The sequence below is a fragment of the Balaenoptera musculus genome, chromosome 16 (genome assembly GCF_009873245.2).
Source record: "Balaenoptera musculus isolate JJ_BM4_2016_0621 chromosome 16, mBalMus1.pri.v3, whole genome shotgun sequence".
In the NCBI taxonomy this organism is placed as follows: Eukaryota; Metazoa; Chordata; class Mammalia; order Artiodactyla; family Balaenopteridae; genus Balaenoptera; species Balaenoptera musculus.
The window spans coordinates 1,486,770-1,630,948 of NC_045800.1; positions in this window are offsets into that span (position 1 = coordinate 1,486,770).

Here is a 144,179-nt window from a genome sequence, read left to right on the forward strand (position 1 = left end):
TGCTGGCCAAGGGCTGTCCCTGGGGACACCAGCCTGGTACTCCCAGTAGGACCTGTGAGTCTGGCGGGGCTGTTTCTGTGGCATCAGCTCCCTTGATGGGTTGCAGATGTTAAAAAAGTCATCCTCCTCAGCTCCACCGACTCAGCTATGCGTGGGGTGCTGCACAGGCCCCCCTGCATGTGCTATCACAGCTGCGATGTGGTCTGTGCCAAACCACGGAATGTGTTAGAAACACAAAAAAACATGCTTCCAATAAACTGGTGGGAGATGGGAAAAAAAAAAAAAAAAACCCAGAAAAGCCCTGTTGGGTTGTAGAGAAATGAAGGAGACAAAAAGAAACATCTCTGGAACTTTAATGAATATAATTCAGATGGTGTGTAATGTGCTGTAGTAGAAAGAGCTTTATCATTAGAGTCAGATTTGAAGTCTGCTCCTGACAGTAAAATCTTAGACATGTCACTTAGCATCTGGGTCTGACTTTCTCATTTAGGATGAGCATAAAAAAGCCCACCTTCAGGGGCTTACATGCAAATTAAATTAAATAAGGAAATGCATATAAAACACTTTGATAGGGCTTCCCTGGTGGCGCAGTGGTTAGGAATCCGCCTGCCAATGCAGGGGACACGGGTTCGAGCGCTGGTCCAGGAAGTTCCCACATGCCATGGAGCAACTAAGCCCGTGCACCACAACTACTGAGCCTGTGCTCTAGAGCCCGGGAGCCACAACTACTGAGCCCACGTGCCACAACTACTGAAGCCCGCGTGCCTAGAGCCCATGCTCCGCAACAAGAGGAGCCACTGCAACGAGAAGCCCGTGCACCGCAACGAAGAGTAGCCCCCGCTCACTGCAACTCAAGAAAGCCCGCGCACAGCAGTGAAGACCCAATGCAGCCGTAAATAAATAAATAAATAAATAAATAAATAAATAAATAAAAAACCCCCAAAACAAAACAAAAAAAACACTGTGATAACAGTTGCAATTTTAAAAGTTTATTATTAGAATATGATAATGATGGCAGCTGTTATTATTAGATAATCCAAACTTTTAATCTCATGATCAGAAACTATACCTTCTTTCAAGTTTCACCGAATTAAAAAAAATGATTATAGTAGACCACAAAAAAAAGCACAGCTAAAAGACCCCAATCTATGAAGTATCAAAAGCAAATGCCACAAAAGTTGATAAAACTATGATTTTCAAAACTCAAGTTTTAAATGTTATTTTAAGAATTGCTTTAACAGTATCACATTGTTTTTACTTGTTATGTTCTTATATTTTTAATTTTATACAAATCATAATTTTATATATGATGTACACACGTTGATCTATGCATTGAACTCAAGAAGTTAGTGGGAAAGAAAAGCTACAAATATAAATCTGAGAAATTGGGAGGATTAGATTAATAAAGATAAAGGTAGAACTTAATAGTTTAGAAGCATTAAAACTTGAAACAATTAAATTCAATATTTTTTGTGACTTAAAAATATATTTTATTACAAGGAAAAGAAAGAAGACAAAATTGGAAATGAGGGAGAAGGTGTGTGACAGAGTTTGAGCAGGTTTTTCTTTTTTAGGAAACATGAATGTTATGCAGAGGGAAATGATATTAAATTGAAAAAGTGTGGAACTTTTCTGAAGAAGATGATTTTGCCCCAAAGTAAAATAAAAACCAGAGAACTTGAAAAATTACCTATTGATAAAATTGACTTAAGAAATGTATTGCCTAATCAACTCTAAAAATGCTCCAGGTCTAGATTATAAACAAGCAAATTCTTTTAAAATATCAGGGAGCTGATTATTCACATTATGCAATCTGTCCCAAGTGCAAAAAAAGATGCAAAGCTCACCAGTTCATTAAAGGAGATGTATGCAATTAGGAAATCAAAATCTGAAAAAATATAGTAAAGGATCAAAGAGTTGATGTCAAATCCTAAATTAAAACTAAAAACAGAGCAAAATAAAACAACGCATAACAGTATATTAAAAGACTATCCTATCACAACTTAAAATATTTTATCCTAAGGTGCAAGTTTGCATTCAAATTAGAAAACTTAAAGAAATAACATATTATCTCAGTGGTGTAAACAAACAGTTTTGTATAAGAAAGTGAATAATTGTAAAAAGGTCCTTGAGAAAGTCAGACTCCAAAGTTCTGGTATATACTTCCTCACCATGCTAAAACTCATACTGATCTTAAGTAATTGCCTCACATTTCATCAGTGAAATACCGGAGACCTTCCCACACAAAGCAGGAAAGAATGGGTATGTTTGCTGCTGTTCCTGGTGGTCTGGGAATTCCAGCCAGTGCAACAGGCTAAATAATAAACAGAAACGTGAAAGATATAAGAGTTGGAAAGGAAAATCTGAACTCAAACTACTTGCAGGTGATATAATTTCTTCCTCGAAAACACAGAGAATTTACTTGAAAAATATTTAGAAGATATCAAAAATTACAATATTGTAGCATAATCAAAGTATACAAATTAATAACTTCCTTGCATTCCAGGCATCACCAATTAGAAACACAATGGAGAAAGTCACATATATGAGAATAATGGGAAGATATGATGTCTGAACATACAAGAAAAGTGTGGGGTGTTGAAGTAAAGCTTCTGTCACTTTACTTAGATGTGCAAGTAAGACTGGACTAGATGGAGATGTGCTGGGTTCTTGAATAGGAAAACCGAGAAAAATGTGTAAGAGCGACAGGTGTATATGCCATTCTGTGCAAAACCCAAATTCCAGGAGGTGAAAAAATAAAAACAATTCACCTAGGGTGTAATAGATTAATATGGCTGAGATATTTATTCGAAAGAAGAGAGATAGGAAGAGCTATGACCAAGCAGAGGTCAAAATACTTTGTGTGCCATTAATTAAAATAGTGTAAATTGTATAAATACACAGTTTCACATACATACATATGGTGTTGGGACATGGTGAAATTTTTATCAAAAAAAGTTAGATCTTGATGTCACGCTATACACTAAAATAAATTCCTGATATGCTTGACAGTTAAGTGTGAAAATAAGACTTAAATAAAACAAGAAACTACAGATAAGCATTTTACTTGTCTCAGAGCAAAGTAGTGTTCAGGAGGAGGAAGAAAAGTGCTCTTAAAATAAGAAATGATGGGAGAATAGCAACAATAACTACAAAATCTCCAGACTCTGAAACTTCCTGTGAAATCTCTAAACCTGGGTTTTCTCATCTGTAAAGTGAGATCATAATAGCACCCACCCTACATGCAAGATGGTATAATACCACTTGAAAGTAGACCAAATTAAGCCAAAGATGTCTACTATAAACTCTAAATAAATTCTCTAAATGACACAGCAAAAAGCTATAGCCAATATGCCAGCAGAGAAGATAAAATAAATTAATAAAAAGTGCTAAATATCCAACATCTATTCCTAATTAAAAGTCTCAGCAAACTAGGAATAAATGGGAGGTTCCTCAACCTGATAAAGGGAATCTACAAAAACGGACAAATTACATCACTCTTCATGTAAAAAACCTGAATGCACTCCACCTAAGCATGTCTACCCTCATTGCTTCTATTAAACCTTGAACTGGAAATTCTACAATCAGGCAAGAAAAAGAAATAAATGGCATCTAGTTTGCAAAGACTAGAGTAAAAGTCTCTATTCTCTGATGACATGACCTCCTATGTAGAAAATCCTTTGGAATCTATAAAAGTTTCTATGACCAATAAATGACTTTATTGCAGGAGACAAGATCTATATGCAACATCAGTTGTATTTCTATATTTCTTGCCTATCTTGCATTTCTACATTTCTATATAGCAAAAATCAGAAATTGATACTTTAAAAATTGCCATTTACAATAACATCAAAATATGAAACTTTTAGGGATAAATCTGACAAAAGTTGTGTAATACCTATACACTGTAATCCCAAAACTTTGCTGAGAAACATTAAAGAAGAACTAAATAAATTGAGAGAATAAATTGTATCCATGGCTCAGAAGACTCAATATGTTAAAATGTCAATTCTCTTTAAATTTATCTATTATTTATGTAATCCTAATCAAAACTCCAAGCTTTTTTTTGTTTGTTTGTTTAAATTGATGAATTAACTTTAAAATTTACATGGAAATTCTAAGTAGCTAGAATAATAAAACAACTTTGAAAAATGAATTTGGAGCACTAACTGACTTTAAAAGTTATCTTGAAGCTGAAGTAATCACAACCACGTGGTACTGACAAATAGTTTGGAGGAATGGACTAAAGTCCAGGTACAGGCTCACACATTCACGGTCAATTGACAAGTGTCCAGAGGCAATTCCGAGAGAAAGGATAGTCTTCTCTACCAATGATGCTGGAATAACTGGAGGTCCATATGCAAAAAGAAAAATCACTTCAAACAATATCTCATATCATATACAAAAATTAACTCAAAATGGATCACAGATCTAATTGTAAAACCTAAAAACTATAAAACTTCTAGAACAAAACAGAGAAAAAAACCTTTATAATCTTGGGTTATGCTAAAGATTTCTAAGATTTGACACCAAAAAGACAATCTATAAAAGAAAAAAAATTTGGTAAGTTGGATCACATCAAATTTGATAACCCTGCTCTTCAAGATACACTATTAAGTGAATGAAAAGACAAGCTACACACCTGGGGAAAATATTTCCAAAATCATATTTCTGAAAAAGGATCTGTACACAGAATATATAAAACTCAAAATAAAATAATGAAAAGACAAACAACCCAATTAAAAAAGGACAAAATAATTCACCCCTGAACTTCACAAAGATGTTGTACAGATGGCAAATAAGCAGAGGAAAATATGCTCTACATCAGTAGTTACTAGAGAAATGCAAATTTAGATGAAAATGAGATATCTTTACACACCTATTAGAATGTCTAAATAGAAAAGGATTACCACACCCAGCATTTGTGAGGGTATGGAGCAACTGGAACTCTTCCATGCAGATGGGAGTGTAAACCAGAGGAATCGCTTCAGAGAGCAGCCCATCAGCTTCTCAAGAATGTAAACATACACCTGCTATGTGACTCAGCCATTCCAGGACTATATATTTACCCAAGAGAAATGAAAGCATATGTCCATACAAAGATTTGTACACGAATAGTCATAGTAGCTTTATTTGTAACAGTCAAAAGCTGGAAACAATGCAAACGCCCATCTACAGGGGAATGGAGACATGAGTTGCAGTGTATTTATACAATGGAATATACTTAGCATGAAAAATGAACCAACTATTAATAGTTGCAACATCATAGTTGAATCTCAAAATGATTATGCTGAATGGAGGAAGGCAAAATGTCCTTCCCCTCAAAAGAGTACAATTCTGTACATCTGATTCCATTTACATGCTGTCAACTAACGTATAGAGAATGGACAGGTGGCTGTGCTGAGAGAGGGAGGGATGGGGGGTTACAAAAGGGCAGGAGGGAGCTTTAGGGCTGATGGTTCTTGTTTATTATTGTGACTGCAGTGATGGTTTCATGGATGTATACACATGTTAAAATGTATTAAACTGTATACTTTAATATATGCAGTTTATGGTATGTCAGTTATATCTCAATGAACCTGTTTAAAATGTTTAAAGAGTCATGTGCTATGATTTTTCCATTAGAACAATGTTCATTGCTCTTACATCTCATCTAGTAGAGAAGCCAAAAGTCATCACTTTAAAAAAAAACAGTGTCTCACACACGCATACACACACATTATATAAATGTAATATACCATTTTAAAATGAGGCTGCTCTTATGGTAACTGCAAGGCAAAAATCTACAATAAATACACAAAAGATAAAGAGAAGGGATAGCACCATGAAAAACCATCAATTTGCAAGGAAAGACAGCAGAAGAAAAAGAAAGAGACAAGGGAACTGCAAAACAAGCAGAAAACCATGAATAAGGTGGCCTTAGTGAGTCCTTACCTGTCAATAATTACTTTAAATGGGAATGGATTCAATTCTCCAATCTTTTGGCATAGAGTGACTGAATGGATTAAAAAAACAAGACATGCTGCAGGAGACTCACTTCAGCTGTAAGGACACCCATAGGCTCAAAGTGAATGGATGGAAAAAGGTATCCTATTAAAATGGAAACCAAAAGAGAACACAGCTTGTGAAACATATCAGACAAAATGGAATTTCAGTTAAAAACTGTAACAAGAGACAAACATGGCCATTATATAATGATGAAGGGGCAAATTCAAGAGGATATAGCAATCGTAAATATGTAAGTACTCAATATCACAGCACCTAAATACATTAAGCAAATACTAACAGACCCAAAGAGAGAAAGAGACAGCAATACAATAACAGTAGAGACTTCCATATCCCATTTTCAATAACGGATAGATCATCCAGACAGAAAATCAATAAGGGCACAGTGGACCATATCTTAGACCAAATGGACCTAAAACATATATATGGAACACTCCACTCATCAGTGGCAGAACACACATTCTTCTCAAGTGCACACAGAACCCTCTCCAGGATAGATCACAGGTTAGGTCACAAAACAAGCCTCAGCAAGTGCAAGGAGACCAAAATCATACCTTTTCCAATCACAGTGGTATTAAACAAGAAATCAATAATAGGAGGAAAACAGGAAAATTCACAAAAATGTGGAAATTAAACAACACACTCCTGAACAACCAATGAGTTACAAAAGAAATCAAAAATATCTTGAGACAAACAAAAATGGAAACACAACACACCAAAACTTATGGGATGCAGCAGAAGCAGTTCTGAGAGAGAAGTTTATAGTGATAAATGCCTACATTAGGAAAAAAGAAAGATCACAAATACACAACCTAACTTTACACCTCCAGGAACTAGAAAAAGAAGAACAAGCCCAAAGTTGTCAGAGGGAAGAGATCAACCTCAGAGCAGAAATAAACGAAACAGGGACCAGAAAAACAATAAGAAAGATAAACAAAATTAAGGGCTGTCTTCTTGAAAAGATGAACAGAATTGACACCTTTAGCTAGACTAAGAAAAAAAGAGAGAAGACTGAAGTAAGTAAAATCAGAAATGAAAGAGGAGACATTACAACTGACCACAGAAATACAAAAGATCAAGGAGGATATGGACAATTATATGCATGCAGCTGACCTCTTTTTAAAGACCCTGTGAAACAGATTCTCATGGAATGTTCCATCTACTCACTCATTCATTCCGTTGAGTCCCCACAGGTGCTGGCTGCTTTGCCCCGTTACGGCTCCTCAGGGCCTAGAGCTGTAGTGGGGGCATGTGTGGAATTGTGCCCTCCCCACCTCATGCCCTGATGCTTGGTGGCTCTGACCTGGGTGTGGACCGTGGGAAGCCAGGACCCACCTGCCCTGCAGGTGAAGAAATCAGGGCTGGAAGGCTCCTGACGGGGCATGAAGGGACCTGCTCAGCCCCAAGGCCAAGTCCTGCCGTTCACTTCCAGTGGGCAAAGATTGGAACTGCTTCCTGGTCTGAACTGGCTGGGAAGGTAGAACTGACTATATTTATGCAGAAGCGAATTAACCAGACATTTGACAAAATCTAGGGCATAGCAGAGAGGTCTGTTATAATGAGATTTTTCTGTACCTCATTTAAGGAGATATGAAACAGCCATTCAAAGGGCTATTCTCGGTACTCACAGAGCACAATATCCTCAGCTCTGAAGCAAGAAGGAGAAAATGGGCTTTTATACCATCCAACTTCAATCACAAAGGTAATTAACCAACATGCTGCTTGTCTGCTTAAGTCTTAAAATGTGGATTTTGCTTTGAATGCAATAATAGTCAGTAGCCAGCAGTTGTATATCCATGAGCTTTGACATTTTGTAATTTAGGTTTTTTTTTTATAAATGACATAAATGGCCCATATGGAATTTACCTTAAGAGAAGCTCTCTGTTTCCACAGTTCATATTTTTGGAATTCTAATTTACATAAGAAATTACATTTGGGCCTTATTTGCATATCTCATTGACAAAATGCTATTTTGAACAGTGGTGGCAAAGTTAGCAGCAACAGACATCAGCAGGTCAAACATCTACCGCATAGGTGCTGACGGTGAGCTCCAACTTTCAGTGACGTTGGTTCAAACATTAACTTCTGCCTAGGGGTCCACAGGAACAGTTACATTAAAATGTTTGATAAAATATCTTCAATTCCTAACGCATGTTCTTGAACAGGAATGGGATGGTTTAACGTGGTACAGAGAGCCGCTCACTCATGGGGCAGAAATCAGTCCTGCAAGGATGTCCCTACAAAAGGGTGGTCCAGTCATTTTTTGTTTTTCTTCTTGGCGACCTGAGAAGCATCCAGGGAACTTTATAGACACGGTGCAGGAGCGGGCCCTGGCCTTGTTCCCGGTCCTCACCCTTGGGGGTTTCTGGAGGCCGGGCCCTGGCTACTGCGTGGAGGGGCCCCTGAAACACGTGGGAGGCTGAGGCCAGGTAAACTGGCAGAAGCTGGGGATCCCTCACAAAGGCTCTGCCGCCGCCCACGGAGGGGAGCCGGGAGGGGGGCGGGGCGGGCTGCTTCTCCACCCTCTCGGTGGAGGGAAGGAAAGCCCTCCCCTCTCTCCCTGCGTCCCCTGAATCTTGGGGGCTCTCCCTGAGGCCCCTGGAGAATGAGGTTTCGCCCAAGGAAACCCCGAGCGGGCAGCGCCCCAGGCCGCTGAGCCGAGCGCAGGGGAAAGAAGGACGAGTCACCTGCTTCTCCCCGGTGTTTGCTCCTGAGGCCCCGAGGCTCCAGCATTGCGCACTCACACCTGCGCATGCACGGGAACCCTCCACACAGCCCCAGCCTGAGGAGTGGCCCCGTCGTGCCTGCGGCCTCCACTCGCACGCCCCTGGACACTCCCGGCCACCCTGCAGCCGGCAGGGCAGAGCAGGAAAGGGACCAAGGTGACGGCGTCCTATCAGATGCAAGACGCGGAGGGAACCACGCAGGCAAAGGGGGGCATCTCTGCCGGGGGCTTCACACCCACACTGGAGCGCCCGGTCCCTGCTTATCTGCACCGCTGGTCTCATGTGTCCTGTCAGAGAACATTCCAGGGTTTGAGGAAAATGAGGTGACGTCCAGGTGGCCCTGGCTGTGTCTTGAGTGGCATGTTTGTTCTGCTAAACCGCATCTTGGCGGCTGCACTCACGGGCGGAGAGGCATCTCTGCGGTGTTTGCACTGATGAGGGGGTGACGTGGGGATCGGGGTCTTCCTTTGTGCCACCCGGGGGTTCGGTGACTGGGGACTGCAGGAAGCTCTCGCCAGCCCAGCCCCGCTCAGCATTCCCGAAGCTGCACTGCCCTCTCCCTCCCTCCCGGGTCCCCGCCAGGCTGCGCACGTGTACCTTGGAAGCAGGTGTGGTCCCTGCTCTGTTCACCCCTCCAGCTCAGGGCCTGGGCGTCTCTGCGGGAAGAAGGAATGATGGGGACACCGGGCCTCCCCAGGGGGCATCGGGCGCTCTGACCTCGGCCAGCTCCCTCCTCCATCTGTCCCTGCTCTCTGGTACTTTCTTCAGCTGCTCTGAATCCTGCACAGCGCTGAGAGCCTGCAGGCCTCTGCCCGCCCGAGTCTCCACAGGCGAGCCTCACCCCTGACGTCGCAGCCAGCTCCCCTTTGCCTTTGGATCCTGAAAAATCAGGTAGCTGGTGAAACTCTGTCTTGGAAAACCTAATATCTAGCTATTTTTATAAATGACTGGGCTTGGCAGGAAACAAGATTGAACTTTCTGGTTGATAAATCCCTTTTTTGATTGGTGTGAATTCTTCCCTTTGGGACTCTGAATAGGAACGGAGGTTCAGGAAAATAAAACCTTTATTTCTTTGTGCAAAATCTGCTCTTGGTGTTTAACTGTGGCCAGAAACCTCTCAATGTCTTGCAAATCCGAGAGGATTCAAATCTCGCCCTGCCCTAATGACATTCTCCGGAGCTGCTCTCCTGGGGGACATGCCAACAAGAGCCGCTCCCTGGGTCCCCAGCCCTGTGCTGCGGTCCCCGGAGTGGGTCAGCTCAGCCATCCATCCTGAGGTCCTGATGCATGTCCTGCACCGACCCATGTGGGCTGCTAATGAGTGGGACCCTCAGGGTCGTAAACTGCTGCCCTCTGGTCCGTCACGGGGTCTTCTATTTCCATTTGGCGTCGGCTGGGCCCTCTCACGCAATACGCTTACGCCCGTTGCCTCTCATCCTGCGTCTGCTCAGTGCATCTTCCCGTTTCCTTTGCACGTTGCCTCTGCGTCCTTTACTCTCCCTCACGGGTGGGCTGGCCTCCCTGCTCCAGTTCCATCCCCGCTGCTCCCCAGGCTGCCCCGGACAGGGCTCTGCCCTGCAGACCCTCTGTCCTGCAAGTTGTAGGAGAGCAGCTTCCGTGAGGCTCGGGCGTCGGGAGCTGTCCCCTGGACGAGCGCACCAGCCTCCTGCCTGGATGTGGAACTGCTCTCAGGCAGCAGGTGCCCCTGGGTGCTACCAGCCCTGTGGAGGGTGGGGTGGTCCAGCAAACCACACTCACGCTCTCCGGAGGCCAAGTTTTTGGCCTCGACTCAGCACAGCAGCTTGAGAAGCGCCGTTGGTTCTATAACGTGGCCTTGGCCTCAGGTGGTCCCACCTGGAGACCTGGTTGGGGACGCAGCCGTGTGCAGGCTCTGGGGAAGTGAGGTGTCAGGCTGGGGCTGCGCCCCCATCACGGGGGCACCCTGCTGGCCAACGCCCACTGCTCCTGGCTGTCCACGCCCCCCCCCACCCCCCGTGTCAGCTTTTCCCTTGCTGCTCTCCCCACGCCTGCTGCCGTCTTGGGCCCCTCTCCCTGCAGGGCCAAGGGTGCTTCCTCTCAGTGTTGCTGCACCCGGGCAGAAGCAGCTGCTGCTTCCTCTGGGCCGGGGTGTTACGTTCAAGCAGCTGTGCCTTGAGCTGTTGCTGTCCGTGTGTCCATCGCCCGGGCTCCGTCCGTCCAGGACAAAGACTTACTATCTGGTTGGTGCCGGAGCTGGGCTCAGACGGATGCCGACGGCGCTGGTCTCTCGGCCGAGTTTCAGGAGGCAGCATTCTAGCGTCTTCTGAAAACCAAGGGCTGCTTTCCAACCCCCTCTCTGCAGGGACCCTGGCGGTCTTCCTTCCCAGTGTTAGTGATGAGAGCGACCGGTTCTAAGAAAAGCCTTTCACAGACGGGGTCCTAGTCCCTCTTCACAGCACCCGATGGCGTGGGCTTACGTCCCCATTTCCATTTCAGGAAACTGAGACTCAGAGAGGGTAGTTCACTGTGCAGGATCACACAGCCTAGGAGTCTGACTGGCCCCTCTGGCACATCCCTTCATCTCGGGCAGGATCACCAAGTTCCCCTTGAAGCTGGGGGGAGGGCGAGGGCTGGTGGGCGGTGGGGTGTGGAGTGGTGGTGAGTGGGACACCCCCCCTCCTCTCAGCTGCGAGTGTGTGCGTGGGGTCTGCGCCTTCCCCATGAGCTGCGCCGGTCACTTGCTTCCCCTTCCCACCCTCACGGCTCCGAGATGAGGCCTCCCTCCTTCCCTTCCAGACCCCACTCCCCGTCCACCGGTCCAAGGCCCTGAGCCCCAGGCCTCCTTCCTCCCTCTCCCAGCACAGCAGCATTGACAGGGCTTGGGACTGTTACTGTTCCTGGCAGGAAGATGGGCAGTACCTGAAGCCTGGCCGCCCGGGACAGGGTCCTCGGGCCCCGCACCTGGGTCAGAGCAGGAAGCACGTGCCCTGTGCTGTTTCCCGCCCGCCAGCACTGCTGCAGCCATGCACTGGAGACAGCAATTTCCCCCTCTTCTTTTTTGCTTTTCCCACTAAGGAGCTGGCCCAGCTCTGTTTGTCCAAGTCCTCCACCAGCGGGGACGGCACACAGGAGCCTCCCCCGCTGCAGGGCAGTCCTCTCTCACCTTGCCTCACCCACCTTCTGGGGGTGGCTTCTTAAACCCTTTATTTATTTATTTTTAAGCAGGCTTGTGTAATACTTTTAAGAGACTCCAGTTATTCAGTGAAATAAAAAAAAATTGTTGCTGGATTATTTATTTATTTCCTGCTCAAATTATTTTATTTTTTATTAAAAAAATTTTTTTTAACATCTTTATTGGAGTATAATTGCTTTAACAATGTTGTGTTATTTTCTACTGTATAACAAAGTGAATCAGCTATATGTATACATATATTCCCATATCCCCTCCCTCTTGCTGTTTATTTTTTTTAATCCAGTGCTTTTCACAGCTAAAGGTAAGGCTTTGTTCGTGGATCATCATAAATGCTCACAGGCCAGGGGACTTTAACGAAGCAAGATGCCTTGATGGACTGGCCCCAGTTCCCCTTTGTGGTGACTGTGTCCCTCTTGGGATGTGAAGCTGGTGTTCACGCCTCCTGTCACTGGTTTCCGCTGTCTTTGTCTTCAAGCACATCCCAGCACAGGGTTGCTAGAGGTGAGGACCACATTTGAGCAGAAAGGGAGCTAGGCGGTGTGTCTTTGGACTTGCAGGGCTGGGTCTGCCCCCGTCACTGGGAGGTAGGGGCTTCAACCCAGCCCTGGGAGCGCACAGGCAGCCCTGCCTACCGGGGGAAGCTTCAGAGAAATCCAAGGGTACAAATCAGGAGGAAAAGGAGAGGGGCTCCATTGCCTGCCTGCAGTATCTAAGGGTGTGGCTTTAATTTCTATTGTCAGCAGCAGTTTGGCAACAACTTCTCCCAATTCTGACTATATGTATATATATATTTTGGGGGCGGGGGTCAGGGATTAGATTAAAATAGGGACAAAAGAGCAAACACAGGTCCCCATGGAGCTCATCCAGGGACATCCCTGTTCCTTTTAATCCATTGCTAACCACCTTTATATTTTGGATCCCACCTATGTGGGGCAAGGTGAGAGATGGCGTCTCCTGGACTCCGTCAGTGCAGCTGTAAATGGTGCAGATGCTGTCGGGGCCCAGACGCCATGGGCCCCAGGGGTTCTTCCTTCTTTCTCTCCAGGGTCCCCCGCCCCTTCCATCCCAAAGCGCACAGGGGAGCTTTCCTGTTGTTCTTATTTGCAGTAGGTCATGGGGAATAGGAATCTAAAAAATGGGCTGGAAAATTCTTCACTGGTTAGATCAGAGCTACAGATGGCAATGATCGGATTGTTTTCCTACTGTGACGTAACATGAGCACAGAAATAGGCTTCCTGTGTGGCCATGTATGGGAGCTCTGGTTTCGTCATTATTGTTTTGTTATTTTGCGCTGGGGACTCCTGATCCAGGCTGGCCTCCTTCCTCCCGGGTCCCATGAGATGGACATCAGGTCCCTTTGTCATCTTCGCTCTTGCTTGCCCTGGCGTCCTCTCTGCTGGTGACTTTCACGACCTGTGCTGTCACAGGAAAGACAAGGCGATGGAAGAGAGGGACAGGGCAGAATGCAGGGGGGCAGATGGACTTTCCTCCTTGTCCTCAACTCTATACAATCTCAAGGCTTCTCAACATCAAGGATGCAGCTGTTTTCGAGCTGAGCAGGAGGAATAAAGACCAGTTGGAGAAGGAGCACATCATTTTGGTGATTCTCCAAAAGGTTTGCGGAGCCAATGTTAAAACAGTAGAGAGAGAGAGAAGCAATTTGCGACACCAATGCTTACACACGTGCCAAAGATAAATTCCAGGGACAGAGACTTAAATCTCCTTAATAAGCAGACTTTCTGCGTAAACCTTTCCCCATTAAGCTTGTGGATTAAATTTTACAGGATCAGATTCCCAATATTTTTCCTGATGGAGGGAGGGCCATTATGTCATCAAATGGAGATATTCGAATGTGGACCTTAGTGGTTTATTGAAAGACAGACCTAACAGGGCCTTTAATCACATCCTAAAATTAAGAATAAATCCTTGAGCCCCGTGCCCCTGATCCCAGCATTGTTGGAGCTGCAGGGGACCCTCTCCAGACGAAAACAGGAGAGGTTGGCATCAAAGGAGACTTCAGCTCTTCTGCATGTTACTGGATTGGCTCAGTTGCCATTTTCTCCTGAATGCCCACCCCCAATGCTGTTTTGATCTCAAAACACCAGAATTTGTTTGAATCCAATCTCCCTGTCTGTGTGAGTCACAGAAAAGATTGTGTTTGTTTCTTCCTGCTTTCTAGTGAATTTTCTCCTCTCTCTACCATTCACTTGCTTCTCAAAAGGAGCGCTGCTTCCCAGGGAGGTGGTGGTCACCATGGAGGGGCCTGTGTGGAGGCTTCTGGATGTCACACTGCGGCCCCATCCCTGGCCCCACCGGTAACACTTATCCCCGCCCCAGCCCGTGAATCAAAGGAATCCCAACGTTACATCCTCTGCAGAAACCCAGCCACTGCAAGTGTCCAAACCTCGTCAACCCGTGTGTGGTGGGTTACAATTAGCAGAGGAGTGATAAGAACCTTTTCTCCAAGAATTGTAGCTTTTTGTTCTGTGTTTTGGTGGTGATGATGGTGATGGTGGTGATGGTGATGGTGATGATGGTGGTGGTGGTGATGGTGATGGTGGTGATGGTGGTGGTGATGGTGATGGTGATGGTGGTGGTGATGGTGATGGCGATGGTGGTGGTTGGTGGTGGTGATGGTGGTGGTGGTGGTGGTGGTGGTGATGGTGATGGTGGTGATGGTGGTGATGATGGTGATGGTGGTGGTGGTGGTGATGGTGATGGTGGTGGTGGTGGTGGTGATGGTGGTGATAGATAGTGGTGGTGGTGGTGGTGGTGATGGTGATGGTGGTGGTGGTGGTGGTGATGATAGTGGTGGTGGTGGTGGTGGTGGTGGTGATGGTGATGGTAATGGTGATGATGGTGGTAGTGGTGATGGTGATGGTTGTGGTGGTGATGGTGATGGTGGTGGTGGTGATGGTGATGATGGTGGTGGTGGTGGTGGTGGTGGTGGTGGTGGTGGTGGTGGTGTGTGTGTTGGTGTGGTGGTGGTGTGGTGATGGTTGGTGATGCTGGTGGGTGGTGATGGTGCTGGTTGTGGTGGTGATGGTGATGTGGTGGTGGTGGTGGTGACTGGGGAGGTTCCCAGGCATTCTAGGAAATCTCTGTCAACACTAGCCAATGGTGAAGTTAACAGAACAGAAACTTTAGTGGCCACGCTTGACAAAAAATACAGACTTTAGAAAATCAGTTCAGAAAGGTCACTAAACAAACAACAGCAATAGTGACCACAAGTAGCAACAACAAACCCCGTTGGGGAGGAGGAATCAGTTTTTCAGAGAGATGTCCACTCTCACAATGTCCTCAGGGGTGGGCCGCCCAGAAGTCTGGGAAGGTAGGGCCACTGGAAATAGCCATCACAGCAGAGGGATATGATGTCCAGCTGCACAGCTAGTTTCTCATTGTGAGATTAAACCCTACAGAAAACTGCACAGAACAAACATGCGGCCTGAGTAAGGTATCCTAAGGTGACCCCCTGGACCCGCCCCCCAGGGCAAGGAGAAGAACCTGCCAGCCTCTGGGGCGGTCCCCTCCATGTCGCCTCCCACCAGGCCCCTCCCGGCCCCTGGAATCAGCATCATCCTGGCTCATCACGGCCTCGCCTTTCCTAGTGTTAGTGCTTGAGTGGGGGCCTAGACCCCCAGCTTGGTCTTCCCCGCTTTCTTGTTAATTTCTGTCTTTTTAGCCCTCTTACTCTACAAGCTTCTCTCCTGGCCCTTTCTTTCCTGTACATCATCTGTTGCCGACTTCAGGGCTTTGGCCCCACCATTGCCCAGCCTGGCTTTGCCGAGCTCAGTCACGATGCAGTCACATTCTCTTCTGTGCTCTGGACCCTGCTCATGGCACGTGCATGCAGAGCCTGGTCTGGGGGGTCCCTCTGTGGAGGTTCAGGTAGGCGCTTCCTCCTTTTATTGACAGGCACAGAGCGTCTGCCGGCCTCTCTCTGTGACGCTGGCGGCTGCTGCTGGTCATCAATCCCTCCTGGGTTACAGCGCGCTCGGTCCAATTATATTGCAGCGTCCATTCTTGACCTGAAATACTCGTATAAAGAGATGCTTCCCCTGACTCTCCTCTGGTTCCCAGTGGCACGGTGCACAGAGGAGCTGGATTCTCTTGACCAGTTTTCAAGGCAATGAGTTGGGACACTATTGTTCCCTGAACAGTATGTTCTCAGAATCTTCTTACTAACTTGTCCATTTAGACTTATTTAATAGATTTCAATCCGTGGAAACCAGCATCCTTTCTGAAATCAGGTTGTCCCTGTTTGGAGCTAATAGGAACCTCTTCACATCAGCTCCTGAGTCCCCGTGACACACATGTGACATCGTTGGCCTCCACTGTTATCTGGTGTGACAAGATGCCCCAGGCCCATTACACTCCCCCCCACCCCACACACACCCAAGATCAGCCTTTCTCCAAGAAGCCCTAGTTCTTTCAGTGGGAAAGGTATTCCAAGACTGTCCTCAGGGCACGAGGGATGCTCAGTGCCGGGGGACATTGTGGGGAAGATCTCAGGGGTTTCTCCAGTTCCTTCTGGACAACAGGTGTTCAGTTACCCCTTTCTGCATTATGTCTGCATCTCCTTCCTTCAATACCAGCACTCAGGGGCACACAGGATGTTAGAATTAGAAGATCAACAAAATTGCTCATTTATTTTATCCCATGTAACACACGTGGTCTCAGAATACCAATATCATATGTACGTGTGTGTATCAATACCAACACATATGCACCAATGTTAGTATTACCACCACACTGATACAAGTGCTAAAAAAAGTAGAATCTTTTTTTTTTTTTTTTTGCCATATGTGTTTCCTGTTTCTGTTCTCATTTTTGAACGGGGCACCGTGTCTACATGTCAATTCACATAGTCACCATGCACAGTACTTTCTCCCTTTTAGCCCTCATTTAGTTTTCTACAGGTAACTCCGTAAGTGCTAGTTACCAGCCTTCAATTAAAATCTCTGTGGTCATTTTTGTTTAAACTCATTTTCTAATTACCTCCTCAGGATGGGCTTGTGGAACAATAGCTCTGAGTTCTTGAACGTTGATAACACTTTGTTGTCTTTATACTTTTATGCTTTGAAAGTCAGTTTTGCTGGATAAAAAAATACTTGGTTCACATTTTCCCCTTAAACACATTAAATATAATAGTCCAGTTCTTTCTGGCATAAAGCTTTACTGTGAAAAAAATATGATGATAGCTTGTTTTTATTTCACTTATAATATCTCACTGTTTTACCTAGCTGCCTAAAAGATTTTTTTTTCTTTTTTGTAAAAGTTCATTAATTTAAAAGCATCTGTCTTGGTGTTAGTTGTTCTGGTCTGTATTCTCAGGTACATAGTGTACTCTCATTATAGTTATAGTTTTAAATATGCCTTTTTAAATAAGGAAGGTTATCTTGAAAAAAATAGTGTTTAGTATTATTTTGTTCCCTGCTGTGATTTTCTTCTTTAGGACTTATATCTACAGGTAAGGTTGTCTTTGCCTGTCTTCTTTATTCCTCAGTTTTTTTCTTGAATCTCTTTTTTCTTCACTCCTTTTTGAATTAAAAAACCCTTCCTCTCTATTTTCTACTTGCTTAAGGTACTATCTCTTGTATTCATTCTATTCATATTTCTTCTGCCTGAGTTTTCATTTCTGAAATGTCTTTAAATTTCTGGGGTTTTCTCCTTAGTTCTGTCATTCATTTCTGAATTTTTCTGAATTATGATTTTTGCTTTCTTTCATATTTTATATCATCCTTGAACCTCATTTTGAAATAGTACATAACAATAGTTTCAATCAATTATTCAAGTCTGAGTTTCTAGCATGCTTTTATTGTCCACATAGATATTATTCTGTGTCTTATCTATATTTTTGTAATAACTTTTAGTGGCAATTTGATATGTCTCATTTAAAAACTTTTACTTTTTAACTGTGGTTAAAAACATATAACATAAAATTCACCACCGTAACATTTTTAAGTGTGCATCTCAGCTGTGCTAAGTTCATTCACATTGTTGTGCAACCAGTCTCTAGAACTTTTTCATTTTGCAAAACTGAAACTCTATGCTCATTAAACAACAAAAACTCCCCATTCTCCCCTCCCTGTCGCCCCTGACACCCACTATTCTACTCTCTGCCTCTATGAATTTGACGGCTTTAAGGACCTGTATACGTGGAATCACACAGTATCTGTCCTTCCGTGTCTGGTTTATTTACTTAGCGTAATGTCCTTAAGTTTCATCCACGTTGTAGCCTGTGTCAGAATTTCCTTCCTGTTTAGGGCTGGATAATATTCCTTTGAGTGGATGGGCCACATTTGGTGCATCCATCCATCTGTCCATGGACTGCTGCGTCTTGTTTCTGTGGGAAATTAGTTTTTCTGAGTCCTTAGAAGGAGGCACAGTTCAGGCGAGCTCGCTGACCTCCTGGAGCCCCATCTTGGGTTGTTTCCTTGTGGTGTTTGGGGTACAGTGGCTGCTTCCTGGATCTCCCTGGCACCTTTCCTGCTCTGGTCTTTGGTCCTCTCTTGTCTTTCCCAGGGCTCCCCACTATTAGACACCAGCCCCCTCCTGGTTCCAGGGTCTGCTCTCTGGCTGTGTACGTCGAGGGCAGATTTGCCAGCTGTTATTGGGGTCTACTGTTTTCAGGGGTGCCCCAGGTCCTTAATTTCCCCCACCCTCCTCTCACACAGGTGCCCATACCTTGCAGGTCTCATGGCTGTTGGTGGTTTGGCTTCACTCACCTGTATTTCAGAGCTCTAGAGGATTCCTTACTTTTCTGTCAACATTTTCTGTGGAGTTTTGGTTTTGTCATCTAGTTGACGTGACTGTTTTTATGTGAAGATTTGAAGAGATTAAAAAATTATGCTGCCACCACCTCTATCTTTCCAAAATCCTCTGGTTGTTTCACCTTTATTAATAGGAAGATTAATCAACAGTTCAAGTCACCACAGCCTGATCTGTTCTTTTCTTTTTTTGAATTTTTGAATTTTATTTTATTTATTTTTTTTACAGCAGGTTCTCATTAGTTATCCTTTTTATACATATTAGTGTATACATGTCAATCCCAATCTCCCAATTCATCCCACCACCACCCCCACCTGCCACCGCTTTCCCCCCTTGGTGTCCATACATTTGTCCTCTACATTTGTGTCTCACTTTCTGCCCTGCAAACCGGTTCATCTATACCATTTTTCTAGATTCCACATATATGCGTTAATATACAAAATTTTTTTCTCTTTGTGACTTACTCCACTCTGTATGACAGTCTCTAGGGCCGCCTAACTCTCTACAAATGACCCAATTCATTCCTTTCTATTGTTGAGTAATATTCCATTGTATATATGTAGCACAACTTATTTATCCATTCGTCTGTCGATGGACATTTAGGTTGCTTCCATGACCTGGCTATTGTAAATAGTGCTGCAGTGAACATTGGGGTGCATGTGTCTTTTGGAATTATGGTTTTCTTTGGGTATATGCCCCGCAGTGGGATTGTTGGGTCATATGGTAATTCTATTTTTCGTTTTTTAAGGAACCTCCATGCTGTTCTCCACAGTGGCCTGTATCAATTTACATTCCCACCAACAGTGGAAGAGGGTTCCCTTTTCTCCACACCCTCTCCAGCATTGTTGTTTGTAGATTTTCTGATCTGTTCTTTGTAATATTCTTCATCGATATTTCTCCTAAGGTTTACCCTCCAATGATGATGCCGTTACCTGAAACAGCATTTCATTAGAGGTTGCAAAATAGTAATTTCTAATTCTATCATCTCTTCCTCACTGATGAATTGGGCTCTTCTATACAAGAGAGCTTTCCCTTATCTACTGGAGCTGTTAGTGTCTTTGGAACATAGTTTAGGTAAGAAAGGTAAGAAAGGCAGAATAATGCTTTGTTATTTCCTTTCACTTATCTGTTTTTAAAAGTCATATTAGGCATCTTAGCAACTGGCCATGGTGTCCAATGAGTTTTGTTCTATTTTCTCTTCCTCCTTCCTTTTCTGAGTGTCATTATAAACACTTGGCCTTTGTATGTGATAGGTGTGCTGTAGTCACACAACTGTCCCATCTTTGGCTATCTTTAAGATGCTTCCTGTACCTCTTAACACCACCATCTTTCATTGCATCTCATCTCATTTCATTTTATTTCATATCTCATCTCCATCTTTCATCTGCCCCTCTGCATGTGCCCTCCATCCTTCCCCACCCAGTTCTGGACCCGGGAGGCCCACCTGAGTGGACTGCATCACTGAGCTCCCTTGCACTCTGAGCTCCCGTTGGGTTTGGCCAATGGAAGGCGCTTGTAGGAGATGCAAAGACAGGGCAAGAGTGAGCCTGAATACTGAAGCCCCAGATTGCTCACAGCTGGGTGATTTAGCTTGGCTACTTCCTTCTTCTCAGAGTCTGTGGAGGGAGCAGTCACTGCCATCACCTTGGTTTTGGACTTCCAGCCTCCAGAACTGAGATGATGAATTCCTGTTCCTGTAGGCCTCCCAGTTTGTGCCACTTTGTTACAGTACCTTTAGGAAAATAATAACACACGTCAAACCAGCATTTCTATAAGATTAATATGATATGCACAAGGATGGCTTACATTAGAAATTAAAGTATGGTTTAATATGAGGAAATGTATTAATATAATTTATCACATTAATTTTTCTAAGAATGCTTATACAATCACCTTGATGAAAGGAATTTGATTAACGTTACAGACCCTTTCCCCAGAAAAATGCACGTGTGTGTCTACTATGTAAAAACATCCTATGCTTGTCCATCTAAAAAGCCTAAAAGAATCATCTGAAAAACTATGGAATAAATACAGAAGAGGGAAGAATGGCCAATAAAGAAAAGCACCAAAACCAATGACTTTCGTAAATGCCAAACATTAGAAACAGTTAGAAAATGTAATGAATAAAGTACCTTCATAATAGCAGCCAACATAAATTCCTGGAAGCAAATTTAAGCAATATGCAATCCCATTTGAAGCAATCTATAAAATTTTACTGAAAGCTAAAAAAATAAGACAAATGAATGGAGGATTATTAACTCAATATTATAAAGATGCCATTTCTCTCCCAATTAATCTAAAAAGTACAATCCCAGTCAAATCCTAGATGTGTCTAAAGGTTATTGAGATGAGTGCATGAACAAATAGTACATTTTGGAAATTTTCGCACTATTGTGGGGAACTTGCTCTAGTAGAAATAAAAAATGTTTTCTAGAGTCAAAATCAAAATGGAGGGTGACGTAGGTCAGATAGAGGATGAGAAATCAGGGAAACAGGACAGAAAACCTCAGAGCATTGCAGACAATGTTTTAATGCTACAGGCTGGCACTTAAGTTTGGTGTAGAAAGGCTGGGTTATGCTGTAAATCATAGTGGGAAAACTGATTAAGTTTATGGGCGAAAAGGTAAATTCAATCCTTAGCTCAACCTGCAAACGAAGTAAGCATTGATTAAATATTTAAGAGAAAAAACATGAGTGCATCAAAGCACAAAGAATAAAAGCGGTGAATTTTTCCTCTGTAGTACTAGGTGCTAGGCAGTTCTAGACCAGGAGCCGAGGAAGTGAAAGTCTGGCAGGCGTGTGGCTAAGGGTATAGCCCCTTCCGTTGTCACCTGGTGGCCAGTCTGGGAAAGGGACTCATCTCGCTGTGCTCCCATTTCGTCATCTCTGAAATGGGAAACTACCTTGTGGGTTATTGCAAAGATGAAGTGAATTGACATGGAACTTGCTAAGGACAGAGCATTCTAGAAGTGTTAGCTGTGTCTTGTTTACATAGCAGTTAAAGATGGTGTAAGCACAGCTACTGAGAACAAATGTCAAAGAACATTTGCTTTCTCTCTCTGACTTACTTCACTCTGTATGACAGTCTCTAGGTCCATCCACGTCCCAGCAAATGACACAATTTCATTCCTTTTTATGACTGAGTAATGTTCCATTGTATATATGTACCACATCTTCTTTATCCACTCCTTTGTCGATGGACATTTAGGTTGCTTCCACGTCCTGGCTATTGTAAATAGTGCTGCAATGAACATAAGGGTGCATATTGTATATTAACACATATATGTGGAATTTAGAGGAATGGTACAGATGAACCTATTTGCACAGCAGAAATAGAGACACAGATGTAGAGAACAAACGTATGGACACCAAGGGGGGAGGGGGATTGGGATGGATTGAGAGATTGAGATTGACATAGGTACACTACTATGCATGAAGTAGATGGCTGGTGAGGGCCTACTGTATAGCACAGGGTAAAAAAAAGAAGAAGAAGATACAATCTGTTTGCAGGACATATATTAAGTTAACCTTACAAATGCATTCCAATATACATTAGGTGCAGACTAATACTGTTTGATTCCACTTATACGAGGTACCTAGAATAGCCAAATTAATAGAGTTAGAAAGTAAATTTGTAGATGCCAGGGGCTGGGGTAGATGCCAGGGGCCAGGGCAGGGGGAATGGGGAGTTAGGGTTTAAAGGGGACAGAGTTTCAGTTTAGGAAGGTGAAAAATTTGGGAGATGGATGATGGTGAGAGTTGCACAACAATGTGAATGTACTTAGTGCCACTGAACCGTACAGTTAAATATGGTTACAATAGTATGTTTTATATTATGTGACTTTTACCACAATAAAAACATTTTACAAAAAAAAGAACATTTGTTTGCACGAGGTGGGCGCTGCCTAGGACAGTGCATTTTGAAACTGTAAGTATTTATTCTCTTCTTGGAGGCGGTCTCTTCTTGCCCCTCTGTGTGCATGCAGTTGCCCGGAAATAGTGCGCAGTAGGACACCATGACCGCGACCACGCGGTGGGTAAGCCGGCTGCCTGGGCTGGGATCCTGACTCTACCCCAACCCTTCTCCCTCTGTTCCTGATACTCGGGGCTCTCGGTGTGTGTATTTCCATAACCTCCCTGAGCCTCAGTCTTTTCATCTGTGAAATAGGGCAATGATAGTACCTTCTAGCAGGGCCGTTATGAAGATGAACTGAGTTAATATTTGTAAAGTGGTTAGAACTGTGATGGGAACACTAAAAGTATCTGGTAATTTAGTAAATATACATAAAAGTAGTGTGCTTTCTCAGATTTTAATGTGATTTTCTCTTTTGCATTTCCAAGTACATGACTTGCTCCGGTGGGTCCCCAGTCATCATCTTTCTGCACAGAGATTAATACGCTGCAGGGAGCCACACCTGGGAAAGCCACGAGAGAAGAGGTTTTTCCGGTTCCTCAAGCCTTCTTTGCCCATTGCATCTAACTCTGGAGAAGCCAGGCGACAGTGCTGTCCTGTGCAGAGAAGGGAAGAATTCCCGTTCTGTCCCTGGCATCTGAGACACGAGGCTTGAAGCTTCCAGGAGGAGACGTGACCAGGAGGCGGGGGGAGATCCTGGAGGCCACTTCAGCCCTGAGGGGTGTGGAAGGATCAGGAGGAGGATGGAAGGAAAGCACATGTCAGAGGTGCCTCCCGGCCCCTCCTCTGCAGGGTGTCTCCCGGCCCCTCCTCTGCAGGGGTGTCTCCCGGCCCCTCCTCTGCAGGGGTGTCTCCCGGCCCTCCTCTGCAGGGGTGCAGGTTAGAGCAGAAGGGACTCGGTCATCACCTTCCAGACGGGGCTCAGTGAGGAGCTGGCTTGCAGGCTGCCCCAAACCAATGTGGGCGCAGATGTGACAAAGCGCCTGTGGAGTCTCCGTGGTTGCTGGAGAGAGATGTGGGGCTGGGCTCTCCCATTGCCCAGGGAGCTGTGGGCTGAGAGGGAGTAGCTGACAGTTTGTCCAAGGTCCTCAGGCGTGGCAAGGCGGGCTCTGAGGGGCAGCTGCAGACCTGAGCGGGCACCATTGGTGCTCTGCTCCCATGGGGCCAGAGGGATGCTGCGGAATGCCCTGGGGCTTGGGCACACGGACAGCCTGGCTGGCAGCTCACACCAGCCTCAAGCTTCAGCCTCAGCCCCCGCCTCAGACGCCAGCAGGACGAGCAAGCTGCCGGCAGGAGACCTGAGTTCCTCCCCCCACCCGCCCCCGCTAGAGGATGTGCCATCCGACCAGATCAGGGTGCTCAAAACAAACGAGCCACATTTTCTCTGAAGCTCCAAACTGCAGTGAGAAATTCTTCAGCCTCGTTTCCAAAGGGTTAATATATTAACAAAAAAATCCCTTAGCTATAAATAAGAAAACGGCAAAAACTGCCCCCCAAAACTAGGTAAAAGGACATGAAATGAAAATGTAAACACACTGAAAATGAAAATGAAATAGTAGTTCTTGAATTAGTAAAGGTGGGAGGTTTGATGGTGTCCAGTGGCCAGGAGGATGGCGTCCAGTGGCCAGGAGCTGGTGTCCAGTGGTCTGACATTGCTGGGGGCGGGTGCCGATTGGCCCAGTGTCTTACAGGAAGAAGGTGGCCATCATCGCGTGCAGATCCACATCACCTGCCCCCAGAGTCCCCTCCTGGGAGTTTTCCCTTTAGTCATATTCAGGCAGTGCTGTCTGGGTCAGAGCAGAGCTAGAAACGGCATCTCAGACTTTCCCTGCCGCGGTAGCTAATACACGAGAAAAAGCGGTACTATAAAACAGTGACAAAGAAAATACAGTCACCAACAGTAACCAAACCAGGAAACAAAAAATAACCGAATGCAAGGCATCCCAACAACCACCAGCCTAAGGAAGACGCTCCGGATGAGAGAGAGGGACGGAGTGTGACCTTTGTCCAGGAGTGCGGTGAGCGGACAAGAGCCCCAGCTTTTCGCCAAGTCCCCCCACTTGGGAACGTGCAAACGGAAAGGGCTTCTTTATCTTCTCTTCCAAAGAGCCAAGGGACGCAGCTGAGAAGAAAAGCGGCAGAGGAGGAAAGTGAGGAATTGGCTTCGTTTGCAGAAGGAGCGCCCAGAGCTCCTCACTGGAGGGGCCAGGTGGGGCCGGGGCAGGGGCCTCCGCGCCAGGCTCCCGCTGCAGCCTCAGAGGAGGGGCCGGTTGCAGGGCGGCGGGGACAGCACTCCCTCCAAGGGCAATGCTTCTCCTGGGTGGGGAGGAGGTGTGCCCTTTGGGATGGTGCTTCTCTCCGTGGAGCCAGGTGGCTGGTTCTCACCAGGGGGACGTGTCCTCTTGGGCTGCTGACCGAGAGGCAGGCAGGCCCATCCCACTCTCTCCACCCTGCCTGATGGCCAGAGGCAGGCAGTTTGGGAAAGGATGCCGAGGGCCTTGGGGTGGTGAGTCACGGGAGGGATGCAGCTTGGGACCCTGGGTCACCGTAGAAGGTGGCCCTGGGCACTGAGATTTCACAGCTCTGTTCCTAATACCCCAGCCTTCTGACACACTGAGAGCCACCTCCGTGGGGCTTTCCCCACTGAAAATGAGGGAGAACAGGACATTCCTAGCCTGAAAACTGTGGATCCAGTGCCAGCTATGGTGGAAGAAGCCCCTCCCAATATATTAGCATGCATAGATTTTCTTGATGTAGGGGTCCAGTATGAACTGGGCATAAATAAGCAGATGATTAATCTTTCCATTAGAAACAAGAAAATGTGAAGAACCTAGCTCAGAAGAAAACGTAATTTCAGAGAACTGGGAAGAGAAAAGGAGGCTTGTGAAAACAAGGCAACACATTTAACCACCAAAAAAACAGTCACAGAACCAGAACATGCTAGAAATCAAACAGAAAAGACAGTAACTGAAAAAAAATGAACCTGTGCACTTAGTGCAGTGAATGCAAGTGAAAAAGAAAACAGTAATTAAGAAAATTAGAAGATGATCGTTAAGGAAGGTAACGAACGAAAAGGAATATTGTTATGGCAAGGATGACCCAGAGACCTGGGACTTTGGAGAACCCAGCAAATGGAGTGAGGTACATATTCAAAGTTATCACGCAAGAGAATTTCCTCAAAATGCCAGAAAATGGAAACGGGCACTGGAAGAAGATTCCACCCAGAACCTCAACAATGACACATTTCATGGATTAGCTGGGCCGATGAGACTTGGAAAGACCAGCAGCAAAGCTGAGCTGTGGTCACCCCCAGGCAGTCGGGTCTCGGCCATTTCTCTATTGATGTGTCTTCTGATTTTCCTTTTTTTTTTTTTTTTTAAGATTTTTTTTAAAATCTTTTTTTAAAGATTTTTCTGATGTGGATCATTTTTAAAGTCTTTATTGAATTTGTTACGATATTGCTTCTGTTTATGTTTGGCTTTTTGGCCGTGAGACATGTGGGATCTTAGCTCCTCAATCAGGGATCGAACTCATGCCTCCTACATTGGAAAACAAAGTTTTAACCACTGGACCACCAGGGAAGACCTCTGATTTTCCTTTGACAATAGAGTTGAATTCCTTGTGCAGTGAAACATAGTTTGAAACAAACAAACAAGCCTCCAAAGGAAATACAGGATGTGAGTGGGTGGGAGAAGGTAGGAGGGATTGCTAACCTGTTAACCCTGACGGGCAGGCCTCTCTCTGTAGAAACTGTGTCCATGCTTGTCAACACCCCCACTGGCCACTTTGGGATTAGTGACCATTGTGTTCAATCTGGTCCCCTGACCCCTAAGAATATTCCTGCTGCCTCAACTTGCTTACCTCTGGGTTCTGGAGAGGACCTTTTCCTGCCTCTGGAGGCCTAGGCCGGTGGGGTGCAGCATACTGGGAGAGGGGCCCTGAGGGATGCTTTCCCAAGGGGCTGCTTCCCGTTACCCTGATGGCATCGCTAAATGTACATGGTCGGTTCTAAGAAAGGATGCATTTTAGGATATAAAAACAGACTCCTTTCATTATTCAGAAACTTGGTTTTGCACCACCAGGACTTTTCCAAAAACTTTTAATGAATAATTCATCCTTGAATACAAAGTTTTGGAACTTTCCTGATGACATATAATGTGTCCCTTTTTTATTATTTCTTGTAGATGATCCAGTGTCATTGAATTTCACTGTCCCGAGGGAACGTTTTAGGGGACCTGCCTGGAAATCACATCTCAAGTGAAGTTTTAATATAAACTGCAAAGACGACAAGCCACTTTATTATATTAAGAGATCATTTATTCTATACATTCTCAGAGTAAAGATATCTGTAGAGTCTCAGTTTTATAACCATCTGCAATTGAAATGAGCTCCTTTATTGAATCGTAAGGTATTATGTTGTGCACCTTGCTGCTGTTTAGAATAAGACAACGCTTTTTTTTTTAATGAAGTCTCCCCACTCCAGATTCCAGATTAGAGAATTCTGCATAATTTTCATGTATACTGTAACGTTTTCTTACTTCAAAATGCAAAACAAGCCTGTTTTTAAAACAGCAAACACCAGCTGAAGGATCGTATGGTCTCACGAGCTAATCATAAGCACCCCGCGATCTCCGGAGGCACAGCCGAGCACATAAAGGCGTTTCTCTGGCCGAGGAATGGCGTTTTTGTAGTAAAATTCTGTGTGCTGGAAGAGGAATTAAAGCAAAGCATTCATCCTGACTGGTCTTGCTGAAGTCGACAGGGGCAGAACCTTGAACCAGACTGGAGCTTCCACAGCTTGAAGGGGGGTGAGGGTCTGAGAGGAAGCACAGTGGCCCCTGGCTCACAGCTGGGCCCCCTCTTTCTCCCGTGGGTCACGGAACACCCAACGTCAGTCAAAGCCACTCTGTGACGGGGACGGGTCAAGACCAAAACAAGGTCCCCCGAGATCTCATCCGAGCACAGACAGACACGTGCTACTCGTCCGCACCCAGTGACCAGACTTCTGGGTCCCGGCTGACGTGCGTGGAGGCTACTGCTTTTCCAAGATGCCCAGTCACAGACTGTCTCCCACTTCCTGGCAGTGTCCCATCCTGAGCAAACTCCTGCCTCCTTAAACTCCCAACAAGAGCACCGAAAGCAGGGTCAGACCCCACAGAGGTTCTTCTTCGCATCCTCTCAGCGACACGCGCCTCGTGTGGCCCTGGTGTGTGACGTCCTTTGCTGAAATGTGAAATAAACTCACGTGTTCAGCCACAGGGGTGTCCCTGGTGCTCTTTGGCTGGAAGGCATCGGCAGAGGCAAGGAAAACTTCTCAGCTAGATAACTTGGAATCCGTCAGCCAGCATCCTGCAGAGTCACCTTGTTTTCTCGCTCCTGCAAGACTGGTTTCCACTATCTTGGTCCTCGCCTCAGCCTCTGCAGGAAGGTGAGCCTTTTTCCTGCCGGCTGAACGCCCTGGTTCTGTCTCGGGCGGCACAGCTCTGTGGGCCCGTGTGGGCCAAGCTGGACTCCTCCCCGTGGCCATCAGGTGCTGCAGGATCTGGTCTCTGGCCACCTGGTTGACCTCATGCAACACAGGTGCGAGGACCTTCTCTCCATGCCTCGGGGAAGCCACAGCCCCGCCTGCTCCAGGGCTGTGCCCGCTGCCCGGTGCCTGGAGAGACTGACCCCAGCATCTTTGCATGGGTGCCTGCCCTCACTGCTCCCTCCACGTGACGACATCAGGTTTGACCACCTGAGTTGATCTGCTGCCTTGTCCATCATCTCCTTCACCAAAACAGAAGTTCTGTGCGGTGAGGATCTGGCCGTCACATTCACCGCAGCATCCAGCACCCCGAGGGGGATCTGACACCCTGTCTGTGCTGCTTACGAGTATTTCCAGTGAGGGGTGCTTGACAACCCTCGCTACTCCCGCGCATGAGAGATCCTGAGCCACGTCTCCATTCTTCCTGGACCGGTCATGTCTCTCTCCTCATCTGCCAGGTTTTGCACCCGCTCCTTCTTTACAGGACCTCGAGCAAACCTTGGTGCAGAGGAAGAGTGCGTCCGGTCTGGCACTGCGCGGTGGCTGAGGGGCGTTGATCGGGCGCTGCCCGGCGGCTGTAGCCGGACATGCTCCCTGTTCCTCGGGCGGGAGGGCTCGGGGAGTGCAGACCTGCCCTGGCCCTCTCACACCATCTCCACAGGGCAGCAGTGATTTTGCACCAGGTGGGGCAAAGGGGATCAAGGGATGTGTTGAATGTCCTGATGAGCTTCAAAAGAAGCAAGCAAACCTGCATGGCTCCCAAAGGGAGCAGACACACAATAAAACCAGCTTGAATGAATTAACTGCTACACTAGGGTCTCATCGCCAGTGATACAGTGAACGTGACAGACACAGGCTCACACCTGGCGGATTCTGCCCTCTGTGTGCTCTGACATCACTCATCACCTGTGCACGTCCCCGCACCCGGTGACTGCCCTCTGTGAGCTCTGACAATATTTTCCTTGTGGCCCTCGTGCTGTCTGACCCAGTTATACGTTCACTTCTTTTCCGTCTCCCCGTCCAGGATGTGGTCCTCTCAGAGCAGGGACCCTGCTGACCCATCGCTGGCCCCTCGTCCTTCAGGCTCCTGTGGCCCAGGCTCAGTGCCCTGCCCTTTCTCCATGTGGAAATCAGCGAATGTGAGGTCTGTTCCAATCTTGTTCTTGGGAGTTTGGGAACACGGTGGCCTGCCTTCACCTGGCCCAGGATACACTTCCGGATGAGACGAACCGACTGTGGAGGGGCTGCTTCCCCATTAAAGCCCCCGAGGTCCTGCAGGGCCCTGGTCCCTGGTGGTGACGACAGTTCCCACACTCCCTGCAGCTGCCCGTGGCCAGGTACGGGATCCGGGCCAAACGGAGGTCTAACATCCCGGCCTGCGGGAGAAACTGCAAGGGTCTCTCTGGTTTGTGGTCCCCGCTGGGAGGTGGGAAAACCCTCCTGACCTTGGGAGGAGGATTTCCTGCAGGTTCCCACGTGGAGCCCAAGTTGGGCCACCGCCACCTTCGCCAGCGTTTGGAGCTATCACGGCATCTGGGCCTTGGGGAAGCCTGGCCTGAGGCCACACGTGCCTCTGCGCGCCCTGTGACCAGGAGAACAGGCTCCCTTCATGGTCTCTGAAGCAGAAACTGCCCCATCCGTGCCAGTAGTTCCCACACTGAGTCGCATTCCTCTAAGCCAAACCTGGTTTCCTGTTCCTGGTTGCCCTGGTGCGTGTCGGTGGTGCAAACCCCTCTCCCTATCAGGGTGAGGGTTGGAGAAGCAGAGAAGTCCCATCCTGAGCCTCTGACGGCAGGGGTAGGACCAAGGGTGAAGGGGCAGGGTGCCCTCAGCTTGGAGCTCCACCATCCTGGCTGCCTGCTGTGTGGACAAGTTGGGGAGAGGGGTCCAGCTCTCTGCCCTGAGGGGCTCCCCTGTATCCCACATCCTCCTGCCGCCCTCGGCTGCTCTCAGCACCCTCTGTTCACCTCTTTCTCTGAGGGGAGGCCATCCCCCTTGAACAGAAGGATGATGGGTAAAAGACAAGAAGCACAGAGAAGCCCAGAGCCTCTGAGCGGCGTGACTAATGGTTTGTTGGTACTTACAAAAGTAAATGTTTAGTCACTTATTACCACTGATTATGCTAATGGATAATATAAGGGAAGTCCTCTGAGAACAGAAGACACGCTGGGAAGAATCGATGCTCTGACAGCTGGTGGGCTGAGGCCCTCCTCTTTCCTTGTAGTTGGGGCCACCAAGACGCTGCTTGGAGGGTGTGTGCTGCCCAAGGCCGGCCTCCCACATCCGGCTCTTTGTAGGGGGCTCAGGGGGTGCACGGGTGGGTCTGCTCCCTGGGGGCGGATGGACTCTTTGCTCAAGCAGGACAGAGACTGCCTCTTCCCCACACCTGCACAAAGGGGAAGAAGACCTCCTTCTCATTTCCAGGGAGAAGGGAACAGCGGCTGCCTGGTGGGGAGGCGGGCGAGGGGGTCCCTCCTCCGGCCAGCTTGGGGCGCTGCCCAGGTGGGGCTGAGCCCAGTGAGGGGCGAGGACGTATCTGCAGATCCTTAGGATTGTCCCAAATGAGGGACCTAGACCACCCATGGCTCCTCCTTGCAAATGTCAGAGGCAGACTCCAAGCAAAACTTGTCCCTGGCGGGTCTGAGTGACGCGGGACCACTTCTGATGGTTGCTCTCATTGGCCTCTGCGATTCCACTAAGATTCTGGAGGTGTAGGCTGCGTTTTCTGCTCTCGTAAATCACATGCAATAACATCCCAGCACATACATCTTTGCATACTTCTCTGGTAATTTCCTTCATCTGAATGACAAGAGGTGAAATTTCTGGGTATGCATTTTAATGCTTTTTGTTAACATATTGCTAAATTATCCCCTGGAATGGTTGTATAATTTTATGCTTTTATGGGCAGCATAGAGCTGACAAAAAGCAAATTCTTGGACTCAGGGTTTATTACTCACAATCACATTTGGAGACCTGTGTTTCCTGCAGGTGTCCAGTCTCTGGTCAGGCATCACCTGAGTCCCTGGGGCTGGATGTCATCGTGACACCCGTGTTTGTTTGTAGAGTCTTCCTTTCCTTCTAAGTCTGTCCAAGCCTGTCCTAGGGCCGGGATTCTCAGAGCGAGCCCAGCAGACCACCTGCCCTGGAGCCACGTGGGCAGTTGCTGAGAACACAGCCTCTCTGGAGGGGGACCTGGGAGTCTGCCCTCCACACGCTCACCCCGAAGTCCGAGGGCACAGCTGCCTGGTCCACATAAAGAACTCGTCTCAAGAAACACATCTAACACATCTGGCAGGCCTCCCAGCGTCCACAACCGTGTAGCAGGTCATTGTCACAACGAATAGGTGTTGCTCACCTCAAAAGTTGGGACCGTGCAGGGGAAGCACATTTTAACATGTTTTTTTGCTTCAGGATTTCCCTGAGCCTTTATCAGCTAACGTGAGTTATGAGGAGGGGCTGCTACACAGCCCTTCCCAAACCCCACAGGGAGGGGAAAGCTGCAGGGGGCTTATTTCTCTGCCGCTCCAACTCTTCTTCAAAGCTCGCCCACAGCCCGTGGCAAAGCAGGAGCCCTTTGTCCTGCCGTTACAATTGATGGTACATAATTAGTCATTTCTGAGATCTTGATTTGATACCATCTTTGAGAGAAAGTTCAACATACCGACTTCATTTTAAGGCACAAAACAGCAAGTAAGGGTCAAAGTTGAAGGGTGTAACTTACCTGTGAGGATGTTATACAGCTATTTTTGAGAACTTTCTATGGTCTCTCTTTCTTGAATTTAGGAGTCTTAATTTTATCCTACAGAAGCATCTACAGACACCAATCCTGGATCACAAAGCAGTGGCAGGTATTGCACTGGACTGAAGGAGAAATTGGTTTCTGACCCTGGTTATGCCACTAACTATTGTGACTTTAGATCCATTCCTCACTTTTCTCTGTTAAGGTTTCCTCAGTTGTAAAATAGTGCTGTTAATCTAGATTCCTCTGGGGCCTTTTTCTGCTTTGAAGATGCTATTGGTCTCCGGAAATGAAAGACATGAGCCTATGCATTTTTCTCTAGTCCTGCTGGTGGAGAACTCTCCCTGGGCAGGAGCCCAAGCCCACCCTGGGCCTGGCATGTCATCTGTGCTCAGCATGTTGACCAGAGCTAATGGTACTGTGTTGAATACTGGAAATTTGCTAAGAGAATAGATGTCAGGTGTTCTCATTACAAAAAAAAATGACTGTAGTGATCTTTTCACTATGTATATGTGCAACGAAAGTCATCCTGCATACAAGTTTATTAATAAAATTTTATTCATTTTGTTTTCATTAATATAATTTTACTAATAAAATTTTTAAAAGAAAAAAAGAGGTCTTGGGAAGGTTAGATGCTTTCTTGAGAAAGAGAAATGTGCTTTGCTCTGATGTAGATCTCATGGGTTCCTGATTTCTGCGTGGTACCAGTTATTCAGTTATTATATGAATAACTGAAGTAAAATACTTTATTATTTTTCTCTTGGAAAAGCTGCATCTGGTGCAGAAATGGTCTATGGCTTTGAAGTATGTCTTTGGTTTACCCTTCGTTCCAGCAAGCTGAGCTCTGAGATTTCCACCCTAGGAAACATTGTCCAGCTCACTGAGTCAGCAATTCTGACCACGTGTCCCTGCCCTCGCTCCCTGGCACGCCCTCCCCCAGAGGAAAGTGCCCCCCTCCCCTCAGTGTCCCTGTTTCACCTCTCCAGGCTCGGCCCGACCTCCTCCCACTGTGCTGGATGCTTCCGTGTATGGGTGTGTCTTCCCACAAACCCCGCTTCTCCTTCATCTGTGTTGAGTTCCCAGCACACGTGACTCCAGACCTTTGCTGGGCAAACGAGTGAATCAACACACACATTGCAGGTTCTGTTCTATTCAGCACAGGCTAATGATATTAGAGAGGACACAGTTCAATATTTCCTTTGGAAAAGATGCAGATTGGTTCCTTCAGCATGCAATTAACCTTCTTGAGTGAGCCTTCCTGCCCTCCAGAAGCCGGAAAGCCAAACCTACCAGAGGTCCTTCCCTCCGGAGGCAGCCACACAGCTCCTGGAGACAAGTGTGAGCAGCCGGCCTCTTGGGAACCGGCTCTGTGGCCACATGCTGACCCTCCTGTGACTACACAAGCGGTTCTTTATCCAGGCCCCAGCATAGGGGTCAGGGCGGCGGTGGTGGCAGTGGTGTGATTCCTGCTTCTCCTGGGCACACGGCTCCCAGATCTATGGCTTCCAAGTTCATGGCCACGCTTCTGGAAATGATGTAGGCTAATGAATCCTCTGAAGCAGGATGCACCAGAGTGGATTCTGATGTCCGCGTGTAGGAGCCCTGATCCGTCTCCGCAGCCCTGGCTCTCCCCATCTTCCAGCTCCTTCTCTTCATCATACACGGGATTTCTGGCATCTCAACTTTACTTAGTATCAGCTCTCACCAAGTCCGGGTTGGAGCCAACAACTGAGAAATCGACTAATCCCATTCCCAGGTGATCAAATGAGCACAATGAATCCAGAATCCCTGATAAGTTCCCAGTTTTCATAATTAAACTTTATCTGAATGTATGTCCTCCTCTCCTAGGCCCAGCATCTTCAAATCAGTACCCTTATATGTTCTTCAAGTTTTCTTTCTGTTATCAACTAATAAATCTTGCAGTTCTTTTAGAGGGTACATCTCCTGGGTGTGATGCTATAATTAGCTTATTGGGTCATGAAGAGAGCCTGACTCTAATTACAGATCTAAAGAAAATGGGGGGTGCTAGAGACAGGGCAAGAGGAATGGCATCCTTATCAATACAACAATATCCGGCGATGCCAGTCAATGTTCTGAGACGGCAGCTGCTCCGGCACAGGTAGAAGGCGTTGCTTCTTCTGGAAAGAGATGCTCAGTGGGTTGGTGGTTTGAGAGGAGCCCTGGATTCATTAAAATCCTCCCAAACATCCCTGTTTCAATTTTTAGCTCTCCTTCCCCAATCAATGCCCTAGTTTTCATTTAAGAGATCTGCAGAGGCATGAGATTAACATACTATTTATGCTGTGATTCAACAACCCAAGGAATCAGACTCTGCACTGAATTTCCAGCTACAAGAGATTCATTTAAGGCAGTCGTAGAATCGTCTAATTCCTTGATCACGTCTTAAGCTGAGAGTTTTTAGCATTGAACTTGTTTTATTTTTAGGTTCCTCATCATAATTAGAAGCCACCAACCTGCTCAACAGTGCTTGAATTCCTCATGCCCGTCCTCATGGTCTAGAAATGTAGTATCTTGCTGTGCCCAAGACTTGGCTTCCAAAGGCAGGTTATTCTCAGGGTGGGTGGCTAACTTAAGTAGCTTTTTCATCGCTGTGTGCTGTGCACTGCCTGCACCCCACCCTACAAGGCTAAGCCACCTGGTCACGACGGCCCAGATTTGTTACCTGCAAACCCTCTGGTAACAATTTTACGGAGTCGGGGTTCTTAGCTGCAGACAGAATATACTCCGGCTGATTCTAGCATAAAGGGATGGATTGTGTATTCATTGCTCAGAGTGTACCGGTTCCTCACAGAATTTATGGGCGGGTCAGAGAGCCGGGCAAGAATGGTTTACAGTGAGGACAAGGCAGCCAGGAGGGACGTCTGACCACCAGGGGACGGATCCAGGGGAAACCCCAGTGCCTCCCACCCATCAGGACTCGGGCCAAGGACCAGAGCCTTCCCCGCATTTGTCCCCAAAGAGCCGAAGGCCCCCCAGACGCCCTGACTCTGACTCCCCAGGCCACGGTCACCTCAATGTTTTGCTCGGCTGAAACCAGGGCCCTGCAAGTGCTCACTCTGAGGCACCGGAACACCAGTGTTTTGTTTTCCGCCGTCTGCGGGGCAGGAAGCTGCCCCAGGGGAGGTGTGGGCGTTGCTGAGAGAGCCGTTCCACAGTTGCAGCCACACTTTCCAGCACGTTCTTCTGTTTATGTTTGTCTGCGTGCGGTTCTGTTGGTTTCAAGAAAAACACCAGGCCTCCTGCCAGGCCAGCGGTACCTCAGTGGGCATTTGTGAGAGACAGAAATGCTACATGTGCCTCACCACGCATCCATCAAGGAGCTGCATCTTGAAGCTGTATCTACGACTGGTGAAACTTTCCCCAACGTGAATTCTGTCCTCATGACTCAATTTCCCCACCTGCCTTTCTTCTGTGCTTTTGAATTATAAGATACAAAAGATGTATTAGACACTTGAAGAGGTTTGGTGTGTAAATAAGCAGAATAACGCTTCTGCATTCACTCTCCTCAAGAGAAGAACACTTCCAGATGACAAATTCCATTTTCCTTTGCTGAGCACCTAAAAGATGTGTATTTTCCATGCACATTGAGATGAGCCTTGTTTTATGGCACATACTTCTGAAAGGAAAATGCAGTTGAGTTGTAATCATTAGAAACTGCTTTATCTATTGCAGCACAAAATGATTCATTTAATTAACGATGATTTTAAAGTTTAAGTTATTTATGTAAGATGTGTGAGATAAACTTTCGGGGGTGTTCAAATTTTGGGTTATCTCCTAACTCAAAGTCTGGAGACACAGAGCAAAAATATTGTAGAGAATTTGGATTAGAGAATAATCTGAATGTATACTGGAGTCTTCTGTCCTGTGGTCGCTCAGGACTTGCTGGTAGTTTCTGACCCCCTGAGCAGCATGAGGGACTCTGAGGTCTGTAGCAGGACCTGCGGAAAAGCCTTTCCTGGCCACGCTCTCCAAGCAGCGAAGGGCTTGCTCTAGACGCTGGAATTATCATTGCAGTTGAAAGTGTGACCCACGTGGGGAGGGAGCGCCTTCCCTTCAGCCAGGCAGCGAGCATCTATTAAGCACCTACTGTGTGCCTGCAGGGGGCTTGGGTAAGCAGTGAAGGGGGAGATGATGTCCTGGAACCTTGGCTGTGGGGACGAGGGAGCCAGTGTGCTGACTGCAAACAGGTGTGTCGTCTCTGTATGCCGATGTCCTCGGGTCACGGCTCAGAGCATCAGGTGGGGAACAGAGGTTTTGGTGGTGGTGGGGACTGGTCCAGAGCTGGGAAGAAGCAGTGACCAAAGATGCCCTTTTCCTTCTGCGAGAAGCACCGCTGTGCCCCTGAATTCTCTGTTTTGCATCATTCGTTGTCCTGACCTGGACTTCCCTGGCGGTCCAGTGGGTAAGACTCGGCGCTTCCAAATCAGGGGGCCCAGGTTCGATCCCTGGTCGGGGAACTAGGTCCCGCATGCATGCCACAACTAAGAAGTCTGCATGCTGCAACTAAAAGATCCCGCGTGCCGCAACGAAGATCCCACGTGCCGCAACTAAGACCCAGCGCAGCCTAAATAAATAAATAAATAAATATTTTTACAACATTCACTGTCCTGACCCTCAGGCCTTAGGGTGAGTGTGGGTCCCTGGCTTGGGCCTTAGGCCTCCAGACGCCCCAGCAGCCAACCTTGTTCACGCTCAGGGCGGGAGAGCCCGGTGTCGCCTTGCTAGACGGGCAGTGACCGTGACTCTTCTGGGCTCCCGTCCCCGCCCCGCGCCCTTGGGAAACGCCGTGCCATGTGGCGATTTGCCCTCGGGTGTCCAGGGCACCTCCACAGGCTGAATCACGTGGCAGAGTTCCCCTCGTCACCCCGTGCACGTTTCCCTCCGAACCCGTCACAACACCCGTGCGCTCCGCACTCTGTCTTCCTTGCACGGCGCTCGGGGCCCCGGCAGGCTGGGGGCGGAGACCCTCCCCTCCTGCGTTCGGCTTGTCGGCTTGTCACGTGGTGGTGCCGTCATTTCCAACTGAGCCAGAGTGGGGTCCGCTCCCCCGGCTACCCTGCCCCCGCAGAGGCAAAGCGAAGAAAGACTTGCACGAACCACTGAAGTGTTTCTGAAAACTAAAAGTTGAAGTGGACAATACAACGCTTCTCTCTAGCTCGGTGAGTTATCCAAGGGAGAGAGTCATCATTTGTCTGCAAAAAAAGACAAGCAGAGAAAAGAATTTGGATCTGGAATCGTCAGAGTTCGTTTACTGTTCACAAAAGTGAATTTGTCTGTGGTGTAGTATGAGATCTTTCTCTCCTCGGTCAATTTAAAGTATTTTCAAAAATCTTCCAATTTCTGATATGTTACAATGAGAACAATAGCTCTTTTAAATCAACACGATTGCAATAATAATTTTTGCAAGATTACAAATCTTCTTTTTTTTTTTTTTTTTAATTAGCAAGGCTATGAAGCAGTGTTTCGTGGTGAGTGTAATGCTTCTGGGTGGGGTAGGGACACCATCTTCTTGATGCTGGACGGAGGGGCCTGACCTGACAGGTGGCAGTGCCGGCTAAGGGACAAATGTTTCTGGAGGGGGAAATGCCCAGGGTCATGGAATTTGGGGGAAAGATGAGCTCTGTTTTATACACATGTTGAATTTGAGATTCCTGAGAGCATTCAGGGGAAGATTTCTGAAGACAGTGGGACATCTGAGCTAAAACTTATGAGTGAGTGAGATCTGGGCGGGAGCGCACCGATTTTTATTATTACATATATTTAGGGTAATTGGGGTTCTTGGTGAATTCTGCTTCCTTTGATTTCTTCCCCACAGAAAATAAAAGATTTTATGCTGAGGACTTGTCAGACTCTTGGTTATGATTGACATTGGCATTTCTTAAAAAGTATTGTATTTTATGGGAACTGTCAGTTTTTGACTCAAAAAGAGACATTTTATGCTTTGTGGCACGTTCTGTGTCATTTCTGTCGGTTCCAGGACCACGTTTATCCCGGGCTTATTAGTTCCAAGTGCATGATTCACTGTTTGCATTTTGAATGCGGTGTCTGCAAGTTTTCAGGTTTTCTACTTTTATTCCCGGTTGGGAATTCCTCACAAGACAGACACTAGCAAACTGCCAGGAAGCAGCTTTCCTTACGAGTTTGCAGCTAGTTCTAAGATGTATATAATTAATGGAAGTAAACCAGCAAAATCTTACCACCATCCAGCCGGCCTCTAGTGAGCTCTGGGGCTCATAGGGAGGGGTACACAGCCACAAGGTAGGAGGCCCCGGCTGCCTGCTGTGTGCCACACCTGCCTTTGTCTGTCTGTCTGCTTCTCTCTCATCCACCTGTGATTACAGGTGAGCAGAGAAGGTGATGCTGTTCTTCAATACACCATAGCTAATGCCCCATACCACACCTGGCCCACTGGCCGTGGTGGGGCCGTCATAGGACTCGGGTTCCTGATCTTCGGGGCTGCCCAGGTAGAATTCACTCTCATTTCCTGGAACCACCGGGAAAGTCACGTGCACTCATTGACTGAGGCAACTCGAAAAAAAGGGCTGAAAGGTTGCCTGTCTCTCAGGAAGGAGGGTAATGAGGTGAGGCTTGCCCTTTCTGTCCTGCTACGTGCGTACACGGAATGGCAAATAGGTACAGCCTTCCACTGGCATCTCTGAAGCATCGCACCCTCCGGTACCTTGGACAAGCCTGCCGCTGGGAGTGTGTCTTCTCCCGTCTCCCAGCTAAGCAAGCTTCCCTCCACCTGCCTTTTTAAGCAGCTTATTGTGAAGGTGTTGACCAGCTGAGGCCGAGTGGCAGCTGGATCACTGACTTCGTCCACAGCGAATTGCAGAGCAGATATTTCTGGAGAGTTGGCATATGGAAGGCTTTGGATGAAATTTCTCCTTTTCTCCTTCTCCCATACTCCAAAATCATCACATTTGCAATATTCTTCAGCCTTCAGCATTATTTCATGGACTCCCTTCAATAGTTCCGAGCTTCCCTCTGCTTATTATAGAAAATGACACGATACATTTTTTTAAAAGTAGTGAAACTTCTGAAATCGTTTATGTACTAGTTTTAAAAGCCCACAGCCTGGAAGCCAAACGATGCCTCAGAGAGCTTAGAGCTAGGCTTTTGCTGTGTCCCTTAGCACCCACTGGCCACCTTAACTGACATCTTCACATCAAGGCAGGATTCAAGTATCTTTAGTGCTGCAAAATGTTAAATAGTTTTGCTGTCTGCTTTTGCTATATGTACTTGTCTCTGTATGTGAGATGTAAAAGACATTTCCTAATGTGAAATCATCTGATTCAAGATGACCCAGTCCCTGACCTATGCGTTTTGTGTGATAAATTCTCCAGTTACACTGATGGAAACGTTTAGTCTGCGTTTATCTTAGTGAGCAGCAGATGGCAAAGTCGACCCCAGTAGACCCCAGTTCTCCAGAATCAGTGCTCAGCACTGCTGATCATCCATTTAGGTCTTTGTTCTTAGATCAATTTATTTTGCCTTGAAGTGCATCTTGTTTACTTAAGTGTCCCCTTCTGGGACTTAAAGGTTCCTTAAAGACGGTGCCTGTATGTAAGGTCTCCTCCTCCTTACCCAGCCGAGGGCTTTGCTTCAAGTGTGCATTTAAATTGAATGCTGCTTTAGGGGTGAGTGGGTATAACTGCTAAGAACTGTCCCAAAGCAAGTTACAGAAAGCAGGGATATTTTACCCTCTTAATTGCTAGGGAAAAAGTAACATTCATAACATTCATTTGTTTAGCTTACTTAAGATAGCCTGTTACATCCTCTCCTAGGTACCTATGTTGCAATGTGTCGTATGTTTCTACCTCTTTGCAAACATGACTTATTTGATTTAGTTAGCTTACAATTTGGCTGCGCATCATTTTAAAATTTTTTGTTGAGGATAAGTGAAAGTTTAACAATTAATCATTGAAGGCTTGCTTCTAAGGAGGTCAGTTAAGTTGTTTGCAGTTTCTCAAGATCTCCATGGTCCTTGCCAGGAGTAAACCTTGACTTGGATTCACCAGAGGAAAGTACGTCCTTAGACAAGTCTGAATGAGCGAGAACATTCTGGTTCCAGGCACCAAGTGCACATTCAGATCTTTGCTGAATAAATGAATGAATGTATTTGTTGGCATTTTCTATCTTATTATGACTGCGACTTGGCATTTTTTAACACAAGCACTTTGCCCAAACATCAGTCAGTTTCTCACAGCAGCCCTGGAGTGTTCAGCGATGTGGGAGTAGTTTTGTGCAATTCCCATTTCCCAGAAGAGAAAGCTGTTGTTTTTAATTTTCCGCTCCTGCAGAATGCCCTCCTGTGTCCGGGCACGCTCCCTTTCTGTGTGGCTTCCAGGAGGAGCAAAGTCCTTCTAGCTTTGTTCTCCAGCGTCAGCGCAATTTGTTTACCACAGTCCTGGCGATGGAGAGAGACTTTCCCCTTGGCAAGGTATCAGCACCTGCCTTCCTCAGTCTTGAGGCGGGATGACGGCGGCCCCGGCTGTGAGCCGGCCACACAGGTGAACGGGGATGTCTGAGCCGGCTCCTTGATCAGTGCAGAAAGGACTTCCCCAAATCCCCGCCCACTTTGCTGAAAATCACCCAAACTCTCCTTTGGGTCCAGGCATCCCAGACCCTTGAGAGGATGACCCAGGTCCTGGACATTTAGGGTCACTTTGTGGGCAGCCTGGGTCCAGGTTTCTTTATGAATTTTAATATGTGCCTTGTATTGCCTTTTATTTTTCTCTTGTTCTCAATAATCCAATTTCAGAAACCTCTGGTCCAGGTTTCTTTACCGTAGAATGCGGACCGCAAGGTAGACCTCAGAGGAGCTTCAGGAAGTGCACCCCAGCCTCACATGGTCCGGCAGGGAGAGGTGTTCTGTTCTTGGAGGAACGGGGGTAGGGAAGCAACCCCCCAACAGCGCTCCTTGCTCAGAAGGCCTCCCTGCAGCCGTGAGGGGCGCACGTGGGTGGAAGGACACGGGGGTCGGGGGCAGGGCAGCAGGAGCGCAGGAGCGGAGGTGGCAGAGGGAGGGCCGACGTGTGCTCAGACCCCCGCCGGGGAGGCCCACGGGACGCTTGTCCTCGGGATCGCACTGCAGGTGCAGGAGCCCACTGAGGCCCGTGCGCTCTCCTGGGGCCCCCGGCCGTGCTGTCTGCTCAGGAAGCCAGGCAGAGCGAGGAGCCACGCCCGCTGGACGGGCCGCTTCCCCAGCTCATGGGTCAGAGGTCAGCCTGTAGCATCAGAGCGTGCGTGGCTGAGGGTATCCTGAACAGCCTTTAGGCAAGTTCAGAGAAGAAGCTTGTGGGCTTTGGGCAGGGACTCCAGGGGCAGCGGGGGGAGGACGGGGCCAGGGAGGGAGTGTCCAGAAGGGTCCTTACGACATGGCTCCTCAGTGGGGCTGGGGAGAGAGAAAGGCATGTCACGCAGGTGAAACCTCAAACCCAGGAGGGGCCCAGACCTGTGAACCGGCACCCGGCAGGTGTGCGCTGATGTTCGCAGGATCCACAGGGCAATGAGCCGCCCGCTCGGAGGAGGTAAGAGGAGGGCAGATGTGCCCTGTCGGGGCTGAGTCAGCTGCAGGTTGGAGAGGCCCACTGCCCAGCATGTGTCTTCCCATCGAGCGAGGGTGAGAAGACAGCTTGGATGAGGACAAAGGGCCTGGAACAGTTGGCCAGACCGTGAGTGCACCCGGGTCTTGACAATGTGGATGGATGATTCAACACGTCGGGAGAGGTCCTCCCCAGAGGGAGAAGCTGCCCTGACCCGATGGGGACGCCTGAGGAGGACGGAGGAGAAATCTTGTCCATTCTCGTGGGTGGGCTCAGAGCAAGGGGCTGTGTGGAGCCGGTGGGACCCCTGGATGTCAGGTTTATGAGTGATGTAGGACGTGCGGGTGTCGATGTAGACAGACCTGCCCCCACCCAAACACACACCCTTTCCTTGTCACCAAAGCAGAGCTTACACTGTGCGAATAGTCTGGGGTTCTGTTTTTTATCTGATTTTTCTCTTAACAATGAGGACTGATTTTTAAGTTATTAATTGAAAACGTTGATGAGGTTATTTGATGCTGGTTAGGACTCGGCGGCAGACGGCTCTGCTGTTCTCCTGAGTTCCTAGAGTCTAATGATTTGTATCCCGTTTGTTAAAGAATCCAAATGAAATAAAGTCACGTAAGCATTATACACTAGACCGTTGCTATAAACAATTGAAAAACTAGATAAAATTTTGGGTGCAACATCACATTATTCCTTCTATATTGGTGTTTCCTACTATAAACTTTTATTGACTGATAGTTTGGTCTTATTCATTTAAAATTATTTTTAATTACAAAGGAGATACATGTTTAATGTTGAAAATTTATACAAAAGCAAAGAGAGTAAGAATCCCCCGTCATGATCACTGTTAATATCTGGTTTATATCCTTCCAAGCATTACAAAAGAGAGGAAAATGTATATCACATTATATCGTTTTAAACATTCTTTTTAGTATATATGAGCGTTTTCCTCATATCAATAAATATACACTCATATTTTCACGGTTAACAGTTGACTAACACAACAAGATGTGTTTAATAAATCACCCATATTTGACACTTTGAAAGTTTCATTTTTTATACAATTAAAAAAACACATATGTGTATACATAGGTAATTAACTTATTATTTGTTACCATTGCTGATGCATTTTTTTCATTCTAATTTTTGTTGTCTGATAGCACATGGAAACACTACTATTTCGGTGTAGTTTCAGTATGTTTGCATGGGATTTACAAGCAGGCACGTGTAAGCATGTCCTCCTTAACTAACCACACTTTCCGCCTCCATCCTCCCATTCATGCTCCTCATTCAGCTTATTCTGTCATATCGCACTGGGTATATTTTGGGGGTGACAATAAGTTTACTGATAACAGAAACCCATGGCCAGTTCCAGACTCTAATTTTCCCTAACGTCCAGTATCAAGTGTGAAGCTGGTGTTTGGTCTGAGATAGATGTACAGGATTTTCTCATGTTGAGAAAGTTTGTTTTTATGTTTAATTTATGTTGTTATGTTTAAGGTGTTGTTTCCTTTGATGTCCTTCTTCAGTTTTCAGTGAAATCCTGTTGTCTGGCTACATTGTGAGTTTCTTGCTTGTCTGTAGGATGAACTTCCCATTTCCTTCCAATTCAGTGTTTGGCTGCCTTTTCCATGAATTCCCATTGGTGATTCCTGTTTTCCTGGAAAGTTCACCTTTTCACTGAGACTTTTAAACTTATAAACATTTATGAGTTTTTATATGCGATTGGGGCTACACCTGCTTCTCATATCATTTTCATCTATATTTCTCTCCCTTTCTAATTAATAATATTTGGTAAGTTTTATTCTTATTGAAGTTAGCTCTTAGCTTGTTCATAAGTCCTACTACTTTTTTGTTTCTTTGTCTTTAACTTTATCATTTATGTCATTTTTATCTAGGTGTATTTTATTTTTATTTTTCTAGATTTTGAGCTAAATAGTACTTAGTTTATTTTCTTATTTTATTTTTATTTTTTAAATTTTCACTGAAATATAGTTGATTTACAATGTTGTGTTAGTTTTAGAATCTAAAATAGAATATATATATATTCTTATTTTAAAATAATAATGTTAAAAGCTACGAATTTTCTCTGAGTCCAATGTCAACTAAGTCCTATTAATTTTAATATGTGCCTTGTATTTCCTTTTATTTTGTTCTCAATAATCCAATTTCAGGTATAAATAATCCAGTTTCAGGTCTTTGGCATAAGAAACATGTTTTACAAACATGTTTTTGCTTTACTTTAAGCATGAGATATTTCTTATGTCAGATAATAAGCGTTGTGTGAAACAACTAAACATCAAGGTCATGGGATGGGAGGGCTGGGGGTAATGGCAGGGCAGTTTTATGTAGGGTGGTGAGGGAGGCCTTACTGATTAAGGGACATTTTAGCAGAGACACGAGTAAAATGGGGGTGTGGCCATGCCGATACCTGTGGGGGAGGGGTTCCAGGTGGAGAGAAGAGCAGGTGCAAAGGCCCAGAGGTGGGCGTGTGCTTGGTGGGTGGGAGGCATGGCGGGGGAGAGCTCGTGTGACCGGATGGAAGGGAAAGACTGGGTAAAGCTGATGCCTGATGTTTACTGATCGAGCCTCCCCTCCCACCACCCTGTGCCAGGACCTGTCCTGGGCGTGTTTTGTGTGTAAACCTGTTTATTCGCACAAGGGCCCTATGAAGCAGGTGGTAGTATGTTTATCTCCTCTTCCAGGTGGGGAAACCTAGGCACAGTAATGGCAGAGGGTCGCACAGTGAGTGAGAAGCAGAGCCAGGGTTGGACGCGGGTGGCCTGGCCCCAGCGGTCTTCTAAACGCTGGGCCTTGCGCCGGGCACGTTGCTGTTAGATCTGCAGGAGCCCCGGGAGTCCCTGCCACCCGGCCCCCACTTCTCATGGACACAGGCCCTGAGCCTGCCCGCTGTCCCTACCTGGACACCAAACTCAGCAGGAGCCAGAAGCTCTGCACACCTGGGGCTGCCTGGACCCCCTTCTCTGGAGGAGCTGTCAGCCTCCTGAAGTCCCACCTGTCAGCCTTTCTGTAACATTTACTGGACGGGTCTATGCCGGGATGTTTACAGTCTTGCAAAACGGAGCTGACGGGGTGAAGTGGGGCAGCCCCGGGGCAGGTTTGCACAGAGAGGAGGGCGGGACGTGAGGCAGGCTGCCACCAGTGATGCAAAGAGCGCCCAGCCTGGCTCTGGGCACCCACTCAGACCCCTTGGTTCACTGGCATTTCCTAGCAACCCGGGGGCAGGCCGGGCGCTACAGCAGCTCCCTGGAATAGGTATGAAAAGACTGGCTGACCCTCCGAGAGGCCATGGGATGAGTCACAAGGCAAATCACTGGAGACGGTGGAACCAGACCCCCCTCTTGACGCCTTCCTGGAGCCCCAGGCCCCTCCAGACAACTGGCTGCAGACCAGGCGGGGGAAACGGGGGTCCCTGAGCCTCCTCCTGCCCCCTCTCTCTCCATCTGTGGCCACACTGCCCCTTCGGATTTCCTGCTGGATGAACCCAGGATGATGTAGCCAAACCGCCCCAGGAAACGATACTGGTGCTAAAGGTACGATGCAAAGGACTGCCTATCTGCCCAGGTGAGACCAGTGACAGGAACACCTCCAGCCAGGCAGGGCCTGCGTCGGTGTTGCAGCCTGCATTTTGGACCCAGATAGTAGGTTATAGATAAAAGAACCAGCTGGAAGGCCAGGAGTAGAGGTGAAAAATGCCACTGGCATCGCGTTTAGAAAGAAAAACAAAGTTTGACAGAATTTAACTAATTTCATTACCATAAATGAACACATTACTTTGTGTGTGTACACCCAACTGGTATCCTCCCCTACGTTAATATGCTTTTAATTAGATTATTTAAAACACAACAGTGTTTGTCATTAGCTTCTCTATGAATCACTTGAATAATGTTTGTGGTTACTGAGCTAAAATTCAACCTTAAAGCATGTTGTGATATATTTTTGCAATAAAAATATCAAGTTCATTTAAACAATTACTTTTTAAAACACTGTCTCTCTCCCAGTGGGTTTTCATTGATCAGGTTATGAAAAGCAATCGCTGTCCTGATTGTCCCAATAAATTCTACGTGTGAGGCAGACAAAATGATCACAGTGCTGACTCACTGGCCAGCCTCAAACCGGACTGGTGGAGATTCCAGCCCGCTGGGTACGCAGGCTGCAGAGAGCAGCGACGGGCACAGTGAAGAACACCTAAGGCTGTGTTGCGAGGGATTTAAATTTATTCATGCCATTCTCCAAAATGACTCTTTGGAGTATTTCTGAATTGTCATGGTAGTAAAACAATGCAACCTTTTCCCGGGAAATCCAATTCTGACCTGCCGTGTTTCCTCCCCCGTTATGTGATGAGGGAACAGGCCTGGGGAGGTTGCACTTTTATCACCGTGGCATGGATTTGAGGCATGCATTGTCTTTATCTACCTGGTTCTCTCAGCCGTCGGCCACCTTGCCATGAGGGGTTCTCCCTCTCTGGTCCTCATGGTAGTAAGACGTGGCCTGGAGGGCGACCGCCACCCCGGACCCTCTGGGATGGCCCTGTCGGGTGCCCTTGCCCTCAGGGAAAGGCACAAGCACAAGCACCTGACGAGAGGGCAAGAGGAGGCCCATGGGGCTTTACTGTTGGGTGGGGGGAGGGAGGACTCACACGAGTTCAGAGAAGGAGGGAACCCCAGTGCAACAAGACACTGATGTAAGCGCTCTGCTTGGTGCCCTTAAAACACCAGAAGCTTATTCTCATGGTTCTGGAGGCGGAGAGCCTGAAATCAAGGCGGCTTATTCCACAAGACACGTGGATCCCTGTTCCCCCAGCACTGGAGGAAGAAGAGGGCCAGCAGGCTTTGAGGGATGAGGTCACAGTGACCTAGAAGGAGGACATCACCTGACAGGCAGAGCTGGGGCAGGCAGCAGAGATGCACGAGGATGGTCATTGGGCCATCCTACAAGGGCGGGGGCAGGGGTGCTGTCCGGAGGCCATGGTCACAGCCCAGAGGAGAGGGGGAGGGACTGCTCCAAGGTGGGGACGCGGGCAGGAGCCAGATGCTCTGCGATGGGGCCGGCATGGCGTCTGAGGGATGCAGGACACCCAGGCATGGCCGCTGGGGTAACAGCAGGACCACATACGAGTGGGTCCTGGTGGGGCTGAAGGCCAGATGGGCGCAGAGGAAATGCATGGGTCCACTTGGGCATTTTGAGTTTGAGATGCAAGTTGCTCTAAGACAAGAGACCTTACAAGCAAGTGGGTGACCCTGTCAGGAAGCAGTCCAGGTCGGGGGTACGGAGGTGAGGATCAAGAGGAGACCACCAGGTGGGTCAGTCCGCCTCCCCCGGGGGGCTTGGAGTCGGAGGGGCAGAGGTCCCAGTTAGAGGGCAGACAGGGCTGGAGGGTGAGGCCTGCAGGCTCTGAGGGGACCGGCTTCCCATCCTAGGGCGTCTGAGAGCCTGCAGCCAGCAGGATGGGGCTGGACAGCGGTCCTCGGAGGCTGGTGGGTGTGGAGAGGACCGGGACAGACTCAGAGTTGTTCCTATGGACGCTTGGTCGGCGGGGGGCAGCTGGGCCCACAGCGCTGCTCCCCTGGGAGTGGAAGACCAAGAATAGCCCCAAACCCCCTCATAACCGAAGTGGTGGCTGGGGTCCTGGTGTTTAGGCCGGGGGAGCTCAGGGGCACGGGGGCCACTCCTGCGTCCACCCAACCACGGGCGCGTTGGGAGGGACCCCCCTGCTCTGGCTCAGCGTGCCCGCCCCTGAAGGGGGGCATCAGGGAGCAACTCTTCAGGGCTGCCTCCGGCTGGAAGAGGCAGTGGTTTGAACTTGTCTCTGTTTGGTCTACACGTTACCCAGTGCTTGCTGGCTTATTCTGCTGGAATCAGATATTTTTCTTAAAGAAGTTTATACTTTGACATTTCACAGAAAAGGGCCCAATGAATTTTTCACTTTCCCGTCTTGAAGCTCGTCCATTTACTCTGCAGCGTGGCCAAGGGTAAGACTGAATTCTGGGTGACGGACACCCTTTTCTCCACGTTACTGTAAAGTTGTCACCCGGGCTCCAGTGATGGGCAGACTGGCCGGGCCAAGCGGAATGCAGTGAATTGTGGACTATTTATTCTGCACTTTCAGATTCTGCCACGGGTTGCGTTTCGGTAATAGAGGAGCGTTTCCCTGCCTCAGAGAAAGGCCATCAACTTAACCGCTGTCTTTAAATGATCCCCTGGCTCCAGTGCTCATAACAAAATAGCTACTAGGAAAAGCGCGGGGACCCAGGGAGCCAGCCGGCGGCGGTGCGGCTCCAAAACCACGTCAGCGGCATCCTCCTGGGATTTGGTGGCGATTCGATGGGGACAGCCAGGCCCTGGCCCTCGGCTCACCCCGGCTCCGAGGACACCAGTGTAAGCGGGAGGCTCACTGCCCATCCCCACACGCTCAGCACGTGGTCCCTCCATGACCCCTGCCCCTTAGCCGTGGTTCCCTAAGTCCTCTGCCTGGCTTAGGCCCGAGACACCTGCCTTGAGGAAAGCCTTCGGGCTGCATGCTCCTGGGGCTGGAAGGAGGGACCGTCTGGGAAGATGAGGCTTGGAGGCTGAGGGTGCCTGAGGCAGCGTTCGGGGTGCAGCTCCATCACAGCAGCACGGGGAAGCCCGTTGCTTAGGGGTGCAGGCAAGATGGAATGCTCTTCTATTCAACAGACATCCCACAACCATCTGTTGTGGCCGGTAACTTCCAGGAGAGGGAGGCAGTGGGGGTCAGGTCAGGGCCACCGTAGCACAAAGTTAAAAGCCCCTGTGTTGGAGAGACCAGACTTGGGTGGGGAAGGACCCTCTCCGCCTGCTCTCGACCCGAGTTGCCAATCCCCCATTTTGTTTCAGGGTATCAGTAGGTCCCAGGCGAGACCCTTGCTTTTTCCCAACCTCACAGACCCCTGGGGGTGACATGTGACCTGGTTCTGGGGGCGACATGTGACCTGGTTCTGGGGGCAAGACAGAAGCAGGGACAGCAGGGGCTTGGACTCTCCTTCTCCTTGATGGAGGAACACTTCAGGTGGGCACTGCCCCCATCCCTGCCTCCTGCTGCCCTTGGCCCCTTTTGTTAGTATTGAAGGCATTTTGATTCAAAACAGTATTCCTATATTTCATTGATCCTGAGACGTTTCCCCTCCACTTTTGGAGTTCTTTGAAAGTGAGAAGTGTTGACAGTCAATGGCATCTTACAGTGGCTTCAGGCCAGGAGGCTGTCATAGGCCTCTGACAAGACAGCCCCAAACCTTACAAAATGGGCGTCAGAAGGTTGAAGTCAAATCTCCGAGACAGAGATTCTTGCTTTTTTCATCCCCACGGATGGGATGGTTGTGGGGAGGGGGTGAGAAGGTGCCGAGTCAGCATCATTTCTTAAACAGGAGTCAAAATTTAGGCCAGGTTGACAGAGCAGAACGCCCACCTGAGCCCAGGACCAATGGCTTGTAATTCCTTGATTTATTGTTTTTTAAAAGGCCTACATATCCAAGGCTCCTGATGTCACAGAGGGTGATAGTGTCTGGAAAACACGGAGATAGAGACTCAGATTTGAGAGAGATTCAGAAGAGTCAGACTCTGAATCTGGTTTTATTTTTTATTGAATTATAGTTGATTTACGATGGTGTGTTAATTTCTGCTGTACAGCAAAGTGATTCAGTTATACATTCTTTTCTATATTCTTTTCCATGATGGTTTCCACAGGATATTGAATATAATTCCCTGTGCTGTAGAGGACCTTGTTGTTTCTGAATGTGAAGTTTTAGAAAATCTTATCCAATTGTTATGTTATGTTGTATCATGTATTACACTATGTACATTTTAATTTATATACAGGTAAATACATGGGTCTTAAGTGCTCATATAATGAGCTTTGATAAGGACATATACCTGTGTGACCCATAACTCGATCGCAATGTAGAATATTTCTATTACCTCAGAAGGATTCTTCCTGCATCTTCCCAGTCGATCCCCACCACCCAACCCTTGAAGGCAACCTCTATTTGGATTTGTAGCCCCATAAGTCACTTTGGTCTGTTTTTAAACTTCATGCACGCAGAACCATGTGTTATCGCACAGAATGTACAGTGTGAATGCTGCATGTGCACCTGAAAAAATGTTGGTGAGGTTCAAGTGGTTGATGATGTTGGTCAAGTCTTTTGTATCCTTGGTAATTTTTTAAAACCTGCTCTGTCATTTGTGGATTTGTCTACTTCTCCTTAAAGTTTTGTCAATTTTTTCTTTTCATATTTTGCAGCTCAGTTATTAGGAAAGTATGTCTTAGGATGATTATATCTTGATGAATTAATCCTTTCATCATTTAGGAAATGCCCTCTGTACCCCTGGGAACACTGCCTAGAAGTCAGCCTCGTTCTTGTTGAAACACCACGATGGGTTCCTGTGCTCAGTGTTCTACCGCTCTCTCTGCCTTGACAGTCAGTCGACTGCCAGGTTAGCAGTATGTAGCCGGATTCTGTAGGTTTAAAAAAAAAATACATTCTGACAATGTCAGCCTTTTATTTGGAGCATTTAAGCCACTTGCATTTACTGTAACTGTTGACATGGTAGGTTTTGAGTCTACCGTCTAGTTTTAAGTCTAGTTTCTCTCATTTATCCTATCTGCTTTTTGATCCTTCCTTTATGCCTTCCTTTGGATTATTCGACGATTTTTATAATATTCCATTTTATGTATTTTCCTGATTCTACAACAAATCTTCCTTTTAAATTTTTGCTATTGCTCTAAGGGTTTAATATGCACCCATAACTTGTGATTGATGGTGAATTAAGGTTATGACACTTCATGTAGAACATAAGAATCCCACAACACAATGCTTCTGATATTTCTGTTTCCCCCTTATCCTTCATTATTGTGGTCATGTATTTTACTTCAACCAATTATAAACCTACCAGTCATTGTTGTTAATTTGCAAACAGTTGTTTATCTTCAACATAATTAAGAAAAGAGAAAAGTGTTTTTACCACGGATTTATATTTTGATGCTTTTCCTTCCTACCTACTGACCCAAGGTTCCATCTGCTGTTATTTCCTTTAAGGCTCAGGGCTTCCTTCTGTATCTTGTCCTTATGTTTCTAGTCTGTTGCCTACAAAATCTCTCCACTTTCATTTATTGGAAAATGTCTTTATCCCACTTTTTTTTTTTTTTTTTTTGCTGAACGTAGAATTCTAACTTGGCAGAATTTATTTTCAGCACTTCCAGTGTAGCTTTGCTGTCCTCGGGGCTTTGTTTAGGAGGAAAAGTCAGCAGTAATTCTTCCCATTGTTCCCTTGCAAATAATGTGTACTTTTCACTTGATTTTTAGATTTTTTTCTTTATCTACATTTTCATCAGTTTGGCCATGATGTGTCTAGTTGTGGTTTTCTTTGAATTTTTCATATTTGGCATTTATCATGCTCCTTGAATTTGTGGATTCCTTTTTATTTTCATCAAATTTGAACAATTCCCAGCCAGTATCTTTCAGATCTTTCTCCCTGCCCCATTCTCCCTCTTTTCTTATTCTGAGAATTTATTTATTTATTTATTTTTATTGGAATACAATTTATTCTGAGAATTTAATTACACATAATGTAGACCACTTGATATTCCTCACATGTTGTTGATTCTATGTTCACTTTTTTTCAACAATCTTTTTTTTTTTAATAAACTTTTACTTTTGGAAGAGTTTTAGATTTGTAGAATTATTGCAAAAGCAGTAAAGAAAGTCCCATTTTACTCCACATACTGTTTCTCCTATTATAAATATCTTGCAGTAGTATCGTACATTTGACAACATCAATGAACAAATATTGATACGTTAACTGAAGTCCATGTTTTATTCATATTTCTGCAGTTTTCCCCTAATGTCTTTTTTCTGTCCCAGGAGTCTACCCAGGATCCCATCCAGGACACCACATTACATTTAGTCTCATGTCTCCTTAGGCTCCTCTTGGCTGCAACAGTTTCTCAGACTTTCCTTGTTTTTGATGACCTTGATGGTTTTGAGGAGTGCTGATCAGGCATTCTACAGAGTTCCCTCAGTTGAGAAGTGCTTGTCTAATGATTGGACGGGGGTTATGTGTCATTGGGAGGAAGACTGCAAGGGTATAGTGCCCTTCTCATCACATCGTACCAGGGGTCCATGCTATCAATAGGACTTATCATGGTTCGTGTTAACCTTGATCATCTGTCTTGAGATAGTATTTGTCTGGCACAGTTTATACTGGTTGTTTTAGAGCCCTTGTCTGCCAGTTCTAATAGTAGGATGATCCAAGAATCTGCTTCTATTTACTGTGTCTCACTTGAGTATGGGTAATATTTTTTGCTTCCTTGCATATCCTGTGATTTTTTATTTGATTCTCGACATTGTTTATAAAAGTAGTGTGGAGTCTTAAGTATAACTTGACTTTGTTTCATTCATTTCCCAGATGGTGTTAGGCTGATTTTTCCAGATTTCCCAGAATCTAGTTGAGTCACCAGCTCAACTAAATAGAGTTCATTGTGGTTACCCAGCTGCCATGCACTCTTTGGACCTTGTCAGTATGTGATCTGGAGGGAGTTGGATGCAGTTTCAGATATTTTTGGCTCAGCTTTGGATTCAGCTCCAGAAGAACCATGGAATCCAACCACTTCAAGAAAAAAAAAAGCTCAAAAACGTTCTGACCAGCCTCTCCTCCACTGCTGTTTTTGGCAAAAGTTAAGGAGAAGTGACTAGGAGAATCAGTGAGCTGAGTGCTCTGCCCTTGCCCTTGGAGTTCTTTCTTGCAGACTCCAATACGTTCTCCCACCCTCATGTTATCCCCTCACCTCTGCAAAGTTTCTCCACCTTGACACCTTCCCAAGGTATGGAAGTTGCCAGAGTTCTATTACTTCCTACAGAGAGCTCCAAAATCTCAGAAATTCAGGTCATAAGTTTCCTTGCATCTGCTCCTCTTTGTTACCTCTGTAGAAAAATATGATTTTTCTTTTGTTTTATTTAAAAATTTTGTTACTTATTAGTGAAAGACTTTAAGGTTATATATCTGCCTCTGATTGTAAAACTACACTAGGAGGGTACATATTTTGGTGACTTAGTGTCACTTACTTATCAATTAATGGGTGTCAAGAGAAAAATATTGGGTTTGGCTAAAAAGATCATTCGGTTTTTTCCGTAAGATGGCTCTAGTAACGCTTAGTTGACTTTAACTTCATTCAAAACAATTTTGTTAGATTGCATTGTGACAACTGTCATATCACCGTGCATTAAAAAAAACTTATCAAAATTGGTGAATTTTTGTGTGGCCATTTTAAAATTGAACATGGAAGAGAAAAAGCAACATTTCAGCATATTATGCTTTATCATTTCAAGAAAGGTAAAAACATAACCTAAATGCAAAAAAAGATTTGTGCAGCATATAGAGAAGGTGCTGTGACTGATCAAACATGTCAAAAGTGGTTTGCGAAGTTTGGTGCTGGAGATTTCTTGCTAGATGATGCTCCATGGTCGGGTAGACCAGCTGAAGTTGACAGCGATCAAACTGAGACATTAATTGAGAACAATCAACATTATACAACGCGGGAGACAGCCGACATACTCAAAATATCCAAATCAAGCGTTGAAAATCAATCATTTGCACCAGCTTGGTTATGTTATCACTTTGATGTTTGGGTTCCACCAAAGTTAAGTGACAAAAACCTTCTTGACCATATTTCCACATGCGATTCGCTACTTAAATGTAACAAAAACATTCTGTTTTTAAAACAAATTGTGACGGGTGATGAAACGTGGATACTGTATAATACTTGTGGAACAGAAGAGATCGTGGGGCAAGTGAAATGAACCACCACCAACCACACCAAAGGCCGGTCTTCATGCAAAGAAGGTGATGCTGTGTATACGGTAGGATTGGAAGGGAGTCCTCTATTATGAGCTCCTTCTGGAAAACCAAATGCTGAATTCCAACAAGTACTGCTCCCAGTTAGACCAACTGAAATCAGCACTTGACAAAAAGCGTCCGGAATTAGTCAACAGAAAATGCGTAATCTTCTATGAGGATAATGCAAGACCGCATGTTTCTTTGATGACCAGGCAAAAACTATTACAGCTTGGCTGGGAAGTTCTGATTCATCAGCTGTATTCACCAGCCATTGCATCTTCAGATTTCCATTTATTTAGGTCTTCACAAAATTCTCTTAATGGAAAAAATTTCAATTCCCTGCAAGACTGTAAAACACACCTGGAACAGTTATTTGCTCAAAAAGATAAAAAGTTTTGGGAAGATGGAATTATGAAGTTGCTTGGAAAATGGCAGAAGGTAGTGGAACACAAGGGTGAATACGTTGTTCAATAAAGTTCTTGGTGAAAATGAAAAATGTGTCTTTTATTTTTATTTAAAAACTGAAGGAACTTTTCGGCCAACCCATACTTAAGAATGAGGTAATCCAAAGCTTTTCTCAACTAAACAAAGTTTATTTCAAAGATGACCTGTATCAACCAAAACACCCCAAGTTGCAGTAAATGAACGAATGAACAAAAATCTTTCTAACAAATTGAATGTAATTTGTACATTTAAAATGTACCATTTAATTTAGATATAGTATATTACTGCATCATGGATTCTGTTTCCAAATTTTCCAAATACCATTTTTGTAAGATGGACTTTAATGGAATGCTGAAAATAATTTGTTAATGTCTCTCAGTGTTTGCTCTTAAAAAGCTGGTTTTCTAAAATACAGCAGTCTGGTAGATCAGTTAATATCATGGGAAAAGTAAGTGGTGGCAGCGTGTGGGGGTCTGGTATCTTATCCTGAACTTGAATAAGGTTTTAAGTAAGGGTAACTAAGCGACAAGAATCCCAGATAGTTTGGCATTTTCAGAGAAAAGAAGAGATGGGAGATATTGTTCACATATATTTTAAGAATTTGAAATGTACAGCTAATTATGTTTTTCATGGAATTAAAACATTTTTTCATAACAATTATCTGCTTAAAGGTGTTAGATGTACTACATGAAGCACATATTCAGATCATGGTGGTTAAGAGCCCGCTGATGGGGTAGTGTTGTCCTGACAAATGTGGTTTTACATCACACGTATTATTACCCGTGTTTGAGACACTTGTATTTTTTGAGGAGTCGTATGTCCCAGTCCCAGGAATGGATCAATGGTGCACAGGTGGTTGATTGATGAGGGCCCTGTGCGTGTGAGCATCACGGGCAGGTGATCATCCTTCCAGCTGACTTGCCCGCAGCAGCGGAGGCCAGCGTGCACTCTTGACTGGTGCTGGGGTGCACGGCATGTCCAGGGGATGCCCCTGAGGTGCACACAGAACCCAGGACCTCCGGAGCCCGTCAGTGCCGGCCAGGGTTTTATGGGCTTTAATGTGGAGGATCAGATATCCCAATGTTGTTTGAAGGCCTAGCTGGGGAAATGTTCTATCATCAATACTCTTTCTGGGCATGTGAGGATTTTATCCACCCATTGGAAAGACATTGTGATGTATCTTGAGGCTGATTTAAAAATTATGTGCAAACGCTGCCATAGATCACAAAGAAAAATAATGGGATCTAATGTAAATAGGGGGTTTTCCAGGAATCCATCTGTCACTGTTTTCCAGAATGAAACATTTCACCTTCCAGGGATAACCCACTGAGAAACTGCTCCAATATCTTTATATTGTGTTTCACCAAAATACCCAGAATCGCTGACAGAAGCACCCAACATTTACTGCCATATAAGTATGTTGGTAAATGTGATGAGAAAAGTTTTTTGCTTATTTTAAAACTATATGCTTATTTTGAATTTTTTAAGAATTATAACAGACCTTTAAAAAGTTACCTAGAATAGATGAGTTGTGCCTAGTGTGTTGTTTTTCAAGGCTGAAACAGAAACATTGGTCTGAGAAATACAGCTGCCCCACATTTCAGCAATCTGGTTCTTATTTCACAGTAGTAGTTGTGGTGACAGAAGCTAACAGTCATCGGGCTCAGATCTCAATCACAGGATTTAAAATTTTTAATCAACACCAGATCTTCATTCATAGGCCCCTTTGTAAACACCGGGGAGTGTTAATGTAGTAGGTGATTTTTTTCAGAAATTTTAGCTTTGGCAACCTCAGGGGTTACCATTACCATTCAGTAACATAAAACCATTTTGTATTTAAATACAATCCTGTACTTTATAAACCAATGTTTGTTCAATAAATACAAATTTTCCATCAAGGCTATTTTAGCCCTTTTCAAAATGAAATAAGCAGCAGTATAAACAACAGAGAAAACTTAATTTAATTTACTATACTTGGATTAAAAAAAATCTCTAGTAGTTTCATTCTCAAAAAAACCCCCACAATTTATTGACTCTGGACAAAATAGTCTACTGCCTAGAAATTAATCATATTGTAATAATTATTAACAAGAAAGGGATATTCATGCATATCATAGAATGGAATTTTAGACAAGATATGACCGTAAAATGATGACATTTATCTTCTCACATATGCAAACTTGTACATCCAAATGAGTTATGATTTCTAAGTATCTCACATTGGGAACCACTCTTCTACTCTATTTCTACCAGTTCAACTTTTTTTAGATTCCACGTGTAAGTGAAATCATGCAGCATTTGTCCTTCTGTGTCTGGCTTATTTCACTTCACATAATATCCTCCAACTTCATCCATGTCGTCACATAATTCAGGATTTTCTTCTTGTTTTTTTTTTTGAAGCTGAGAATTGCTCAATCATTTACATGTAATAACTGATAGATTCCTTTCTTAAGGCAAGACTTTTCTTATATAACTCATGCCTGCTTTTTTTTTTTAGGTAAGAAGTGGATTTATTTATTTATTTATTTATTTATTTTTAATTAATTAAATTTTAGGCTCTTTTGGGTCTTCGTTGCTGCATTCAGGCTTTCTCTAGTTGCGGCTAGCGGGGGCTACTCTTTGTTGCGGTGCGTGGGCTTCTCATTGTGGTGGCTTCTCTTGTTGTGAGACATGGGCTCTAGGTGCATGGGCTTTAGTAATTGCAGCACGTGGGTTCAGTAGTTGTGGCTTGCAGGCCTTAGAGCACTCAGGCTTCATTAGTTTTGGTGCGTGTGCTCAGTAGTTGTGGCGTGTGAGCTCTAGGTCATGCGGGCTTCAGTAGTTGTGGCTTGCGGGCTCTAGAGCACAGGCTCAGTAGTTGTGACGCACAGGCTTAGTTGCTCTGCAGCATGTGGGATCTTCCAAGACCAGGGAAGATCCCAAGTCCCCTGCATTGGCAGGCGGATTCTTAACCACTGTGCCACCAGGGAAGTCCCTTCCTTCTTTCTTAAAGGTTGAATAATATTCCACTGTGTGTGTGTATATATATGTATAGAGCACATTTTCTTTATCCATTCACTGTAGAAGGGCATTTGGATTGTTTTCATAGCTTGGCTATTGGGAATAAAGCTGCAATCAATGTGGGAGTGCATATCTGAGATCCTGCTCTCAGTTCTTCTGTGTGTATACCCAGAAGTAGAATTGCTGGGTCATATGGTATAGTTCTACTTTTAATTTTTGGATGAACCTCATGCTGTTTCCATAGCATCTGCACCATTTTACATTCCTACCCACAGTGCATAAAGCTTCCAGTTTCTCTGTATCCTTACCAACACTTGTTACCTTTTCTTTTCTTCTTCTTTTTTTCTTTTTTTTCGGATAATAGCCATCCTAACATGTATGAGGTGATATCTCATTATAGTTTTAATTTGCATTTCCCCAATGATTAGTGATGTTGAGCACCTTTTCGTATACTTGTTGGCCATCTGTATTCCTTTGGACAAATGTCTATTGGAGGTCTATTTTTTATTTGTATTTTCTCAATTAAGTAATAAGAGTTCTTTATATTATTTGGATATTAACCCCTCACCACATATCTTGCTTGCAACTATTTCCTCCCATTCTGTAGATTGCCTTTTCATTTTGTGGATTGTTTCCTTTGTTGTGTAGAAGCTTTTCAGTCTGGTGTAGTCACACTTGTTTTTTTTGGTTTTGTTGCCTGTGCTTTTGGTGTCATAACTGTGAAATCATTGCTGAGATCAATGTCAAGAAGCTTTTCTCCTGTATTTTCTTCTAAGAGTCTTACCACTTCAGGCCTTATGTTTAAGTCTTTAATCCATTTTGAGTTGATTTTTGTGTCTGATGCAAGGTAAGGCTCTAATTACATTCTTTTGCGTGTGGCTATCTGGTTTTCTCAACATCATTTGTTGGAGAGACCAGAACAGTATGGTACTGGCATGAACACAGACGTACAAACCAATGGAACAGGATAGAGAACCCAGAAATAAACCCACGCATATAGATAACTGATTTTGATAAGTCACCCAAGAATATGCAACGAGGAAATGATAGTCTTTTACTTTTCTTTTAGGAAGTAAATCTCTATGCTCATTATAGATGCTTCTTAAAATGCAGGTTTTTACTGGAATACTTAGAGACATAAAATAAATGACTGTTACCTGGAGATTCATGGTAGCACTTTGTCTCTGTATGGTCCATCTTTCACCTGTAAATGTATCATTATATACATAGTCAAAGATTTCAGTAGGCATTTATTACACCTATAAACTTTTAGAAGAAACAGGCAAGTGGAAGCAGGAGGAAAATAAAACTTATTCTCCAGGACACACATGCATCACTTTCCTTTTACTGCCATCAGGTACTTGTTGGACATCCTTCGTCATTGTTAAAGGTGCTTGTTCATACATGTGACATATTCAGAGAGTCCATCACCTGTCAATAAACCCCATGATTCTCAGCCCGGCATTCAAGGCCCATTACAGCATGCCCCCAATCCCAGCATCTACCTGGTAGATTTGTGTAAAGATTAAGCTAGATAATCCACAGAAAGCCTTGAGCCTAGTGCCCGGTATAGAAGGGGTTCCATGAAAGAGACCTTTACAGGCATTGTTTACAATATATGTTTATTCTCTCTGAACTTTGAGTGGAGTGCCGAGCTGCAGGAATGCTTCCCAGGCAGGGGCTTAGCCGACCAAACGCAGTTTGATCAGAGTCACTAGTGGATTAGAATAAACTTCAGCTCCACAGACTTCATTGATCTAACCATTACACCTGCATCACCAGTTAGCTGCTAGGCAGCTCAGCCAGCACCCTTTTCTTCCCCAGTCCCATCTGGAGAAAAAGCCTGCTGTTTGGCTGTAAATCAAAGCTTGCGTATATTTGAATGCAATTTAGTGCAACTTCGCAAGTTACAGCTGCTTCCTTGGTGAAAAACAGCATAAGAAACGGTCAGATTCTGGGAGAAAGAAACGCTGTCACCTGAGGAGGCACATGGCAGGGGCCAGGCCTGTTTTCTGGCTCTGGGACAGGTCCTGCGCGATGTTTCACCTGGGTTATTTTATGTAAGCTTCCCAACGACCCCATGAGGAAATTTCCTCAATTACTCCTCTTTACAAGGAAACGGAGGCCGACAGAGGTTACAAAATTTGTCCGCAGTCACACAACACTTATGCAGAGGGCTGTGATTTAAACCCAGGCAGTCAGACTTGAGCGCCGTGCTTGCAAATTCTGTGCACACTGCCCCCCCCATAACATTACAGACATCAGTACCCACTTGCCCTGGCAAAAATGGGTCCCCCAGCCCACAAAGTGGAAGACGGGATACTGGTGGCCGTGGTCTTGGTGCTGATGGGGATGGAGGTTGCTCTCCCGGTTTTCCTTTCTCCTGCAGGGCGAGGGGTTCTTGCTTCCAACCGGTGTGGGAAATGCACTGTTTATCATGACTCCTGGGATTCTGGAATGTTACAGATCTATGACTATATTCAATTTAACCTGTGTCAATATTTATCTTCGACCTCAAATATGCTCCTCTTGCTATTCAGTCAACTTCTCACGGTGTCTGTATCCCTGGCGCCCACCCCTCACTTGTCATCACATGATACAACTTTGCCACATCCGTGTTTGCCCACAGAACTGGCGTTTTCCAGCAGGCTTGTTAACAGGAATCACTGTATTAAGGTCAATTTAGGAGGCATTCCAACAGCAGGACAACACTGCCTTCTTGGATGACCTGTGACCACCGTCTGGCAGGACCTGGGGTGAGGGAGAGGGACAGAGAAGGAAGATAAGAGGGACACTGCAGTGTCCTAAAGACAGACAGTGCAACCATCACTCAGAGGGAGCAGCCTTCAGTCACAAACAAGCTGGAAGACACAGTGAGAGGTGGGGAGGTCTGATGGAAGAGGCATTGCACAGACGGATTCTGTGGGACATGGCTGGTTTAGGCGTGGGGAGGCCGGTGTGACGGGGAAGAGACAGATATGATGGACAGCGGCGCCTTTACTGAGAAGCCACCTCCCGGGGGCAGAGGCCTGGTCCGTGCGTCACTCCTGTGCCCCCTGTACCCAGAGCAGCAAATGGTGGGCATTTTTCCTACAGTATCTGCTGGATGTTCAATGAAATAGAAATAACAGAGGAGGAGGGTTTTGGAAAAAATTTCCAAGAGCTTATTTTTGGACATTTTAGTTAAATATCCCCAGGGCATTTCAAAGTGGAGATGCTTGACCCCTGCAGAGCTCAGAAGAGAGGTGGGGGGAAACAGAGGTATTGGGGTCCCTGTCCTGAAGCTGGGGTCTAGGGCAGGATGGGGCCTGGGATCACCGGGAGAGAGTAGAGAGGCAGGGGAAAGGCCCACCCTCAGGAGCCTCCGTCTACAGGGTGTAGGTAGAAAAGAAAGACCTGGGAAGGGTTCTGAGCAGGAGAGGCAGGGCAGGTGGAAGACAAATCAAGGTGGTGAGAAGCCTCTAGAAGACACACAGCGCCTGCTGCAAGAAGGACAGGGTGCGCAGCTCTGGGGAGAGCTGCTGAGAGGTCTAAGGTGGGACTGCCCATTGGGTCTGGCACCTTGGTCACATCGGTGCCCTTACGTAAAAGGTGAGCCGAAGCCAGCTGGGAGCCAACCTGGAGGGCAGGTGGTGGCCCGGTGACGCTCAAAGGGAGAGGCGTTGGGACTGTTGTCAGAGCTGGTTCCTGCTCTGATGCAACTGGTGGATCACAATCACTTGGGCTACTTGCTCGTCCCTTTGGGTCTTTTTATGATCCGCAAAATGAGGGATTGGAGAAATGAAATCAACACTCTTCCGACATTTGCATTCCATGATTTTTGTGGTGGATCTAAGAAAGATAGCAAAGGGGTCCATTTGGTTTTGTTATTCTATTCTACTTGCTTTTATGGAACCTATAACCAAGCTTTGGTGCCCCCAAACACTGAAATGAGAAATTATACACTGAATGCTTCTGGATGACTTGAGGCGCCCGCATTGATAATCTGGTGGGCAGAAAGAGACGGGAGAAACAAAACACAGATGAGTTTTCTATCGAGTCCACTCAGTGTCCATGGAGGGTCCCTGGGGTGGAGGTTTTGCAATCAAGATTGTCATTCCTTAGATGCCAAGCCATGCCCGATTTGATAAATGCTGTACCAACCTAGAACACATGGGCTGAGTCAGAGCTGGACCTCTATCTCCCCGTCATCCCTAGCTCTGTCCCTCAGGATCAGTTAATAAGAAAATGACCTGCACGTGTCCCCATACGCAGCCGCTGTCACAAAGAGTGATGCGGGAAGTGTGTTGCACTGAGCCCTGGACTCTCAGCCTGGGGAGGAGGGAGAACGAAGCACTGTAGCGTCTCTAGAGAGATGGAGAGCAGAAGACCAACCACATTTGATGCCCAAATCCACAGCAATCCAGAAGCTCAGCCCTTTCTCAGTTGGTGAAATACAAAAATGAATTCTGTAAGCACTTAATCTCAGGAGTTGTTAGTGCTGCAGTCAACCGAAATTAGTTTTATGTAGTGTGTGTGATGGCGAGAGCTTTCTACACGCGACTCGAGTCAAATCTGTCTTTAAGTCTCCAACTCCGGAGCGCGGCCTGCTCGCAGACACCCTGTGCTTTGCTACCAGACACTCTGTTCCTGCAGAGCCTGAGTCTCTTCGTCAGCACAGGGTTGTCTGGGCACTGCATGTCCTCTCACTGCCTCCTTCTCTCCCACTGGCAGTTTCTGCTGGGATTTTTTTTTTTTTTGCTGCAAAAGAAAGCTCTGATCATAAAAAGAAAATGGGCTGAGAAATCAGATGAAAATAAACATCAGCTCTGTCAGGGAACATGGGCCAGGCCTGCCCTGGGGACTGAGTTTGCAGATCCTGCCCAATTTCTTTCCTGTAAGAAGTCAGTGCATCTGCCTAGAATGCTCTGTGAGCTGTGTTCACGGATCCCCTACAACCGCGGGCACTGCTCAGAGTACAGGGGGTGACGCCAAGGGCCCTGGCAGGACCACAGTGCTCCAGAGGCAGCAAGACCTGCCCTGCCTTGGCTCCTGAAGCCTTCATCTTGGACGGAGGTGAAGGGCTTCTGGGCCGTCAAACTCTAAAACCCCTTGGAGGAGGGAGCTGAGTCATGGACCAGCCGAGCTCGAACAGTGACGGTGTGTCAATTCCCCTGCCGGCTGCGGAGCTGGATCTGGTCCAGGCACAGAGCAGACGGCCTGAAATCGAGGCTTTCTGCTCTCTGTGCCTTTCCTCTTCCTCTACGGGGGACCCCAGTCTCCTCATCCTCAGCCCTCATCCAAAGATGCTCTCTGGAGCATGGGTCCTGGCAGCCACCTGCCCTTCTTCCAGTAAAGAAAGATTTCCCTTCGGCCTCATAGAATTAATGTGAGAAGCGTTCCAGCTAATTCCCCTTAGAACCCTAAAAACTGAAGAGCTTGTGACCTCAAAACTAAGTGGTGCTGAGAGATATTTCAGGGGGTCTGTTCTCATTTGCATTTTGCCCGCTTACGTATTTTTATCAGGATGAGTCTGGGAAGGTCTGAAAATAACGTTCCTGGCCTTGAACTACTTGTGACACAGGGAGACTTCAAAGGGGCACCGTGCATTCAGCTGGTGGCCGACTGTCTAGGCAGTGACAAGTAAGAGAGTGTGCAGCAAGGACACGGGCTCCTGCAGGAGGACAGCCCACTGACGTTCGCATCATACAAGTTGCCGCTCTTGGCTGCACGTAATTCTCAGTGCAGGGAGCCTGGGGGTGGGGCAGGCCTGGCACATGGCGTCCGCAGTTCATCCTCAGGCAGTGTCCTGTGCCCTGGGGCTCTGTCCCCACCCCGCACCTCCCAGTTCTCCAGGAACTGCTGACCACAGAGAACCTTCTTAAAGAGCAAGTCATTAATTTTAAGGAGCTCTGCCCTTCTTCTTCACCTCAACTGAAGAAGGTCCTGCCTGATGCTGAGATTCTTACTTTCTTAATTAACTAGGTCACTAATACCTGGGCAGCTGGACTTGGAGCTTTGCAATGTTTGGATTCTGGGCCTGCGGTACCGCTGACTGCAGTATCAGCAGGTTTTATGGCACAGACGTCCCTCTGCGGTGTCTGACCATCAGTTGGCTCATTCATTTGTTCATTGAGGAGGAAGCCATTGGCCTCTCGGGCCATAAGAATCCCAGATCTGACCCAGTAATGCACTGCAGGTGCTTGGCCATCCACACCTTCAACGCAGAAGTTCTTCCAGTTTCTTGGGAAGGCCTCTTCCCTCTGGACTGAGGGCTGAGGACCTCCAGCGCCAATGGGAAGGTGACCAGATGACCTCCATGGGCACACTCAGCTCAGACAGTCTTTGAGTCTCTGATGGAAACAGAAGCCATCCAGTCTCTGATGGCTCCGTTAGGCCCCAGCCAGGCCCAGCCACAGATGCTCAGCAGCTCGGGGGGGTTCTAGGGACCCCTATGGCCATCCAGGGGTCAGATCTATTGTAGAGCCAAAATAACAGAAATATTTACATGGAAATTCACGTGCTTCTTAGTTAACTTTAGGAAAATTTTGAAAACATTTCCATATTATGTTGGTTACTGTGAAAAAGGTCAAAAAAGAAAAACTGGGAATTTTACATTATTTGCTCTCATTTAAAACTATAATATGAGAAACAAAATTGTTTTGAATACTGGAAGAATATTTCCTCCATGTTTGTGCTATTCAAAAATGTAACAGCAACAGCAACAGATAAAACATCTTTTTGTTTAATCTGTGTTATTAACATTTTCTCCCTCATTCTCTTGTCTAGGAAATCAACAATAAATAAAGCTCTGATTTGTAGCACTTGCCAACTTCTGTGGCATAAATACTCCCACCATGACTGATTTCTGATTTCAAGCTACCAAACTGACATCACTGAACAGAGTTGAAAAGAGGTACAAGGGGATACCCACCACCAGATGCCTGAGGTACACAAAACCTCAAGAGCATAGTTAATAGTAAAATGTGGAAAAATAACTAGAAAGTGATAGGTTTTGAATATTTATTATCTTTGTTTTAATATGGTTTATTAATAGTAAGTTATATACTTTAGTTTATAATAATGGTTATATTTGACAAACGGATTGTTATATTTGACAAATGGATTTCAAAATTCCTGCAAACTTAATAGTCTTGCAAGCCGGTAAAAGCTGGTTTCAGCTTATGAAGGTTTCCTTGTTTTTATCCTAGGCTGAAGGCGTACTGGCTTCATGCTCTTCTCATGGTGGACACAGAAGGTCAAGAGAGACACACTGTGTTTCTTATAGGCCTTTGTTCAGAACTGGCACAATCTCACATTCTTCCAATTTCCATTGGCCAAAGTGAATCACCTGACCAAGCCTGAAGTCAACGGGGCAGGGAGGTACAGTTCACCCAGAGTTGAGCCATGGTAAGAAGTCAAGGGAAGGGGAGTTTCAAACGAATACCCTCACATTTTGAATGACTCTTTAGCTGGGTATAAAGTTCTAGGTTGACATTACTTTTGCCACCACAGCATTTTGAAATTATCATTCCATTGTGTTCTAATATCTACTATTGATGATGAGAAATTCATTCTCAATCTAATGATTTTTCAGGTAATTTCCCTTTCTTTTAGTGGTTTTAAAGATATTTTCTTTATTCCTGATCAGCATTTCCACTATGATTAGTTCAAATACGGGTTTATTTTTTTCCTGCTCAATACTTGAAGGATACATGTTTTTCATCAAATCTAGAAACTTTTCAGCTATTAGTATTTTATATATTGTTGCCACATCATTCCTTCTGGAATTCCTTTTAATTTAAGAGTTGAACCTTAATTATATATCTTTCTTTGCTGAATTTCATTTGAATTCCAAAGTTCTGTCATATTTCTTTTTGATTACATCTAGTGTAGAATTGATTAATCTATTGAAATTGCAATTTAATTGACTATATTATTCATTTCCAAGATTTATTATTGGTTCATTTTTATACCTATTTGTTATTGTTGTCTTTCTTTCTTCTTTACATTTTAATTAAGTAATTAATTAATTTTGTTTAATTTTTAATGAACATTGTCTTCATTTATCTTTTTGAGTACCCTAAATGTAATTATTTAAAAGTGCTTTTAGTCTTTTTATAGAAGGATATTTCATCTAGAATAAATCATTGTGGCAATTATTGATTTTGGGGTCTATATTTCTAAGCCTTAATATTTCTAACATGTTGTGGGTTTTGGTTTGGGAGAGAATCTTTTTGTTTGATTGGTTTTGTTGTTTTTGTAGTTTTAAATACTATTTTTCTCTCCTTCTGGATTTACCCCCCTAGCTATGTTGTGGTTACGTTTGGATCCTCAATCAGGAGCCAAGTCTTTCAGGGGTGGTTCAGGGTCTCAGTCATGAGAAGATATTGAAGCTACAAAAGGTCTAATCACTGTGCTGGGGAGAAGTTTTACTTAGATCCTGGTTATAGGGATGCTCTATGTCTTCCTGCCTCTTTTTTGATACCTTTGCTGGCCCTTCACTGTGGCCTCAGGCAGCATTCAGGAATGTTATTATGTGCAGGCTTGTTGCATAAGTGGGAAGACCCCAGTCCACACCTCAGCTTTAACATTTAGCCTGGTTCTGATTGCCACATCTGACATGGGGCATTTTTAGTCCTCTTTAGCCTGTACAAGCCAAAGTCCTGGCAGCCGCCTGCCCCCATGCCTGCAGCCAGGAGACCCAGGATTTCAGCCCTCCTCACTGCTCCACATTTCTGCTGTTTCTGGTTCACAAAAGATTTATCTTGCTTCTGAGCCTTGAACTGTCTTCGTATTTTCTTCTTTTTATGTTTCATCTATTATTGCTCTGGTTTTGGAGCAAAAGGGATGCATCAAAACATGAACTTATGATGCCAGTCTGGCAAAAATTAAGGTCATTTGATCTTTATGCTAACCAGACTGGATGGTTCCTCTGTCTAGAGATTAATCTTCTTAGAGATGTGAGAACAAAGCTAAACCACATGAAACCAGCTTGTATGTATTTAAGTCAAAGCTGAATATCTCACAGTACATTAGGGAAGCTGGTGCCAAGTTATGCTTTGAAGAGATGGGACAGGGTTGCTATTTGTTTAACCACAAAGAACTTCAAGGAATTAAGGAAACAGATACAACATTAAGCCCCATGTCTATAGTCATTTGAAAAGAGAACAGGTGAGATTTGTAAAGTTTAAAAATAGTTACAGGCACAAGCTTACAGTTATAAACTAAATAAGCCGTGAAGATGTAATGTACCGCATGGTGGCTATAGTTAATAATGCTGTGTTGCATACTTGAAAGTTGCTAAAAGAGTAGGTCTTAAAAGCTCTCATCACAAGGAAAACACATTTGTAACTATGTGTGGTGACAGATGTTAACTATACTTCCTGTGGTGATCATTTTACAACATATACAAATAGCTAATCATTATGTTGTACACTTAATATAATGTTATATATTATAGCATTATATTATGTTATATAACAATATAATGTTATGTATCAATTACACCTCAATAAATATTATCCCTGTGCTAGCTTACTTTATACATCTTCATAAATAAAGGAATAATACTTGGCCCACAGAATTGCAGAATCTTCTATTTTGCAAGAGCTAGTAATGAGGGTTTTACTAGAGTCTTGAATTGTCTTATCCAATCATGGTCTTGAATTTCCCTTCTGATAATTTTATCTCCCAAGGAGCAGAAGATATGAAGAGAATACTTCACAGGACAAGAGGGAATTGATAGTTGAAATAGATATGACCTAAGAATTTGGAGAAGCCTTCCTCTTACTGTGAACTTGTGATAACCGGTGAAGGGAATCCGAGCTCGTCAGCTAGGGCACTAATAAAGGAGACTTCAAACACATGCAGAGGAAGGATGGGAAGGCTTGATTCTATGGCCTGAGACTCTGGGAGGTAAGAAAGCTCAAGAGGGTTGGACAGTCACGATAAAATGCAATTTGATTGTGTCATCGTGAATTAATCTAATGAGAAAAAATGTAACTAAAAAGTCAGAATCTCTCCACTGAGGTCAGCTTTGAAGGGGACATAGAATGTGGAGAGAAGGTTCTGACCCTTAGAAAAGTCTCTGTGTGGGTGTTATGAGGCTCTGAGATTCTGTGAATACGTCAGGGGATGAGTGACTTGACAAACTGAGGCTTGAGAAAGTGTTGAGGAGGAAAATCTCATTCCAGATATTCCAGACTAGAGGATGTCTCAGGGGCGCTCAGGGCTCCTGCTTGGGCCACTGATGAGATTCCTATCTTCACCCAAGGGAATGGTTTTCAGACAAAAAAGGGCACCTCATCCTTTTTGAACATGGTACAGATTGTTTGGAAAATGAGAGGTGGTTGTCCAGGGGCCCAGATGACAACCCAGGAGAACTGGCCAATGAACTCCCCGAACTGGGGCTGGTGACATTAGGAGGATGGTGAAGATCAAGCCCAATTCCAGGCAGCTGAGGAAACAGCAAGCCGCTCCAGCTCTCCCAAAGGTGCCGGAGATAGAGGCAGCTTGTTACATACCCGTGAGTTTGATGCCAGTCATGGGCAAGATTTAAGGAGATATTATTAAAGAGTTGCTTTGGGCACAGGTAGGACAAAGGACACTCATCATGGGAACACACCTGAGTTCACCGAGAATACATTCTGCCACTGAAAGTCATTCCTCGCTCTGGCAGGTTTACCAGATGGACAGGCAGGGAAAGCTGTGACATCAACTTCAGAGACTGGAGCTGACATAAGCAACCACCTCCTGGTCATATTTCTGGCTTGGGCATCAGGCAGGGTCACTATTTGACATGACAGCTCTAGAAACTGATGTTGTCTATGCCGAGATTTTTCTTTGTCTGCCCAAACCTCTAATTCTTCCAAATGCTTCTACACCTGGAATATTCATTCCTGAGCATCGCAGTTTAGGAGGTCATGCTCCTCTTAAGGTGCAGTGCTCAGGACTGAATGCTGAGAAAAGAACACAGTTATTTAGAAAGATGTACTTCTCTTGCTCTATTTCTGCAGATGAAGCCTAGAGCTCAAGGACCCAGCAGCAGCCACATGACACGGATTCACATGGCTCTTGCATCCAACCAGAGTTCCAACTGTTTGCTCTTGGGACACCTTATTTTAACCTGCAATTAATTGTAGAAACGTTACCTGACTAGTTCTCTCAGGTTACCACCCTTGACCTGAGAGCAGCCAATTTAAGGAAAGAGTAAGAGACTGAGTCTGAGCCAGACTGAGGTCTCTTCACGTGTGGCCTGGACTCTTATCTGGACAGCATAGATGTGACCTTTCTCTGGAGGTCAACATGGGAGCCACGCTTCCCTAGCAATTTGCAAGACACAGGGCATGCTCTGTGAGATGGACCCTAGTTATAGAAAAGGTCCACTGTGTTCAGAAGAGAAAGATTTGCCATGGATTATCTATGAAGGGCTTCAACACACCAGACAACTGAAGAAAGTGTCAACTGACCAATTTATTGTGACCTCTTCTGTATTTTTGAAGCTGCCGGTGTCCTCTGCTCAACCAAGAACACAGGCCCATTTTCTGAATTGAATGTGTGTGGTGGACTTAGAGGATCCTGAGACACGAAGAAAAGAATTTCAGAAGCAATCCCTTACCTGCTCCACGGCCCAATAGAAAGCTTCCCAAGTTCATTGCCAAGAAAATGCTGAGTAGAGAAAGCGTGGGGGGCATTAGTTGCTGGGCCTGCAGACCCCTTCCTCACACCCTGCTGTGGGACAGACTAAGATGAAGACAATCTCCAGGAAGTCTGGTGCAGCAAGAAGAAACTTAGCAGTGGAACGGTCGCTGTGCATGGCTGCAGGGCTGAGCGTCAGGCCACATGGAGAGTCTGGGCTGTGCAAACGGCAAAGCACACCTCTAGTACGACGGCGGTCAAATTAATGTTAGGTTGGTGTAGGCACCGAAAATGGCCTAACGCCCTCTTGTTTGGAGAGTGTGCCCGGGACATGGTTGCAGCCCTGTGCCTCGTCCTGGAGCCTTTCTTTGTCTCTCCTGGCAACTGAGGTGGTGTCTTAACTGAGAATCTCCCAGAAGCAGCCTGAGATGAAGATTCCAGCGCAAGTCGTTTATTTGTGAGGAGCAAGAAACACTGCAAGCGGGTGAGGGAGTGAGACAGGCGAGGGAAGGCTCCTGATGGTGCAGTGTCAGGCCAGCCATCACCCAGGGTACATGAAGATTAAGCCTGTGGGAAAGTTCTGGAAAACCATGTAAAACACTTGCACGGTTACCCCCTGGAGGGTCCAAGGAGCTGGGTATTTACACCCTATTTCCCGCCAAGTCTCTCAGATCCCAGAGAGTGGTAATACCCAGCATTTTTGCCCTGTTACATGGGTGACTTAGGTCCAGAGGATATGGGTAGGGAACCAATATCATCCCATCTGCTACAGCTGGGCTGGTGACCCCAGGTTTGTCCTGGGTCTCCTCAGCCTCTGAGCAAGTGCAGGGACTGGTTGGGTGGCTTCTCCACCTGTGTCCTGGGAGGTTACCCTTTGGGCCTGGGGTTTCTCCCCAGGTCGGGCTATTAGGTCACCAGCTCCAGTGAACCAGGCAGGAAGAGAGTTCTCTTTAGTCACCACACTGGCAGATTCATCGATATCCCCACCTTAGAGCGCTCATTCACCCCAAAGTCCCCCTAGAACCTACCATGTGTGCCAGGCTGGACATAGTGACCACAGTCAAGGTTCTGCTGTCAGCAGGCTTGCAAAGCACAGGAGAGTAAAGTCTCAAATAACCCATGCTCCAAGTAGAAGATTGTAATTCACTTCTCCCAGTGATGCTGAGGGAAGCCTAAGAATCCGGCAGAAAACAGTAAATGGCTTCAGTCATTTTCATTCATACATTCATTGGGCCCCCATCATATGGCACATGCAGAGGATGCAGAGATGGGAAACAGACGTAGGCCCTGTTAAAAGTGCTAAGGAAGAAAACTTGCAGGGCAGATGTGTTTTGGAAGGTTCACTAGACTGCAGAGTGGAGAATATATTTAATATATTTGGGGAGGTGGGAGTGGTGGAGGGAAAGCAGGGGAGGCTTCACAGAGGACATGGTCCTGAGGCGGGTCTAAGAAGATTTAACTCTCTGGCATATTTCATGTTAGAGGACAATACAGCCTCTTATAGCAGAGTTGCTAATAAAAAGCTTATTAACTATCCCATAATGTTGATGGCAAAGGAAGCACATAACAGTTTTCTCACCAACATCATTTCTAGAAACACCACCCATAACTCATGCGAGCACCCAAGTTGAAAATGTAGGAGTTATTTTTCATTCATCCCACCCTCCTCATCCCCCTGTGCCCAAAGTCCTGCAAATTCTTCTCCTAAACGTCTGTCAAACCTGTCCATGCTCTCATTCCTTGTTGCTCCTGCCCTGGTCCAGACAACCACCATCTCTCACCTGGATTCTCCCTACCTCTCCTGTCTGGTGTCCTTGTCCAACTCTCAGACCTTTGTTTTCTTCCTGAACATTCTAACACTTTACTCCTTCACGCGATTCAAGCTTCCAGGGCCAAAGCAGTAAGGAACACACATACTCAGACACACACCATCCCTCTGCCCGGCTTTAATAAGAGCTCATTCCAAGCACCTGGCCCCCTCTGGGATACACGGTTTACACACACATACACACCCAAATAAACACACACAGATGCACTAAACATATTGAAATTCCAAGAGTCATACTCACCTTGTCAGACTTTACAAGGTGAAATTTCAAACTACATCTCCTTCCTTAAGGCCGATGTTTAAAGGCTCACATGAATAGACTTTTATGTAAGATTTGGTTCCTACTTCTAGCAGAATTATGAGGCCATTAATTGGCTTATAAGGTATAATTTCTGTATTTTCAAGCCTGACCGGGACTGATGGGTGCATATGTACCTTAAATGAAAGATAATTAAAGAGATAATTGAACTGTTTTAAAATCTTACCCTGAATTTGAACTCAGTCATTTTTTAGTTCAGAATGTAGGCAGACTCAATGGGGGATGAAAATTTCCTTGCATTCCTCTCTGAACTTCTATTTCAGGCAATTACCTTAGTTCACGTTGGTAATCTATTTCCTTTTAGCAACAGATTAGTAATCAAAAGTTGAGGGCTTTCAATTTGCAGTTGCTTTGGAAAGTTAGGAGCACAGAGTTTGTGAGATGCAGCCACTCTTGGAAATCATCATGATATCATTGTTGCTGAAAGAGTTATAAGTACGTTTAGGATTTAAGAAGGGAAGGGAAGGTAAAGAGAAGACAGGGAAGGAAAGGGAGAGAGAGACAAAGAAAGTAAATCCAGCATCCTGAATTTTCCTCCATTTTTTGCTTTTATTCTAAGAGGGCTGAAAAATCACTGAGAACATTGTATTTTGAAGGGGGTTTTGTTGTGTGCTCGTGGGTACATATGATGGCATTTGTGCCTGTGGGAACCTTCATACTTCCATACAGTGATATGTGTGTGAAAACAGGAGGAGAGTGCAGGAGGCTGGCAAAGTAGGTATAGAGAAGCTGAAGAGAAACTGTGCCCTGACCCGTCATGTGCAGGAAGGGCTGCCCAGGAAACACCACACACCACCTGTGCCCTGACCCAGCAGGTGCAGGAAGGGCTGCCCAGGAGACCCTATACACCACCTGTGCCCTGACCCATAAGGTGTGGGAAGGGCTGCCCAGGGAACCCCACACACCACCTGTGCCTTGGCCCAGCAGGTGCAGGAAGGGCTGCCCAGGGAACCTCACATGCCACCTGTGCCCTGACCCAGTGGGTGCAGGAAGGGCTGCCCAGGAAACCTCACACACCACCTGTGCCCTGACCCAGCAGGTGCAGGAAGGGCTGCCCAGGGGACCCCATACACCGCCTGTGCCCTGACCCATCAGGTGTAGGAAGGGCTGCCCAGGGGACCCCACACACCACCTGTGCCCTGACCCAGCAGGTGCAGGAAGGGCTGCCCAGGAGACCCCATACACCGCCTGTGCCCTGACCCATCAGGTGCGGGAAGGGCTGCCCAGGGGACCCCACACACCACCTGTGCCCTGACCCATCAGGTGCGGGAAGGGCTGCCCAGGGGACCCCACACACCACCTGTGCCCTGACCCATCAGGTGTGGGAAGGGCTGCCCAGGGGACCCCACACACCACCTGTGCCCTGACCCATCAGATGCGGGAAGGGCTACCCAGGGGACCCCACACACCACCTGTGCCCTGACCCATCAGGTGCGGGAAGGGCTGCCCAGGGGACCCCACACACCACCTGTGCCCTGACCCATCAGGTGCGGGAAGGGCTGCCCAGGGGACCCCACACACCACCTGTGCCCTGACCCATCAGGTGCGGGAAGGGCTGCCCAGGGGACCCCACACACCACCTGTGCCCTGACCCATCAGGTGCGGGAAGGGCTGCCCAGGGGACCCCACACACCACCTGTGCCCTGACCCATCAGGTGCGGGAAGGGCTGCCCAGGGGACCCCACACACCACCTGTGCCCTGACCCATCAGGTGCGGGAAGGGCTGCCCAGGGGACCCCATACACCACCTGTGCCCAGACCCAGCAGGTGCGGGAAGGGCTGCCCAGGGAATGCCATACAGCCCCCAGGCTTCACTTGTGCCTGGATTAGACATATTCCTCTTCACCAGGGAGGAGGATTTAAAGAAGCGCTAAGGGCACTTTGGAAGCAATTTCTACCTTGGTCCAGGCTCCACTGGAAACCAGCTGTCTGTGAAAGGATAAATATCTTGCCTCGGGGAATATGAGCATTCAATGCTCTGTGCCTTTAAAATTAAGCTCAGACAACCCAGCACTTAAACGACCATGGGCTTCTTCCATCCACCAGCTTGAGAGTTAATAGTTTCTGTGATGTTTATGAGCCTTTGGTTGCTCTGAACTTTTAGGAGAAAGGTTAGCTCTGTTTTCGAAGCAGATTTAAGATTGGTTTCACGAAAACAAATGACAGCCATCAGATACTGTATGAAACTCTCCAAAAATGAGCTAGAGCTGATGCATCTAATCTAATTTCTAGACAATGCTCAGATCTTGAGCAGGGCCACAGGCCAACTTTAGGATGGGATTATGCTGACTGCTGGCCTATTCCATCCTTGGATCACCCAGGATTTGCAGTGTGCCCACCCTGCCCTGCTCTGTAGTGGTGAGGCATCAGGCAGGGCTCTCCCCTTGTAGACCTCAGAGATGCCAGCTGGAGAGACAGACCTTGACCATGTAAACACATACATCAGTGTTTAATTGCAAATCGTGGTCTGTGCTAAGAAGGCAAAAGTGGTAAAAGGAAAAATGGGGAAGGGACACAACTCAACTTGAAGGGTCAGGGAGAGCCTCCCTGGAGAAATCCCAGTGCAGCTGAAATCTGCAGAATTACCAGGCATTAGCCAAGTTTCACGTGGGTTGGGGGTGGGGGAAGCATGCGAGACAGAGGGAAATGTGCAAAGGCACTGAAAATGGGAGGAGCTGGGTGGATGGGCCGGCAGGGATGGGGGCTGCGGGGGGTCTAGTCTTTGCCACCATTGTACGTCCTCAGGCCGCTCTCATTAACCAGCTGGGCAGCCCACTGCTTCCATTCTTGCCATCTGCCTTCTCCTGTATTCCCAGAGATCAGAGCCACATGCCACTTTGTTAGGGGGGCGCTTGTGGAGAACAGGGGTGAGGACCAAGGGGAATGAGGCAGAGACGGCGGGAGAACCTGGGTGGGATGTTAAGCTGACTCCTGCTAGGGGAAGCTGACCCTTGATCCTCCAGCCCACCGTCCAAGTTGCCATGGAAACTGCATTTAGAATCATCCCTGGGGCAGGGAGGAGGCAGCACCGGGAGGTCCCCACTGGCCATGTCTGTGCCCTGTGCTGTGTTAATTGCCCCACACTTCTGGGTCCTGCGTGGACGGGTGCCAGGTGGTCCTGTGACTTTCATATCCGATCATGACAGGGCGACTCTGCAGAGTCAGGAAGTGCAGAGTGCTCCCAGGTGAGGATGGAGCTCTGGAAGCTGCCTGCTTAGTGAGGGATGGAACAGAGGACAGAGGAGCCCAGGGGTTTTGAAGAGGAGCTTAAGGGGGTCTGATGCCCTCTCAGCAATGCAGGCTCCCTAAAACCAGCAGAAGGAGAGTTATAACCACGTAAGGCATTCTGTGTCATCTTCCTATTGGTCTTACAGTGACTCCAAGCCACTGACGTGGCCTAGATGGCTCTCCTATGCCCCCTCCCTTGTCCACGAGGCTCCAGCAGGTCAGCAGCCTTTCTGCTTCTGGGACTCACATGACTCTTTCTGCTCTGGCCTTTGTACTTGCATTTCTGCTGCCCCCACTCTTGTCTCAGGTGGCTCCATCTCATCCAGCAGGTTGAGGTATAAACACCCCCTCCTCAGAGGGCCTCTCTGATGGCCCTGCTGGACCACCTTGCTTCCCTTCTCATCTGATTTCAGCTCCACCCAGAGATTCCAGTGCACAGGTCAGGGCTGGCCCAACACTCTGCCCCGGGAGCCAGCGCCCTGTTAGTGCATATTTTCAGTTAGAGAAAATGCATTTTAAGAATCCTTTAGCTTGCCTTCATACAAGAATGTTTTACTGACTCTTGGCTAAGTCTGTAAATCATCTTGATGACCAGACATTTCAGTCTGTGAAATTAGATATCTCGTAAATTCACAAGTCATGACAAATAGAACAGAAAGAATCGGCAGGGGGCACCTGGGCCACTGATCTGGAGACCATGACAGACACATTTCCAGTTCGTCAGGATTCCTGGGCTATGATTCCATCAGAAAATCCAAAGGCCTCACCCCTCTCCCCCATTACGCCACAGGGCAGAAACAATGATTTTCTGCAAATAGAGATTTCTGGTTCCCATAAAGAAGCTTCAGTTCATACAAAAGTGGGAGAAACCCTTCTCTGAACTTGTCAATTTGAACACCCAAGTTTTGAGAGCATCCAAAAAAACCCTATCATATTACATTATCTTTTGGTACCACAGCAATATTCTGAAGAGATGCCAAAGTGTGGTCCCCAAGAAATGAGGCCCAGATGGCTCATGTCATCTGGACACTGAGAGTCTGAGACACAGAAGCTGATGAGCAGTTGGGTCTGAGCCTCAACGTCTAGCAGGGGCATATGAAGCACTTTCCAAAACCCCTGTTTTAGGATAACTGAGGGCAGTGCCATCGCCTGGATGAGGCTTTAGAGAACAAAGCATGTTTAGGCGTGATGCTGAGGATTTGGACGTGCCCCCTGGCCCCCAGCTGCCTGCAGGGATGCAGAAAACACCACCTCAGGCTGCACATCCATCTCCTCCAGGCCCAAGGCAGCTGTCCATGGTGCTGGAACGCTCCCTCCACAGTCCTGCTGCCCCACCCAGGGTCCCTCTGCCTAGGACTGCACACCATGGGCCTTTTCCAGAACATCTGTTGTGTTTCTGCAGCTTCGATCATCTCCCCCAAGTGAAACCTTGCTTCTGGGCCCAGGCCTGTGGCTGGAGTTAGCTTGGAACAGGCACACCTGCCGAGAATCTGGGCTCCTTGCTTTCTGGTCGTTCACCGCTGCTGAGTTGCTCCTCCTCTCTGACCCTCCATCTCCTCCTCCATGTGATGGGCATCGTGAAAGCAAGGCAGCCCAGGCTCCTTGGGGGACTGCAGGAGATAACAAACACACGGCACACAGCCCAGCCTTGGGACACGCACCCTGCACATCTGTGATTAAACCTGTAATTGTTTTGGACGAAGCACCAACTCCAAATGAGTCCACTCTCAGCTCTGCAGTCACTTGCTTTGTGACCCTGGACAGTTGCTGTGGCCTCGGTTATCTCTGGTAAAAGGGGATTCAGAATGGAACTTAACTCGCACGTCATGGTGAGAATTATATGAAGGAAACAGCACCATGTGTAGGACAGCTCCATCTCTGCTGCCTCTCGTTACTAATCCTTTCGCGACCCTTCTCCAGACACGCTCCCATTCCCCAGAGCTCTTCAGAACTTATTGCCAAGGGAACCAAATAAACCTTTTATAAAGACCTATTTAGATCACCGATATAATCTTGAATATTATTCAAACTAATAATGGTCTGGACGGGAGAACACGTCCTGTTATTATTAATCTAGGAGACCACAGCCTGCTTAGCAATGAGCTTGATAACAACTGGAAAAAACCCCATTAGGGAGCATTTCTGCAGAGGTATACAAAACCAAGCAGTCCTTTGGGTGCAAATAATGAATTTCTGTGGAGAAAATGAGGCTCTTTTCTCCACATTGCTTTTAGCCAGAAATCTTCTTTCTCTCAGTTGATACCACCCCAGAAATTACCAGAGGTTTGGGGGAAACGCACCTAAGATCTATTCATACAAGCTCTGTGTTCCAGAATTTCTTTTGGGTCCAGTTTTATGCTCATATTGTGTCTAGGACTATCAAATTCTCTATGGAGGATAGAAATGAGGAAGCATCTTGGTTAATGGGTCAGAAATTTCAAATACATTAATTTTGAATTAGTGCTAGGAGTAAACAGCCAATTACTCTCTCCAGACATATTTATTTAATAAATCTCTGCAAGTCCAGGTTGGATCAGATAATAGTCCTAATACTTGTGCCACCCTCATAATTAATCAATACATACCCTCATTCTAAATGGCAAGTAGATAAACAAAGTCTTCAAATACAGTTTTAAGCATCACGAAGCCTGAGGGTATTTGCTATTTTTCTCAGTAACCATGTTTTTTTTCCCTGTTGCCATGTTTCTATTTTCTAAATCAGTAAAAACTTATTGAATATGACTTGGGGGTTTGCAGAAAACTAATTGAAATAATGCTTTATGTAATGACAACATTCTGGAAAAGCAGTAATGATAAAAAAAACCACGGACAAAGGACTATGTCTCACAACATCTCTGTGCATCCGTCTTCTATTTTTAAATTGTTAATCAAAGCCGCCGACTTACTGCTTATGGGGAGATAGAAAAGAATCTTTATACCCCCAAAGCTTCTAAAATTATTCACTGTGCTTACAACTTTGCTTCTGAAGGGAGATTATCCCTTCTAATTGGAAATCTTCTATTATTTGTGTCTGAAATGTTTGAAAGGACAAGTTGGGGCTGAACCACTATTAATTGCTCGCTGCTAGGGACGTAATAAAAGACCAGGCGGCACGATGGCTATTCATCGCCGGGCATATTAAGCCAGTCATTTTCATTAATCATGCTCCCAACCTGCAGCACAAATGGTCCTGATCCCATTTGTATTTTATCAAGTGTTTCATAGTTTCAGCCTCTCTCTTACTTAAAGCAACATTGTTGCTTCTTCAGAGATAGCACCCGGATCGTTGGGTTATGATGTTTCAATAGCACCCAGAGCCCAGGCACAGGCAGGCACCCAGCCACGTCGCCAGGGTGTGTTTGATGCTGGAAGTCGAGCCTGGCCGGGCTTCACCAAACACAGTGACTGGAGTGCAGTGTCCTTCCAGGAGCAGCGACGAAGAAGAGAGACCAGGCTTCCAAGTGGCCCATTCTAGAGATGAATTTGCTTTCGCAATGCGTCCTGTGGTTATGCGTAACATCACAAAAGCCCCCAAGGAGGCTTTTGTCACAAGGAACTTGAGGATACCTTTGGATCCCAAATCTAATTTATTGTTAGCATGACCACCTAACACAGCACCCAGAATCTTGAAGCAATAGATGAGATTCAGAGGAAACATCGGGACCCAAAGGAACTGGAGACAGGCTTCTAAGAAACACGGAAATGAGTCTGGAGTAACAGGTCAGCTCAGAGGATTGGGGAATCCACCTGCCCTGGAGGCTGAGACTCAGGTCCCCACTCTTCACCTCTTCCAGCCTCAGTCCTCTCATCTATAAAGTGGGGTAACATGAGTACAACCCACGTGGGCCGTTGTGACAAATGCGAGAAGCCGTTTGTGAGGGCTCAGCACAGGCCCTGGCAGGCACTCAATTCATCCTGGCTGTCGTTATTATGCAATTTCCAAATGTTCATAAAAAGTACTGTCACTCTTTTTCTTTTTCCTTTTTTTAAGTTAGATAGAATCTGTGCAGCAACAATATCGTATGCAAGGCAGATCTCAGAAGCGGCTGCTCTCCCTCTGCTCTCTTCCCCTGAAAATTAGTCATGAATTTCCACCATGGGGCTGGGAATAAAAGGGAATTCACCCAATGTGTCCAGGTGAAATCTCCTGGGTCACATGGGACACGAGTCCTTGGCTTGTGGGTCGAGAGGCACAGGCATGGTCCCCACTGGCACTCCCACGCGCCCAGGCCTGTCTTCAGGCCCGGAACCCCTTCCTTCCCCGGTGTCCTGAGCCCCAAAACCCCATGGGTGCATCAGCTGAGGATCAGCCCCACACGGAGGGCCTTTCACCTGCAGATACAAGCTGGGCCGTGCAGACCAGCATGGGAAGCCCACGCACGAGAGACGGGTGGCCCAGCCGTCCCCAGAAATGAAGTTGGGGCTGGCCTCCTGCCATGGGGTCCTTGCACAACAAGCAGAGGTCAGCTGACGAGATGCCCTGCTGCCTCTTTCATAAAGCTGCCCTCACCGACCGCACCTGGTGCGCAACTCGCGATGCAGGTTAGTATTTAGCACCGGAAAAATGATACTTCCCCGGTGATATGGCATTTTCCCTTGAATCGGACAGGAAGAATGACTCCCAACAAACTCAGCTCTAAATTTAATACTCAAATGTAGCAACTGTAGAGACATATTTTGGTGTAATTATCCCATTCTTTCCCCATACCGCAAGTGCCCTATTTTAAAGAATTGCACACACATAAGCACACATATTTTTCTTTTGTAAAAGCTTTATGTACATAATTTTCATGCCATACAAAGAATTTAAGTGTACAATCACAAATATGAGCAAACATCACCATCGTTAATTTTAGATCATTTTCTTTACTCTAAAAAGAAACCCACACCCCTTGGTCATCACCCCCAATCCCTCTATCACCCCTCTCCCCCAGCCTAGGCAACCACTAATCTACTTTCTGTCTCTATAGCCTTTCCCTCTTCTGGACGTTTCATATACAAGGGATCCTACAGTATGTGGTCTTTTGTGGGTTTCTTTCACTTAGCATCACATCTTCAAGGTTCATCCGCACTGTAGCAGGTGTCAGTTCTTCCTTCCTTCTTTGCCTGAATAATATCCTGTTGTATGCAGAGACCACGTTTTGTCTATGTATTCATAGTTGATGAGCATTTGGGCTGTTGCTACCTTTTGGCTGTTATAAATCATGCAGCTGTGGACATTCTCTTTATTGGATTCCTCGCTGTGGCTCTCCAGCTATGATGTTCCCCTCTCCTTCCTACCCTGTGGTCCGGGAGGCTGATCTGAATGGAGCAAGTCAGTGGCTTCTTGTTGGTTTCAGCCAAAGGGAGATCCAAGGGAAGGAGAAGCAGTCAGGGTATTTATTTCTCTGGTCCCCTCCCGAGGGGTCCTGTTTGCTGGCTTCTCTATGCAACACCCTCTCCGTCTCTCCCTCATTCTGCCCAAGTAAACTCAAATAGAAGGTACTATCTTACTGCTTTCTTATTTCTACCTCTTCTTGACCCTCCTGACCAGGAGACTGCTGCTCTCATTCTCTATTTCAGTGGTGCTGAGAAATATAAACTGCAAATATGGTGATGTCTTCCGGGTATTGTCCGCTGCATCTCTCTCTTATGGATGCTTCTAGGAGACTAGAATCATCACAATAAAATGTTCCTTTATTTAGCTACCATCTTCCCTGAAATGTACTCGGTATATTTGTCCCTGGATTAAATTCCCACTTAATCATACACCCTCCTTTTATTTGGAGTTGTACATTTTTAATTGGTTGCCTGTATCTCAACAAAATGCCACGACCTTAGAAAAAACAGAAAGCTCCCAGTTCCCCCGTAATTGAATTTCAGTCACTACCCCTCATGTTCCATTAACTTCTCTGGTGAGCCTACATATCCCCAAATTGTTAGAATCGTTTAAAACCCATTTTACCTATTAACTTGTTCCCAAAATGGGCCTTCGAATGCCAGGTTTCACAACAGTTAAATGGTGTATTTTCTCCATGTGGTCATGGACATCAGGAAAATCAAATGTTATATACTAAGGATTTCTTGTCTGTGAACAAACAGATCCAAGCTTAACCTCATTTTTATGGACATTTCTTCATAATACCTGTTACACGGGGCAAGACACAGGTGTCCAAAGTCCCATACAAGAAAAGTCCTGCTTCCGAGGTTGAGGAAACAGAGCAGACATGTTCAGACCTAGTGAGCCCGTGTATGTACCACGTGGTCCAAGCTCAACCTCAGAGCCATATCGCAGCTTAAAAACGCAGAACAATGACTAAGAAGTAACTTCAAAATAACAGAAGCTCTTCTTGTATTTCTGAACTGCTGAAGGGGATCTCCATTCTGCCTCATGCATTCCTGTGTGAGTTGTCCTATTTTCACCCATTTAAATCACATCTACTGTAAAGCTTTTCTTTTTACGTAAAGTCAGTGACGTATATATTCTTCCTCTCTCTCCCTCTGCCTTTTCTAGCTCTCGACCAGTTTCAGCATCTGAGACAGTGTCTTTCTCTTAGAAGATCCTACAGGAACAGTGAAGATCCTATGGCCAGTGCCAGGGTGGCCAGAGTGTCCCTTCCCACCCATCCTGGCGCTTAGCTTCTAAAGAGGGAGACGGTGACCCTCACACTAAGGGGTCATGAGGCTGCCGAGTTCTTGGTTGTCTCCAGTGTTCTCTCCTGCAAGAGCGGTGCCCGAAATCAGCAGCAAACAATGTTGGTTTGATTACTGCAGAAGGAGGCCTGGCTCTTATCCCCAGATCCTGGTGACGTGCACTGGCCCACTGGCACCCAGAGCCGCCCCCCGGCCTGGACAGCACTCCAACCACTGGCGCTTAGACCACATCACATCCGTGAGCCCTTAGGTTTAAGGCGGTAGCTCGTTGCCAGCAGGCAGAGAAGCACATCCGTCAGTGAGCAACTGGCCCTGGGCTGCTTAGCTCTGCTCTGTTCGCCTTAAAGGATGCAAGTCAAACACAAAACCCGGCTCATTATTACGTGAAATTTGAGAAATATGCAAATGAGCACTCCCTAAACAAGGAAAATGACAGCATCTTTCTCATCGGCCCAATTTAAGGGAAATAATGCACTCCCCGAAGCGCTGACATTTCCACGGTGGTATTTCAGCCGCGTGGTGGGCTGAGGGCTGTGCATGCAGACACCATCCTACAGCCTGGAACTTGGGAGGGAAAAGCAGAACATTCTTTGTAGCTCAGGAAAGGAGGCCGTGTGGTGGTTTGAGGAGCTTTCAAGGCATTAAACTGTTTATTAAGGATTAGGAAACCAAAATAGTTTCCCCCACGTCACCTGGCTTTTGAGGCCCCGTCTCCTCCCTCCCCATCCTCCTCTCCTACATGTCACCCAGACAAGCTCATTTTCCATTAGAGTGGAGCACATGCTTTTGCCTAAATTTGAATAAAGTTCCTCATTTCAGACCCAGACCTGGGGGTGGGGGGCGCAGTCCCTGTAAAATGGATTGTCCCAGCTCAGTTTTCCAATAATGTCACTACTGGCAGCTCCACGCTTAGCAGGATGTGGCCGTTAGGCTGGTGCGCAGAGCGGCTCACTTTCCGGCGTTTTGGTCTGTCTGTCTGGGAGTGCGTTCGGCATTGGGGAGCTGATGGCTCCGTCCAGGTGCTGGATTAGCTCCCGGACCGACTGCGTTGGCCTCCAGAGAGGGCCATGGATCAGGGAGGCTGAAAGATACATTTAGAAAAGTAAACAAAGTCCTGAAAGCCACAGTGTTTAAGTTTCTAATTTAAAAAAAATGTTTTTTGAGAGCAAAAGTCAGTGTCATAACCCGTCAACGAGAGGGACACATTTCCATCCATTCAATAGCATTGGCATCTCATCAGGAAAAGGTCCTACAGAGGTTAGATGAGACCATTATTTTTATTCCTTTTTATAACTCAGTTTGGCTCCTAATTTAACTTTCTTTCCTAATTTCACTTTGAGAGCATTTAAAAACAAAGCAAACCTCCCAGCAACCCCTCCATCCCTTGCAGTACTAGGTCCTGGTCCGGAGCCGGCGGTAGAGGAAGGGGAGCGCCCGGAGAGGCCGCGTCCCAGCCGTGCGCTGGGGGCCGAGGAGGGAGTGCAAACGTTCACTCTCCTCGGGTCAAAGCCCCGGGGCACTCGTGCGGTCAGTGTGGTCTTAGCACCTGTCAGTCCTGAATCAAGGTGCTGGAAGACATCATGTGGTCGTAGTCACTGCGTCGGGACCGTCAGGGAGGAGAACATTCCAGGAGCCGGGACCGAGACTCCCAAATCACGAAAACTCAGGAGAGAAGTCCAGACCCTCCCCCAAGACCTGAGAGTCAAAATTTCCTCTCCCTTTTCCCTTCCTTCCACTCTGTCTTCCTTCCTATCTGGAGGGCTTTATTTATATATTTTTTTAACATCTTTATTGGAGTATAATTGCTTTACAATGGTGTGTTAGTTGCTGCTGTATAACAAAGTGAATCAGCTATATGTATACATATATCCCCATATCTCCTCCCTCTTGCGTCTCCCTCCCACCCTCCCTATCCCACCCCTCTAGGTGGTCACAAAGCACCGAGCTGATCTCCCTGTGCTATGCGGCTGCTTCCCACTAGCTATCTATTTTACATTTGGTAGTGTATATATGTCCATGCCACTCTCTCACTTCGTTCCAGCTTCCCCTTCCCCCTCCCCGTGGCCTCAAGTCCATTCTCTACATCTGCGTCTTTATTCCTGTCCTGCCCCTAGGTTCTTCAGAACCATTTTCTACCCATTCTTTACAGGGGTGCCCGCATCCTGAGCACCGTGGACACCCGAATTAGAGGGCAGAGGAGAGGCTTCAAGACAAGCAAGGGGCGGGCTTGTGGCTCCTGCTGTCATGCTCCCAGTGCCAGAGCTCGGGTGGGCCTGGATTTGGTCGCACAGCCGTAGGGAGGCACACTTCCCTCCCAGGGTCACTCGGCAACCTTAGGCCCCTCGCCGGAGACGCCCGAGGCTGCAGAGGGCTCGCAGACGCATCACCCCACTTCACCCCACGGTGGACTCCCCACCACTTACCAGCTGGCAGAGGACCCGTCCCAGGGTGGCCGGCCAAGGATGGGACAGTTTGCTGAGTCTGGGAGCCCGCGTTCCCTCATGAAGGGGTCACTTTGCAGGGACACATCCAGCTCCTGCAAACTGCTTGTAGCAGAGGCGGGCGAAGGAGGGAGGGGAAACAGGAAGTTCACCCGAAGGAAGGACACGGGGTGAGGGCTTCACTCCTCACCTTTTGTGACGGTTCTCCTGTAGGTGGCAGAGAACAAGTTAGAAATGCAAACATGTAAAGTACAATCAATCGTGTAGATTCCCCATTTACCGGGTTCTAGACCCAGGCACGGGCTCCAGGACCTCTGGGAAACATGAAAGAGTGTGGATAGAGCTGGCTGAGCAGACACAAGCCCATAGCTAGAAAGGGGTTTTGAACTTATGAGCAAGGACAGCATTTATTCTAATGTGTGCAATTTATTGTAATTAGTGTCATTTCACTGTCATTTAACTATTGGCAAAACAGATCTCTTTGCTGAATGTTCAACAATAATCTTCCTGACAGTTTTCAACAGTCACAGACAGACACTAAAAAATAAGAGATTATGTTTATTAAGAAGAGTCATTTTTAATCACCTTATTAATCATGGGCCCATTATTCCCTTCCTGGCGATTGCCGTGGTGTTAGCGGTTAGCGGAGAGCAGGGGCCTTTCGCTGGTTACGGGTGGGCTGTGTTAATTTTGTGTAGTTACCAGGTTATAACTGTGCTTGAAAGACACCCTCTTTTTTCCTCAGAGCTGAAACCATTTATCCGATCGGATGAGCAGAATGTGTGACAAGCAGCGTTTAAATGAAGTCTGATCCCATGATTTATTTAGGTCACGGTGCAGTTAATAATGAATGAGCCCGGGTGCTGCTGATCTGAGGGCGGTTCTGAAGGACTCACTCACTTTGCTGCAGACGCTTGCTATTCCCGGCAGTCTCTGGGATTCAGCATCTTGGATCAGCCCCACTTGCTGGGCAAGAATCACGTTGGATTGTAAAAGGCTCAGCGGATGAAAAAAACTGTATTAAAGACAAAAGCCCCCCTCACCACACACACACACAATAAGGACCACACCACCATTATTCTGGACGTCAAACTGCTGTAATCACGTGCCCTTCCCTGGGCACCTGGGCACCGCCTGGTCTCCAGGGGAAGTTTTGTCCCCTACAATGTCCAATAGACAGGTTGAATGGTGGATTTAAGAATGGCCTGTCATTAAAAGGAGGTTGTGTCATTCAGTGGAAAAACCCAGAACCTGGATCCAGACAGACCCAAATTCAAACCCCAGCCTGGCCCATCAGCAGCCATGTGCCCTTGGACAGCTCCCTGACCCTCAAACTCTCACCTGTTACAGTGGGCCACACGCAGATGTTGGAGCCATCTCACTCGCTCCCTCCATCCTTCCATGCGGGATTCACTGGCTTGAGCCTCACCACACCCCGTGGGATGAGCAGGTCATCTCCCCTTTTTCCCGAGCGGAACCCCAGGCACAGGGGCTGAGTGGCTCGGGTGAGGCTGGGCAGCCTCGCTGCTTGTTCCAGGTGCCACGGAGACTCACTGAGGGTCTGGGTTGAGCACCAACGACAAGGGTCACGTGGTGGGGTGTGATGCACTGAGGGCCATCACCAGTGAGGACACGGCCATCGGGCCATCAGATCGGCATCAGTTTCCCGTCAAAGCACCCGCGAGGGTGGCAGAAAGGGCCGGGGCTCCGAGTGGACCTTTGGGAAGCTCCTCCCGGGAGGGGAGCTTGTGGCTGCTCTGGGTTACTGAGTGAACACTGCCCCACCTGAGGCCGTGGAATTTCATTTATCTCGTCGTTTAGACAGTGTGTTGTGAGGTTTCTCTTATGGATGAAAACTTCCCAAAGTTGTGCTGGGTACTGAGAGAACACCCAGTGGCTCTCAGGAGAAGTGCCAGGCCTGCAGAGAGGATGGTGGGGTCTGGCTGGCCCTAGGGACCCCAGGACGTGTATCTCGGGGAGACGGAGTGCTTCTCTGCAGCCCCTTGTTCCCTGGGATCCAGGGGCTCATCCACTCTGGAACGCACCGTGGCTGCTGGTGAAAGGTGACTCTGAGCCCAGTTCCACGTGGACGGAGGAAACAGGCATAAAGTCAGGGAGGGCGGCTGGAGGTCCCCATCCTGCCCACCCGGGTCCCCAGTGAACCTGGCTGGAGGGGGATGATTAAACATTGAAAAGAATCAGAACTCACGTGTTAGCTCGGTGTGTCCTGTGGTTCTGGGTGCAGGTGGTGATGGGAAGGAGAGGGGGGAGGGGAAGCATCCTCGGCCCTCCCCCCACCGCCATGGATCAGCAGGTACAAGTGTCCACGTGTCTCCCCCTTTGCGCTGCGTGGAGCCTAAGAGGGGCGTTGTCAGTGAGGCACTGGAGGCCCAGAGAGGTTGAGCATTGTGCCCAAAGTCACACAGCAGGTGGGGCTGTGGGCACAGTCCAGGCTCCTCTGCGGGGTGCCACATGCGCCCTCACTTCAATGGGCCATTGCACGTAGTTCAGGGGCTCACGGGAGAAAAACACGGCATAGGAAGGCTGTGAGCTCACCAGGATGAGTCGTGTTCCTGTGGAAATAATAAAACCATGCGTTTCAAGGGGAGGTAGCATCCATGGGCCAGAAATGAGATAAGAGCACAGTGGATTCTCTCACGTGGGGTCAGCTCTCACTTGCTCCCGGGCTCTGCCAGCCCAGCCCCAGAAGTGCCGTGTGAACTGTCTCCATGCCGTGCGACTGGACCAAACGCTCCCAGGCAAGGGAAATCTGGGCCTTCGCTGAGACGTCTCCAAGATTCCACGTGAAGGGCTGCCGTCAGGAAGGGTAGCCGACGTGTTGGAGGACTGTTCATATTCCAGATTTCTGGCAGACTTGCTCTGGTGTGGTTTCAATGTCACTCCGCATATCCTTTAAGACAATTAATCAGGGCCTTAATAACTCGCTCCCCATGCTGCATGCTGAGGTAATTATCTGTTTAACTTCTCCAGCTGGCCGGTACAGATGCTGCTGTTGGGGTCTGGATGCAGAGACATTCTTCACGGAGCGCAGGAAGTAGTGCAGTTAAGCAAGAACCCCGGCAGGACGGCTTCGTGATGCCACGCTTTGCACCAACACTGAGAAGGCAGGACATGCCACGTGAGCACCCAAACACTGTCCTGATGCTTTGCACACAGAGGACGGCCCCGGGCGGGTGGGCAAGGGAGGAAGAGAGAATTTCAGTGCTGAGTTTTAATGCCCATGGAGATCAAGCGCCTCTCATGGGCACAGACAGGCTCCATCCTTCATCCTTCCAGAAGTTGGAGAGGATTCCCAGGAAGGATTCCCAGAGGATTCCCATCTTCCCTCACCCTCTGACACTGAGAAGGGGCTCTGAGAAGTCTGTCCTGGCTCAAGCTTCCACCATGGAAGCCGAAGTCTCCAAGGACTGGCCTTCACCCTGCTGTGGCCTCTTGAACACAAGCTCCCTTCGTGACCCACCCATGTTTGGGTGGATTTGTCATTTCAGAACTTCTCAGATGTTCCCCTTTATTTCCTGCTGGAGAAAGCTCGGTACTTTGGATCCAGCCCTCCTCTCTCGAAGAGTGCCTTTCAAAGAGAGCTGCTGTCTGTGTGCTTGGGGAGGGGGTGTGTGGTGTAGTTGGCTGGTGGGGCCCAGAAGGGCCCTTGGAGATCGCTGACGCCCCAGTGCCACCCACACGGCCAGTGAACTCTGTCTGCCGCGCGCATCAGGTGTAGCCCTGCTGACTGTTCCTTGAACCTGGGAGACCATCGGGATGCCTTTGGTTCTTCGTGTCCTTCTGTCGGCGACAAGGAGAACGTGGAGACTGCCTGGTGCACATTCAGGACACTGGACATGGTGACCCTCCCCACTGCCATTGCTCAGCTGTCCCCAGCCTGTCCCTCCCCAAGCCCAGGTCCTCTCCCTGCACTCCAGATAAGTGCCAGGAGAGGGGAGACCAGCGGCCCCCATGCCAGCAGCCTCAGAGTGTCAGGTTCACCCAGGGTACGAGGTGCAACCTTCTGAGCCGACTGGCTGAGCCGCATGGCCCTGGGCTCCACCACGCCTAAGCCCTTACCCTGGGGCACCTCTTGGAATGGACGGTCATCCTGTATTTGGGGCAGGACTGTGGAAGCCACGGGGACAGATGGACAGCACTCTTCCGCCGATGCCTCCGGTGGGAAGAAGCTTTCCTGCATCTGCGTTCCGTCCAGAGACGAGCCCCTCTCTCCTCGGCCTCTGGCGCTGCCTCCCTGTTGGTCTCAGCCCCATCTCCATGCTGCGGCCTTTGTCTGACCACCTACAGGCGTCACCGTCCACGTGTGACCTGACTGCCACGTGTCAGCGTGGCCACCGGGCTGGGCCACCGAGATGCCTCAGAAGTGTTGCCCATTTACCGGCTCACCGCTCTGCCGTCGGGACCTGCCCCTGCCACGTATCACTCGGCTGCCTCTGCACTCAGTGGGGGCGGAGGGTGCTGGGCTCCCCTCTCGCTCCACGTGGTCTCAGGGTCTCTCCCTCTTGGCTTCTCCAAGTCACCTCGACAGGTGGTCCCCCAGCAGGGTGGGTCAGGGTGGGTGGGCTTCCTGAGGGCCTCTTCCCTGGTCTTCAAGAGAGCAAAGTGGAGGTTGCTAGGCCTTCTTGTGGCTCTGGCTTGGACCCGGCACAGTTCTCTTCCTTGGCAGTTTGCTGGTCAAAATCCAGTCACAGAGGCAGCCCAGGCTGGCCGGAGGGGCTTGACAAAGGTGTGGACCCTAGGACACCACTCCCAACAGCGACAGTTCAAAGGCCGCTCTCTCCGCCTGGGACAGCCCATGAAATCAGACTTGTCTTTCAAGAACCACACTTCCTCCCTAAATAAAGTCTTCCCTGGGCGCCCAATCAGATGTGCCCTCGAGTCCCGGAGTTCCCTGGCTCCCCGGGGAGCGAGCTTCTGGGCATCAGCACAGCTGGAGTGCGTCCCTTGTTCTGAGCATGAGGGAGGCTGGGGCTTGCACCTCACCCCGTCCCATCACATCACCTCCAAGTTCAGCACCGTCAGGCAGACGGTGAATCTCCCTGAGCTGTGGTTACTGCAGCGGTAGATGCGTAGTGTTTATTCCTCACGGCGCTCCAGGGGACTGACCATCTTCGTGCACGGAAAGCACCAAGCGCCTGGCTGTGCTCTGGTCCCAGCCACACCTCAGCCTCCGTCACAAGTTTCTGACACAGGCTTCTGTCCACAAGCGCAGGGCTGTGCCTTACGCCGACCAATCTGGTGTCTTCAGCCCTTGCCCATGTCCTGGAGTAAAGTGTATTGTCTTTGGAAAAAATTATTTTGACACTTACCCAGTATTACGCATGAAGAGAGTCTTCAGAGAACGTGTGTGAGCCTGAGCTACTGACAGAAAGGTGACTCCATCCTCCCTCTTAAATTCAACCTGAATCTGTGTTCTTCAAGCTCATTTCAAACATAGGCAGGCCTGCTCCTTCATGGGGAAAGAAACTGTGCATTTTGAGACACTAGAGAATGCTGTGGGCCTTCATTTTTGGCCCGTCTTCACGGTGCCGGCCTCCCGTCGTGGCGAGATGTCTCAGTGAAGGGTCTGCCACCAGCTGGGCAGCAGGGACTGCAGGCTGTCCCAATCCAGTTCTCCTTCCGTGCTAACCAGCTAGAGCTCTGATCCTGGTTCTAAGGATGAGGACGCGGTAGAGCCTGGGTGGGGAGGAGAGCCCGCCACAGGGTGTGTGTGTGTGTCTGTGTGTGTGTGACGGGGGGCGGTGATGAACCAGAGCAGGGCTTCAGTAACGGCGCTGCTGTTTCTGCCCAAGGTCCTTTGGTATACTCAACATTTTGAATTTGTTTGCTTATGAAATGCTGCTAAATACATGAAATCCTAACAAAGACCAAACGAAGGAGGAAACAATCTGTGGAATTTGCTATTTCATACTCTAACTTCAATCAATACCTGGTATCGCCACCCCACGGAATAAAATCCTTTGTAAAAGGTAAGATGCAATAAAGCAGTATTGCTATTATTTATTTTTAGACAGTACAGAGATGACCAAATACTCTTATAAAGCTCCAAGACTTCAAAGTTTTATGTCAGTGGAAGCTCAGAGAGAAGGAGAACTTTAAATAAGCACAGCCCCCTTCCCCCCTCCTCCCACTTACTCTGGGGTCTTGAGGACGGTTGGGAGCCGACCCACCGGTCTACCTGCAAACCCAACGCCCCTGGGTCAGATGGGCCATGGTTGCTCCATCCATAGCTATTCTATCCCATTGCTGAATCTGAAAATTACCTTTTATCCTTTTGTTTGAAAAAATATGATGTCTTCATTGGCACTTTTTTTTTTTTTTACCAAAGCTAACAATTTTCAGAAATAATAGGTAGCTCATTGAGCAAAGATTTCTGAGTTCACACCGATGGTTCTAGGATCAGCTGAAGCTGTTACGAGCTCTAGTCTGGTCCCGCCTTCCATGTGTTTCCCTGGGTGATACACCTGACAAGTGCTGATTCAGGCAACGCGAGCTGCTGTACAAACAGCTCTTGAAGTCGAGTGGCTCAACGTCCCAGACATTTCTTTCATGCTCATGAAAGACGTGGGTGGTTCCCAGGAAGGGGGCAGCTCTCCTTCTCGTGGTGACCCTGGGACCTGGACTCTCCCATCTTTGCCTGTGCCCTGCTTTGGCCTTGGTGACACCTGACTGCAGCTGACAGACTGGGGAAGAGAAGGGGTGACACAGCATTTCCACCCACATTCCTAGGCTGGACCAGCGGTGGTGGGGCAGGGACGGGGCTCCCGTGGGTGCAAGGGGACAGGGAAGTGTGTCCCCTGGCTGAGCCAATCCCTCCTAAGGACATCTCTGCCTGTGGAGGGAGGAGCGTCCGTTCCGGTGAAGGATGAGCTCTTTTCACTGTAGGCGGAGAGCGTTCTTCCTGCATTTGAAGAAATGGAGGCTCAGGGGAAGTGAGGACACACGCTGGGAGGTGGCAGGTCTGGGCTGGAGCGTTCACACTCCGCCGGAGTCCACGATCAGAGGCGCAGGGATGTCCAACAATGGGAAAAACAGACAGACACAGAGGGTTATGAAACAACTGGGTTAGACTGTTAAAGAGACAAAACACGGCTTGGAAACCATATCAGTGAACTGGGAGACGCCATCTCACACCCTGAGAGAAGGAAACATTTACAATCGATGATGTGAAATGTTAAAGAAGATGCGGGAGCCCTTGGGGGTGCGAAGACTTGCCCCGTTGGTCAAGATGCTTGCACTTTATACATCTGTGTTTCTTTCCCACCACGAGGAGGGTCTACGCGTGGCTCCAGGACTCCAGAGGGGGGCTTTTCACTGCGGGGCTGTCTCCAACAGAAGGAAGGGGAAACCACAGAATGGCCCTGCAGTGGGCCTGGTGGGTAAGTGGTGGTTGCGTCCTACAGGGGAATGCAGGCGATACGCAGAATACAAAGGAAAGGCAGAGTGACCGGGAACTGTGTGAGTCAGAAGAGATGAGCGCAAAAGCACAATGTCAAGTGAAAAAGGTGAGTTAGTTTCCTCCCAGGAAAGAGCGGAGCTGATCCTTGCATTTTGCCCCCAGATCGTAACGTTAATCACACCACAGCCGTGAGCACTTTGTCTGGATATCGTGCTGGCAGCTTCTGCTCTAACCTGGTCAGGGAGGATATGGAAAAAGAGAGCCGGACAAAACAATCGAATCCACGTTGTACGTCGTGGGACAGAAAGCAAATACGGTGCTGATACAGACAGGGAGGGAGAAGCCTGCTGGAGAAGTGGGTTTGCAGAGGGCTTTGGGGGGCGGGACCCGCCAGGCTCCCAGGTGGCGGTGGGGTTGCCTTGAGCAGAGACTCTGAGCTGGGAAGAGCCAGTGGGTGGCAGAGCTAGGGCGCTGGGTTGGGCCACACGGGGCCTCCTAGACTATGGGGAGGAGTTTGACTCTCATTTTAAGAGACTCGAGAAGCTATTGGTCTGATTTATGTTGTAGGAAAATCCCCCGAGCTGCAGTTCAGGGAACAAAGGGCAAGGAGCTGAGTGCGGTACCCTGAGCACTGGGAGGGGCTGTCTGGGGGTGCAGGCGGGGGACGCTCGGAGGTCGAGGTAGCTTTAGGGGTTAGAATTCACAGGACCTTCTGATGATCATTGAGGCAGGAGCTCCCAGGTAATGTCTTGTGAGCGAGACTGAGGCAGGTCCCTCCACCAGCATCTGTGGGGTCTCCTCCCAGGAGCAACTTCCTCTCCCAAGTGTTTTTGCAGCACCCTGAGGAGTCTCTGAAGGAGAATAATTCCTCGTGCACTGATGATGTGAGCAACGAACAGCTGCTGTTCCGTAGATTTCAGGGGGTCCTGCCTCATAGCAACATCTCCCCGCACCTCCTGGACAAGTCTGCAGAGGCAGCTCGTGGGGTGACAGCATGTAGTGCAGAAACACCTACAGGTCACTGAGACCCCCAGCCACGCCCAGCAGTGCCTAATCCAAGCCCCCTGCCCGGGGCCCCATCCACATCGGTCCTGCATCTCTCCCACCAGCGCCTCCCAGAGAAGGTGGACTCGCCTCCCCAAGCCCAGACAGCCTCCAGCGCCAATCCTCCTGGGTGTTTGGTGATGAGATGAGATCACCTCCACCCTGAGGGGTGAGAGCTGGAGATGAGGGAAAGCCAAGTGCCTCTGTTGCAGCCCATCGTGCTAAGAACATCAGGCATTTGAAAACCTAAGTGGTCGTTGGCTGTGGTTTTTCCCTCCTGAACATATATCTTCATTAAACTTTGCATTATTAGATAATTGTAGATGTACATCAGTTGTAAGAAATACTCTGGAGAGAGTCCATATCTCTTTATCCAGTTTCCCCCAATGGCGACAACCTGCAAAACTAGGGCTTTATCACGACTAGGGTATCGGCATTCACTGCTCTTATTCTAAACATGAAAAAAAACCCTCTTAAAGTTCTTTTAAAAAAATCAGGAGCGTGCACAATTAAATACATAAAGGTATTTGAATCGCAGGACAGTGAGAAACAAAAATTAGAATAAAAATAAAAATAGAAAATTCTTAGAGAAATAGCTCTATTTCGGTCATAAGCTTAAGCCATCTTGTATTTACCACGGTTGGTCTAATTAATAGTTTTTAATAAATAACATCTAGTGATTTAACACAATGCACATACGTCCCAGCAGATAAACTTGACATAAAATACAAAAGCATCAAATTTAAATGAAATCAATGATATAATGAGCAACAGATAGGTTGAAAGATAGATACAGAGACAGGCCGCATAGAACAACAAAAGGCAGCTTTAAACACTCCTGATGGATCGTGCCCGTAATTAGTGAGCTGCATGGAACCAGTTTTTAAAAATTGCCCAGTTATTCAGGCAAACAATCGTCAGTTTACTGTAGTGATCTATGATTGCTAAGATAATTCCTCAGTGGGACATAGTACAGTGTAGTTGGAGGTGACACTAAGGGACTTCCTTTGCATCACACCATGTCCTGGTGACTTCAAAGTAAACACAAGATCATGACTCCTTAGTGTTCATCCATTGTGAGTGGGCGGGGGCGTGTGGTGGAGGGATGGACCTGGTGACAAATGGAAGAATCAGACCACGACCAGAGCAAGAAGTGATGGGGGGAGTGGGGAGAGGGGAGTGGGGTGTGAGGGCTGGAGGGCTGGAGAGGGAGAGAGAGATACAGTTGTTAAAAACTGGAATAAGAACTCTAAAAGTAGTGCCACCATGTCGAGACAGATAATCACAGCCCCTTGGGTACCAAGGACATAGGTGTTGTTGTGGGTGCAGTAACACTGTCACAGCAAAGACGGGCAACCACCAAGGAAAGGTAGGTGTGTCCAGGAGAGCTCCACCGGTGACCCTGGGAGTTAGAGGCGCATCTTAGAAATATGGGGTTTTCTAACGACTCTGGGTAAAAGCCGTTCTGCTCGGCACCTGTTCAACTGTGCTCTAAACGCTGCAGGGGCTGCACACCCAACGGAGACTCATGACTGTTTTGAGAGAGGAGCAGAGGGAAATGCCGGTCCAAACGTTCATCTGGAAGAAAGGATACGTGTTCTAACATGAGTGAGAACCGAGTGATTCTGAACTATTTCACGGAGTTGAGTTTCATTGATGGATAGCATGCATTTTTAGCTCTCTGAGGTAATAGAGCTTTAGAGCTGGGAGTGAACGTAGAAACGCCCCTCGTCAGGCTTCTTCTTTGTGTATCAGTGGAAGCACACTTCGTGTGCCTGCGGCCACACAGCTGGTCCAGAGCAGAGCACAGACATGAACCCAGATGTCCTGACTCGCAGCCAGAGGGACAGGAAGTGAAGTGGAAACGGGGGTCAGATACGGGGCTTCCGGTGTGGGGTCTTCACACCCTCTCCCCAGAAGGAACCGTAGCCAGACACAAAGATCAAAACAGCCATTCCTCTGCCCTGAGAGCTGACCAAACTCTCCTGATGCGCTGAGATGCACTTATTCGTGAGAGATTGCTGCTCTGGGTAGGAACAGTTGTCCTCCAAGGTGGTCCTGCTCCTGTCCCTCCCCCCCACGACTGTCTGTCTGGTAGTTCTAAGAGGTAAAGGCAGGCCCGGAATTACTAACAGCTTCACGGCTGGAGGGGCTACTCGATTTGGGCCAGAAGGCAAAAAAATCCCTGCCCGTTCGCGTTGTCCGAAATCAGTAACAATCTCCGTGGTGAGTGAACTGGGATGGCCAGCTGTTCCCCTCGTCTGAGATGGCCAGATTGGTTGGGACCAGCCACAGACTCACCAGAAATTCACCAGGGAGACACAGAAAAGACACGGTCAGACTTCTCCACCATCCCCGGTCTCCCTGAGAAGCCCAGAAGAGACCCACAAGGGCTCAATGGATTGTAAAGGGGGAGCAGGCTTGAAATCACTTGGTTTTTGAATGCGCTTCCGAACTCAGAGACAAGCCCATTGGCAGAGGTGGGAGCTTCCCTGGGCGAGACTTTTGAGCACAGATTCTGACCTGTCATTAGTTGACCATAAGCTATGCAGATGCAGGGGCGACCCCTGGGAAGCTAGGCTGAAAAAGAAACCACCACCAAATAACCCAGAACAAGACAAACAAGATGTCATTGGCTGCAGCTCCGGGGGAAACAGATGCCACAGTCATCCTGGAAAGACACTAAAAAAGCAGCCAAACCAACAACCCTCGGGGGGGAAAGAGCAGAACCTGGATTCCCTACAAACTGTTGCCTAATGGGTCCAGGATTGCTCTGATACCAAAGCCAGATAAAGACATCGCAACAAAGAAAACTGCAAACCAACAGCCATGAGCTGTTCTGGGAGCGTTCTTGAGAAACATTCTGTATTTCAGAAGGAAAAGGAGTCCATTCCCCTTGTGGCTGATACCCACCCCCCTCCCCTAGAACGTACCCAGAGAGCAGTACACGTGTTAACGCAGCACATTGGGGCTGCAAAGCCTCAGATAGACACAGCAGTCCTCCCCAGGGCCCAATTTAAGCTCCCCGCACACCCTTCTCCCCAGAATCATCACTGCAGGCTATCCAGGCACATGGAAACCTTTAGAAAAGGGGAAGGTGCTTTTTGTTTTTAAATATGGAAAACACGCTGAAGACTCAGACTCCATCAGAGCTCGGATTCCTCACCTGGATTCCCCTGGGGATGCTCTTGACCGCTTTTAGGATTTAAATTGAATCTTCAAACATTGCAATTATTGGCTTTCCCCTTCAAATTTAATACATTTTGTAAAAGCTGCATTTACAGAATACAGATTTGGAGGAGATGGATTTTTCAAAGCCCAGGGTCCAGCTAAGTCTAGACAGCAATATTTTAACAGAGAAGCGTTCACATGTGGTTGTACATCTGAGTTGGCTCGTTTTTCTTTCTTAAGCACATTATAGAGAAGGTCATTTGATGGGGAGGCTTGGAAACCACCACAGACCCACCAGGTGCCTGTCTGTGCTCTAGGGGGGAGCTGACACATGGAGCACCTGTCACCTCCAAGCCCCAGGTGATACACTGATGCACTCCCCCCATGGGTACTGCCCTGTGAGATTATTAACCTCTCAGCACCTGAGGACATTTGAATTACCTTTAGTGATGATTTCTCATACACTGTCTCTGAAACATCACCACCAGATATAGGACACACGTACTGCTGCAAAATTGATCCAGTTGTCTGAAGTGCTGGCTCCTTCTTCCAAGGAATGACATGTCACAAAATTAACTGAGCCATTGGCACAATCTAATCATCTTTATGTTAAAAATATGAGGTTTTATGAGGTTAGGTTACTCTTCTATGTTCATATTTGAGTAAGGAAAATGATCCAAGTACGTTTTGTCAGAATTTTTTAAATAAAAAATTTAAATGTATAAAAAATATATGCCCTGATTTAGGAAAGTTTAATATTCAGAGATCCAAATTCACAATTAGGAAGAGTTATGCTTTGCTTTATATAAAGACTCTGGTTTAATTTGGATACCTTCCAATAGAAGTAACCCTAATGAGGCAACGCCGCTGGTTAAAAAATTTTAACCCGTTGACAACAATCAGGGTGGACATGACACCAGAATGTAAGGAGCCCTTGTTATGAGTTTTGGAAAGAGATGAAGAGGCAACCACTCAGAAGTTACAAATAATGCTCGGTAATGAGGGAACTTGTCAGGCCGTGCACACTGCTGGGACAGCTTCGTGGGTTGAAACAGAACAAAACAGTCTTCGGAGACTGTGGCCAACACAGCAGCATATTTTCTCTCCATAAAGAATGTACTGGAGCTGAGGGTCAGGGGCTTGTGGCTGCAGTGACCCTTCCCTCCCTGGTCCCCCATCTGCACCCCAAGACTCTCCCTAATTTCTCTGTCCTGCCCAATCATCACTTGCCTCCAGGTGGGCAATTAACATGTGAAGTTAAACTATCGGTTCTACAACATAATTTTCATAAACCCTATCCCTGGTTTCAGTAATCTGGCTAATTACAGGCATTTTAGTGCAAAGCAAGCAACTTTTACTGCCAAGAATTTATGTTACTGAAGTTAATTGAACCCAATTGTAATCTGAAGTACAGTGTCTAGCTGCCTGTGCATTTCTGCCATTGCTTGCAACAGAGGAACTTACACTGAGAGAGAATGGCCAACCACGGGCTCACTGACAGTTTGTTAAAGATTTTAGAATAAGTAACTTGCACGTTGGCTAAAGCATGTTAAAAGCCAAACAATTATGAAAATGGGATGCATATTCATACTCCAGAACACCACCCAGAAATGAACATAAAAGAAAAAAGATCTTTTCTGTAGCCAAGAACAAGTGCAGGTATTTGAATCAGAGTAAAAAGTACTCTGGGTACCATCTGGACCACGGGAAAAGCAGTCGTATTTACTGGGGAGCTTTGGATGATCAAAGAGTCTTCAGCATATGGGGAAAGACTGGTCATTGAAGGCTGTCCCTGCTGACGGCCGTCACCATGGTGGCAGAAATGTGTGATTTTGGAAGATGGTGTAGACAAATGGTAGGGGAGGTGGGGGGGTGGGAGGGAGACCGGGTGTCTCGTGCTCGATGCTTTTAGGAAATCTGAAGAAAGACCATTTTTACCCCAGATCCCAACAAATGCAGATTTGAACGTATAATAATTTGGTTCGTACAGATGATTAACTCACGGTCTTGGTTTTCTCAGAAGTCCCAATCTGGATTAGGGAATAGGAGGGGCGTCCATCTTCTCCTTCCCAGCGACTCTTAAGAGTGAAGACCGCTCTCTGCTCTCAGGAGACTGTTCTCAGGTTAGGACCTGAGCATGCTGTATCTGAGTAACTGAACAAGCCAGGTGGGGGCATCTCTCCCCAGGGGTGAGGTTTAGACCCCTGGTAGGGAATCTGCCTTTTTGGAGTACTTATTATGAGCCAGACACCCAGATCGTATTTTAAATGTTTTAATATCTCTAATACCCCATGACGTTGGTCATACAATCCACACCTACAGACTCGGGGGCCGAGAAACGTGGCCAAGCCTACACAGATATTCTGTGATGGTCTGGGGTTCCACTGTGACCCGGGGCGGGGGTCATTTTGAGCTTGTCGACCACCAGGCTCTAGTAAGTCTGCAGACATGTGCAGCTCAGCGGTTCAGAGCAAGCTGTCTCCGGCAGCTAGCCAGTTGAGATTGAGTTCTCCCATCTTAGTCCTCGACCAAATATGAAATGGGTCTGAAGGGCTTGGGCACCAGATGTGCTGGGGCAGCCCCAGCTGTGAAGGGGGAAGGAATTCTAGGTGGGGATAGAACATGGCGGGGGTGAGCACCCCCAGGCAGACACGCTCAGCAGGACCCCACGCAGGGGTTTAAGGGGGGAGGAAGGAGAGAGTGAGGACCAGGAGGCTGCATCATTGCAGGTTTAGAGCGGGGCCTGATGGGAAGCTCCGGGAGAGCCTGGACCGCAGAACACAGCAGAGCTGGAGAGTCTGCTGGTCTCAGGACCCAGGAGCCTGGCTAACCTGTGAGGAGGGTCCCATGAGCATGCCCACAATTCTCCAGCAGTCAGCAGCCGCTTCTCCGCAGGGCAAACTACTGTGCTAGCGGAGCTGACGGTAACGGCCAGCCCAAGGGCTGACGCAGGCTGGGCAGGAGCCCTGGCCGAGCCCCCTGCCTCCCGGTCCTGGGTCTGCACTGGCAGGGCTGCTAGGAGAGTAAAGTGCATGGCTGAGCGGCTGCCCTACGGGAACAGGCTTCCATCGGCAGCTCTGGGCATTGCCGGGGGGTCCTTGCTGCTCTCGTCGGCCCACCCACCTCCCTCCAGCCCCTCATCGCGCTCCTACTTCTCTGGGTGCCCCAGGAGCAGAATCGTCTCTGTCTCTGGATGCTTCCCAGGCAACTCGACTTACTCTCTGGATCTATGTGCCAATTCTGGAAATAGCTCCGTCCACAGACATGATGGGGCGATCCTTCCCTGGGCTCTTGGACCAGCACCTGTGCTCACGGGCATCCTGACCTGCTGTTTCCCTCTTCAGAGACCCTCTGTGCACATGTGTACGCGTGTGTGTGTACAGGCGAGTGCATGTGTGAGTGTGTACTGTGCACACGCCTTTGTTAGAGCTGAAGGGCTGGGCGGGGCTGGCCGTCCATGGACCGCCTCACGTGATGTAAGGAGTGTGATTGGCTCCCTGGGCTGACAATTATTTCTGCCTCCGGGGAGAGTCTCCGGGGCTGGAAGCAGAAGCCTGTTTCTGGCAGAATCTCCCACGTCCTGCAGTCCGCTGGCCAGTCCCTGAGGGAGGGGAGCGGCTCACAGGTTCACAGAAGGCGCTCCCATAGCTGAAGGCTGAACGCCCGCTTGGACCGTATGTCAGGGAGTGCAGTTTGGGGTAGAGATGAATTAGCTCGTGGGATGGACTGCTGAGGACTGGCCGTCTCCGGTGTCCAGGCTCCTCTGCCTGTGGCTGATTTTACGAGAGCTGGATGTGGTCCCCCCAAGGTGGGGACACCTGATTCTATCATGTCCTTAAGAATCTCAAAACAAAGAAACAGCATGTCCTCTGCACAGGGAAGAAGAGTGAGGGGAGCTTGGGACCCTACTTTATGGTATTTTAATCAATCATCTGGAATCCTGAAGAACAGCAATAAGACAGCAGACACCACAGAATCCCTACCTGGCCCTTCTTTTCACCTCCTGGAGGCAGGAACCCCTCTAGGGACCCCGAGAAGGAGGCAGACTGCATGGGGTGGTTGTGGCCGACCTCCCGAAGCACCTCTTCCCCAGCCAGGCCGAGGCCAAGGGTGTGTGCGATGCTGGCCGCCGCCCTGAGGTCCACTGCCATCAAGTGTTTTCCTGCAGCCGGTGAAGTGGGGGTGGGGGGTGGGGCTGGTGGAGACTGTGGGGAGGGCAGAGGAGGCCTGGGAGAGTGGACCCCGTGGGTGTCAGAGCCTTCCCGCACTCCTGGGGCAGAGGGGAGGGTGGCAGAGCCCAGTGCCCAGCGGGGCCCAAGTCTGTGAGCAGAGCTGCAGCTGCACTTGCAGGTGGACCCAGCCTGTGGGCACCCCTGGGTGGAGCAGTGCCCACTGCCCTCCCCTGGGACCCTCGGTGACCACGCCTGCTGTTCCCAGACAACTTGACCTTTGGGGAGAACCAAGTTGTGCTTCGTTTGACCTGGCTTTCTCCTTTCCTACTTCATTTCTAAACTTGGGCAGAAAAAACAAAGGTTGTACGTCTGCTGGGACCCTCTGGGCAGGAGGCGCCCATCGGAACTCCCCGCTCCCGGACACAGCAGTGCCAGGTCTGACCCCCCGAGGATCACGCTGTTCCTGAAATCAGGGTCTGTAGCTCCAAAGGGACAACTACGAATGCAACACAAAATATATTTTCTATGAGAGACATCTTATTTGCTAGTTTGAAAGGTCACAGCGGCATCAAAGTTTATGATGACTTGTCATCTCCTAGTTTGTGTTACGGTCTGTGCATCCACACGTGTCTATACGCTGTTTTATGCATTTTCACTTTCACTGTATTTTTTTAGGATAGTATCGTACTCTGGAGGATTTATAAATGTTGACTTACGAGGCATATTTTTCCTTATAATCATATTCCGTATTAAGAAATAAAATATTAAAATAATTAACTGAATTCTTACTGCTGCATTTAGCTAACACATTATTTTCAAGGATCTCAATGGTCAGTGCCAGTGCTTAAATATAGGTTCTTTTAAATGTACTTGGTAAGGTGTGAATGTATGTTGAAGAGTCAGGCACTGAGTTCCCGCTTTGTGCGGTGAGGATAAAACCTCAGTGCTGTTTCCGCAGCACACGTTGCCTGCTCTTCTCCAAGTGCCAAAACAAGCAGAATGGAATTTTGGAAAGAAAGCTGAAGTTCATGTTCCAACTCAAGCAATGAATTAGATTTGCCATAAAAAAGCATTTTGGACACATTAATTGAAGGGTGCGGCATGGCTCCCTGGTCTTGATATGGAGGCTACTTATATACTTCATACAAGAGTCCCGGCTTGGAAGCCTCAGAATTAGGGACGGGAGGACACGTCCCAGCAGACCCAGAAACAGCTTCTCCTCGGAACACAAAATTCACTAGCAAATCATAGAAATTCAATATACATTTTAGGTAATACCATATAATTATTTATAGAGTTGTAATTGTATAAATTTATATTTTAGATTATACATTTATAATGATATATGAAATAACTATATATGTCTTATTATAAATTATATAAAAAGTGCACTGTGGTTTCTCCCCAGTGATTGGGGATGTTTTCCTTTTTTCTCCCTGACTGAGGACAGTATTCCCGATGCTAAAATGGCACCTGACACACGGCAGTGGCTCAAAAAGGTCACACTGACTCCAACGTTTGTAGTGAGTTGTCATCTCCTAGTGTGTGTTATGGTCTGTGTATCCACACACATCTGTACACTGTTTTATGCATTTTTCACTTTCGCTTTATTTTTTTAGGAAACTATCATATTCCAGAAAATTTAGAAATGTTGACACGAGGAATATTAGTTTCCCTTCCTCTTGTAGAACGTTGAATGAACGTCTCCATCCTGAAACGGCTGTCTTGCCTGTCTGTCCACGCTCAACGGCTTCTGAATAGGTCGCTAGTTCCATACAAACACATCTCACCAAAAACTCCTATAATGATGTACAATGACGTCAAGTTTATTAACTCGGTGCCTGTTAATAAAAACCTTCCTAGAGATTTGGTGATACTTAGCCAACCTCATAGGATGTATTTGAATCTCTATTTGGAATCCAGTTACTCCATATTTGTGATAGATTTACGACATCAAGAAGACGAAGGAATGGACACACACATTCTGCCAAGAGTGTTCCAGTAATCCTGACAGCCCAGCAAACCCCCGGGGTTCAGGGGATGAGCCAGTCCCCATTTCAGATGAGGAAATTGGGGCTCTGGTTTGGGGAGACACAGAGGAGGGCCCGGAACCTGTCACAGGGACGTGGTGGCCAGACTGGGGTCCCCAACCCAGCAGTGGCCTCGCCTGCATGCTTGTTGCCACTCCTATGTGCTGGCACCTTGTTTCCCACCACTTGGGGAAAAAAATACAAAACACTGAATTCTTAGCATCGAATCAAAAACTCTTCTATTTTCCTGTCATGCTATCTATCTTGATAATTTTTTGATCTAACTTACACGGCCTGAATCCCCAAAATGTGTTTTGCCAGCTGGCGTGGCTTTATTGAGCTATACATCACGACGGTGACATTGCTGTTAACTAACCAGCAGCAGTTACAGATGGTGACAATGCATTCTCGGAGACCCCGGCCAGGCAAATTACAGCAAATTCAGTTTTTTAAAGGTCTTTCCTTATTTGGTTTGGAAAATGACAGAATATCAACCAATGTGTTCTATAATTCCAAAGACTAATAATGCCAAAAGGTTTTGTTTTCTCATTAAAGATGAATGGCATTGACATTTAAATAGATCACTTCCAGTAGGTCCTTGGGACTTCACTCAGGTAATTATTAAAAATAGTTTCCAGCACTTTGCAGCCCAGCCACATCTGTCTAGATATGCGACCCAAGGGGAGAGAGCCACGCTCGTTCATCATGCCTGTCCTGCTGGGGCTGCCACGGGAAGCCCATCCTGGGATCCTCCAGGAAGAGTCAGGCTGGGGCAGTGAAGGCTGTTGTTCCATGGAAGGTTTTCTTACAGCCGACGTGCCCAATCCTTTCCTGGGGAGCAGGCTGGCCTTGCCTCCCTGCCTCGTACTGTTTCCTAGACTTTCTTTCTTAAGCTAAACTCTAGCTCGGGGGACTGACCCATCTATATCCCCCGAGCATTCATCTCCCTTGGTGTTTGAGCCTAACCCATGTTAACAACAAATCTCACAGGTTGGAGTAACACATTGAACGATGATGCCATTATTTGTTCTCCTTAGAAATATTTATTGATTGAACAATGTATGGTAACCAGTTTTCGAAAATGAAACCTGTTTCACTTGCTGCCTCTGGAGGACTCTGGAAGTCTCCATAGATTAAAGAGCGAATTCCCGGGCTCCTCCCCATTCAGCGCTTGCCCTTCATCACATAGGAGCTATGTTGGCTTCACTGTGTCTGTTTGTCCATCTGGTTGCTGCTGTGACAGTGGAGATTATTAAACATGAAGAAGGGAACAGACATCTGAGATGCCTGCCAGTCCCAGCCATTGCACTCTGGTTGCCTCGTTATACAGGCTCTCCACACCCCTCCACCCCAACGGCCCCGCCCCGCAGTGCTCCCCACGCCCCAGCCTCAGTGCATCCTTCCTCAGTGTCCAGCATCTAGAGGCTCCACCCTTGGCCAGGAGTTTGGCCCTGATATCAACCAAAGACCAGGAAAACCTCAACTTTACCCCTTCCTCCCAATGGCTGAATCCCTCTCTCTCAAGATATTATACCTCTTCTCTGTTTCAATACAAGCAGCTCTCAATCTTGTTCCTTCTATAGGGTAACTTTTCTACTCTCACTTCTAAAAGTTCTCAACTGAGAGATATAATTCATGTTCCTATTTCTGCTCTGCCCATGTCACTCTTGGAACCTGGCTTCCAGCCTTCACTCTGCCGGCACTGATTCCTGAATCCTAATGTCATGTGTGCCATGGTTTGGCCTCTCACTGATGTGTTCCACACAAGTGTGATGGTTCTGCCTGTGCTCACCTGAGGGCCTGTCTCCGTTATAGCCCTCTGTGTGCTCACCTGAGGGCCTGTCTCCGTTATAGCCCTCTGTGTGCTCACCTGAGGGCCTGTCTCCGTTATAGCCCTCTGTGTGCTCACCTGAGGGCCCCTCGCCATCACTCGCTGGTGCATGTGGTGATGAGGAGTATCCTGATCGGGGCTCCACAGGGGCTTCCTGGCCTCTCTTGTCACTCCCCTGGTGGCCTCCAGCGCTGGGCCAGCGAGAGGGCAACCCTGAGTCAGTGCTGAAAGAAGGACACAGGTATTCATGCCCACTTAGAGGTGAGCTTGGCGGGCAGACTGGTGGCCCTAGTTCTTCCTTCTGCTCTAGCCCAGCACCCAGAAGCACAGAGGACCCAGTGACATCGTGTGCAGCCTGAGAGCCCAGGCTTGTCTCACCCTGTGTCCTTCCCCCAGGGCTCCCTCCAACCTCGAGCCCTCTGACTGCACTGCCCTCTGACTGACTGCACTGCCAGGTGGACTCAGCCTGTGTCTCTAGGCCCCGTGCCCACCCTTGCCTCTCAGTGCACCCCTCCCAGAGCCTGCACGCCCTTTCCACTCCTCCCTGCAGGTGTCACCAAACTAAACACGTCAGGGACCGGATTTACCACCTCCCCAAAAGTCACTTCTGATTCATTCTTTCTGTGAAATAATGAGCATTTTCTCCATTCCAAAGACCTGTGGCAGGTGTCCAGGTGGTGAGGGGAGATGTGACCATGTCACGAGGAGCTGGCAGTATACAAGGGTGGGGGTCCCCCAAAGGGGAGGAATGGGGGAGGGGGAGGGGAAGAGGGGGAGGAGAAGGGGTGGAGGAGGACATAGTTAATGAAGGCTGCAGGAGCTGACCACCCCAGTGCAGCCCAGAGCCCTGGCTGTCCCGGGAACTGAGCATATGGGCATTTGGACCCTGAGGTCTGTGCCCCGTACCCCCATGCTTCCTGGCTTCAAGGAGAAATCAAATGGTACACGGCTGGGGTGTGCAAAGTTACAGACACGTCTATGGCAGAGGTGACTGTGGTCCCAGCCCTACAGGAGGAAGGATGAAAGATCAGTTCCTGGTCTGAAGAAGAGGCCGGGAGGACAAGACACTTCCCCCACTGGCTTCCTCCCGGACAGGCCAGCTCTGCCTCGGTTCAGGGACTTCTGTTTAGAAATGCAAACAACACAGAATCCATTTCCTAAAATCTTCCAGTTTGCATTAAAAAACATGATTAAGTGTTTAATTAGTTCACATGGGGCTGCAGGTGTGTGTCATTAGCACAACGTGAGGATGCACCTGGAACTTGTAAATGATTTTTTTTTTTTTCTCCTGCACTGAGTCTGATCGACTGTAGCCATTATACTTTTTCCAATTTAAAGTTGAACTTCAAGCAATAAAACTGGCTACGTTTATTTTTAATATGAGGAATTAGAGTCTGACGATTGCAGATCAGACTCAGGCTCTGATAATTAGTTATGGGAGTCATGGCCTCCATGGGCAGATCCTGGGAAAAGTTACACAGGAAAAAGGCAAAGCAGATGGAATGTGGTAGGAAGGAACAAGGCTGCCTAGGACACACATTTGACTCAACTGTAGCTATGTTTCTAATAGGTAAAGAATTCAGCAATCACTTTCAGGAAAGGAAAGCTGCAAAACGGAGGCAGAAGAAAACATTTTATGATGTGGGGCCCCACCATCATATGCCTTAGCATCCCTAGCCTACGCCCCTAGCCTGCATCCCTACCCTACATCCCTAGCCTTAGCATCCTTAGCCTACATCCCTAGCCTACATCCTTAGCCTACATCCCTAGCCTGCATCCCTAGCCTACATCCCTAGCCTGCATCCCTAGCCTACATCCCTAGCCTTAGCATCCTTAGCCTACATCCCTAGCCTACATCCTTAGCCTACATCCCTAGCCTGCATCCCTAGCCTACATCCCTAGCCTACATCCTTAGCCTACATCCCTAGCCTACATCCCTAGCCTACATCCCTAGCCTACATCCTTAGCCTACATCCCTAGCCTACATCCCTAGCCTGCATCCCTAGCCTACATCCCTAGCCTGCATCCCTAGCCTTAGCATCCTTAGCCTACATCCCTAGCCTACATCCCTAGCCTGCATCCCTAGCCTGCATCCCTAGCCTACATCCCTAGCCTTAGCATCCTTAGCCTACATCCCTAGCCTACATCCTTAGCCTACATCCCTAGCCTGCATCCCTAGCCTACATCCCTAGCCTGCATCCCTAGCCTACCTCCCTAGCCTTAGCATCCTTAGCCTACATCCCTAGCCTACATCCTTAGCCTACATCCCTAGCCTGCATCCCTAGCCTACATCCCTAGCCTACATCCTTAGCCTACATCCCTAGCCTACATCCCTAGCCTACATCCCTAGCCTACATCCTTAGCCTACATCCCTAGCCTACATCCCTAGCCTGCATCCCTAGCCTACATCCCTAGCCTGCATCCCTAGCCTTAGCATCCTTAGCCTACATCCCTAGCCTACATCCCTAGCCTGCATCCCTAGCCTGCATCCCTAGCCTACATCCCTAGCCTTAGCATCCTTAGCCTACATCCCTAGCCTACATCCCTAGCCTACATCCTTAGCCTACATCCCTAGCCTACATCCCTAGCCTGCATCCCTAGCCTACATCCCTAGCCTACATCCCTAGCCTTAGCATCCTTAGCCTACATCCCTAGCCTACATCCCTAGCCTGCATTCCCAGCCTACATCCCTAGCCTGCATCCCTAGCCTACCTCCCTAGCCTTAGCATCCTTAGCCTACATCCCTAGCCTACATCCCTAGCCTGCATCCCTACTACATCCCTAGCCTGCATCCCTAGCCTACATCCTTAGCCTACATCCCTAGCCTACATCCCTAGCCTGCATCCCTACTACATCCCTAGCCTGCATCCCTAGCCTACATCCTTAGCCTACATCCCTAGCCTACATCCCTAGCCTGCATCCCTAGCCTACATCCCTAGCCTACATCCCTAGCCTACATCCTTAGCCTACATCCCTAGCCTACATCCCTAGCCTGCATCCCTAGCCTGCATCCCTAGCCTACATCCCTAGCCTTAGCATCCTTAGCCTACATCCCTAGCCTTAGCATCCCTAGCCTACATCCCTAGCCTAAGCATCCCTAGCCTGCATCCCTAGCCTAAGCATCCTTAGCCTACAAGGAAAAGCTGATCTTGTGAACACCATGCTCTAGCAGCACTCACAGCAGACTCTCAGAAAGAGGGGCCACGCCTATCCTGAGTTGCTGTCCAATCCCAGGCCCCAAAGACAGAGCCAGACCCTTTCTACCATCACTGCAGGCTGCCACTGTGTTCGGGGAGATGTATCATAAACCTCTCTCTCTCCCTCTCTCTCTTGCACACACAGGCACGTTCACCCATGCATGCATAAAGGAAATCAGGGAATCAATACATTTTAACTTGAAACTATAAAATACAGCTAAATGTTCAAGAAGGGATTTATAGTTAAAAATGCGCGATTTAACGATTTTACATTTTGTTTCCCATTTTTGTTCTCCATCCCCATAAGCAACAGGGGAGCCGTCCACGCAAACCTAGCCAGCTCACCAGTTGGGGCATAAACCCAGGAGTATTTCTGCCGCTGCCCCCACCCCGCTCTCCAGCCTGGTTCCCGCCTCTGCTGCAGCCCGGGCAGCCCTGCTGACCCCGGCTCTGCAGGGCTCTGTCGGCCCCGCCCCTGGACCACGGGTGCACCTCTGTATCCCCATCACTTTGCTCTTGCCTGGCGCACACTGAGCCCTGGTTGAGGGCTGCTTGAATGACTGCACCAAGTAAAGAATAAACTAGTCCACACAAGTGAATTTTCTAGAGTTAAAGCTCTTTCCTTGAAACTCAAGCTTATTCATTTAAGCATCATTTTTTCATTTTTCACGTTACAAATCCAAAAGGAAACCTTTCAGGCTCCCCCGTCTTCTTAGGAGAGTTATCCAGTTTGCTAGGTGGCTCCACCTGAATGCCAGCGTGAGCCTGATTTCAGTAGGTGCAAAATCCAACCCATCTTCTGCTTCCATGAGATCCAGCCCCTCCCTCTGCTTCCTCCCTCCATCACTATTCACCTGGTTACCGAAACCAGAAACCTGAGCGTCATCTCCCCCCTCCCTCTCTGCGTCAACCTCCCATCTGTCACATGGGGGTCCACACTGCTCTCCACCACCAGAGGAGATTTAGTTGATTAGGTGACACCGGGCATTCAAGGAAAGAGTATTTCTGATGTAAGAACCAGGTTGCAAACACAGCAGAAGGCCGGTCCAGGTCTTATGTTTGCGTCCAGTGAGGGTGGGGAGAAAACAGCTACATAATTTGGGGGCCTGGTGCAAAATGATAACGTGGGTTCCTTGTTCAAAAATTATTAAGACTTTCAAGATGGTGGCGACAGGGCATGAGACCAGTCGAGGGCCCTTAGAGCACCGGGCCTGTCCCCTGTGCATGTCACGTGCCAGGAAGCCGGCCGTGCACAGAATTAGTAGCTAATCTCGTCTGAGGTTGGGGCTCTGGACTGAGTGACCAAGGATGCCAGGGGGAGAATCCAAGTCAGGGTCCAGCCTTGGGCCCATCCTCACCCCTCAAACAGGGGAACATTAACCACTGAACTGTCGTTATGGCTCAGAAGAGGTGAGCCTGCCTCAGGCGCCCACCTGCAGACTCGGGGCGCCACCACCTCGGGCAGCGTCGCCTCCGCACCCAGACTCCTGGTGCGGGACTCTTGCTCCTGTTGTCAGCAACGCTCATGTGGAGGTGGCAGCTGACCTGGAGGGGCTCCTCCCAGATCCTCCTCTGGGTCTTGGGACACACGCACCCCCAGCCTCCAAAGCCACTTATGCTTCTGCCCACAGAGTTCTGCAAAGCTCTGCTTTTAAAGGCTGAATTTTTAGGGTGAAGCAACATGAACATTTACATGTAATTCACACTTAGTTTATGTGGACAGCATTCTCTGAAAGCAATTCTACAGGAAATGTCACTTTTCCATTTAGAAATTTACTGCATTTTAAAGCTGACTTTTGATTAAAAACATCTTGTGAGCATTTCACTCTGGTGAAGTCATAGATCAAGAGAGTTGCAACATATTTTTAAGGTCCTAGAGAAAACACTGTTGGTGACTTCAATAGCTCAGATAATAAAAGGGAAGAGCTTTACCTACTTCTTATATAACAGCATAAAATATGGGGCCGCTTGCCTGCTACTCTTATACATAAGACATGATTCTAAAGAAACTGAGGGGTTTTGGCCATTTTGGGGGATGGTGATCATTGGTTCAAGGCCTGCTATGATGACACTGTAATTGAACACCCGTGGGACAGAGGTGAACATCTGGATCTTTCCCTTAGACCAAATGTTTCCCGTTTTGTAATTTTTTGCTGTTTTATGCTGTAATTTGGGGGTAACACATATAAAGAAAGGAGGCAGGTGCAAGTAGATGGCAGCGGTGCCCATGTTCACCCTGGTGAAGGTTCCAGAGAGCTGCGCCCCGCTGCCCACTGTACCAGACACCACAGCCAGGTGCTGGGCGGCATCCCCTCTGCTGTATCCCGATGCTGGCCCCAGGTGGACTCCATCAGGGGTGGTCCTCCCTGTGGGGGGCTTGTCCCCTTGCTCACCCAGGCCTGAGACATCCTGAGAAGCCACCTGGACTCGGGCACTTGCTGTCCCAGAGGGCTGTGTCAACCATCAAAGAAATATGTATTTTCAAGTTAACAAATAAAGGGTCTGGGTTGCGAGGCCTTGCAGTTGAAAGCTTTTTACAAATACTTAGTAAAATCCAAATTTAGAGGCATTAAGTAATTGAAGTGCCCTTCATTTGGATTTGCAGTTAAAAACAAATGTAGGTGCCAAGTGTGGGAAGAAAGTTTCCCAGGGTCTGTTTCAGTCCTCACAAGGGCCCGTGGGGCTGAGTGAGGGGCAGGAGATGTGCCAGGGTCTCCCAGCCAGGAGGGTTCGTGTCCTTCCCACCGAGCTGGGCTTCGCTGCGCCCCACGCCAAACCCAAGGAAGCTGCTGCGTGAAGGTATCTGGCGGCACCTGAAGGGCTGAGCTGGACCCGGAGCCCGGGCCGGGGCTGGGCGCAAGGCAGAAGGTCCAGGTGGGGCAGAGTCCAAGGCCTGGGCTGGCTGAGGACCTCAGGCTGCAAAAAGGCTTCAAAACCAGCAGATCTCAATGAGAGAGAGGAGAGCTCCCGACTTTGCTGGGAAAGGGGTTCATCTGGAAACATCCATTTCAACCTCCTAAGTCACTGAGGACAAGGGAGACCCGGGAAGCTGCCCACAGGTGGCAGTGAGTCAGGGGGCCTGGGAGGTGCCCTGTATCCCCACGTGGCCCAGCACGGGGTCACTGCCACGGGGGCGACAGGCTGGGAGCCCTCCAGGCACTCCCGCGTGTGTGCTCGGTCCTGTATTGGTTAATAAATAAGAGGTTGAGTATTTTGATGAATAACAAACAGATAGAAGAATGAATGAATGAACGAATGAATGCATAAAAGGCTGATTGACTCAGTGAGTGAACAGAGGCATCAGTGAATGCAAAAGAGAAAGGGACAGAGAGAGAAAGGGAGTGAGAAGGAGCAGAAGAAAGGCAGGGCAGAGGAGGGACGGACAGAGGGAAACCGAGAGGGGAGAAGGCAGGAGAGAGGAAGAGGACAGACGGAGCAGGCCGGTGCGGCCTGGGGGTCTGCATCGCGGGCCCCACCCCGTGACCTCCCGCTTCTCCATGGAGCCCTGCGGGAGAGACCACCCTCCTCATCTCCTGCCGATGGGTCCCTGCAGCAACCGAGGGTCCACGCACGGACAGCGAGTCCAGCCGTCTCCCTTGAGCAGAGCCGGCAGCCGGCCTGGCACTGCGGCCGCGGCTGCATTTCTGGCAGGTCCCTGGGGAAGCGTCCCCCCCGTCCCCACAGACCTCTTCACTTTCCCTACCGAGCAGGATCCAAACAAGTTCTTGGGGGCGGATTCATTAGCTAATTCATCAGCACCGCCCATTAGCAGACAGGGAGCCTCTGCTCACGGCCTTCACACGGAGGGGATGCACCGCGTGGGGAGCGGGGGCCCCAGCATGGCCGAGGGGCTCAAACCCACGTGGCTCTGAACCCCCCGCTTCCAGGGCATCCCTGGCTAACGGGCCGGCTGCTTCCCCCGAAGGGCTAGGGAGCCGCCTAGGGCTGTGAGCAGCGCGGAAACCAGCTGACCTGCCAGGAGACGGAGGTTTGGGAGGCAAAGGGGTGAGTCCACATCACAGAGCCGAGAAGGGAGAGCTGGAGCCCAGCCCCCTTCTCACCGTCCCACGCGGGGAGGCCCTGGGGGAAGCTGGGGCCTGCTCAGCTGGCGGTTCTAATCATTTTCTCTGTTCCTGTCTTGTACCTGCGCAGGGGTGAGACAGCAGTAGGGCCGGCGTGGGAAGGATCAGGGCAAACAGGAGGGAGTTGGGGCGGAGGTGGAGGATGGGACACTCCAGGTTTTCTCTGTTTCCCTGAACCCACCGGCTCTCCGAATCCCCGGTCATTCTTCCTCTGAGAAATTTTCAAATTTATATCACTTGTAGGTGTTATAATACCTACAATCATTTTTCGATGGAGATAGCTGTAATACCACAACTTAAAAATGATGGCAATTTTAGTGTTCTGCAAAATTCCTCTTCACAATGGAAATAAATCAAGCAGTTAGAAGTAAGCCTCAGATGACAGGCGTTTCCGGGGCCCCCATGTGATACGAGGCTGTCGTCTGATGTATCACTCGTCCTTCCTTCTACCCCCCAGGGCTGTCTCCTCTTCCTCATCCACATATTCAAAATTAGCATAATCAGTCAGATGTGGAGTGTCAAAAAAATTAGAAGCTGGGTAGGCATTTCAGCCAAAACTCTTTTTACTGGGTTTGCCTCAAACATTAATCAGTCTTCCATTATAAATGGCTCAGATGTGCAGCAGAGCTGGATGGATTTCAAAGACATCTCTCCCTAACAAGCATGCCCCGATAGTTTCCTAAAACTAAAAAGGATCTCACATGGCAGAGGAGGAAAAAATCATTACAGTCATTAAGGACCGTGACTTGCTTTAAAGGCTGCTAAGATTCTGGAGCGAGTTGGCATGCCCCTCGCACGCCTGGGAAGTCAGCTCCTTCTTTTATTAATGAGCCCTTTCTCATTAGCCTCCTGTGTGGATCCGGGCAGGCACGGGGTGGGGTCCTCGCCCCCAGAGGAGCTGCCTCTGAGCCCTCTGCTTTGATTTTTGTTTTTCTTAAATAAAGTTTTAGTTCATGCACTGTTGCCTTGCTAGCAGATGCCTGGCCTTTTCAGGAAAAGCGGTTTCTGGAAGAAACCCATTGCTACTAACATTTCTGTTGTTGACTAAGACACAGGTGCTCAGCCGCCTCCAAAGGTGCAGAGCTTGGGTTTAGAATCAGCAACTTCTGAGCCTGAACCCCAGATCCAAGGCTGCCAGAACCTTCCGCTGGGCAAGTGTGAGGCAGTCTTTGGTCCCAATGAGGAGGCTTTAAAGGAACCCAGGCAGAACTTCAACTTCCAGGCAGGTTTGGCCACTCCCTGAGGAGCTTCAGAGACTTTCCTTCGGCAATGCACACTTTGCCAAAGTGAGCAAAGTGAGGAAAGATGGAGAGAGGACAGCCTGATGGGTGGACACCTTAGTCCTGGGACCAAGGAATTCTCATCCTTTGGGCCCTCAAAGTACATCTGACCCATTATCCATGTTATACTGCAGACGAGCACACTGGAGCACGTCTGGTAGAGCAAGGGCTGCTCTGTGATGGTGGAACCGAGCAGGACCCTGGGGGGCCTTCCTGTGACAGACCTCCCCACCATGTCCTCTGCCTGCCTCTTGTTTACAGAAAAACCTCAGCCTCCTAAGCCTTCCCTGAAAGAGCAAATTTAATCAGAGAGTAAGAAAATGCAGAAACAAAGGAAAACAGTCAAGCAAGACCAAATAATATCAGTGTAGCCATTAAACCAACTCAAGGGCCTCTGGTTCCTCCTCAAGGGCTATAGATACAATTCTGAGCTACATCCTTGAGCTGTTTTGCAGATACTGAAACCCCCTCCAGGCAGAAGTTAACTGCACTCTGCCCACAAGCACACAGACCACAGACCCATTGGAAACAGAAGGTTGATGATGTTGACTCCCAATGACCTCACTACCCACGAATCAGAAGAGCTTCCACGAGCTGACCATGCATTCTACATCCCCCGTCCCTCACCCTGTCTTTAAAAACCTTCCCTGAAATCCATCAGGGAGTTTGGGTCTTTTGAGCACTAGCTGCTTGGACTCCTTGCTTGGCACCTGCAGTAATGGCGCACTTTCCTTCCCCACAACCCAGGGTCAGTAGATTGGCTTTACTGCGCATAGGTGAGCGGATCTAAGTTTGGTTCAGTGACAATGGTAGTTCTCACACTGCCCCCCTAAGTAAAGCATCTTTTCCTTAAAAAAAGTAATAATCACAGTAAAACAACAGCAGCTAGCAATCTAATCCATTACATTTAATCCAATGCCCAGTTTTAGATGACATTTATGGCTTACCTTGTATAAGAGATGGACTAAAGACTCTTAAAAGTATATATAAATATATTTAAAGAGAAACCTTAGACCTGCAAAAATAGACTCCCCTGTCACCCACTTTATAGTCATGTTCTTGAAAGAGGGAACAGTTGGCTGGTTTTCTTCTGATCTTGCTAACTGATGTGAAAAAGTAATGTTCTGTGGTTGCTGGGTCTACCCCAGCCCTTCAGGCTCCAGCCCCTGTCTCAGTGATGCTGGAGTCTTAATGACTTCTCATATCTGTCAGGACACTCCACCCAACCTTCAGCACCAACCCAGCAGCATTTAATAATTAATCTTCAAGCATTGTATAGTCTAGATCCTTTAATAAGGCCAGCCACTTTCTGTTTTCTTACTAGAAAATCTGCTTTTAACAATCTCCTTGAAATCCCTTGTAATATATATGAAATTAAAAACTGAGGTCAGACAGTTTGGAACGAATCCTTGTACAATGGTGGAGAGTCTTACTTAAAATTGGATTTCAGGGACTTCCCTGGTGGCACAATGGTTAAGAATCCGCCTGCCAATGCAGGGGACACGGGTTCAAGCCCTGGTCCGGGAAGATCCCACATGCCGCGGAGCAACGAAGCCCGTGCGCCACAATTACTGAGCCTGCGCTCTAGAGCCCACGAGCCACAACTACTGAGCCCACGTGCCTGGAGCCCCTGCTCCTCAACAAGAGAAGCCACCGCAATGAGAAGCCTGCACACCGCAACGAAGAGTAGCCCCCGCTCACCGCAACTAGAGAAAGCCCACGCACAGCAACGAAGACCCAACGCAGCCAAAAATAAGTAAATTTTTAAAAATTGGATGTCATAACGCGGTTGACAAGATCATTGAATCAAGTGATTGTCAAAATATTTGCTCAGCAGATCCAGACCCCTCCTTCCTTAGAAATTAAAATACACATTTTTTTTTCACTGTGATCAAAATTGAACAATTAAACTGTGATTTCATACTAAGTTTTCAAACTCCTATGACTGCCTTTGATCTAGGTAGACTTATTGGGCTGAATCATCCACATTCAGTTTCCCAGGTAGGGGAGATTTTTCTTTCCACGATCATCGCATTTCAGAGTCCTTACTAGTCCCCCAGGGAACGGGTCCTGCTGTGCATGTGTGCTGCCCTCCCACAGATGATGTTTTCCATCTGTAGGTTGGTCAGGAAACCTTGGCCTGGATGCCCTCCCTTGAAGATGGCAGTACAGAGAGGGGCCCAGGGATGCTTTGAACATGTGTGCACTCACGGAGCTCTGGTTTCTGAAAATACTCCCCCTCAAAGAACCATCAACCCCACTTCCACCAGAGGGTCCTCAGCCTGGCTGTCCTGGGGGTAACACTCAGTGAGGTGGGAGGACAGGCTGTGGGACCAGGGAGAAGCCGAGCTTGGTCAGCACACGGCCCCACTCAGAGCGTTGGGTTCTCAGACACGGGCAGGGCTGGCTGCGCGGCCGGATCTCTTTGGGCCCTGGGAGAAGGATATGGACACAGCCTGGGCAAGCTCTCGGGGTCTGCACATAGGGGCACGGCCCACGGCTAAGGAGGTGACTTTGCCCATTTTTCGTATATCGTCCCCGGCCTTCGGGTTGGGACAGACTGGTGGTCCACCAGTCCCTTGGATTTTCTCATTCAAGGAGTAAATTTGTGGTAGTTCCTGTCTTTCTAAATTGAACGTATCTCACACTTCCCCGTCAGCCTGTGGGATTAACCAGACCTAAACCCGCTCCGCCACCTACCAGGTGTGTGACCAGGAAGACTCAGCCTCTCCCAACCTCAGTTCCCCAGATGGAAAATGGGGTCCAACAAGTCTCCCCTAGAACTGAGGGTCCAGCACATGGCCCAGAGCTGGCTGAGTCCTCCAAACCGGGGGCTGTGAGTTACATAATTGTAAGAAACTCCAAGACTTCTAGGCTAATTCTGTGCATAATGCTGTTCTTTGATCCCAGGAGAATGACATGATTTATGCCCTCAGGGATTATCTACTGAGTGTCCACTCCACCTGGGGACCGGAGCAGGATTGGCATGAGCTCATGGCCTCCCGTCTGTGTGGGTCCCCAAGTCCTTGATTCCAAGTCCTGGTTGGCAAGCAGCCCACACTGGCCCTGCTTCCTGCTCCCTTGTCTTCCCCATGCCTGAGGCCATGCTGGTCTGTCCTGACCATGTTCCCACCCGTCCGTGAGCCGTCATCCCACCAACTGGTCCTCACCTGCTCGGTCTCCTTTCCTCACAGCCTCTGTCAGCGCCAAAGTGTCAGATCTTCCTCGGGGGGTGGTGCTCCCAGCAGAGCCAGCGGGTGTCAGTGTCCTCGGAACTGGGAGCTGCCTGGCCAGGGAGCCTCCTTACTCAGCCGTGGGCTCAACAGTCCATGTTCAGATGGTCACACTGCCCAGCCAGCAGCCGTCTTTGGGGCAGAAACCAGTGAGTTGGCTGATTCACAATAAACATTAAACTGATTCAGCCCGTTCTGAGTCCTGACGGTCTTATTGCTGGTGGGCAAGTTTTTCTGGAGAAACATGCTTTTAAAGTCCTGGTTTTACTTTTTAATCAGGTTGGATAATTTCTGGTAATCAATAACCTTAATCAAACTGTGCATTCCATATACAAATTCACATGCAAATGCTTAGTTTGATAAAATCACCCATGGACAGAACCGGTTCCCTTTCCAAAGCACTTTTACATCTTTATCTTATCTCAGTGTATTTATCTAAACAATGGCAGAACTTTGGCCAATACCAGCCTCCCATTTAAATGTGTGAGGAAACCAGGGAAGCTGTCTGGCCCGGTGACCGGTCTGGGGGAGTCAGGACTGATGTGCAGGCCACTTGGCGGCCTTCCGTCCTGCAGAGCACATGCACACACGTGCCGCGCCGTTGTCATGTGCTCTGGCAGCGCCTGACCCAGTTCCCGCTCCCCTCTCCCCTCTGGAAGGGTCTCCCCAGCCCCCGCCTCTCCAGGCGTCTCCCCACAGCAGGGCACTCCCCTCCTCTCCTGAGAGCTCTCCAAGCGCCGAGGACATGCATTCAGGCCACGGTCGGCAGCCTTCTCTCCCCTCAGCCTGCAGATCATCCTCGGCCTTGAACACTTACCTTCTGGAACCCCAGCTCTCCGCGCAGCCTGTCCTGGGAGACCCACGGCTGGGCGTTCCTGCGCCTAATTGCCACCTCCCCTGGGAGGCCTCCCAGACACCCGGCTTACCCTGTGCCAACAGGGCTGTTCTGGATTCCTCCTCGTCCCACGCCCCCTAAGCAGAGGCAAGAGCACCGCTGCTGACTTCTCTGCAGATACCCCAGGCGAGCGGGTCTCCAGCACGCTGTTCTCGTCGCTCACCTGGCGGAGGTTCCCCAGCGTGCCGCAGCTCCGTGCTTCTTCCCCTCCATCCGTGCTCCACACGAGAGCCCGAGTTGTTCTCTAAATACACGAGCCAATGAGGTAACTCCTCCCTCTGGCTGACCCCAGGTTTGAGCTGCAGCCAGCAAGCAGGGCTGCGTGGCACTGGGGCCCAGCCCACCTCCCTAAACCCACCCCATGCGCCCTCCTCACTCCTCCCTGTACCCCTGCCACCCGGGCCTTCGCTATCCCGAGAGATTCCCAAACTCTGTGCCTCTGGGTGGTTGGTCCTGCTCTCCCCTCTGCCTGGAAACTCTTTTGTTTGCTTGTTTGTTTTTGATTTTTATTGGAGTACAATTGACTTACAATGTTGCATCAGTTTCAGGTGTACAGCAAAGTGAATCAGATATATACAGATATAGAGATATCTCCATTCTTTTTCAGGTTTACCCTCGTCTTTTAGTGGAAGGTCGTGCCCTGGGCCAGGGGTCAGCTTTCTGTCACTTCCACAGCGAGGCCTCTCCTGACCACGCTGGTTAGAGTAAGCCCGCCCACCCTGCCTCGGGCGGCTGGCTCTGCCTTCTCTCTTAGCACCTGTTCGGCACTGTCCTCGGTCAGCAGTGGAATGTCCAGTGTCCCCTGCACGGGGCTGAGGCACAGTCAGCGCCCAGTGAAACCTGGGGGGATGAATCGGTCCCTTTACACCAGAGTGACTTCAATCTTTCCAAGAACTTCTCAAGCAGCGGTGCTGGGAGTTCCCTTGGGAAACTATCTTTGCGGTGAAATCATAGTTTATTTACTCTTTCCTTTGGGTTATCTGGACTCTGTATTTGGTTAAGGACATTTTAAAAGTCAGATTTGATGAGAAAAAAGTTCTTCAACATACTTAATGCCACAGAGTTTCCAAATCTGTTTATTAGCGAGCATTAAAAAAAATCAATTCTAGCCATTAAAAGGAAGGGCATTTAACTTTATGTAGGGTTAATCCTTCTCTAGTTTCAAGATGTCCTTATGACACAGGCGATGACGAGGCTGCACCAGGAAGCAGGCCGCGTTTTCAGGGTCTTCCTTCCTCACGGGGCCTGGCTTCTCCTCGCGGTGCCTGCAGGCACTCAGCCAAGTGGCCAGTGGCATCTGTGAAGACAGATTTCTTTACACTTAAGGCTCATTAGCAGGAAGCCGCTGTTGGCTGAGCCAGGATCAGGGTCAGCTCTTGGGGGCGATGAGTGGGTGCTGACTCCACCTTTCCCGTCCCTGTCAACATCTGTGGAGCGCCCAAGGTAACCTTCCCTCCACCGGCCGTCCTTGGTGAGACAGCAGAGGGGCGGTTATGAAATTCTACAGTTGTTCCTTCTCTGAAGAATGATATTGTGAGCGGCTGCAATGTTTTAGAGACTAAGAGGATCCTTTATAATGTGCGGATGGTGTAAACTAAGCACAGCCTGAAGTTTCCATTGAGTTCCAAGAAGCCGTCCAGTATGGACTGGTCACTAATGTCCATTCCCCAATGAGTGCAAGGTTGGCGAGGACCCCCGTGGCCGCGTGCAGCTGGGTTCCCCTGTAGCACCCTCTCCTCCGTCCATTCCTCCACAAGCCCGGTGATTTCAGTGGACACGTTAATAGCATTTCTTTTTCTATTTGTGCTGCCCTCATATTCTATATGGTTATTTTGATTAATCCCACTTCAAATGGCAATGATGCAAAATGCTCCATCCGTTCAGGTACCTTGTCTATTATTTTCAAAATTTAAGTTAGAACTAGACACACACACATACACACATGCATATTTTTTCAGCACCAAGTTCTGTGCCTGACCTGGAATCGACCCCCAATAACTCTTGTCTGAAGGAATTAATTATGTCACCTGATACACTTTATTTCACTTTAGTTTAGGTATTTTGTCTCCATGTTAATAGAGTGGAAACTTGACTGTAAATGAAGAACTTGTTTTACCATTTTTTCAGTGGTTGAATTGCCAGCACGATGTGTGAACAATGTTGGGCTCATAGTAGCCACTTAACAGCCACTTGAAATAAGAGATGCATGAAGTCATAACTGCGCATCTACAGACATGTGTACGTATGTGTGTATCTGGTACAATGGCTTCTTTATCAGTTGTTATCTGGCAAAACTTTGATAATTAGTAAAGCACTTATAAAGTCTTATTTAATAAGCGTTTGTATATAGCATTTAATAAATAAAATTGCTTTTTCACATGAGTAATGTAGGCGCTTTTCATTAGGATGCGTCTAATTATATCAATTTTTACGTTATAATAGATATGTATTTTCACTAATTATCATAGAATTTAAAGCTTGGGAAACTTGACAAAATAAACATAAAAAACTAAACACCAAGGCCAATTATAAACATAAACAAATATCCTGAGCCCAATACTAGCAAATTCAGTCAATTGCGTTATGAGTCAGTGGAACACGCTTCACAGAGTTTCCAGTGAATATGAAGGCGGTTTGATGTTAGGAAATATTTTAATGTATAATTCTCCGTACTATCAGATTGTTTTGGAGTTAATGGAGAAACACTGTCTGATGATGTCACCAAAAGCTGAAAGGACATTTCATAAAATTTGACATTTATGGCTCTTAAAGATTCATTCAGTTCCTAACTTAGGAAGAACTTTTTTTTAACAAGATAAAGAGCGCTCATCAACCCTTCCAGCCAACATGAGGAGTCACAGTAAGTATTGCAGGGTTTTGTTAAAGTCTGAAACAAGATGAGCATGGTTCCTGCCACCACAATTATTTGATATTATTATTCAAATCCTAAGTAATGATGAAGTCATGAGAAATGAAATGTCCTAGTATGAGTAGAGACAAAAATACCACCACGGCTTTCGGGTGGTCTGTTCAGAAACCCAAGCTACTCAAATAAACATTTGGATGGTTAGGGCAGTCTGATCATTGGCTGGTTAAAAATAAATTTACAAAACCAAAATAATGCCTAAATGCCAGTAACAAATGTATTTAACAAATGTATTTGAAAACATTTCAAATATATTGAAATTGTATTTACAGTGGTAATAACACATGTTCAGGAATATATTTATCAAGAAATGTGGGTGACCAGTCAAAGTACAGAAGAAGCCTGGGAGACTCAGAAGTCTGCTGTCGGAGGGGCAGGTGCAGAATAGTGACCTCATCCTCCCTCCGTCACCCCTGCCTGCTAAGGTGACCTCCGTGCCACCTTGTCATAGGGGCAGGTGCAGAATAGTGACCTCAGCCCTCCCTCCGTCACCCCTGCCTGCTAAGGTGACCTCCGTGCCACCTTGTCATAGGGGCAGGTGCAGAATAGTGACCTCATCCTCCCTCCGTCACCCCTGCCTGCTAAGGTGACCTCCGTGCCACCTTGTCATATTTATTTACTTGTTTGCTCAGTGACACCGGCCTCCCCAGTTCAGAACCTGAGTTCGTGAGAGGGGAGACTATATTTTTCTCACTGCTCCATGCTGAATCCTTAAAATCTGTTATACATATTTACACGCATATATGTACCTATGTGTGCATATGTGTATGTATATTTATTACATACACATGGAATGAATGAATAAGTTTTACCAAATTTGGTTGAAAACAGTGATTTAGAAAAACGTTTATATTGCTATTCCACTAAACTCAGTCTGTTCAATAAACCTGTTATGAGTAACCTACATGTCACTATTTAGTGTATACCTATATTATTTCTACAATTAAAATCTAATTTCCTTAGGACAAAGAATGTTTTAAAATATATTTGAAAATTGCTTATGATAAAGTCCTAGACTGAAAACTCAGAGCAGAATCTAAGCTGTCTCTGTCATGTAGCAGATTGTCAGGGACATGCGTGAAAACATCAAACAGGTGACAGGATATCTGGAGCTCAGGGGGGTAGTTTTATCCCACATACACCTCCTTGTACAACAGGCATGGAGTGGTCATAATTGAATGATGAGTAAAAAAACAAAAGCTCTCAAACTGTATGTATAATGTGATCTCAGTTTTGTTTAAATGTGTGTGAATGTGTGTGTGTGTCTGTGGGTGTAATTGTGTGTGTGTTTGTACATGGGTGTGTCTATGTCTATGGGTGCCCATGAGTCTGTGTGTGGTGTCACCAGACAAGCACTTCATTTCCAGCTCAGTGGTTTTTGTATCCACCTATGACTTTATTTCAAATTTGGAACTGTAATCATGTGATGATTTCATGGTCCTTTTACCAGCTTTCTGGGCCCTTACTTTATTCAGCTGATGCCTGTTGGATACATTGCAGGGGAATCAGAGGTGACCCCCTCACCCCAAGCAGGAGGCAGTCCCCTGGGTGACACCCATGTGAGTGTCCTGTGAGAGGCAGTTAGAGGAGGAATTCCTACCTGCACCTACAATTGTGACAAAGATGAGCTTCTGCCAGCATTTCTGAATGTTTTCTTGTCAAACATCTCCCTACTAGTTTAAGTTCTTCTAACACTTTCCTTTTTGCAGGGAAAAAACCACATTCCTTTATGTGAGGTCAGAGAAAAATAATAAGAAAAATCCATAGAAATATGACAAATTGCAAAGGGGTTGATGTCTTCCTTAGGTAAGCAAGAATTCTGGGATGAATAGGCAATAATTCCTTTGGAAAGAAGTAGAAACAATGGCTTAAAAATAACAAATGGAAAAGAAACACTTGAGGCATCTTGACAATTGGGGTCTTTTTACTTGTTTTCTGTGTATTTTGTCTTGATGCCCACGTGGGATGGGAAATTGGGCAATTCTCTGTTATTTTTCATGCTTTTTTTCCAGCTACTTTAACAGAGAAGGATTTCATTGAGGTTATTCACAAGGACTGGAGTCAAGAATCCCAGGGGCCTCTGAAGAGACAGACAAGGAACCTTCATCTCGTGTCTCCTCTGTCACCGCAGGGAGACTGCTACGGGCCGAGGTGGGACCCACCAGGAGGCCCCGGGCGCTGCCAGCTTCACCACAGCGGCAGAGCTAATGGCCAGATGGTGTGGCTTTGGTCACCGCTGCTCTTACCGCAGGGAAAGCCAGCTGCCTCCAGGCACCTTGCCTGACCAGAGGAGGCCAGAAACAGCAAGAAGGACAGCCATAGCCCTTCTGCCTCCAAATCTTGCCCAGTACCTCGACTGCTGGAGGCCAACCACGTCCTCAGGGCACGGGCCGGGGCACTGCCCCGCTTGGCAGTCCTGAATCCGCGCGCTCACCACCACGCCCACTTCGGACTGTGGCCCCCAGACCCCATGAGCTCCCTGCTCCTCCAACCCTCCTGCATCTGCACGGTCTGACCACGGTTAAGGGTCTGGATTGCCACTGAGCTGATCAAATTCTCACAACACAATCTTGAAATCACAAATGCCCTCACCGTTCAACACAGACAATTAATCGTTATTTCCCCAAAATTAAATTTCAGAATTACCAACGTCCTTTTCAAGTCAGAATCTACTGCTCCTGCAACCACAGCAGTGGCCGATTCCACACACGCGGGGATCTCATGTGCAACAGCGCATGTACAAGGGGGCGGACAGAGAGCCCGTGCACGTGAGCTGCCCTGCGTCCTGGTCCCCCAGTGTGGGTTGCTGCCTCTGGTGGTTTTGTACCCAGTGCTTCACCATGGCTACAAACGTGTCAACCCCTCTGTCCAGGGTGATGCGTGGCTGGGCCACAGAGGTGGCTCTGTAGGAGATAACTGGAGCTGCTCTCCAGCACGCTAGCGGGACTGGAGCCGCTCCCCAGGGTGCTGGAGGGGAGGAAGGATGCAGTCATGGGGGGGCGGGGACCAGAGGAGAGCCCTGCCCTGCAGAGCCAGGCTGTGTCAGGAGATGGGATTCCATCAGAGGTGAAATCGAATGTTGGGAGGAAGCACGAAACCTGAGAACGGCTGGAGGGCGAGAGGGGACCAGGGGTCAAGCTCCCCCGCAAGGGCGATAGCTTCTCAGCTGCAGGTTGCTGGCCCCAAGGGAAAAGGCCGCTAAATGAAACACAGACCAAACCAAACCTGCAGGTCAAGTTATTTCAGTGCAAACTCACTCAGTTCATAAACGTTGACAACTACTCACATGGAAAATCCGGAGGTCAAATGAACTGAGTCTGTGGGCAGTGCCCACCTTCTGGCCTCAGGTCCGAGCCTCTGCATTAGGTAAGTTCTGCATCTCAACCTTCCAGGTCCTTCACTGGAGACCAAAGGAGGGGCCCAGAGGCGTGGGGATGGCCCTTCTGTACAGTCGAGGTATTTCCCCTTCCCGATCCGTTCCTGCATTTCTCTGGCGAAGGCCCAGACCTTCGATTTTTCGGCACTCTCAGAATAATATTTTAAAATTGAAAAGTGGAATTGACATCTAAATAATTCATGATTCTCTCTCTCTCCCTCTCTCTCTCTCTCTCTCCCCCCTTGTACAGGAGACAATGGTGGTTGGGAGAAGCAGGACCCTGATATAGAAAGTACTGCTCCAAACTGACGTGTGGTTTGACATGAGCTGGGGTGACCCCCAGAGTGGAGGGCTCCAGGGGTCTCCAGGAGGCTGACAGGGAATCAGTGGAGAAGGAAGTCCAGCATCACCAGACCTACTGCTTCTCTGGACGCTAACCCTTCCGCCACCTGCCAAGCCCGGATGGTGGGGAGCCCCCGGTCCACGCATCCCTTGCTATGGCTTCAAAGAGCTGTATCCCTCACACCCGAGGGGTGGCCGGAGGGTCACCTGGTTGAACCCCGAGTCAAAGATACAGGGCAGGTGGGGAACTGGGGCCAGCAACGCAAGCCAGCACCGACTGAGACCCTTTTTTGCCAGAGCATTCCTGCACCATCCTTCATTTAATCCACTGCAGAGACTTGGTGTAATCAAATTCTATAGAAAGAAAACAAATAGAAGAATAGCTAGTGTGTGAAGAAACAGGAAGGGAATTCTGGTGAGAAAATTGCTAATAATAGCTAACATTATGCTCACGGTGAGCAAACTTGAATGTTTCCAAATTAATGTATATTCATTTCAAACAAATGTTAATTAAACAAGCTACAGTCTAATTTTCAGGTTCTGAAATGATTGTCTACCAAGCTGAGACAGTCTTGAAGTCCAGAAATGACAGCTAGAACTTTCTTTGTGTTATTTACCTTATGTGTTTAGAGAAAACGTCCCCCTTCTGGCTTGTGTGTTTCATTGCTGATAGAAATATCTGTCTAGCTAACTCAACATTTCCTTACCAGTATTGATCATTCATTTGTAATTCCAATGAAAGTCAGAAAATCTGACCATAGTTTGGGGTGGATTTAATTATCCTACCTTTGCAAAAGTGTGTCTCTCCCCTTTCTGAGATGGAAGAATGGAGATATATTTTTGAATGTTTGCTCTTTACCAGTCAAGGTCTCACAGACAACATGCAGCAGAGCTAATATTTGAAGGTAGGGCTGTAGGTCTTAAGATCTAGACTTTTCTCATAAGAAAGTGTCCTGTATTCAGAAAGAGAAAACATAGTGTGTTATGCTGTAGGAACTGAGAATGCACCCCCTACCATGCGACTGCTGTCAATCAACACTGCTGATCTCCTTTTCCTACCAGAAGAGAGAGCCAGGCAGAAGTACCGCCTCCCTGTAACCCAGGTGAAAGTGGAGAAATGCCAGGTACGCTGGGCAGGCTTGGCTTTTCCAATGAGAGTGTCATGAAGAGGTAGAGGAGGGACTGCACTCTGAGTTTGGGGAATTTTGTAATGATGAACATCAGGAGGAAAGGCAATGGGATGGAGCTGGAGATGAGTCAGTACAGGAGAGGGGCAGAGCTGGTTCACGCCCCCCTGTATTTGCAATCATGCTCTGCTATCCTGCTGGTCATAACCAGGCAGCTTACTTACCCTCTCTGAGCCTCAACTCCTTCAAGTGTAAAATGGGAATGATAATAATGTAGGTTTGTTTTAGGGTTAAATGAGAAAAGCATGCACCACACTTAGCATTCAGTAAGTACTCACCATTTTGATTATCTTAGGGGAGACCAAGCTCTGTAGATTCCCTTCAGAGTGTCACTGAGTCCTGGCGTGTTCTCATTCACTATCTGGGCAGTTTGAATGCCTAGGCTGTTTATTCAAGCTTCAAAGGGCCATTGGGTTGTGTGTGTACATGAATTTAAGGCCACTTATGTACTAGGTATACAGCCAGGGGCAGCTTTTTCACACAACAGCAACAGAGGTTCTTCCTACGTCATTGATTTTGTTCAATAGCAGCCGTTTTCATGGTGTCTTGGCCCTTGAAGCTGCTGGTTCCAGCCACAATCTGAAAAAACAAGGTCTCCTAAACTTGAATGATGGGCACATTAAATAGTAATGGCTGAGGAATTTGGAAGCAGCTTTGACCCAATGTTCTGCCCAAAACTTGGGCAGCTGCCCAGACTCAGCTGCTCTAGCCCCTACAGAGCAAGTCCAGTCTTGATTATCTCTGTACAGATGTGAAGGGAAAGTCTTCCCTCCCCTGTCCTCCCTCTAGATTCCTCTTTGAAAACGCATATTCCCTGGGCTGCATGTTGGTTGCTGCTGGAAGCCCAGGCTGAGTTCAGGGCAGATCCTTCAAGCAAGACTGGTCTGTGTCCCCACTGCTGATCTTTGGGAACCTCATGGATCGTTCTCTTATGTCTGTTCCATTCCCACAAAAATAGAGCGGGGAAATGGAATGGGACGAGAAACTGAGGATGGGACTGCAGCCATGTGCATCCTCTGGTGGTTTCACCCACAGTCGTGCAATGTGACAACAGGACAGTGAAAGGTCCTGCTGCACCATCCCACCCCTACTCAATTCCTGCCCCACTCAGTATTCAATTCCTTACACCACTCCCAAGAAAAGGCTTTACATCTTCCATCAGATTCACATGCACTCAGGCAGATTGTCGTTGCTTTTTGGAATGCAACCACAGGAAATGAGGTTCATGTGACTCCGATGCCATAGGGATGGAAGGATCCTGAGCCGACAGGCCTTGAGTTCAGAGGGAAGACCACTGAGCAAGAGGAGCCTGGCAGGGGCAGGGGGCCCCACTCCTCTGTGAAAGGCATACAGAAGAGATGCTCAGGAAAGGTGTGCTAAGGTGAGCTTGAGACCAGCCCTGACACCTGACCCACCAGGCAGAGATCTTTGGACCCTCTCTCACTCGCCCTGTATGTTCCTCATTCTCTCGCCAATAAACCCTGTGAGGCAATTCTCCAACTCAGAGTCAATTTCAGAGAATCCAGTCTAAGACAATTGGCCCTAGGAGTTATCCTAGAAAGAAGGCTGTAAAAATGGGATTTGAGAGATGGATCTTTCACCCAATTAGGATCTTATTGCTGAAGGGAATGGAGGTATAGAGACCTCCTGGCATGTTGTAACAGTGCAATTGTTAAGACATTTGCTGTTGATGATCAGAACAGTGTCCAAAGTGAAGTGGACGCATTAGCCAGTAGGGGGGGGGATGATGACCACAAGGACCATAAGGACTATGTGATAGGGTAGCTGCTTCCTTGAAACTTTTGCTCACTCAAGAGATGAAGTGATAGTCACCAGATGATTAATCACCAATTCAAGGCATATTTGGGAAAGCAGAGGGTCCCTGGGCAGCACTGAAGGAAACCATAATCATCTGTAGCTGGTGGACAGACAGAGCAACTGACCCCTTAGAACTTAATGGGAAGATATCAGAAATGCAAAGCAGGTGAATTTGTAGCCTGGCTGGTCTCCTAAGCCAAGGTCAGGTCCCTATTAAGGAGGGAGTGGGGCCTGAGACTTGGAATGGGGCCCTAGGGGTAGATGCAGTTGACAACCTTGAACCCACAGATTCTGCTGTCCCTGGGACTGTAAGAGCGACTAACCCCATTTTTAGGAGACAGTTGAAGGTAATGCCAAGACCGCGAATGCTGTGTGTGTGCATTGGCAGAGTGCAGTTTGGTGCGTTCCAGACCCCTCCTTGCCCTTCTCGCCGGGCTCTGTGCCCCAGAAGGTCAACTCCAAGGACTGCATCACTGGGTTCCTGACTTTCAATCCAGTTGGGTTGAACCAATGGAGCATCAGGAGGAAGGATGAGGAGGGGGGAGGAGGGGGAGGAGGAGGAGGAGGGGGGAGGAAGGGGGAGGAGGAGGAGGAGGGGGAGGAAGGGGGAGGAGGGAGAGGAGGGGGAGGAGGGGAGGAGGGGGAGGGGGAGGAGGGAGAGGGGGAGGTATTTATTTCCCTTTCCCACCTTCCCCACCCCAGTTTCTCCCTGCCTTGGCCACATGCCCCCAGGAAGACCAGACTTGCCCTTCACCCCTTAAGCCTGAAGATGCTGGACCCTGAGTGTGGGTCCACCTCTTGATGTCCCCTTGGTCTGTCCACACATCTAAATCCCCTTTCATTCAGTTCTCTTCAGCTGGACCCTGTGGAGGCTGCCACCTCATTTCTGCCAAAAGCCCAACAGACACAGTGATATTTATCTTCTTTACCAAATGTTACCCTTCTGCCTTTTTATGTTCTGTATAAGGTACAGTCCATGGCGAGTTGTCCTGAGAAGGGTTCAAATCAGAGCGGTCAACTGCTTGATGTGATTATTAACTTGTCTTGAGTATTAGATGCCTGCAACACTTGACTATTAAGCTTGCATCCCAAGAAGTTAGAGAGAATCCTGAAGAAGTATTCTAAATCAACCCCACATGATTCTTTATTCTCTTTTAGATTATCCGTAGGCATTTATCATGTGAGCTATTTTTTAAAAAAGGCTTTAAATGCTCTGCAAGGGTAGCTGAAAGCCTTAAATTGTTGCTAAAAGAAGTTAACCAGAGGTCAAAAATGAAATGTACTAATTTTACTGTAAGTGCATTGCTATTTATTCCATTTCTTTTTTTAAAAATAAATAAATAAATTAATTAATTAATTTAATTTTTGGCCTCGTTGGGTCTTCGTTGCTGCGTGCGGGCTTTCTCTAGTTGCGGTGAATGGGAGCTATTCTTCATTGTGGTGTGCGGACTTCTCATTGCGTCGGCTTGTCTTTGTTGCAGAGCACAGGCTCTAGGTGCATGGGCTTCAGTAGTTGTAGCACACAGGCTCAGTACTTGTGGCTCGCGTGCTCTAGAGCACAGGCTCAGTAGTTGTGGCGCACGGGCTTAGCTGCATATGGAATCTTCCCGGACTAGGGCTCAAACCCTTGTCCCCTGCATTGGCAGGCGGATTCTTAACCACTGCACCACCAGGGAAGTCCCTATCCCATTTCTTAATGGAAAAATAATGCACAATAACCTTTAAAAGTTAATACTTGGGGGGAGAGAGTAACTGCAAAGTTGTATTTTTTTTTTTTTTTTTTTTAAGTTTCAGTGGATTACTCTTTGCCTGGAGCTCAAGGATTCTGGTAGGAGTCATGGTCTGGTGTGCCTGAGGCCATCACATTTTGCTTTCATTTTCCACAAGGCTACTTCTTCAGGGAGATGTTTTGCCCTCCAGGTTGATAGCAACACTTAGCTGGGTGGGCATTCTGTACTTAAAAAGTGGTCCATAACACTTTCTATTAAAAAAATTCCACTTTATTATGTTTGTCAATTATAAAAGATTATAAAGTAACACATACTCGCTTTAAAATTCAAATATTACAGGCATGATTAACTTAGAAATAAAAGTCAGAGATAATCACTGTGAAAAATACTGTGTCTGTTATTTCAGATATCTTCCTGTACATGAATTATTATTATTTTTGTGTGCATGTTACATAGCAATGGATAACATTTATTTACCATTTCTACATTCTTGGCTTTGTCCAAGTGTTTTATATGGATTAGCTCATGAGACACAGGAAGTCATGGAATTTGCCCAGAACTGCCCAAAGCCCAGCTCTGACTCAAGCAATCTGACTGCAGAGGTCCCCTTGTGACCAGCCCCACCAGCCAGTTATGAAAACCCCCATTGTTACAAAGTGAGACATCTCATGACACACTCGGGCTTCTGGATTTGTTTTAATTTCACCGCATAACTGAAGCATCTTTATGTGTCATATTTTTAGATTATGTCTTAATGGCTGCAAAATACATCACTTGTATGGATGACCAAGAAGTTATGTACTCAGTCTTCTGTACATGGACATGTAAGTTGTTTGAACCGTGTTTTTCCTACTACACCCAGTGCCACAATGACTATCATGTTACATGCTTGTGTGTGAACTTGCGATGGTGTTTTTTTGATGAATGTCAAGGAGAAAACCTGCCACGTCAAAGAACATACACGCTTTTAATTTTGCTAGATATTGACAAATTGACTTTTAGCTCCCAACTATAGTAAATGGGAGTGGCTATTTCCCCACATCCTCACTAACTTTGGGCAGCATAGGTCTTTTTCTTCAATCTTTGCCAATCTGATAGAAATAATGGTAGCTAGTGTTGTGTTTATTTGCATTTCTTTGATTATTAGCAAGGTGAGTGTCTCTTCATATACATATTGACTATTTGCCTGACTTTCTCTGGGAATTTTTTTATCCTTATCCCTTTTATACTGACTTTTTAATTTTTTTATTTTGTAAGATCTTCTTATATATGAAGGATATTGTTGGATTAGTATACAGCAATTAGAAACAATAAAGTAGATATTCATAAATCAACATAGATTATAGAGTTGAATAAGTAAAAAATATAACCACGCTGACAGCATTACATTCTATGTAATTAAGACAACACATGGATAAGTTCTTCTGGAAACGGTGGGCAAGTTAATTTAGATCAACACTACCACTGAGAAAAATTAGAAGAGCTGGAAAAAACTATGCTGAGGAAATTAAGAAAGCCCTGATTAAATGGAGGGATTTGTGATGTGCATGAATTGGAAAATTTACTATTGTAAAGCTGTCAGGCTCCCCAATTTATCTATAGAGGTAATGTAATGCCAATCCAAACACCAACAGGTTTTGTTTGTTTGTTTATTTGTTTGTGGTTTTTTGGTTAATTTTTAAAATAACTTAACGAGCAAATCCCAAAATTTATATGGGCCTTATATGCAAAGGCCCCCAGTCAAGGCCATATTGAAGAAAAAGCAAAACATGAAAGAATTTTCCTCATATTAATATTTATTTTCAATGAGATTTAAGGAAGTTTGCTGTCGAAACAAAGATAGACCGAGGTAAAAGAATGCAGTCCAGATACAAACTTGCCTGTATGCGGACACTTGATTTATGGAAAAGGTGACACCACAGAACACAGGTAAATAAATGGGGTTGGTCTACTGAGTATTCACCTGGGGAAGAAAATGAACTTTTCTCCTATTTACTTCTAAACACAAAAAGTAATTCCAGGTAGATAATAGTTCTAAATGTGAAAGGTAAGATTAAAATTTTAGGGGACTTTCCATTTCAGGGTAGAATTAAGCAGTCAGCTGTAGCATCAAGACTCTTTTTTTTTTTTTTAATTATTTTATTTATTTATTTTATTTTTGGCTGCGTTGAGTCTTTGTTGCTATGCACGGGCTTTCTCTAGTTGCGGCGAGTGGGGGATAGTCTTCATTTCGGTGCGCCGGCCTTCTCATTGCGGTGGCTTCTCCTGTTGCGGAGCACGGGCTCTAGAGCGCAGGCTCAGTAGTTGTGGCTCACAGGTTAGTTGCTCTGCGGCATGTGGGATCTTCCCGGACCAGGGCTCGAACCGGTGTCCCCTGCATTGGCAGGCAGATTGTCAACCACTGCGCCACCAGGGAAGCCCAGCATCAAGACTCTTACTGAGAACAGTAAGAAAAACAAAATCAGAGTTTATAGGATCAGAGGCTGTTGTAACAGTGAGAACCAGAGAACATTGAGGCAGCAGAGGCAGTTTTTCGCTTGGGCTACTTGCCAGTTCTGGACACACGGAAGCAGCCTGAGCATTTGGGCTTTGCTTAAGCAGAAAATAAACAAGGCACTGGCAGAGCCTCAGGCTGGAGACCTGGAACGCAGACCTGGGTCTTCACACCCGGCTGACACACCGACTCACAAAGCCTCTGAAGAGCAGAAGGGGTCTCCGGCAGAGCCACAGTGTTGAGTGGACAGCGCAGAATTCAGGACCCATCAGGGGAAGATGCACAAGTGAGCCTGCCAGGCTCTCGGCCAGATGCCCTGGAGGTCTCTACCTTAGAAGAAGGTGAACAAGAGGTAGACGGCGCCTTGACGAAATTGCACCTTAGCCTTGATGTAGCCTAGGTCTTGCTTAGACCAGGGGCTGGTAAACTTTTTTTTTTAATGCAGAAGTCCAGATAGTGAATATTTTCAGCTTTGCAGGCCCCGAGGTCTCTATCACTGAGGGCAAACACAGCCATAGACATAAATGAATGTGGCTGTGCTCCAGTAAGACCATTTACGAACACGGAAATTTGAGTTTTGTATAATTTTCATGTCATGTCTCCTTCAGACGTTGTTTTAAAAACCATTTAAAATGTAAAAGCTGTTGTTGGCACACATGTCACATACAATCAGATAGCAGGCCAGGCCAGGTTTGCCCGTGGGCAGCAGTTGCCAATCCCTGGTTTAGTTTAAGATGATCAGTCCCAACTTTATTCATCTAGCAGAGATAAGATGCGCACTGTCTGGATTATGTAACATCCTTCGGATGTTGTCTACGCAATTCCATATACACAGTGCCTGGCACTGAATAAAAAATTATGGGGCATGTGAGGAGATACGGTCATATGATAAAAATGGAGTGGAAAAAAAGTCAATGGAAAGAGACTCAGCAGTGGTGCTGATGTTGGCATTAGCAGATAAGAACTTTAAAACGCCAGTGACTAATAGCTGCAAAAAATAAATTAATAGGTGGACAAAATAGGTGAACAGATAGATTCACCCATCAAGTGGAAATTCAAGAACTGAAAGATATAATATGAAAAATTAAGGACGGGTTTAACAGAATTAGACATGACAGAAGGCAGAATATGTGAAATGGAAAATAACAGAAGATTTCCTAACTGAAGCACATGTAGATAACAAGCCCAGGAAATATAGAAATGTCACAGAAACAACTGGAAACAAGTGAAAATGTCTAAAGTCTTTGTAATTGGAGTTCCAGGCAGGGCATAGACTGTTTTGTTCTTAAGAAGCTATGTTTGAAGAAATACTTAAATTTACAAAATTTGAAATTACAAATATTACAAAATTGCTGTAAAAAATAATAGCATAGATTCAAAATGACTTGTGAATCCTGAGAGGGAATAAATAAAACAATAGCAAAACAAAAATAATCTAGGCTCTTTATGATAGAAATGCTGAAAACAAGGAAAATCTTAAAGGAAAATAAGAAACACTAACTTTGATGGAACAGCCATGAGACTGACAGCTGACGTTTCAGCAGAAACAGGGGAAGCAGGCCGAAGAGAATGGGATTAACATCATCAAAGTGATGGGAGCAAATCCCACCAGCCCAGAATCCTGTACCCAGAAAAGATTCCTAGAATAGTGAGTACAAAATAAAGATATTTTGTGGAAAAAATGAAAATTTATCACCAGCAGAGCTTCATGAAAAGAAATACTGAAAAGAAATTCTTCAGGCAGGAAGAAAATGACCCCAATAGAAATGGAAAAATGCAATGGAAACCAGGGAATGTCATGAAACCTTGACAGGTAGATGGAAAGATGGAAATATAAATTGAGCATTGATTGCAAAACAAAATTAATATTGTCTTGTGTGATTTTCAATGTTTGAATTAAAATTTCAATTTAATTTTAAAAAATTAAAAGACTGACTACCCGTAACATAAGCAGGAAGAAGGTAAATGGAGGGAAAGTGTTCCAAGGTTCTGTTATTATCAAGAGAGTGAGAAAAGCAAATTTTATTAGGTTGTATTAAGTAAATGATGTGTATTTTGATTTCCCTGGCAACCACTAACAGAGCAATGAAAGACTGTATAACTATTTAATGGAGGGAAAAATCAAATCATTAAACATATTTGATTATCCTTGAAAAAGACAAAAGGCAAAAGAAGAGACATAAAAGAGGTGGGTCCAACTGAAAAACTGAAATGGCACATATATTCGAGAGGGGGATGGTGACTTCACTAAAGACTGGCATCATCAGACTGGGTAAAAGTAATAAAATTTAACTCTATGCTTTTTATAAAAGATGTTATATTTAATATAAAAGTACAGAAAGATTGAAAGCAAAAAAAAAAACATAAATGGATTTATGATGCAAACACTGTCTGTAAATCTGTAAGCGCCCATCAACATGGCTTCAAAATATATAAAAATATGAACATACTATTCAAATGGCAATAAACACATGAGAAGCCGCTTTGCTTCATTAATCATCAAGGAATTACAAATTAAATTGTGAAATACAAATTAAATTAAAATACGTAGAAACATATTCTACTACAATGGCTAAAATTTTTAAAAAAGATACCAGGATTTAGCAAAAATATGAATCAAATGTACTATCAAGAGTGTGAAAATTGGTATAATGACTTGTAAAACTATTCGGGATTATCAACTGACGTTGAAGATATTCATACCCTATGACCTGGTGATTCCTTTCTTAAGTCTATACCCAATGGAAATGTGTGTATATGTGCACCAAAATACATGCATAAGAATGACCATAGCAGCATTATTCAAAACAGCCCCAAATTAGAAACAATCTAAATGACTATCAGCACTGTAATGGATAAACACATTTTTGAATATTCATGCAATGAAATACCATGTTCTGATATCAGTGAATGAAACCACCCACACACCCTGGTTGGATCTCACAGACATAAAGGTGAGGGACAGAACGGGTCACAACAGAATATGTGCTCACAATCCCGTTCATACAGAGCTTATGGTTTTAGAACTCATCATAGTGGTGACCTTTAGAAGGAAGGGTGGAGTTACCCAAAGGTGGCATGTGGGGCTTCTGGGCACTGGTGGTGTTCTACGTCCTGACCTGGAAGATATTCATGTCGATTTTATCTTGTGATAATTTACTGAGCTGGACATTTATGATCTGTGCATTGTTTTCAATGAAATTGTTGAAAAATAAATACAGATGTAATATGACCACATTTTATAAGGATAAGAATCAGTGAATTCCTCCAAGGATCTCTACCAACTATGTCAGAGTCTTTCCCCAAGGCTGGCAGGGGTGCGGGTGGGGAATAAAGGAAATAAGAGGAAGGGAGGAAAGTGGAGAAGGAATGAGAGACAGACAAACAGGCATCACACAGACCTCACGATGCTGTGCCATCACCCGAGAAGTGAGATCACTCCCCTCTCCTCTGGGTCCTTGGGTGCGCAGCTGTTTTTGTCCCCAGCCCCAGGAGTTTACACATGTGGCATGCGAAAGGCACACAGCTCTGCACGCATTTTTTCTTATAAGCAGCTCAGTAAGCTCCCTCAATCGTCACGGTTCACAGAGAGTGAGTTTGGGAGGTGACACACGCGGTGCTGTACAGATGCACACAAGGCATATTACTGATGGGGAAACTGAGATACAGGGAGCGTAAGGAACTGGCTCCACTCGAGGTGTCCATGGGGAGGAGCAGGGGTTAGAACGTCCACGGGCAGAAGTGCGTTCAGATTAGCCAGTGAGTGCAGCGACTGCAGTCACACCTTCCAAGGCGTGTATTGCTTTCAGCAGTGAAACAGTCCTCAACACAACTCAGCATCTTTTAGATGTCTCAGAAAACAGGATCTGGAAAAAACAGGGTCTGGCAGACCATCCTTAGGAACGTAAATATTACTGTACACTTTTAAAGCGGACACTGGTGGGAACTATTCCCCTCTGATGGTTGCAAACACAAATGGCTCCATGGTTCCCATGGGTCCTAGACCAGTTAATGAAATAAAAGTGGGTAATATCAGCCCAAATGCCTCAGCGTCAATTACAAACACATAGATGGCATTCACCACACCCCAGCTCTGAGTAGGGACACGTCTGAGCTTGTTGGTTGAACCCACAGGGAGGTGACCTTTTTAGCCTGTCTAAGACCCAAGTTCAAATCCCACGAGCTTCAGGGCCCCAAGCCAGTCTCACACGCTCTGGCCAGTGGCCTCATTTCTGAAGTGGGGTTGTTTCTAGCACCAGCATTGAAGGGGGGTCTGCAGGTTACATGAGCTCATGCACGAGGCAGCGCCCAGCACAGAAAGGGGGCGGGTGCTCCGTGGACATCCCAGTTCCAGCTGGCTTCCCCTCGGACCCTAGCCTGGGTGCCAGGGCAGGAAAGAGCTGAGAACAGCTCGGTCTTGCTTTGCTGTCTTCAAAGATGCTCACTTACTGAGAAACTCTCCCCGGCTCTCTGGGGAACGACAGGCAGACGTGGCCCTTGTTTTATAGATGAGGAAGGACAGACTTTCCTCCAAGGTCACACACACTATCTGCAGACAGAGAAGAAAAGCCCAGCTTCTAATTTGCACAGTTCCATCCCCCCAAAACGCACTAGCAGGAAGTCATTTCAGCAGCAGCAGCGATGTAACATTTATAAAATGGATCTGAGTAGAAACATACATCATGTTTATAGTTTTTAAAAAGCATTCTAAGGACATTTACCCAAACTAGGTTATTAAGACAACTTTTCTGGCCGTCAGATCTATTCATCGGCTCTTCTTTCTTTTCTTCATTTTCTTAGCCAATGGGAATATTAAAAGATTTGCTTAGTAAACTAATTTTTCAGTTCCTAGAGAAAAATGCCAGCTGAGAGCTCACATTGCCTCTCCCCTAATCTTTTCAGCTTAGTGAGAACATTTACTGTGGTCCTCTCCGTTCTTCCCTTCACAGACCATTGGTGACACATCATAGGGAATAATAGGTGAGGAAATGAAATTCTCTCTCCTCCCAGAGATGCACACGCACGTCATTCAGCCCCTGACACTCTTATCCCTCCTTTCTCTCCAGCTCACCACGAGGACTGTGCAAGCCCAGCTGCACCTTTAAAAGAGAAAGACCACGGCCATGAGTAACTGTGTTATTCCTCTGTTTTGAAGTGCATTTCTAGAATAATCTCACCATTACTACTTACACTCTGATAGGCACTCTCCTTTCTGAATGGTTGGAGTACAGGTCTGCCGAATGGCTTTTTATAGCTGGGCACCATAGGGTCTTAGTTCTTCTGGAAAGGCGAACAGAGGAATTGGTTTTCAAATGGAAGGAACATAGTTATAGAGTGTATTCGAAGGGGGAACAGGTGTCCCGTAGACCTTTGTAGTTGCCTGTCTCTGGGATTCTCCAGGGTTCTTCAGGGCTCTCCGAGGTTCTTCAGGATTCCACAGGATTCTTTAGGCCCCCCTGGGTCTCTGTGATGAGGCCCTGCTGCTTCCTGCCGGCCGGGCATCACTTGGTTCCTGCCACACCCTCCACTGTGCCATCTGTCTTCTCTGCCTGCCCTTCTGCTTGGACGACACACGCTCCAGGGCTCCGGAGACAAAACTCCAGTTGATGCCCTTTGCTCCTTGCTAATGGCCACAAAAGCCACATGGAGCAGGATGGGCTTCAACTACCGGCTACTCTGTATCCGGATAGTTAATGGATTTCAATCCCTTCAATTCCTATCAACACTGGCAGTACTGTTTCCTATTCCTGGGGAGGTTCTGGGGCCCCTGCGACCATCAACCAGAGGCTCTCTCCCCCCCTTCCACCCTGCTCACCCCTGCAGGTTATTCTCCATCCTAGCCCTGGTGTGTTTCCTTCCTAACAATCCCACCAAATGAGAATCAGATCTCTGCACCAATCTCCTCTATATCCTCCTCTTATCCACTGCATCCTCTTTTAGTCAATTCTCCTCTGAAGGGTCTGGAATCTTTCTTAGTTGCAAATTGGACATTATCACCCTGCTTAAAGCCCTTGATGTCTCTCCATTATCCTCAGATGAAGTTCTTAGACCCCAAGGCTCTCCAGGTCCTCGATGACCTGGCTCCCACGTACCCACGCCCTCTGTCCTGCACCAGACACCTGCCATGCTAGTGACCTCAGCTCTTCCTGTGCCCCACGCCAACTCTGTCTCCCACTCCCAGTCTGTACACAGTTGGATAAGCTTCCCAGGGCCACGAAATGAGTTACCTGACCGTCCCAGACCTAGAGACGTTTCTCAATAGGCCTCTGTTGACGTACTGAGAGGAGGGACACAGAGAGAGGGAAACAGAGGGCCCAGCAGCAAGTCCCTGGGGGGTCAGCATCTCCCCAGATCCTGTACCCAGGAGTCAGCCGAGGATGGGCTGGCGACCAGGGCCAAAGGGAAGGTGCAAGCGACCCCGTGTGGTGGGGTGTGGTGGGGCGGGGCAGTTGGGCAGGGACCAGCGGCTGCGGAGGTGTCCTGGTGCTTAGCAGACGAGGGTCGAATCAATGCTTCACTGGACGAAGGGCCACCAGGCTGAAGAGGCTCTTCCTGGCAGAATTCCCAGGGAGGGCTCTGGCTGGGTTAGGCTTTTCCAAAAATGTCTCTCAACGCAGTGTGCTGTTAGGACTTCTGTTCTCAGATCAGCAGGAAATGTGGAAAATGATGAAAGTAGGTGTGATTTCATGCCTGTCTGGTGTTTGTTCCAACATGGAGTCCCTGGGTGTGTGTCTGTGTGTCCATCTACACCTTAGTGTGGGTTATGAAAGGCGGCTGAGATCCCATAGGAGTCATCAGAAGTCAGGCTCCCCTGCAAAGGATGTCCTGGGTCCTTGACGCTCAAGACCAGAGGGCTGCAAAAGTGGCCCACATGCCAAAGGTGTCTTTGTTTGACCCACAAGGTAAAAACAGTCTTTATGCTTTAAATCGTTGAAAATTTCTGAAGAATGATATTTGATGTGAAAATTGTATGACGTGAAATGGCAGTTCCGTAGGCAAGTGACACTGGGACCAGCCCACCTGTGTGTTTCCCTGTTTTCTGTCTTTGCCTTTGTGCTGACACAGACCCTTTACCTCACAAAACTGAAAACATTTACTATCTGGTGATCGACAGAAAAGCTTTGCCGACCCCTGTGTAGGAGACAGACACGCACAGACCCACTGAACTAGAGTGTCTGAGGGCAGGATCCGGAACAGGCATTTGAATAAGTGCCCCAAGGTGGTGATGTCTGTGAAATTTGTGACTGCTGATTTAGAGAACTAGACAGCAATACTCCCCCAAGACAGAAGTAGCTTTGGCCTCCCCGAGCTCACAGGGGTAGAGAAAATTCTTGGTTCAGCCTATTGACCTGTAAACAGCCTGTCTGAATACCTAGAATATCAGCTTTTACACTGGGAGAGCAGAGTCCCACCACTGCCATTTATGATGAAATCAGGCAGTGGAAGATTCCAGAAGGAGACTAAATCAGAAAAGCAGCAAACCTCCTTGCCTCCTCCTGTGGGTGGTCTACCAGCTTGGCAGCTGCCTGACCCTGGACCTAAAGGCAGGGTGAACCATCCCAAAGCTCCACGCTGTTGGCTGGCTCAACTCGTGTTGTACCCGGTACTCAACGCCCTTTTTAATTTCGAGGTCATCTTCCTCCTCGATATTGGACACACTTTTCCCTCCTGCTGGGCATGTGTTGAGGTTTCCTTGTAAAAGTATTAATTTTTATAAAATTCAATTATAGATTCTACCTTTCCTGATCTGAATGAGATTTCTGTGTCCGTCCTACCTCAGAACCTACCCAAAGTAGCCGTGTCTTACTTTAGGGCAATTTACAGAAATTATATTTCTCTGCAAAGTTAACACTTGAAGCAACGTGACTATCCTACGAACAATGAAGCGAAAACTTGGCCCTTTTCTTCGTGTGCTTGGAAAGGCTGGGGTCGGGCGCCGGGGGAAGCTCTTTTGGTGCATCTTGACCGGGGAGCTGGACGTGAGGGTGTTTTCTCATTTACTCAGGGAGACTCTGCCGGACACCAGCTCCCCTGTGACAGGCACGCAGCTTTCCCTTACAACGTGCTGTTGGAACCTTTGCATCATCACATCACATTCAGGGCTGCGTTAGTTGTTAATTGAGATGCACGTTACAATCTAGGAAATGACCGTCGTCCTCGGCAGCCCTCGGCAGTGTGGTGGTTTCAACCATCACGTCCCCCCGGACGGCGTGTCGCTGTGTCTCGGTTCTGTGGGGGCAGCCGCTCCTGCCACACCAGATACGTGGGGTAAACGTGCTGGTTCTCGCTGGGGACTCTCTGGGTGCAGCTGGTATTGGATCCCCGGGGCAGCCTCAACCAAGTGCCGTGACTGGGGGCTTCAAACAACAGAAATGTATTGTCTCACAGGCTGGAGGCCAGAAGCTCAAACTCAAGGTGTCGGCGGGGTTGGCTCCCACTAGAAGCTCGGGGGAGAATCTGAGGGTGTGATGCCCCCCTCCCGGCATCTGGGGACTGCTGGAGTCCCCTGGTGTCCCTGGGTATGTCCCCTCCTCACGTGTGACCTTATCCCCTGTGTGTCTGTGTCTCTCCTCTTCTTATAAGGACCCCGGTCATTGGAGGCAGGGCCACTCTAATCAAGTATGACCTCATTTGAACTTAATTATCTCTGCAAGACTATTTCCAAATAAGGTCACATTCCCAGGCACCTGGGTTAGGACTTCAGCCTGTCCTTTTAGGGACACAATTCAACCCTCAAGTCACTATCTTACACCATCTACGTGGAGGATCTCCTCTCCATTCGTGACCACCGGACAGAGATGGTGTGAACAAAGCTCTATTAGTTGTACGTCTTTCCTCCCTGCAGGTTTGGTGAGAGGACAGATTTTCCTGGTGATGGTATTGATGTCACCGACAGTCTCTTGATCGCCTTTGACCCTCACGGCAGCTGAGTGGGGAGGACCCCACAGGGATTGGGATCCCGTGGGGAGGGTCACGGCCCTCTGGGCTTCAGGTGCTGGCTCACCACCAAATTGCTCTGCATCCTGTGTGAGCAGGTCTGCGGTTGGAACGGGGAATTTTGAGGCTCCTTTGCACCACAGCTGGTAGTCCCAAGAGATGTTCCTCAGAGGAACTTCTCACTGGCCGAGTTTCCTTCTCCTGCTGACTGTTGGTCTTGAGTTTTCTCTCCAGACATGGTAGTAAACAGGGAAGGTAATAAGCCTGATTCCCACTTGGGAAAACTGGCTGCACCTTTATTTTGTAATTGGCCTGAAGTTTTGGGTCTGATGAAAATATCTACATGATGGGGACAATCTTAGCAAGTAACAGAGAAACATCCTCTCTTAAAGCTACTGCTTTAAGCTTGAATCAACTGTGCAAAGAATCAGTCCGTGAACCACAGGACATAAAAGGCCAAGGATGTCCGTCTCCAGGAGGGAGTCCTGGAGTCCTGCAGTCAATCCTGGGGGGCTATCCTGGGGGCTCTGGGGGCCCCTCAGTGTCTGCCCCTTCACAGGCTGTGCCCTGACGTCCCTAGAAGAATGTCACCCTCAGGTGGGGCCTCTTTCCTGCTTTAGGCACCTGGTCCTCAGCAGCAGGTCACCAGCTGAGGCTTCCACGACTGTTTGGATAATTAGTGCAGCAATTCTGCGTGTTATTGAGTCAAATATGTTTAAAGTGTTCCATCACTGTGGCTTAATTTTAAATAAGCCTAGGTAGCTTATACCACAAATGTATCTCTTCTTGACGTATTTGTCACCTGTATGTATGTGTCTCCATAATTACTCTACTTTGATTTAATGTTTACCATTAAAATGAGATGTAAGCATGAACAGTCCAGTTCCTCACCAGGCAGTCATCCCCTTAGGTGAGGGAAGGGTAATGGGTTTACAGAGATAGATCATCTGGCCGGAATCCCTACCTAGAGGCAGGAGTTAGATCAGATTACATCTGGAGATTCCTAAGGGGATGTCTATTTTCTGTAGCTCTAATGCTGCTTCAGTCTGAATGTTTACAAAGCTTAGGATGAATTTGGTAACAACAACTCTGCATTTGAGAAAACACAGAGATGATGTAAGGACATACCTTAAAAGGAGGCACCCAAAAAGCATTGCATCCAGGTAATGCCTGTAACTTTTAGTTTCTTTGAACCTGTTGTGTCTTTTGAATCCCACAGCTGCCCACAGGCTCACTCCTGTCTGTCCTTATTCCTCAGAAGGAAGATCCAGTCGCAAGGGTCTATAAACCTGCCCTGCAGGTGACGGGACCGCTCACTGCCGGACTTGGTGCTGGTACCTTGGTCCTGGACTTCTCAGACCTGGGACCCCGAAGCCCCATCTCCTCGCCGCCACCTCAAAACTTAGCCCGCTCACCCCTGCTCAGCCCTACTCATCCCGTGCTCCCAGTGTGCTCACGGGAGAGGACGGCCCTGCCTTCAGTGGACACGTCAGTACATCATCTCCATCCTCCGTCCTCCAGCCCATTCTCCCTGCCCCTATGGAGACCCCTTGGCTGCCTGGGCATCGCTTCTCTGCACTTGGAGATAATACCTCCCTGTTAGCCCCACCAGGTGTTTATTTGCTGGGATGTCCCAACAGGGGCGAGGAGCATGGCATCCTGGAAGGTGTCCCCCCTCACAATGCCTCTCCTAGGGCTGACCTTAAAATGCCAGTCAGGACGCTGCCATGCATAGGTGGTGGGACTCAGAGGATGCCTCCAGGTAACCGGCCTGGAAGGTGCCAGTTGGGTCTCACCTCCAGGCGGGGGGCCCACCCAGCGCTTTCAGCCCCAGCCCGTGTCCGCTCTGTTCCTGAGGTACGTGCACAGCCATGGCCTCATCCGGGAAGGTCTCTGCACTTCGGGGGTTCCTCCTGCCGCCCGTGCCTGACCCCCCGGAGCTCCCAGGAGATGCGGGCAGTGTAGTGAGTGCTCAGGTCAATGTACCTTTGTGTCCTGCGTCTGGCCTGGGTTTGAGCCTTTCCATCCACCATTTGTTAGCTGTGTGTTCTTGGCCAGTCACTGGATTTCTGGACTCAGTCCCCTCATGTTTAAAGGAGAGAAATGACGCAGCGTTTGGGGTTGCTGTGATGGTTGATGAGACGATACAAGAAAAGGGCCTGGCTCTCTCCCCAGCTGCTTGACCCCAGCCCCTTTGTTCCATTTCAGAGTGAACGTCCCTCGGGGTAAAAGCCCCTTTCCAACTATGCTGATTCACATCATTCCAGGTGGTTAAATTCTGCAAAATTCCCTCGAATCCTGAATTAGCAAGCACGGACCCATTGTCCCTGGGGAAATACAGTGTTAGGCTCCCGCCAGCCTCTGATCACACATTCTCACCACCTACCAGTACGCACACTTGTGTGCGTGCTTGTTCCAAGACGCTTCACTTAATACACGGCATCAGTTCATTCTCTCTGGACCCACGGCCAACAGTGCCGACTCCTGCCTGGCGACCTGACCCCGGGCTTCCGCACAAGGCACATCCCAGCCTTCTCGGGCACAGGACACCAGACGGCACTTCCACGCTGCCCTTGGGGGCCATTGAAACAGAAAAATCACCAATAAAACCCGCAAACATTTGGTACTCAACAGACCGTGAGACAGGCCTTTGCTTTTAGTCTGAGAGCCGAAACCAGGAGGCAGAGTGTCGCCTGCTTTGACCTTAGTGACCCCAACGGACTAATCAAAGCGTTCACCCTCTACGCATCCCCAAGAGACTGTGAAAGCACCGGGGTATTGTTCGGGGTTACAAATAAATCACGGTGAGTAGGTGAATCCACACGGCGGTATCCGCTGAAACAAGGATCGACTCTCTGCTCTGTGCTCCAAACACCATGACTCTCGTGCGCATCCACCGAAGACGCCGCAGCCAAACCCACCCTCCTTCCATTCCTGCCCGTGGTCCACCAGCTTCTCCCACGGGCCCCCAACACGACGAGGACATGCCTCCCGGAGGCCTTGCCCGGGGAGAGGGCGAGCTGTGGCAGGAACGTGGGGTCCAGACGGGAGGGATGTGCTTTCCCCACGCTCCTCTTATAGCATGCAGACCGGGGCCGCTCCTCACCTGTTCCTTCCCTGCTCTGCCCCCTGCCCCCAACCTGCACAGAGTGGACGGTGCCCGTCGTTCCACAAGGAGGGGAAGGTTAAACGTGATGGTGCAGGAACACATGCACGGCAGGACCTGCACGGAGTGTTTTCCCTACATGGGATGCAGGTTCCCGTTTCTCTTGCTGTAAAGGGCACGTCCTCTTGGCTCTGCCTGCTTAGCTCCCCTGCAGCCCCCCGTGACCTCTTTCCTCCATCCGGCTCTGCTTGGGGCACGCCAGCTACTCTGAGTCCTGGAGTCCCCCATCCCACCGCCGTGGGCCAGTCCACAGAGGGGCTGGGGACTTGTCACGTGCCTGCGTCTCCCCCCCCACAATCCGAGGGTCTCCCCCCTACCACCCCAAACCCCCTTCTCTGTGTCCTGCCAGCATTGTACCCAGAACTCTCACGTGGGGAGATTTAACTGTTCTCTGCTCCTTAAAGAAATGACATTTATATCTGTTTAGATGCTCCTCACAAATAAGGCTTCTGATGTATAAAACGTTTTCATGTTATCTATTGCTGTTTCCAGGAAGAAAATCTGAATTTGGATCTGAGACATCAATACTGTTTAGTATTTACAGCCCCACACATTAATGGGAAATTCCGAAGTAACCGTCTCCATTTATCTGCCCCACTTCTGTACCCCAGTGACTGGAACCTGTATTTCTGGGTGAATTACCAGCTGATGCGGCGGTGAGTGAGTTCCGCCTTCTTTATCGCGTCTGACCAGTTACGTGGGTTGGATAACAGGGCGCAGTACAGATGTCGCCCCACAAAAAGCCCTCTGTGACGCAGACAGCTTCCCTGTGACTGACAGCAAGGCCCAGCTGCAGCTGGGACACAGCACCCCGTAACCTGGTGCCAAATGTCTGTATCCACAACCAGAGGCGCTTCCTGGATGACGATGTGACGACTCCAGGTGCCTTTGCTGAGGGACCCAAACGGGAGGCAAATCGGACGCCTCCCTGTGCGGGGGACCCTCCCAAGACCTGGTGCCGCAGAGACGCCAGGCTCAGGCTCGGGGCTTTGGAGCCTCCCCAGTGGGGCCGGGGCCTCCCTGGAGGACACTGGTTGCCTGGCTCTGCTGTTTAGGTGACTGCGGCTCTCCTCAGGTCCAGCTTTTGGGGGTCAGAGTCAGCCCGGGAGCCTGGCGTGGGTGGGCATGGGGGTCCGTCTTGCCCTGTGTCCGGCTCGGCCAGGCCAGAGCTGCCCAGGCTAAACCTCAGGTCAGGAAGGCCAGGGGGCAGGGGCTCGGCTGTCTCACTTTCCTGACCTCGGCCTGCATCCTCGGTCCCAGGGCACAGCGGGGAAGGAACCTCTTCCCTTCCGCTCATCCCCACAGACTGAACTCTCTTTCCCTTCCTTTCCCTCCAGGCTGTCTTGGGAACTCACTTTTCCCTGATGCTGCTTTGGCTCCTGGAGAGGAATTTGGGGGTGAAGTTCACGGCGTGGCTGCCTTCCTCCCTCCTCGAGTTGTCGGCAGGAGCAGGTGGGAGCCGCTCGCTGGGGCGGAGCTGGGAGTCAGTAGGCAGACGCTGCTCTGTGGGACCCGAAAGGCTCAGCACCGACAGCTTTCTACCTTCTATGGTGACTGCGGCGCTGTAACGGCCCTAGAGCCAGAAAGGGCCCAATTAGGAGGAAGATTTTGCTTTAAATGAGCACCTTTCCACCCTCAGACTCTTATAAGCTGTGCTCCAGATAGTTGGGGTTTTCTTGTTCCGAGTCTGGGGACTCGTTTGGTTTCCTCTGTGCATCAAACCCTGCACAACTTTTGATCTAAAAATGGAAAATGCCAGAAGATTTCAGGGTCAATCTCCCAGGGGATCCCCGGTCAAGTGATTTCAAGGCTGTGGACCAGGCTGTGGAGGAGAGCCATCCGTCCTGATTCGGTGCAGCTTTCTGGAAAGAATCACAGGGCAGCTGACGCCCGCCTACAGCCTGCTCTGGATTGGGGGGTGGTCAAGTCTCCCCGTTCGTCTGATTCAAGGACTTCTTAGAATTCATCTTTGGTGAGAAAGAAGCCCATCATTCAAAGTGGCAAATGGGCCGTGACCACAGTGCCAATTGCTTTTGCATGTTCCCTTGCTCTGCTCTTTAGGGAACTATCAGACCCTTGCTTTTAAGATGGGACGGAGTCTCACGGTCTGGCAGGAGGGGCCCAGGAGTCACTTTCGCCCCTAGGGTTCTTGCTGCAGTGAAGTTGCCGTCTGCTTCTCGAGGTTGGGACCAAGCTGGGTGTGTGCTGCTCCGAGGGCCTCCCACACTGGGGTTCCTGCCAGACACAAGGCCAGCCTGGCACCATCCTCGAGACTGGAAGGCCACCCAGCTCTTCCACGCCCATATTGGAGCTGGCTTCAGCAATCCTGGCCTCTCCGGGTTTCAGTGAAACAGAGCAGGACCCTATGGTCCTTCTCCCCCATGTCCTCCGCCTGCCTTTTGTCTGTAGAAAAACTTTAGCCAAGGAATAAGTTTAATCAGAGAAGTGAGAAAACGCAGAAGCAAAGAACAGCAGTCAAATAGGACAAAATAATAATAGTTTAGTTGGTAAGCAAAGTCAAGGACCTTCAGTTCCTCCTCAAGGGCTATAGATAATATTCTGAGCCATGTCCTGGGAGCTGTCTTATAGATACTGAAACCCGTGTCAGGTGGAAGAAGTTAACTCCATGATGACCAGACTGTAGCCGTGACATAAGCTGCCACAATTCCGAGAACTGGCCTCAAGGAAATGGGAACAAACCGACCCTGGAACTGAAGATTCACTGTACCTAAAGCAATCAAGAGGACGCTGGTCAGACCACTGATGACCTATTTCAAGATGACTGTCAGAGGTGACTGGGCTGTTTCTGCGTGAAGCCCCCTCCTTCTGCCTAAAAAAGGGCTTGCCCCCTGATTGTCAGTGGGGGGAGTTGGCCTTTGGACAGGAGTCTGTCCTCCCTGCCCCCGAGGCTGCCAGCCTCTGAAATAAAGCAAACTTTCCTTTCCACCGACCTTGCCTCTCGAGTACTGGCTTTCGAGCGGCGAGCACCCGTACCCAACTTTCAGTAACGTTAGCGTGTTAGCCTCAGATGGGCTCGTT